Below are 103,748 nucleotides of genomic sequence, written 5' to 3' on the forward strand. Positions count from 1 at the left end.
TGGCAGCTCACAGATTGTACATAAGATTATGTATTTTTAAAGTTTTCTACCTGTTTAATAAAAGAAAAGCAGTTTATATCTACAAGTGGGATTTTCAGTGTATACCGGTAAGCTCTCACGTTGGTATTCAATTCAAGAAATTCATCTGACTTTGTTACTGTATCAGGATTAATTTTGAAAAGCCTCTGTTGAATCAGGTATTCCAAGCAAATGTTTATTGTCTGCTTCCTTCTAAAGCCAGCACAAAGGACAGATGGAACCCTAATTGATAAGCAGAGGCACTAAACTGAAGGGTGGAGGTTCTGAGCCAGTGCCCCTTTTTCTTATCTCTTCATTTAGAACAATACTTGTTGGAGAATTTTGCTTCTCTTAGGTCCAGATGTAAGGGAGATGTGAAGAACAGATGTCAGAACTGAGATGGAAAGAAAAACTTGAATATTATCCAAAATTACCTCTAGTAATGAGAACCTGCCACATGTTTTGATCTCCCCTCCTACCTAAATTCTCCTCCCGTCCTAAATTCTGTAACACATCAAAATTTTTTTAATAAGTACTAAGAATTAACATGAACATAATAAAATTTCCAACTGCTGCTGCACTGCAGACTGTGAACTGTATTATCTCATGGGTCTAATTATATTTTTGTATGATGATTTGTGGTGACTCTGTTGTCACTATGTGGCTGAATTACCAAATAAATGCCTCTAGACATATGTTAGCAGGGTTGGAGGGTTCCATACCATCACCAGGAATTAGATGTTGAGAGCATTTTTTGTGGGTAGACTCCCAAGAAATCCAGGCTGAAGTTTTCTGTGCTTTTACAGGACTTGTAGCTACAGCTCTGTTCTGTCACTTGTGATAATCAACACATTTCTGATTTCAGGGATTAAAAGTAAACCCAGCAGTCCATCTCAGATTTAGGGTAACATCTCTTCCTGATTTAAATGCACTCTCCAAGCTGTGCTGTGTGCTCAGCCCTGGCTCTGCTGCACCCATCAACTGTCAGCACAACAGAAAGCGTGTGGCCAAATTTTGGGAGCTCAAGGTGCAGATATTCCTTCCTGCTGGAAGGCAGCAAGGCACAAAGGGCAGCTGCTCTCAGCACTCAGAGGAGGCAGAAGAATTGAGCCTGTCCTTCAGCACTTTCCTGACCATCCTGGGCTTCTCTCTGGCTGCCAGCTGAAGGAGCTGGGAGCAGCCAGTGCAGGTCAGTGCTGCTGCTGCAGACAGAGTTCCTGCAGTGCTGCAGAGTTCCTGCAGCATCCCTCCCTCAAACCTGGGATTTGTAATCCTGCTGCAGGCTCACCAAGCTTTTGGATGAAAATGAGAATCTAGGAAGGTGGAATTTCTGAGTTAGATGCTAAGTTGATGGTGCAGTTTAATTCCCCCATGCATTTGCTTGTTTGCAAAGGGACTCAGTGGAAAATGTGACTTTTTAAAATGTCCTATGCTTTAGCCTTGAGGAAGCAAAGAGCTGAAAGACTGGGTGAAAGCAGGGTAAGAAAACACAGAGAATCCAGCAATTAACTAAGCTTTCTAACACATCAACACTCTGAAAATTTTATCACATAATTACTTTTTGACTCTAGGTGACAACATTGGACCATGACACACACTGAAAGTGCAGCAATTCTGCACAGATGTTTGTGCAGAACACTTTTTCTTGATTGCAGTATAATTGTGACATGCACAATGACATGCACATGAGATAAGGACAGAACTTATTTCTTTTTGATAGCTTTATGGCTTTAGTATTTTCATTACCTAAGAACTCTGATTCATTGCATCTTTCCTTTTGTATTACGCCCTCTCACCTCCAACTACTCAATTTTTACTTGGCATTTGTCTCATCCTTGATGGAAGCCTTTAAAAGCAGCTCATTTTAGCTCTTCTTTTTTGATTTTTGCCAAGCACTGAATGATGTGACTGAATTAAATTAAATGCATTTCAAGCATTAGGATGGGCCTCTTCCTGTTACTTAGTCTGATGGGTTTTCTAAGTAAGTGAGACCTGCCACACATAGACGTGTGTGTGACATTAATTGGGCCCTTCCAAGCCCAGCAGGTCAGGATGGGGAGGAAGGTTTGTCCCAGCTCTGACAGAACTCACAGATGGGAACCAGGCAGTTCCATCTTCTCCATCTCCAAACTTAATGCAAGAATGTGCAAATTCAGGCCCGAATCTCAGTGCACTGCAAACTGTAGAGGGAGGGAAGGGCAAGGAGAGTTAATAACTCATTTTTAACCACTGTCAGCATAACCCAGCCATCCTCCCATGGAGCTGTAGCAGCAGGAGCGGGGCACTGGGCAGGGAGGTGCCAGGAGGACAGGAAGGAAGGAAGGAAGGAAGGAGGCTCCTTACTCAAAGCTGGGAGCCAGGTGGCACAAAGCAGCTGAGAGCCGGGGAAATCACAGGCTGCCCTTATCTGCTGGGTGATAACACTGAGCTGGGAGCCTGGGAAGAGCCAGGGAGAGCCACTGCCTGTGGGGTTTATGGACACAGAGGGCTGATAACACCATCACAGGCAGAGCAACGTGCCAGGTGGCACCAGGGCATGGCAGGGCTAGACAGGAGCTGCGGGCAAAAGGCAAGGAGGGAGGGCTCCCAGGGCTGCCCAGGAGTACCTGCTCTGTGGAACAAAGCAATTTCCAGGATTACTTTGCAGTCTGACCAACTGGTCTGTGGAGATTGGTTATTCCAAAGAGGATGTGGTGATCCGGAGAAGCAGTGGGTTTGCCAGGCAGGCTGAGTGGGATGGGCAGATGGCACACGCTGGCATTCGTGTGTCAGCAAACCCCAGCTCCTTGGCAGGAGATTCTGGAGCGTGAGGAGCCCAGAGACACACTTCTCCAAGGCCAAAGGTTCCCTCAGCACAGAAATATATTAACCATAAAGCTTAATATACCTTGAGAAAGGAAAGCACTTGGAAGTGAAATTATTTAATTACCTTAAATAATTGCTTGGATTTTTTCCACCCATTTGTAAGAAAAGCAGTCTAAAAGTAAGAAGGAAAAAGCCTACTTTTTTTAGGTCCAGAAAAATAATAATGCTTGGGGTTTTTTTTCTTTTTACTATCATGCTCCAAGAAGATATTATTTCCCTGTTTCTTCCATGAAGACATGATGTATTGGATGACCCAAGTTTTCCACAGTCTGTGCTTCTAGAACAAGAATGAAAATGCTGGAACACCCATAGCTTGGGTTTGTGATTTCCTATTAGGATTCTGCAGAGTCCCTGCACAATAGGCTTTGAATGCTTTTGTCATAGATGTCATTCCTGCCAAGGATTTGCTCTGGTTGTCTTGAAGTCACCATACTTCAAACTCAATTAAAACTCCTGTGGAAGTCCCTAAAGGGATTGGGAAGTCAGTCATTGATGTTTTTGACAATGGACAGTCAGCAGAGAGGGAGGGAGCTCTTCTATTTCCATTGCAATTGCCTGTTCTGGTAACCATGACATCTAATAAACCCTCACGGAGAAAGGAAATGTTTTCTGTGGAAATATTCAGTATTTCTACAGGAAGATTTACAGCATTTGTTTAACACTGAAAGACAAGAGCATGAATTCTGCAGGCTTGAAGTTGGCCTCCTTTGCTCCAACTGTGTATTGATGGAGTTTTTTGACAGTTTGCATTCAAGGTTCCACCTGGAATGCAAATATTGGGCAATGTTTGACTTCAGATGAAACGTCTGCTTTTCTGTGTGATGGGAAGGGAAGGCAGACAGGGCTGGGCATGGCCCCTCCGACCTTGAACCCCCAGCCCAGAGACAAGAGCATAGCACTTAACAGAAACCTGAGATTTTTAATACCCACATTGCCAAGGATCCTTCGTCCTTCCCGGGTTTCAATGAATCCCATTCATTTCAATGAATCCAGGTTTCATTAAACCCCAGCGGTACCCCAGGGCAAAAAGGGCCAGAGAGCGCCACGCTTCCCCACCTGCACCAAGTTTAATTTCACTTCACCTCACATTATCACCCCACATTATCAGCCCTATACTTTCAATTTAAAAGGTCTGCGTGCAAAGCAAAGGACCAGGAGCAGCCTTTGCCATAACTGCACACAGCCGGAATCCCCTCGGAAGTGCCCCGGGCCGGGGGGTGGAAGGGGCGCGGCTCTGCCCGGCCCTGCCTGCCCGGAGCGGGGCGGTGCTGCCGGGGCCCGCCGCGGGCGGGCGGTCCCTCCGTCTGTCCGTCTGTATCTCTGTCTGTCCGGCCCGCCGTCCGTCTGTCTCTAACTCTGTCCGTCCGTCCGCCGGTCGGTCCCAGCCGCCGCAGGTCCCCGGGGAGCCGCGGGCGGTGAGTACTGAGGGAAGGGGCCGGGGCACAGCGGGGTCCCGCTCGGACCCTCCTCACTTTCTGCTCGCCACCCAGAACGAGCGGCAGGAGAGGAAAATGCCCATGGAAGCCATGAGGAAGCTGGTAGGAGGAAGCGGGACCCCGAGGCTGACAGTGAATGTGGCGTTGAGAGCTGAGCTGTTGCTCTCACTTCGCTTCCGCTCTGCTCGGACCCTCAGGGCTGGCGAAGCGCTCAGCAAAACCCGCAGTTTCAGGGGCACACAGCGTGCGGGCTTCTTCTTGCAGGCTTTTATTAATTTTACCAATTTTTGTTAATTCAAACACAACAATTGCATTATGCAGCGCAGTCCCGGTGTGTTTCCATTGGGATCGGACAGCCCCAGCCCGGTGGATGCAGCCCGGGCTGTGATGGGCAGTGTGGGATGCCCTGGGCTGAGCTGGCAGCTGCTGCCTGAGGAAATCCCTTTGGGAGCTCTTCCTCAGCCCATCCTCAGTGCCCGGCCCAGCTGCTCAGTGTGCCACCTTCCCCTGCTAACAGAAGGGGTGGGAGAAGAGCCCTAACACAGGAGTAACTTGCTGAAAGCCTTGGCAAACTCTCCCTAGAAATCCGGGTGGGATGGAAGCTGCTGGAGGGATCTGCTTCAGCCAGGGCAGGACAGGGCAGCCAGCACGCTCAGCTGCCCTTGGGAGGTGACACAGCTTCCCTGGAATAGCTGCCTGCCAGCAGGGGTTCCGTGGGATCTTCCCCAAAAATGCAGGAGGCTGCTGCTGCTCGGAAAAAGTGAGGAAATCCCATATTTGTAGTGGAAGCAGATCCCATTTTCCACAAAAGTGAGGTTTTATTGTCCAGCTTTGCAGGTTTTCCCACATGAGTGGATGGCTGCTGGTTACTGTGCCAAAAGCGAGGCAGCTCTGTTTCCACATGTGTTCTTTAAATGTGGTTTTCATTATTCATGTTATTTTCAGCCCTTTGTGAAAGTAAATGTTTGTGGCTTGAATGTTTTGCTGAAGGATATGAAGGATTCTGTCAAATTCCAAGGTGCAGGCAGTGTTGTTCCAGTGCTTATCTGGGTGTTATCATGGTAATATTGAATTTCCTTGTTGCTGCACAACAGTCAAGACATTATTTGAAAAAGGTTGTTGTCCAACAAGAGAAAGGTCAAAGATTTAGTTGTCAAAAGGATGTGATATACTTTCCTCTTGTATTCTTAGGGGGTGAATACAAGAGGGCCCAGCTCTGGTCAGTTTGTGTGGAATTTGGATTTCTGATTCACCTTTACAATTCTCCACAAATTGTTCATGTTTTTTAGATTATGGATTTATGCATTAGTTTTTAGTGCATATAAATTTTCCTGTGTAGCAAGGAGTACATGAGGGTGGGGAGTGATCACATACAGTGAAAATTTAAATGTAGAAAAATAAGGAAAACTGACACGGGTGTTGTGGCAACTGACATCATGTTTTGATTCAGTTTCTACTCTGAAATGCTCACATCTGAAGTTTCACCTCGTAGTAGTTATTTCAGCAGGTGAATGAGCTTCGCAATCCAGTTTTCCCTTACTCTCTGGGTGACTCTGATGTGCCACAGAATGAAGTCCAAGCCAGCCCTGTGCTGCAGGTAGTGCTCCCCCAAAAACAGAAGCCAGGCAGATGCTGCCACATCATGAGATCAGAAAGAAGGGCCCAGATGGGCTCCAGAAATAGTCTGGAGGTCTGATGACTTCTAGAGACTGCAGGACCTCCCTGTATCTTCATTTTATGGCAGTCAGTTGATGACAGATAGTGGAAATTTCCTCAGTTCTGTCTTGTAGTTTGTTTTATCTTAAGCGAAGCTTGTCACAACGAGACACTCCCTGAAAGGCCAAAAGGAGTGATAAAAGTGAATTCTGGGTTGTGTGTAAATAGCAGCTTTCAGAATAAAAACAACAGCAGCTCCTTTTTCAAGTTGTATATACAGAATGTCCTTCAGTGTCCAAACCATGAACCAAAGGTGTTTTCTCAGCATTGTTTTTTTTTTCATGTGTAAGAATAAAATCCAGTTTTATTAGATAAGCCAGAGCTAACGGTTACAAAGTTAATACAGGACAGCACTTTGAGGCAGAAAAGGGTGAAATGAGCGTTGGAAATTGTGATATTTCCTACTGTCCTGACATGGCAAGGGGCAGGGACTGTGTGCTGAAAGGTCCTTTTCATGCCACGGAGAGAAAGCTGTCATGCAAGTCAGCACAAAGAGCCAGTATGTGCTCAGAGCTCAGGAGCCAAAAAGGTTTTTACTTAGAACATTTCCCTACTGTCTGGACAGGACTGAAACCCAGGCACCCCCTCCATGCAGATGTTTTACAGCAGCACAAACTGAGCTGTCTGGGGTTTGTCTTGGCACATTTCAGAAAATTCCCAGGTTTGACTGAGCTGCCTGCAAGTCCTGGAGGAGGGACAGAAGGAATCAAAAGAATTTTCGCTACTGAAATCTTTACTAAAATCTCACAAAACAAACTCATTGCTACACATAAAAAGTACCCTGGCTTGATTTTTTTTCACTGTCAGCTTTTACAGTGTTGATTTGCTGAGCTTTGGGTGAGTGAGAAACCTTTTGATTTGTAACTCTGAGCTGGTAAAACAAATAAAACTTCTTGAGCAAATACAGCTCCAAAATGGACTTTTGCAAAGTAGAGCTGACACAGGCTTTTGTAATACTCCCTTGATTCTCACTGGTATTCAGAGGGGTTATGAGGGCTGTAAATCATCCCTGAGCACAATTTGCAGTCCTGTACAGGTGGGTGAGATTGGAAACCTGCAGGGCAGGGCTGGGGGTCTCCTCCAGGTGTGATCATCTTGAGCATGTCCCTTCTTGCAGTGCAGGTTCTTCATTTGAAGATCCTGACTTCACGTGGCACTCGGTGCTCTGCGCTGGGGACAAGGTGGGCATTGAGCACAGCTGGGGCTGGGAGGGCTTTTCCAAACTCAGTGATCCTGGGATATTGCCGCAGGGAGGGAGACAGCTCCTGTGACACAGAAAATCCATCCCTGCTGGTTTGGGGTCTGTGTTTGAAACCCTCCTTTCAGTACCAGTTCAGGCACACCCAGCAAAGAGTGGCAGGGTTTGGTTATTTGGGAGGGTGCAGGAGCTCACCCTCCAAAGAGATGCTCCCTGTCTGGGTCTGTGCTGAATGGAAACTCCTTTGGGAGTCCCAGCATGGAGCAGGAGATGAAACAGAAACTCCTCCCTGGTGTTTTCTGTGTGTTGGCTTTAGATGTGTCTTCAGCTCCAGGGACGGGGTCACCATGGTTGGATTAGTTGGGTGCAATTACTTTCTAATTCATTTTGGAAGTCTCTGAAGAAGCCATTGTAAATGCATAATTCTGTATTTGGTTCTGCTCTTGTGGGTTCCTTCTGCTCAGGCTATCCTAAGGCACACAAAGTCATTCCTCTCACTTCTGCCTCCCATACCTTTGGGAAACCCACACTGCAGGGATGGTAGCAGGGAGTGTTTTAATTGGGGATATTTCTGTACCAATAGGGCTGTCCAGCCCTGGCACAGCTGCCCAGGGAACTGCTGGAGTGCCCATCCCTGCAGGGATTTAAGGCTTGTAGATGTGGCATTGGGGACCTGGGTTAGTGGAGGCCTTGGCTCTGCTGGGAGTGGTTGGACTGGGTGACCTCAGAGGGATTTTCCAACCTGAATGACTCCACAGTTCTGTGGTGCTGCGGCTGCTTGAGAAATGGTGATTAACTGAACACATTCTGGGGCAGACTCAAGTGGCATCCTCAGCACTGCCAGTTCCAGTAGCGATTTATTAATTGGTACAATTAATTCAGGACAATTGGACAATTAATTGGGCGATTAATTCAGCAGTGAGCGTTCCATGGACAGGAGTCTGGCTGATGTTTGCACTGCACAGAGGGGACGTGAGCAGCACATCAAATTCATGTTGTCATTGGCATGTGGGACTGCAGTGCCACAAAGGGAGGCCTGGCAGTGACACTTCTCAGGGTTCTCTTGCTGGGTCTCACCCCAGACCAGTGAGTTTCTGGCTGAAATGGCCCCACTGTACTGGCGGTACCAGGTATTGAGGCTTAAGGAGTTTTCTGGAGAATTCTGGATGTTTTCTGCAGGTGGGAGAGCTGTCTAAGTGCTGGCAGTCACTTGGTATGCTCAACTTCCATTATGGTTTGTCTCATCAAGAGTTTGCTCTTTCCCAGTCAGGCAATATGTTCCTAGGATTAAATTATTGATATAGTTGCTCTGTTTTACTGTCTGTGGGCAGCTTGGTCTAGAGCACCAGTTCCAGCAGAAGTGTCCCACCTACCTATCATTGTGCCCAATAATATATTTTTCACTTCTGTACATTATTTTGATCAGGTGCAATTTCCTTGTAAAACCAGTTTTGCAAAAGTGTGAAGTGCTTTTTTTTTGCAGCGTGTCATTGGCTGTAAAAAAGCCACTTCTTAGGTAACAAACCTTTACAGTACTTGGCAGGCGAAATCCCTGCATCAAAAAAAGAAAACAAAAAAAACCAATCAACCCAGAAGAGATGTAGACTGAGCTGTGCTTTGCTGGAAATGTCCCACTTGCAGTTAATTTTTAGCAGCTGAGCTGGAGTGGCTGTGGCACTACAATAAACCCTCTGTCTGGCTTTGTGAGGTGGAACAGGCTGCAGGCAGAGATTTTCTCCAGGAAGCCTCCCAGAAAGGCAGAGCTGCTGCATTCCTGTCCATTTCCCAACCCTGCCAGCAGCAGGTGTATTCCACAGGATATCAGCTTCCCTCCTGGGAAAGGTCATTCCTTGCTTCACAGGGATGCAGTGGGGAGGCTTCCTTGAGAAAATCTCATTTTCTCAATTCCCAAGCAAGCTGAGAGGTTCCCAGTTTGCTTGGAAGTTGCTTTCTCTCCGCTGAACTGAGAGTTTCAGCCCCTGCTTTTCATAAATGCTGTGTTCAAGTCTCACACTGTACATTCATTTTTGGTTTATTGGTCCTTCTTTGTGTTTTCAGTGAGTGCTGGTGATGACAGCGATGACAGAGACCAACCATATCCATGAAGTGATGGAAGGGCCAGAAGGAGATGATGCCAAGTGCAGTTTTCATCACACCATGTTCCTGGAACCCCAAGAGAAGAAGAGGAACATGAAGGCTCTGCTGGTTAACCGAGCAAAAGAAACTTGCAGCTGCACCCCTGCCAAAATTAAAGATTGTGTTCTGGGGTTTTTCCCCATCTTACAGTGGCTCCCTAAATACAACTTCAGGGAGTACCTCCTGGGGGATGTAATGTCTGGTGTGATCGTGGGGGTCCTGCTGGTCCCACAGTCCATTGCCTACTCCCTCTTGGCCGGGCTGGAGCCCATTTATGGCCTTTACACCTCCTTTTTCTCCTGCATCATTTACTGCATCTTCGGCACCTCGCGCCACATCTCCGTCAGCATCTTCGGCGTGGTGTGCCTGATGCTGGGCCAGGTGGTGGACAGGGAGGTGGAGAGGGCTGGCTACCAGCTGGAGCCAGCTGTGCCCAGTGCCCTGCCAGGCCCAGGGGGGCACGGGAACGGCACTGGCAACGGGACAGAGCCGCTCTGTGACAGCGGCTGCTACGCCGTGGCCGTGGCTGCCACCGTCACCTTCATCTCGGGGGTGTACCAGGTAAGGGCATGTGGAGCTGGCCCACACCTCCTGTGGCTTCTTTTTTTTTGTGTTTTTATTTTTTTTTATGCAGTGATTTCACCTGCCAAATACTGTAAAGGTTTGTTACCTAAGAAGTGGCTGTTTTACAGCCAATGACACGCTGCAAAAAAAAAAGCACTTCACACTTTTGCAAAACTGGTTTTACAAGGAAACTGCACCTGATCAAAATAATGCACAGAAGTGGAAAACATATTAATGATAGGTAGGTGGGACACTTCTGCTGGAGCTGATGTTGGCCTTGTGTTAGAGATAGATATGAGACTAGACATCTGCTTTTTTTTGGCAGAATGTTACATTTTTTATTATGGAGAGTTCATTTTTATGTGATATTAGAAGGTACTGTGTTTGAATGCAATTGGTTAGTAATCCAGTGGAACTCAGTTCATTGGTTGGTAAGAGTTATTGTACATGTCTATCAAACTTTTCTAGTTTCAGATAGTTTACAAATTTTCTTCTAATATTCTAGTATTCTTCTGTATTAATATTCTAATGAGATAGAATTCTTGTTTTTGTAAGTGCATCTCACTTTTTTCACAAGAATAGATTGTTATGCAAATTGGTTTTCATTCTTAGAGTTTGTTTCTCATTGAAACTCAACAGACTGTTAATTGAGTTAAAATAGTAATAAGGCCTGATTTTATAAGGCCTTTCTTTTGTAAAGTTTTACCTGCACCTCCAGCTCTCAGTCCCACTTCTGCTCACCACCTTCCTTGCTGTGTCCTGAAGCTCTGTTTATTTTTTTGACATTAGACCCCATTTCATCCAGCCAAAATGTGGTGCATCAGCTCCTAATTCCAGTCTTTAATCATTTGCCTATAACAAAGAAAAATTTGGACAGTAAAAGTATCTCCATTTTCCTTTTATTTGTAAATGTGCTTTTAAAAATTTGCTGTTTGCCCATTTGAAGCCAAAACAATGCTATTGCATGGGAAGGATTCTGCTGAGAGGATACAATATATTTTATATTTACATATCTATATTTATTTTCTAGAATTCACTGCTTGCCTAAATTAAAGCAGGTATCCTTGGTTTTAGAGTCTTATACATTAACCAGAATGGGATTTTTTTAGCAGTACTGCGGAGCTGTGGTATTTGAGTTTGTGCGTTCACATTCATTTGTTCTCATCTGTCCAGGGTGACAGCCAATCAAAATATATAGGAGAGGAACAAAACATGTTTGTGACACTTTAAAACACAGGTTTTGGACACAACCTGGAACTTTTTGTACTGCAAGTTCCTGTTGAGCTATTTCAGAAATATTCTGGGCCTCCCAGGCTACACTGGATTTTGGGTTTCATCTTTCATCCCTGTGGGATGGGTGCAGTTTGTGATTGCACTTAATAGTCTTTGCAAGTGAAAGTACAGTTAAGTTTCTTTATCTGAAGAAATCAGATCACTTTATCTCCAGTCCCTCTGAATATTATGCATATTCTCTACAGGCCAACACCCTCAAATTTATTTTTTCAACCAAAATCACATATTCTTTATATCAGAAACTTTACAATCAAATCATGAAAAGAAAATCTTCTCACACCAGTTAATACTAACTAGGTAAGCTAATTATTATTGTTTTACACTTAGAACAACCTTGAATTAATTATCAAGGCTATAAGGGAGCCTTTGAGAGCTGTGAGCTGATTTCATCCAGTGCAGGTTCCAGACCTGCCTTATCTTCAGTAATTCTTTGAGATTCTTATGGAGTTCCCAGTTATCTCTGTTTTTATGATCTGCAGTAGAGGAGTTTGCAGCTCATAGACTTTCTGAGTCAGAGGCACCAAACTTTCTGCAGTGCAAAGGACAGTTGTCGCCCCACAAGCTGTGGTTTTATTGCAGGCTCTGAACTCCAGTGCAAGGCACAAAAAGGCCAGCAGGAAAGTTTTAAATCCTTGCAAAGTTCACAGAGTTTATAGGAACTGAAAGAGAAATGGCAAAAGCAGGCAGTATTTCAAATGTGGGGTTTGGATTTTTCCCCTAGGTTTTCTTTTTTACCCACCAGGGTAATTAGCAGAGCAGACAATAAACATTTGTTCAGGGAATGAAGATCTCCCAAAAAGCTTGGTTTGAATACTTTTATATACAGGGAGTATATAATAATTTATATATATATATACATAAAATTTTGTAAAATATAAAAATATTGTACATTTTAATATTTTTAATCATTTTCTATTTAAATAATATATATTATTACATATTTTTTAAATACTTTGAATACAGGGAGATTTTTCTCCCTGCTCAGACCACGCCTGGTCCTCCAGGGCCGTGCACAATGTTGGGTTTTTTATCGCAGCTGACAAATTCTGTGGGATTTGTGTCCTGACATGTTGTGTGTGGTTGGTTCCTTCCAGGTGGCTATGGGCTTCTTCCAGGTGGGCTTTGTCTCCGTGTACCTCTCGGACTCTCTGCTCAGTGGGTTTGTCACAGGGGCCTCCATCACCGTCCTGACCTCACAAGTCAAGTACCTTCTGGGCCTGGACATCCCTCGCAGCGGGGGCGTGGGCTCCCTCATCACCACCTGGATAAACATCTTCAGGAACATCCACACCACCAACATCTGTGACCTCATCACCAGCTTCTTGTGCTTCCTGGTGCTCGTCCCAGCCAAGGAGCTTAACGAGCGCTTCAAATCCAAGCTCAAGGCTCCGGTTCCGGTGGAGCTCTTCGTGGTCGTGGCGGCCACTCTGGCCTCTCACTTTGGGAAGCTGAATGAGAATTATGGCTCCAGCATTTCAGGGCACATCCCCACAGGGTTTCTGCCCCCGCGCCCTCCAGTGTGGACCCTGATTCCCAGCGTGGCGCTGGATGCCATCCCCATTGCCATCATTGGCTTTGCCATCACCGTGTCCCTGTCGGAGATGTTTGCCAAGAAACACGGCTACTCCGTGAGGGCCAACCAGGAGATGTACGCCATTGGCTTCTGCAACATCATCCCCTCCTTCTTCCACTGCTTCACAACCAGCGCGGCTCTCGCCAAGACCCTGGTCAAGGAGTCCACGGGCTGCAGGACGCAGATGTCCGGCATGGTGACCAGCCTGGTGATCCTCCTGGTCCTCCTCATCATCGCCCCTTTGTTCTACTCCCTGCAGAAATGCGTCCTCGCCGTCATCACCATCGTCAGCCTCCGCGGAGCCCTGCGCAAGTTCAGGGACCTGCCCAAGATGTGGCACCTGAGCAGGGTGGACACGGTGATCTGGGCAGTCACCATGGCGGCCACGGCGCTGGTCAGCACCGAGATCGGGCTCCTGGTGGGGGTTTGCTTCTCCATGCTCTGCGTCATCTTCCGCACGCAGCGCCCCGAGGCGCCGCTGCTGGGCTGGGTGGCCGAGTCGGAGACCTACGAGTCCCTGTCTGCCTACAAGAACCTGCAGACCAAGCCCGGCGTGGTGGTGTTCCGCTTCGAGGCCCCCATCTACTACATCAACAAGGAGTGCTTCAAATCCACCCTCTACAAGCAAACAGGGGTCAACCCCGCCTGGGTGAAGGCAGCCAGGAAGAAAGCAGAGAAAAGAAAGCTCAAGCAGAAGGAGGAGGGGTCTGGGGACAAGCAGAGCAGCATCCCCGTGGGTTTGGGGTCGGAGCCGGTGGGGTTTCACACCATCGTGATCGACTGCTGTGCCGTGCAGTTCCTGGACACGGCCGGCATCCGCACGCTCAAGGAGGTCTGCAAGGACTACAGGGACATCGACGTCCACGTGCTGCTGGCCCAGTGCAGCCCTTCTGTCAGGAGCTCCCTGCTCCGGGGGGAGTTCTTCCAGGAGGGGGAGGACCAGCTGCTCTTCCACAGCGTGCACCAGGCCGTGGACTTTGCCCTGGGCACGCAGGGGCACGGCACTCTGAAGAAATAGATTGGAAAGAGAGGGATTGGAGCAAAGGCTGGGCAAGCGTGTCTGTGTGTGTGTGCAATCAGTGTGTGTGTGCTCAGGGAGCAGGGCAGGGTGGTGCCAGCACTCTGGTGCCCTGCAATCTCTCTGGATTTACCTGCCTGGGGTAGTGATTCCATGGCAGGTGCTGAATGAAGGCAGTTCTTAACTTGATTGTAGCAAATCTGCAGATCTAAAGTTTCCATGGGGTTGTTCATCTCATCTCTCCTCTCTGGAGCTTTCTGTGTGTCAGTTCTACTCTGAAATTGTGATCAAGTCTTTTTTGCCACCCTGTCCTTGTGGGTGGGGTGGGATTTTGGAGTAGTCTGGACATCCTGTGCAGCTGAAGAATGAGGCAACTCATTTCTCATCCCTCATTCTGGCCTTGCTTTCCATCACCACACCCTTGTGTTTGCCAAGGAAAGGCTGCCAGGGACTGTTTGCTCTGGTCTTTACTGGGCAGTGCTTCAATTTGCAATCTCCCTGAGCTTCAGATAGAGAAATCAAATCTAAACATGCAGGAAAATATCTCAGTGAATATCTTCTAAGCAAGCACCTCTCACCTGCAGAGGTTTTGGCACTGCCTCCTAATTCAGCCAGGCCACGAGGACACGGTTATCTCATTTCTGCACAGGCATTTACCTGCCTGTGCCCATGGAAATGCTGCCTCTCCAGCTTGATTTTAGTGATTTCTTTTCCACAGATGACTCTCTAGAAGTCTGATTCATTCTTATGGTCAGTCAGTTGTTTTCCTAATATTTAGGAGCTCTTAAGAATTATGAACATTAGATATGGAAAATATCTAGCTCTTCAATTTTGACCAAAAAAGTCCCTTCTAAGCAGTTTTTTATGCCAGGTAGAGAGAATCACAGGCACCAAAGTGAAAAGGGACAAATAAATTATCCAGCACGTGCCCAAATGTGTGCATGTCACACAGATTGTGCATGAATGCAGGATTTATTGGCTATAAACCCTTTGCTCTGTCCTGGACTTTATGCAATGGGAGTGCACACACCATTGGAAAAGGAGCCAGGAAAATTCTTTCCTGGACCTTTTTTTACCGGGTCAGTATAAATAGAGTTTTTTCCTTTGATTTTAAATTCTGTGGAAGTGAAGAGTGCCTGTTCTTCATGCTAAAATACAAGGATAGGATTTTTTACTGCTTTCCTCTCAGCAGTAGAATACAATTGTGAAGGCAGAACTGAGAGATTAACAGTTTTTCCTGAATAGCAGCTCTACACAGCACACATCCCTGCAAGAGGGTGCTTTCCTCCTAGAGGAGTTTACAATCTGAATTTCAGGTGCTTCACAGCTTTTAAAAGGGAAAGGTGCTGTGAATAGGCAATATTCTCATCCTTAATAATTAAAAAATAATGAATCAGAAGTCAAAAAAGGTGTAAAATCCAATATGAATTGTGAAATGTTTACTAAATAGAAAGAGAATTTGAGTTTAAACTGTTTTGTTGTTGGTTTTTTTTGGTTTTTTTTTTTTTTTTTTTTGAGCAAGCACCAGTAACTATTCTTTCTGTGAAAGCTGAATGTCATGGATCACTTCACTCTGGGAGCCTCAGAGAAGGATGAGGCAGCAGGAAGATGAGTCCTTTTCGTGTTGACTGAATTTACTGCATTTTTGAGGGCACAGAGCAGCACAGAAGTGCTGGGGAGGTGAGGGGTGGCTGCAGCACAGCTTGGGAAATGAGAACCTCACTGATCCCCACCCATGGCACCTCACAGAACTGGCGCTGGTGAGGAAAAAGCCTCTGTGTGTCACTGGGGAAAGTCTGCAGTGTTCACACCCCACAGATGCTGTTCTGCCTCTGCCCTCACCTCTTTATGGAGGAGATGAATCCCAAATTCTGCTGAATTTCTCCTTTGCTGCTGTAACCTCCTGCGGGAAGGTTTTTATTCTGGGCTGGGGATGCTTTGTGCAGTGTGGGGAGTTGTGCTCGCTGCATTGGCATTGCCAGGGAGGACCGGGCTGAGCTGTGAGGAGCAGTGGATGCAGGGATGCATTTTGAGGCTGTATTTCAGTTTTTAACCAAACCTGGTTTGTGTGCAGAGCCCCTGGGAGGGCAGGTTTGTGCCCACAGGGGTGGCAGTGGGGGGAGTCCCTTTGCAGCTCAGTTTGCTCACAAGATCACAAAGAATCTCCAGAACTTTGAACAGAAGCCTCGATGCAGCTTTGAAATGCTGATTTTTAACTCCTGTTTTGCCAGAGAGCGGAGCAGCAGTGACAGTGCTGATGGAAAAGGACAGCACGTGGTGGCTGCAGATGTTTTATTTGTTATTGCAAACAATTTGTTATTGTTCCTGCCTTCCTGCAGCTGCTTGTCCTCGCCCCTCTGCCCTGAGGCTTGGGAGGAAGGAGCTGCTGGCCAGGACACTCCAGGGCAGCCAGGAGTGGGACAAAAGTCAAATAGCAACTGCTCCGGGTGATTCTTCCCTTTCCCCTCTGTCCCTTGTTCTTTCCATGCTGCCCAGGTGGAGATTTTTTCACCTGTGACCCCTCACAGGTTTGTGTAACCGAATTCCAAACCTTTATTTATTAAAAGATGGTTTTGTAAGTGCATTCCTGCCTGTGCCAGGAAGGGAGGAATAGCAGTGTTAACTCCAAAAAGGACCCACTTCCTGCAACTAGTGGGATGTGCATTTGTGGCTCCTGGGTATTTATTTACATAAAAGCACAATAAAACAGCCATAAAATCATTTTTCAGGTAATTAAATTAGATTATATCTCAAAGATGTGCTGAACGTTACCTGGAGCACGTTGCGTTTGGCCTCAGTGCTGTTTGTGCAGCCTCCAAATTTCATTTCCAGCAAAACACAAGAAACTATTAAAATGCAACAGCAAAAACAGTCAAAATAAATACTTTTAATGTTCTTATTTAAAATTAATAGGTATCTATTAATGCACGCTGCCCTGGCTAAATGGGAACTGAAATAAATGCCATTTGCCAGAGTTCAGTGCAGTCGGGAGTTCTTGGGAATTAACTGGAGATTAAAGCTGATTATGGCTGGAATTTCTTACAACAGTGGGTTTCAGCCCTGTTCCTCTTAGGCCTGGAATTGTTTTTTAGCAGTGACATGTATCTGATTTGATCCTGCTGGCAAGGAGCACGTTTTTTGTTTATGGACCCTTTAAAGCAATCCAGTTTATCTTTAGGACTTGGGGATCACTGATTGGAAACTTTTCCTCCAAAGCATTTGTTTTATAAAATAATCCATATGTTTATATGTTCGTGTTTTGCTGCTGTGTGATGGGTGCAGCAGCTGGATATCATTTATGCTTTTGTGATATTCCTGTCCTGTCCTGGAAGGGCTCTCCTGCCTTCTGCTGTTTGAAATGAACAGTGCTGGGCATGTGCCAGGATTTTTAAGGGGAAATCTGCCATACTCACTGCTTCCTGTGCCTTCCCCCATCCCGTGAATTTGTGAATTTGGCCCCTCAGACCGGTTGGGTTTGGGTTTTCCATCGGCCTGGAGCAGGGATCTTCCTCCCAGTGCAACCTGCAGAACCCCAGGCCAGACTGGAAGCTGGTGTAAATCAGCTCAGCTCTATTCCCCAATGTCCCAATCAGCAATTATCACTCTAAACGAAGAATTAAGAGATCATTAGCACGTTCATTAATGACACAACAGAGCATTATGTAAATGAGCTCTCAGTCTCAGCTGTACTGGAAATCTCTTTAGCACTCTCCTGCTGAATGGCAGCCTCTGTTTTTTTCCTCGAAATGTTTCACTTGTCTGAGTGTTCTAACACAAAAACCATTTTCAGCCCACTTCACAAAACAGGGACAGGCACTGCAGTGGGCACGGGGAGCTCTTTTGGGTTTCATGCTGACATTTCCAAGCTGGGACTGAGTGATGCTGATGTCCTGTAAGGCTCTGCAGGACCAGCTCCTCCTCCTGCTGCTTCCTCCTGGGTTGTGCTGCCAGACTCTCAATATTGGCTGTAAACACACGAAGCTGTGTGTGATGAGTTCCATGTGACCTGCTGCTCCCTTTGCATGATCTTTTGATAAAGCCAAAGCTCCTGAGCAGTAAAGTGAGTGTAAAATAACCCCAAACCCCCCCAGTCCTCTGGGAGCACCAGAACCTCAGCCTGCTTTGGGCAGGGGGTTTGTGGGGCTGTTTGTGCTGCCCAGCTGAACCTGGAGGTGTCTTTATTTTGGGATTGCTGTGATTTGTTGTGCCTTTGTCCACAGTGAGTGTGGCACGAGCAGAAATCAGGGATTTCTGGGTTTGTGGTTATTTATTTTTGTCTCTTTGTAATCTCAGTCCACTCCTGGCTGTGATTTGGTGTCATGCCTTTGTCCACAGTGTGACACAAGCAGAAATTAGGAATTTCTGGGTTTGTGGTTATTTATTTTTGTCTCTTTGTAATCTCAGTCCACTCCTGGCTGTGATTTGGTGTCATGCCTTTGTCCACAGTGTGACACAAGCAGAAATCAGGGATTTCTGGGTTTGCGGTTATTTATTTTTGTCTCATTGTAATCTCAGTCCACACCTGGCTGTGATGCCTTTGTCCACAGTGTGACACAAGCAGAAATTAGAGAAGGGTTTGCCCTTTCTCCTGGCACAGACAAGAGCAATCCTGGCCTTGGTGCAGCCTTGGCACTGGGAATGACCTCGTTAAATCCCAAGAATTAATTACACTGGGTCATCATCCTAATGAGCCTTTGGAGGGTCAGCTGCTCGTGTGAAAATCAACCTGATTTTTGTAATTTCAGTCAGATTCTCTCTGAAGTGGAAATCATTCTGAGCCTTGCTTTTTCCTTGGAGATCACTGCAGTGCTAAAAGCAAGGCCTCTGGTTAGGTAAAATGGCAAATCTTTAATATTTAGATTTAGTTCACAGCATAATTAGTACCTGTCTATTTTATTTCCTGGAGATTCTATAAGTTAAGGCATAATGGTATTGGATGTGCAAATTCACCAAATATTTCAGCATTGGATGGAGTACCAAATTTCCGTTGAGGTAAAATTACTGCTTCAGTATTTCAGTCCAAGCTCTGACAGCACTTAGTCCAGTTCCCAAATGATCTAAAGTTTCCAAATGTAGGTGGGAAACATTTTGTTGAATTTGGATCCAATTTTTAATATCTGATTTTTTTTTACTTAAAGAAGTAAATTTTAGGTTTATTTGAAATGCAGTTGAAACATGGTTAAGGAGAGGTAAAATCTCATTTTTTATGACAAGCACATGAATCTTTGAGTCTTTAGTTTTGTGTTCCTGAATATCTCTAATATGTTCTTGGTATGTTCTGGGGTATTTTAATAATTGAAATTTGGTGATAAATAATTGAAATTAAAAAAAAAAAAGAAATTTGGTGATTAATAATTGAAATTCTGGTGGCTTTTTAATAATTGAAAATTCAGAATATTTTTAGATGTAAATAATCTTCTGCAGAACACACGAAGTGGCAAATTGTGCCTGGAGCTGGTCGGAGAACCAGTTTAACCAACCAGGACCTCAGGCCTGGTCTAGATCCCACTGGTCAGCAGATCTGACCTGTTTACAAAATAATTTGTGTGTTACTGGAGTAAAATGTGGGGAAATTATGGAGTGTGTGGAAAAGATCACTTTGGTTTTTTTTTTTTGGTTTTTTGCTGTGATTTGTGTGTGCAGTAAAAAGGTGTAAAAGGCCCCAGGTGGGTGGTGGAGCCCAGGATGCTGGGGGAGCTGTGTCACCCAGGTGGGGACAGAGCTGCTGCCACCAGCCCCTGCCTCACTGCTGGGCTCACCAACCACAGCTTTGTGGGGAAAATTGGATTTTGTCCCGTGTCCTGCCATCATTTCTGTGCCCATCCCCTGCCTGGTGCTGGCTCTCTCTCCTGGCCCTGTCCTGTCTGAGCTGTACCCGTTGTTATTCTTAATTGTTAATTTGTTAACATGAGAATTTTCTGTCAAATCTGGTAAAATCACTGGGATTTCTTCAGCACAATTAAAATATGTCGTTTATGGGGTTTTTTGTTGTCACTGACTGATGGCACCTTCACCTTGCTCTACCAGGATGGGTTTGTGGTGGCATTAATAGCCAAAATCAGCATGTGGGGACAGTGATGTGCCCTGTGCCAGGGAATCAGCACCCTCCTGTGCCAGGGCTGAGTTCCTGAGGTGTGGAAATGGCCACATTTTGTTTGGTATTTGGTGCTGTTGTACTTTGCAACAGGTGCAGTTACAGCACCTGCTATTGATCTAAATGATCTAAAGTTTCCAAATTTACAATGCTGAGCCTTGTAAAACTGCTGCTGTGGATTTCAGTGCTCCTTGAGATGAATTTCGGTGTTCCTTAAGATGAATTTCAGTGTCTTTGAGATAAATCAAGCTGTGGCAGGGAGGTTGAGGGTGGATTTTGGGAAAGGTTTTTCCCCCAGAGGGTGCTGGGCACATCCCTGAGGCTGCCAGAGCTCCAGGAGAATTTGGAAAACCCTCCCCGGGATGCCCAGGGTGGGATTTTGGGGCTGTGCAGGGCCAGGGGCTGGGTTTGATGGTCCTTGTGGGTCCCTTCCCTTTGATTCTGTGATTCTGTCCCAGGTTCTGTGGCTCGCTCAGGTCATGGTCAGGACAAGCCAGAAAAACCCGTGAGCAGCTGTGAGGGCAGTTCTGGGCAGTTCCTGTGACTTTGTGTCCGCAGAGTGTCCTTGAGTTGTGGAAAAGGCTTTCCTGGCCCAGCATGGCTCAGCTTTTACCTGAGGATGCCTTTTACCTCAGGGGACCTCTGTGCACAGGCTGCAGCTCCGTGCTGGTGCCAGCAGAGGAGAAGGAGCACTGGGCTGTGGCAGTGCCTGCAGGGGCTCCTTCCTGGAAAGCAGAGAACAGCCCTTGCCTCCAGCCAAACCAGTCTGGTTCCCAGCTGAGGGAACCAGGCTCAGCCAGCAGCACATTCTATTAAGTTATTTATTTATTTATTTATTTATTTATTTATTTATTTATTTATTTATTTATTTATTTTATTTATTTATTTATTTATTTACCTGGGCAGCTTCAGGCACTGCCTTACCTGGGGTTAACTCATCCTTGCCATCCACGCTCCTGTGGGAACCCCCCCAGCCCCATCTCCTGCCTCTGGGGGCTGCTTGGGAATGGTGTCCCAGGGCCCCGGCCCCTTCAGAGCCTCCCACAGAAATCTGTGAGACCTTCGGGGGAAAGGTGTCCCAGGGCTCCAGAACCTCCCACACAAACCTCTGACACCTTTGGTGCAGCTTCTGCAGCACATCCTCGTGGAGAAGCTCCATCACCCCTTGTCCCAGAGCTGCCACCACACCCTGTGGCAGCATCCCAGTGTTTGAGTGAAAAAAAACTTCTCCTGTTTGAAATCTGGTGGAAGATCCAATCCTGTCGCATGGCAGGAGATTAGATGAGGTGTTGTGTTGGCAATAGGACATGAAATGAGTTTTTTTCTTCCTTGTTGTATAGAGTGCTCCCCAAAACCTCTATAGCTGATGTGTTTGGCTCTTTTTTCCATCTTGCAGGAGTGAAAATACTCTTTATTGTTGTTTATTTATATTTCTCCTGGTCCCTCAGCCCCTCAGGTGCAGTCCCAGGGGCAGGAACACTTTTGGCCTCTCAGTATTTGTGTTATCTTTGCCCTGCTGGGGCCCCTGAATATTAAACTGCCCTGCCAAGGAACAGGGGATGTTTCCTGGGGTGTGTTATCTCCTGCAGAAATGTAAATAATCCCTTTCCAAGAAACAGCTGCAGAGGTTCTGTTCAGCCCTTGTGTCCTGGGGTGCTTGTGTTCTGTTTTGCCATCTCAGCAGTGGCACCACTCCTGGGCTTGTCTCCTTTTCCTTGTTTTCCCCTTAAAAAAGATGATGTTCTGCAGTAAATACATTTCAAGTGAAGCTGAACCAGCAGGCATCCAAAAATGCTGTCAAACCCCCCATCTGAAGGTAAGGAAAAGCTTAACCTTGCACCTGGCTCATTTCCTTTTTTTAAAATAAAAATAGTGATCCAAGTCATGGGGAGCAGTGGGTGCAGCCAGGCTAAGCCAGCCTGGCCCATGACCTCAGAGGCTTCCTGAAGCCAAATAATCACAAATATATTTACAAACCTTGAAGCAGAGCAAGCCCCTTTGTGCAGTGCAGTTAAATTTGTTCCAGGAAAACTGGAGGTGCCAACCTGTCCTGTAAAACAGAAGGGATGCATTGACACCACAGCACAGACTTCCATTTGCTGCATCTCCCTGTTGAAAATGCCTGGATAACAATCACAAATACAGGAAATTCCATGGTTTTTGCTGACTTCAGGCGAGAGAACAGCAAATGCCCCTCCTGCATTTCCTTGTGCCTTGTTGGCTCTGCTCTGTCTCTCACCTGGCTGCAGCGTGGCATAGATGGATGTTGTATTGCTCACACACCATGCCAGGAATAAAACCTTTGGATTTCGTGCTCTGGGAAGCAGAGGGGGCTGTGTCAGTGCAGGCAGGCTCCTGTCCCCACCTGCATTGTCCAAAACCATCTGTGCAGCCCGGGATGGAGCTGAGCACGGGCTGAGTTTACAGTGGCAATAAAGAACAAGCCCTGAAGATGCTTTTGGAAACAAAACTGTTTCAGCTGTGCTGACCTTGCATGGGAGGGCAGCACAGCCCTGGGTGCCTCAAGGTCACCTGGAGTTCCATGGTGGGTTTCTTTTTTTTTTTTTGTGTGTGTGATGTTTTCCCCATAGCAAACGTGAAACTTTTATGTTTTCTGCCCTTGCCTCACCTCACGCAGGAAAAGGAATTCCAGAGATGTCCACAGTGCCACCAAGGGTGTCCTCACAGCCCCTCCTCAGTGCCCACAGCTGGAATTTCCAGCACAGAGACCCAGCTGGGACAAGGAGCTTGAGAGCTGCAAAAAGTATGGAATATTTTAAAGTAAAGTGTGGAATGTACTGAAATAGATATTTATTATTGGAGTATACAAAAGCAACTGGGAATTTGAACACAAGAAATTGGAGAAAAAAGTTCTAGGGGAACTTATTACTACTTATTATTACTTATTACTTGTTTTAAAGTGAAATAAGAAATGTATTGAAATAGATATTTATTATTGCAGTATACAAAAGCAACTGGCAACTTGAACACAAGAAAGGGGAGGAAAAAAGGTTCTAGGAGAAGATGGCAGGGAAGGCTTGGAGGCAGAAATCTTGGGGAGGGGGAAGAGCAGGGCTCTGTCAGGGCTTCCCAAGATTGATCAGGGCATAAAGGAAATCTCAACAAAAAATCTCAATAAAAGAGCTCCAGAGTATAGAAATGAAGATGGAATTGGGAGGGAAAAGCAGCAGCAGGCTGGAGGTAACCTAAATCCTGCCACACATTGAAAAAGTGCTTCACCCCATTTTTGTGGTGCTCAGAGCAGAGATCCAGAGCTGGAACTTCCTAAATAAGATCAAACCCTAAGATGGATTGTGCTCAGCTGTGTTTCATCCCAGGGAACAATCAGACTTAAAAGTCCAGCCTGGCCAGCTCTTCAGTGGCTGACTCATCACTTCTTCAGTGGATTTCAAGATGAAGGATTCATGGAGAAAATAGAAATTTGGGTCATTTGCTGGGGAAGGAGATGGAAAAAGAAAATGAGTGAGTAGAGACCACATCACCCAGGCCAAGGCACAAAATGAGCTGTGAGTAGGGACAATTACACAGTGCCTGAAAGGAAAGATAGAATCTGTTACTGAGAGCAGGGGAAGGGAAAGGGGAAGTCCTGAAAAAGCACCTGAAAATACATGAGCTGTGGAGGAATGGCAGAGAAAAGAAAGAATTGATATAAACAGATAAAAAGATTGAGCAGCTCCCTCCCTACCATGTGCTCTCATTTTCCCCTGCTGCCAGAGAACACGGATGTTCCTTATTTATTTACTCCTAATTACTGAGATCCAGACTTCCCCTGGTGAGATAAATGCAGCTCAGGATGCTGGTTTTCCCTTCTCTTCCCTCAGGGTGTCTCCCCAGCATCTGCATCCCAACCCTGTGGAATTCCACCCCTCCATCCCCTGCCCCTCTCCGAGGTGCCTGCCTGGCAGGAATTGATCCAGCTGCACAGGGCAAGGCACATCCAGCAAAATCTGGACTGGGTCAGTGGGAAGGAGATGGAAAAGAAGGGGTCAGGACAGGGGGAGTGTGTGCTCAGAGGGCTGCTGGAGGTTGTTGGCACAGCTGACAAGGGCAGAGCAGTTCCAGCTGGTATTTATGAGGCCGCTCTTTCCATTCAGGGTGATGAACAATCCTCTTTTCCTGGCTGCTGCTGCAATTGCTCACCTTTACCTACCAAACAATACAACCCTGCTCTTCTCCCACTTGTGTTTCTGCACAGCAAAGCCCCTTGGTATGTGTGCCAAAAGGCTCTGCAAAATGTGAATTGTGCAGATTGGACACATTCACAGTTCTGCTGTCTCCCTGAAATAACCTGTGTCACCGCAGCTCTGCTCTCAGCTTTGCAGCGCCTCTGTGGAGGGAAAACTACCAGGAAAGGAAAATCATTCTGGAATGAGCTTTGCTTCTTGGTTTTTGGCACAAAATCTTGTCTAGAACAGCTGAGAACCTGAGCAGAGGAGCCCAGTGGGACCTGAGCTCGCTGGGTTCAGAGAGGGGCAGAGCAGGGAGGTTTCTTTCCATGGCTGCCCTTGTTTAGCAAACACTTCTCCAGATCCAAGCAATCCTCTTATCTGGCAGGAGCACTTCTCTAAGGCCCCTCAATCATTCTTGGTGTCCAGAACAAGTTGTCAGCCCAAATACATGCTAAGAATGGTGTTTGTTTCCCAAACACAGCTCTGCTTGGCGGCTGCGGCGTTTCCAGCGCCCGCACTGAGATAAAAGAGACATGGCTTGGCCCAGGAGCTCAGATCCCAAGGGAGGAACCCCCTGGGCCAGGGGTGCTGCCAGGTGGAGACAGCTCTGAGCCCAGGGGAGAAGCTCCAGGTGCTGAGGAAACCCCCTGTTTGCAGCCACAGGTAAGATTTGGTGATGTGTGCAGGGCAGGGAATGGGATTTCTCCTCATCCCAGCTCGGTTCCAAACCACTCTGGGGCTCCCCTCTGGAGTGTTTTTCTCTCTCTGTCTGTGGTTCAGCTGTCACAAAAAGGTGTTTTGGTGCAGCTGCATTTTGACTGAGGAAACTTGGAGTGGCTCTGAAGGTGTCTCTGTAACTTCACCAGGCTGAAAAAGCAGAGTGGTTTCATTCTGCGGGTGGGAGCCCCTGTTTGGTGGAAGCCACTAACGCAATTTAAAATTATATAATGTTGAAGGAAAAAATAATCGGCAAATCATCTCCCTTACCCACATCTTGATTCCTAAAGTATCCCTTGGAATGTCTTAAAATTTCCAAAAAGAAGGTTTTGCCTAAAGTAGCAGTGTCTTGACAGCAGAAGGAGTTCTAGTTTGAGTGAAATTCAGTGAAATCTCACTGAAATTGAGTGAAGTTCCCGTTTCAAAACAAGAGGGATGGGGAAGGAGTATGGGGGGCTCTGTAGCTGTACCCCAGATTTGGGGGTTGTGGTTAATCAGCTCCAGAAGTGACAACAAACTAATTAACCTTTTGAAAATGCTTTTGTTGGATTTGTGTGAGATAATTTCCCTTTATTTATTTATTTATTTATTTATCTATTTGTTGATATTTTGTTATTAATTTATTTATTAATATTTTTGTATTTATCTTATTTATTTATATTTATTAAGTTAATGAATTGTTTATCTATATTTTAGCATTTGGTTTATTTATTAATTCATTCACATTTTGTAATTTTTATCATTTTATTTGTTTAGCTATATTGTAGTAATTAGTTCATTTGTTTATTTATAACCCATTATTTAATTTATTTACATTTTGGTGATTAGCTTATTTATATTTACATTTATACTTGTGAATTTGGTATATTTATATTTATATTTATATTTATATTTATATTTATATTTATAGTATTTATAGGTATAGGGTATAGTTATATTTTATATATATATTTATATATATATTTTTATATATTTATATATTTATAGGTATAGTTATATTTTATATATATATTTATATACATATATTTTATATATTTATATATTTATAGGTATAGTTATATTTTATTTATATTTTATTTATTTATTTAATTATTTATTGACTTTTCTGCCCATGCCACGAGCCCTGGAGCTAAGCAAAGCCCCTGTGCTCGTGCCTGCAGCCCCTCACTCCTGCCCGCTCTCCCTCCTCAGCTCCCCTGTGCCCATGGAGGACACGTCCAGCCAGGAGCTGGCGCCCAGCAAAGCCCCGCTGGGCTCCCTGGGGCCCCACGAGCCTGCTGCCGCCTTGATCGTGCTGGAGGAGCAGGAGCGCCCGGGCTGCAGCAGGGAGCTGGTCCTGGCGAGGGCCAGAGCCGCCTGCAGGTGCGGCCCCGGGGCCCTGGGCCGGGCCCTGCCGCGGCTGCTGCCCGTGCTGGAGTGGCTGCCCCGCTACAATCCCCGCTCCCAGCTGCTCGGGGACGTGGTCTCGGGGCTCCTGGTGGGCGTCGTGGCCATCCCTCAGTCCATCTCCTACTCCCTGCTGGCCAACCAGGACCCCGTCTACGGCATCTACACCAACTTCTTCTGCAACATCATCTACGCGGCCACGGCCACGTCGCGCCATGCCAGCGTGGGCTCCTTCGGGGTGCTGTGCCTCATGGTGGGGCAGTCGGTGACGCGCCACCTGCAGCTGGCGGGCTATGGGGACAGCAGTGCCGCCCTCGGGGACAACTCCAGCTCCCCCGGGAACGGGACAGAGCCGTGTGACAGGAGCTGCTACGCCATCACCGTGGCCCTTTCCTTGAGCTTCCTCGTGGGCCTCTACCAGGTACCAACGTTCACCCTGGTGCTGTTTGCTCCTAGGAATGTCTCTGAGTTTGGGATCTCTAAGTGTTGGGTCAGATTTAAGAGTTCTGAGAAATGTTTCTAGACCCCTTCACTTGAATATTTGTGAATGCAGTGATTTTAAAAGCGCAGACACAGCTGAATGGGGGCTGTTTTCCTCCATGGATAACCTTGGATGTGTCTGAAGCATCCTCAGCAAGGGAAGAGAAGGATCTGTGAACCGTCTTCCCACCACCTCAGTCCTGCAGCTGGGCAGATCAGAGCAGGTTTGGGGCTGTCAAGGACCATCCTGAAGGATCATGCCATGCTCCCTGGCAGTGTCCCCACTGAGAAACTCCAGGCTTTTCCAATGGGACAGCTAAAATTCAGGGCATCCCAAGTGAGTGCTACCCAGAGCTGCTCATGAGGAGGCAGCAGCAGGGACCTCATAGGACTTCCTGTGTGGCATCCTCAGCCACAGAGAAGTGTTAAAGGTAGGTCTCTCTAGTATTCCATACCCCAAATTAACTCCTGAAGACAAATTAATATCCCCAGCCAGAGCTGCTAAAGTGGCAGCAAAGTGACATGAATTGCCAGCCACCCCTTCCAGCCCTTCTCACTCTGCTAAAGCTGTGGCTGCTTTGCTTTTCAGATCCTGCTGGGGGTTTTACAGATGGGCTTCGTGGCTGTCTACCTGTCAGAGCCTCTGCTGGGTGGCTTCGTGACAGGCTCCAGCCTCACCATCCTCACCTCCCAGATGAAATACCTGCTGGGCCTGAAGATCCCCCGGCACGAGGGGGTGGGCTCCTTCATCCTCACCTGGGTGGACCTCTTCAGGCACATCCACAACACCAACATCTGCGACCTGCTGACCAGCCTGGTGGCCTTGGCCATCATCGTGCCAGTCAAGGAGCTCAACGAGCGCTACAAGGAGAGGTTGAAGGCCCCATTCCCCATCGAGCTGCTGGTGGTCATCGCAGCCACCCTCATCTCCCACTACTTCGACTTCGAGCGGCGCTACAAGGCCGCCGTGTGTGGGGACATCCCCACGGGCTTCAGGAAGCCCACTGTCCCAGACTTCGGCCTGTTCCCCAGCCTGGCACTGGATGCTCTGCCCATTGCTGTCATTGGCTTTGCCATGACCGTGTCCCTGGCAGAGATCTTTGGCAAGAAGCATGGCTACGCCGTCAGCGCCAACCAGGAGATGATCGCCATCGGCATGTGCAACCTCATCCCCTCCTTCTTCTACTGCTTCGCCAGCTCTGCTGCCCTCACCAAGACCCTGCTGAAGGAGTCCACGGGGAGCCAGACCCAGGTGTCCGGGCTGGTCACGTCCCTGGTGCTGCTGCTGGTGCTGCTGTGGATCTCCCCGCTCTTCTACTCGCTGCAGACCTCCATCCTCGGCGTGATCACCATCATCAACCTGCGGGGCGGCCTCAGGAGGTTCTGGGACACGCCCAGGATGTGGCAGCTCAGCAAGCTGGACACGGCGGTGTGGTGGGCCACCATGCTGTGCTCCACGCTGGTCACCACGGAGATCGGGCTCCTGGTGGGCGTTTGCTTCGCGCTGCTCTGCATCATCTTCCGCACGCAGCGGCCGCGCGCCACGCTGCTGGGCAGGGTCAGGGACAGGGAGGTTTATGAGGACCAGGCCGCCTACAAACAGCTCAGCAGCATCTCCAACATCAAAATCTTCCGCTTCGAGTGCTCCCTCTACTACGCCAACAAGGATTACTTCAAGGCTGTGCTGTACCAGAAAACCGGGCTCAACCCTGTGCTGCTGGCTGCCAGCCTGGGGAACCGGGCACGGCCAGAGCCAGGCGGCACCAGGGGCTGCTGTGGCTGCCCGAGACAGGGCAGGAGCAGGGCTGAGAGCCCCCCAGGAGACGCCTGTGCCCCCTCCACGGACATGCACACCCTGATCCTGGACTGCGGGGCCATGCAGTTCATAGACACCGTGGGTCTCTCTGCGCTCAAGGAGACGCACCACGACTACGAGGAGGTGGGAGTGCAGGTGCTCCTGGCCAACTGCAACCCCTCCATCCGCCAGCGGCTGCGGGAGGGAGGCTGGGCCGGCCGCGCTGGGGGCCAGCTGGCCTTCCACAGCATCCACGATGCCGTGCAGTTCGCCGAGCGCTGGCACCGGGGGGACAGCGGGGACAAACGGGCTGCTCCCCCGGAGCCCGAGGAACAACAGCACTTCCAGGTGTCTCTGTAGCCCTGGGTGCGAGCAGAGGTTTCTAACGGGAGCAGGTTCGGTGTTTGTGCCGTCAGAGCGAGCAGGAGGGGCTGGGATGCTCTGCCAGAGGGGCAGAGGGTGGGAAGCGTTTGGGGAGGGCTGAGCTCGGGATGGGACCGGGAACTCGGGAAGGGTTTGGGGAGGGCCGAGCCCTGTATGGGACCGGGAATTCGGGGAGGGTCTGGGGAGGGCCGAGCCCGGGATGGGACCGGGAATTCGGGGAGGGTTTGGGGAGGGCCGAGCTCGGGATGGGTGCCCGGAGCTGCGCCTGCTCCGCGTGGCCGCTGGAGGGCGCGAGTGAGCCGCGAGCGGGGCCGGGACAGGCCGGGAATTCGGGAAGGGACCCCAAAAACTGATCCAGTGATCCCAACCCATCCCTGCCGTGACAGGGACCCCAAAAACTGATCCAGTGATCCCAACCCATCCCTGCCGTGACAGGGACCCCAAAAACTGATCCAGTGATCCCAACCCATCCCTGCTGTGGCAGGGACCCCAAAAACTCATCCCATCCCCACCCCCAAAAAAAATCCTGCTGGAGGGAGCTGTGGCTTGCAAGCCCAGGGATGGGAGACTGTAAATAAATTTTATGGAAAAGGAATGCTGTGGCTGTGCTCAGGAAAATGAATTTTTGTGCTTAAAGATTGATTTTAAATTGATTTTAAAATGATTTTAAGTTGTGTGCCTGGCTGCTTGCAGTTCTTGGGGCAAGGCTGTGCCAGGGGGGCTGAGCTGACCAAAGATCTCTGGATGTTTGGGATGGATGTTTGTGCTCCAGGTGCTCCAGGTGTGGCTGGGATGCAGCTCCCAGGAGGTCTTTCCAAGGATCCTCTCAGGCCATCCCAGAGTGGGGAAACTCCCCAGGGAGTTACCTCAGCCCCAGAACAGAGGAATGGGGCACTTCAGGGGGGGACTTTGCAATAAACGCCAAGTTCCCAGCCCTGGCTGCAGAGATCTCTGCTCTCCGTCCATCCTGACCGTGCCGCACCATCAGTCCTACAGTGGGGGCTCCTGCTGAGGACAGCACCCCAAACCCCCCATGTCCCACCGGGGGCTGGCCCCAGGAGCTGCCCCTGTGTCCCAGAGCCGAGGGCTGGGGCCCTGCTGGGCTCCCCAGGGGCCGAGGAAAGGCCAAGCAGCCCAAAGCAAATGTTCAAATGTTCCCATCTCCCTTCCCCTGCTGCTGCTGCCCCTGCCCCCTGCCTGCCCAGGCCCTATAAATACCCCAGCAGGGCCACCAGGAGAGGATTTGCTGCTGAGCCTTTGTCAGCCGCAGTGGGAGCTGACTGTGCAACTGGTAATTATGGCTCAGCAGCAGCTGGACAGGTTTAAATCCTTCTGATGCTTTGAAATGTTCCCTCTGGGGAGCTTTGAGGAGGAAAGGTTGTGGCTGGTGCTGATTGCTTCCCCTCTGGAGACGCTGATTGCTGCACCGGCAGCTGCTCTCCTCTCTCCCAGTGCCTGTTCCTGGAAAAGCAGCCCCTGGAATGGCAAGGAGTGTTTCTGCAGCTCCTAACTGCTCTGGAGCAATGAATGAGCTGCCAGCATGTGCTGATGTGCCCATGGGGAGCAGGGAAAACTGAGCAGGGAGCTGCAGGTGGCGATGGCTCTGGATTTCCTGGGGTAGGAGCCAGGCTTGGGGACATGGATGCATCCCTGGTGACACAGGAGCCAGCAGAGGGACAGAGAAAGGGGAAGGACAGGGTGAGATGATCTGAGGAGGAAAATGACTCTGGGTGGCAGCCTTGCAGTGGCTGAGGTCCCTGTGATCCCCACAGGGGCTGGGAAATGTCCCTGCAGTTGCTGCTCTGCCCCTGAGCTGCCTCTGCCCTTTGCCCCTTCCCACCCTGGATGGAGAGGAGCTGCTGGAGCCCATTTGTCCCACTTGGTGTCACCTTTCTGCCCCGCAATCAGGGACAGGAGGCAGATCAGCCCCCTGCTCCCTTTAGTGACAAATCCTGCTGTCCCCTGTCCCTGCAGTGAAAGCCTCTGGCATCCCCAGCCTCCAGGAGAGCCAGAAAAGGCTCAGAGGAGGGCAGGGAGAAGGAAGAGATAAACGGCAAGGCAGGAAAGGAACTAAAAGCCCTGGATCAGGAGAGCACCAGCATTAAACTGGACTCCAGCTCCAGCTGCACTGGAGCAGCTCTGGTCACCTGCTGCCCTGGCATTTATTGAAATCCTGCAGTTTGGTTTCATGTTCCACAGCTTTAGGGTTTGCAGGTCGGTGCCTGAACTCCTGGGAGCCCCAACAGTTCATGGAGATGGCAGCTTTAAAATTAAAAAAGTTCATAACCCACATAGTTATGAAAAGCAGCTACAGAAAAGGAGCTTTTTAAAGTTTAAAGGCTGAAAAAGAGCACAACAAGAAGAAGATGTCTCTTTTGTTTTCTTTCTTTGGTGGCTGGGGAGTGTTTCAGCAGGTACAATTGTGGTTTCTATAGAAAGATGAAATGTCTTGTGAAATACCTGCCAAGCCTGCAGCAGCTGAGGCTCCCAGTGCAGAGCAGATCCCAGAGTTCACCAGAGCAGAAACAAAAGCGCTGAACGTTGACATCTCACAGCTGGTTCTATTTCAGACCATCCCCACCAAGGAATCTGTGCTTTCTACCTCACATTAATTTATTCTTTTTGAAGAAAGAGGCATTTAATTGGATTTTTGAGCTCCCAGACAGTGCTTGGCCTTCTCCTCCAGATGCGTCTGTGGATGTGGCAGCTGGCAGGGGGTGTCCCTGTCACCCTGGGGACAGGAGGGCACAGGGATGGGCAGCTCTGCTTTATCCCAAAGGAGGAAACCCCAAGGGCAGGGTGGGCTGGGGTTTGTTCTGGAGCTTTATTGCAGCATCAGCCTCATCAATGGTTCAGACAATTGGAAGGTGGCAAAGCTCATGTCCTGCCAGCAGCAGCCAAAGATTTCTTTGTTCCAGAGCATTTAAAAACTTTCTGGCCAATAGCACATTGCTAAACCCACAGATAATTGTTTGGGCAATCACTAAAGGCACACCTACACCTGCTGCACACACAGCTTGTCTGCTTTCTGTTAACAACACACAAAAATTCATCATTCAGCTTTAAACCTTCCACTATCTTGCTTGGCTTGTTTTTCTGCACTCTTAAAGTCCATCTCAGCCAAGCTAAAACTCAAGCTGTTTTTTCATGTCCTTGCTTGCTGTACCATTGTAACTTTTCCACTTCCACACCTTGCAGCTGTTCTAGCTCCAATTTCTCTGCTCTGTTTTTAAAACCTTTCCCAGCTTTCTGAAAGTCTTTTTGCCTTTGCTGTTTCCCACAGCAGGGCAGGGGAGGGCTCTTGGTGACCCGAGTGCCACCTGCCACAGGATGGCCCTGTTGTGTCACAGTGCTGTCCCACCCTGGGGCTGTGGCTGGACCACAACTGACCAATTTTTTTTTATATTTTAAATTTTTAAAATATTTTTGTATATTTTCTATATCTATATTTTTATATTTTTAATATTTAACTAATTTTAATTTTTTAATATTTTTATTATTTTAATATTAACTAATTTTATATTTTAATATTTCTATATTTTAATATTTCTATATTTTAATAATTTATAATTTTATAATTTTAATCTTGAACTAATTATATATTTTTAATATTTTTATATTCTTAATATTTCATAATTTTTACAAATTATATTTTTAGACTTTTAAAATTTTTTATATTTTTTACATTTTCTTTTTTTATAGTTTTTTTATATTTTCTCTTTTTTGTCACCCCAGAAGCTGCATTTGTGCAGATAGCTGTGTGGGCCAGCAGCTGCTGCTGGTGAGAGGTGATTTCTCTTGCTGAGCCCTCCCCACCCTGTGCCCAGCCCATCCTCGGTGCCCTTTCAGCTCAAAGCCAGCTGCAGAATGGCTTTCCTGTCAAGGTTTTGCCATGAATTTTGCCCAAGCCAGGGTGGAAACTGCAGGAAGGAGATGTGAAAATGGCTGAGGTTAAACGTGGCACAAGAGGTGAGTTAAACTGGGGTGGGGAACTCCTGGTGTTTTCCTGGAAGGGCAAACACTGAATTCCCTTCTGCATTTATTGGACCCAGGGCTGGTTGGGCACATCCCAGCTGTGCCTTTGAGTGCCAGCCAGAGAGGGGAAAAGCCCTGGGTCCATCTTAGCAAAGCCTGGCCTAAACCTGTGGGTAGCACAGCCCTGTGCGGCAATCCCTGGATGCCAGCCTGGAAACGTGAGAGGAACATGAGGAAAATCCAAAAACCACCCTGGGAAGTGGAGCCCTGGCAGGAGCTGAGCTCAGGACCCACTGCCCTGGGCACAGGTTGGTTTTACCTCTGGAGGTTTGCAGGGAGGGTTTGCAAACCCCCTGCAGGCTCCTCTCGTCTCTTTGAACAGCTCTGAATAAAGAATTCTCCTTCTTTTTCCTTTTATTTTTGATAGGAGTTTAATAATCAGAAATCAGAAAATATGTTGCCTCACCGAGCAGGTAAAGGATTTGGGAAATTGGTTTTGCATCTCCCAGAAGCCCCAAAGAGCCGAGGCACTGCTGACAGCAGCCCAGGGAGCTCAGGGGACAAAGGGGGAGCAGGGGGTCCCCAAGGGCAGGGCTGGGCAGGGGGAAATCTCCCCGCAGGTTTATTTTGGCTTGCGCTCAGTCCAAGAGGAATTGGCTCCGTGCTGCCATGGAAACAGCAGCAGGCCCCAGCAGGGTTTGCAGCCATCTCCAGGGAGCAATCCTGGGGAAATTCACCCCAAACCATCCCTGCGGGGCCGGGGGCTGAGGGAGCCACAATCAGACAGGGCAGGACCTTTGTGACACCAGCGAGGGGACACAGAAACAGCGCACACAGAACTGGGGATGTCCTGTCAGAAGATGGGGCAGGACCTTTGTCACACCAGCGAGGGGACACAGAAACAGCACACACAGAACTGATGATGTCCTGTCTGGAGCAGAGCTGATGTTAAAAATCCCAGTGTGACCCCAAGGGGTGTGATACCAGCAGGGAAGACACTTCGGGGGGAGTCAGCAAGGGTTAACCTGGCAGCAAACATCTCATTCAGCCCAGCAAAGAGCAGGAAAATTACTTGGTTTTAATCTACTTTGTGTCCAGAAATATTCCATTAAAGAGGGGGAAAATAAATTCGGGGGGGGCTCGTGGGCATCCTGAGAGCAGAGAAAGAGGTAAAATTAATCCTATCAATAATCCATGATGAATGATTCACTCAGCTCTCTTATTCACAGCCCCATCAGTTATCTGCATTCACAGGGAATTACACTCACATGGAATTACACACAGCCTCATCTGCATGGAAATGAGCAGCCCAGGAGGGTTCCACAACCCAGAGCCCATCCCTGTGCTTGCCAGGGAAGGGAAGGAGCTCTGCAGGGCAGAAGGACAGACACCCACCCACCCTCAGCGCTGGGGGGATGGCAGGAGATGGATTTCTGCTTCACTTTTATTTTTCCTCCAAAACTTCCTTGCTGGAGCAGAGGACCAAGTGCAAATTGCTCATTAGAAGTAGAATTTTGGGAAAAAATGATGGAAAGTTCTGTCACACTTGTGTGGCTTACAGAGAGAGACTGAGATGGGCCAGGACTCAGAGAGCTCTCCCAGGAGGAGTCTCATCCTCACATTCCTGAGGGATTGTTCAGTGGTTTCCAGCCCACGATTGTGAATGTGGGATTTGCCTCCAGCTCTGACTCTCCAGGTGATGCTGACATGGCTGCCCCTTGCTTTGGTTCCACCTTTGGTCCTGAGGTAACAGATTTCTCCAAGGGTCACTCTGAGAGGGTCTTTTAAAACAATTCTCCAGTGACAGCCGAGCCAACAATGTCTGTGTTGTGAACAGTGATAATTACTGATAAAAAAAACCGACCCAAAAGTCCTGCTTTAAAGCTAACATTTAGCTATTTAACACTTAGCTGCCTTAAGCTGGGATTTATGTTTGTGTCTGCAGGTAGAGCTGCAAATGACTGCGGGGAGTGGATCAGAGTGCTCTGCAGGCAGGGACAGCTCCCGCCACAGATGGCAGATTGGGTTATTGAAAACCTGTCATTTTGGGACCCACCAGGGTGACCTTCTCCTTCCTGACCCTTTCAGTTCTGAGCTGTCCCCACCTGGGCTCAGCTGGGCTCTTTCAGCAGGAGCCTGGGAATGTGAATTCCTGGCCATCCCCAGAGCTCTGGGCGAGAGTGATGTGAGCAGAGGAGGTGGTGACAACAGAGAGACAAAATCCCGTGTAAGGACAAGCACCAACCCAGCTGATGCTGCAAATCAGCTGCAGAGCAGAGTTTTCCCCCTGCCTCTCCTGTGACGTCCCTCAGAAAATCCAAACGCTGGGAAATCCCAGGAATTCTGCTGCTGCACCCCCACTTTCCAGCCCAGCTCTGGGTGCCAACTGCTGCTGCACCCCAGCATTAGTGGGGGATCTCAGAGGGAGGGGACAGCTTGCATTTCAAAAGGAACAGAAGGAAAGTTCTTCCCCGGGGGAGTGGGAGGCTGCGTGATCCAGCCGTGGGTAAAACCCTCAGAAAATCAGAAAATCAATGTGTTCAGGCTCCCTTTGGATAAAATGCCTCCCACGTGGGCAGAGGAGAGCAGGGCTGCTCGGAGGGGGCTCACCCAGAGCTGCTCTCTCTGTTTTGATGGGTTCCTGTCCCTCTCTGCTCCTGGAGGGACCCAGGGCAGGGATGGAGCTGCACCTGCAGCAGCAGCAGCAGCGAATTCCTCTGCAGAGTGGCTGTGATTCAGTCCCGATGAATCACTCAGCCACTCTCCCTCTCAACCAGATCTTGGGATTCATCATTGTTACAGCAGGAGGAAAAGGAGGAGGGGAGGAAAAAAACCCCCAAACTCCAGTGCTTTATCTCCCTCTCTGATACTTTCCAATTTTCCTGTTGAAAAATTTAATTCCTTTTTTTTTTTTTAGGCATCCCATGCAGGTGGAATAAACTTTTGCCAGTCCTGGAGAGGAAGCTGCATGGAGAGGAGGAGGATGGACCATGGGGACGGCACTGGTGCCAGCATGTGTTAAAAAACAAACATGCCCAGGTTCAGAGCAGCCAGGGGTGAAGGGGTTTGGGCTCTGCCCTCTCCAGGCTCCAAATCCTCCCCTGAGCAGCTTTAACCCTGCCCAGAGCACTGCTGGCCCTCAATTCCTCACCCAAGCATTGAAAGAGAGCACAGAAACCCACCCGACCTCATCCTCCCCTCCTGCAGACTCAGCATGGCCTCGGCTCAGGGCTCCACACTCTGAATTTTCGCTTTTGTGCCATTTTCCCCTTTGGGAGGTGCTGCTGGAGAGCCTGGCTGGGAGCACCATGGGAGGCAGGTGAGGAGCTGCTCTGAGCACTCAGATCTTGCCAGCAAGAGCTACAAGTGTTTGCTCCATGAAGAATTTATATATCAATTCAGCATTAAACTGAGTAGCTACCACTGGTGTCTACTGTTAGTAAATACTAATAATGTCCAGAGAGCTCACATCAGTACCATGGAGAGGAAAATGCAGGCAAACCAAAATTGCTTCAGGAACTCTTTAACAGCTCCACCCAGACCAGCTTCATTCACTTTGGTTTGGGTCCTCTGAGCCTGAGAAAATCCACTCTGTGACAAAGTGTTTCTTCATGGCTTGGATGGGGTTTACTTTTGTTAATGTTATTCTTTCTCTGTCTCTCAGTTTCTATAGTGATGGACAAACACATGCAGCACACTGGGTGCTGTTTGCCTGCTCTGCCTGAAAACACCACCAAATTTTGGAGAAATCCATTGAAAAATCTTTGCCAACCCCCCCCAGATCTTAAAAACACGAGTCCTATCAAACAAGTTGATAATGTGTTTAATGTAAATTTACTTTTTGGATTTATTTTGTCAGTAAGAAGCAGGTATTGCACTTCTGTGGGTGCTCTGGCTTTTCCTGCATCCACACACAACTGGAGATGTCCTTTGGAGGGGCAAGGACCTCAGCTGTGGTTAAAGGGCATGGAAATGCTCCAAACCAAATTACACCTGTGACCCTGAGCGTGCTCTGGATCTCCCTGTGGACCCAGAGATCTCTGAGGAATCCCAGCCCTGCACTGACTGTACAGCTTGCAAGCCCCAAACCCCAAAGTGCAGCTCCAGAAGTGAGAGGTGAAGGTGAGCACACCTGGGGAAGGAGCTGCTCGGGTCTGGGTTTATTTCAAGGGGTATTTTAAAAGCTCAGCTGATGAGCTGCTTGTGGTGTCCTGCTCTGCCAAGACTGGGCTTTGTTAAGGCTGTCAGGGCCAGATTTCAGCTGCCAAAGCTCCAATAATGTCAGAGGAGCTGGACTGATCCTGCAAGTGGAAAAGCCTTTGCAGCGTGCTTGGAATTACCTCCAATTTTGTGTTTGTTTTGAGAAATCCATTGAAAGATCTTTGCCAAAGCCCCTCAGATCTTTAAAAAGCCGCTCCAATCGAGCAAGTTATAGTAACATGGGCTTGCTGCACTTCCCTTCTGCACACAAGCAACCAAACCACGCCGCCGATCCCCGAATCGCTGCGAGAGGGAGGGAGAAGCATCGGCCAGAATTCGCTGGATAAAGGGAGAGCTGCGCTGCCCGCACGGCTCGGGGCGGACTCGGGGCGGGCTCGGGGTTGGTCTCCGGGGAGGAGCGGCCCCGGCTCTCCCCGGGCGGGGCGGGCACAGCGCGGGCACCCCCGCTCCGTGCGGGGCCGGGGGAGGCGCTGCCCGCGGAGCCTCGGCGGGAGCGCGGCCCCGCACCCGCGCCTGGACAGACGGAATCCCCGGCAGGACAGACGGAACACCCCGCAGGACAGACGGAATCCGGGGCAGGAGCGCAGCCCAGCATCCGCACCTGGGCGGGAAGGACAGACAGAATCCTCACCTGGGGGAGCAGGACAGACAGAATCCGCACCCGGGCGGGCAGGAGGCCCCGCACCCGCACCCGGGCAGCGCCGGCAGCCGCCCTGCCCCATCCCGCCAGCATGAGCGGCCGCACCGGGGGAACCGCGCCGGGCACCGCGGGGCTCTGCCCCGGCCACGGTGAGCAGGGGCGGACGGGGCTCCGCTGGGAACGGGGGAAACCCGAACCGGGGGGAAATGTTGGCCGGCATCGCCCGGGGAGCGCCCCTCGGCAGCGGCGGGTGCGGTGCGGGTGCGGTGCGGGTATTACCCGGTTTCGGTGCCCGGTATCCACCACGTGCGATGCCTGGTGTCCCACCCCGGGTGCGGTGCCCGGTATCCCCCGGGTTCGGTGCCCGGTATCCCCCGGGTTCGGTGCCCGGTATCCCCCGGGTTCGCGGCAGAGCCCCGGGGCGCTCGGAGGGCGAGGAGGGGAGGAAGGAAGGCTGGTCCGGGGGCGGTCGCACGGGTGAAGGTGGCAGCGAGCAGCACTCGGCGGCTCCGGTGCCCAGCAGAACCCCGGGACGGGCGGCACTGACCCGCAGGAGGAACGGGACTGGGGTGGGCACGGAGCCCCTGGCTCGGGGAAAGTCCCGGGGAGGCTCGGAGAGGCTCGGCGGGCTCTGCACGGGTGGGAAGGTTCACTGAAGGAGGATGGATGAGGAGTTCAGGGCACGGGCAGGCTGTGGCGCTTGGGGACAGGCTCAGCGGTGGCCCTGGCGGCGCTGGGAGAACGTGTGGAGGATCTCAGAGGGGATTTCCAGCCCTAACAGTTGTGCAATTCTGTGGTGAAGGTGTTTTCCAGCGCTGGGCAGCTCCGTGCGGTGCCAGGGTCCAGAGTGCAAAGGCTCCGCTCGCCCTGGGGCTCCCCAAGCTCTGTGTCTGTTCCAGGCTGGTGTCACTGAGGTTGGAGCATTTCGGGGCTGCTGAAGCTTGCTCAGAATGACTGCAGGGTGAGGGAGGCTCGCAGGAGTCCTGCCCCAGCCCGGGCGCTTTGATTCAGGTTCAGCGTGTGGCTCCCATCGGGGACAGACAGACAGACAGAGCAGGGTCACTCCCTGCAGCCCTGGGGCATCTCCCCTGCCCCAAAACAAACTTCAGCCCCGGGAACTCGATAGAAAAGTGGGTAATTAAAACATGACCCAGCTGCAAGTTTGTGCTGCTTGAGGGCAGTGAGGAAGGAGCCCAGTCCTGGTGTGCCAGCTTCAGAGCCTGGAGTGTGCTTTGAGGTGTGCGATGTCATTATGACTTCATTTCTGCTTAAACCCAAAATGCTTTCCTTTGAGTGGGAATACTGCCCAGTGTTCCTTGAAGGAGGATGACTTTTCTCTGCCCCCTGTTACTGCTGTTGGCTGGTTTTGCTTGGCAAAGGCAGGGTGGAGGTTTTAGGGGATTATTTGGATTTTGTCAGCATAGCAGAGGGTGAGGATAGCCTGGCTGAGGGACGGCTTGCCTCCAGGGATGGCACCCAGGGATGTGCAGCAGGTGTGCAGTGCCACTCCTTGGGGGAAGAGCCCCAGGAAACAGGGATGGGAGCATTCCCAGCAGGAATGGGGACTGCTGTGATGGGCAGGGAGCAGCAGCACCTTCCTCTCCTCTGAGATCTTCCCTTGCCTCGTCCCTCGCAGCCTGACCTTGGCTCTGTCACTGCTGTCCAATAACGCTGTTAAAAAACAAACACGAGTCAGGCTGAGTCTGCTTAGGTAATAACTCCTTCCACACCAAGGTGTGTTTATTTCCTCCAGCAGGCTCTGACCTGACAGACAGACATGGTTGAGTTTGCCCAGGACTTTGTAAGCACTGATTTAAAAGTAAGAGTGCTCTGGCTGAGCCCCTTGGCTCCTTCTAGGAAGCCTCCAAATTGTGCATTCAGCTCCCCTGTGCCAGCTGTGCTCCTGCAAGTGCCAGCAGTGCTTCCTCCTCCTCTCCCCCTCCTCCTCCTCACCCCCATCCTCTGGAGCCAGCTGGCAAGCCTCGATTTTCCCACCTTTTCCAGGTATTCCAGGAAGTTTGAGGCAGGACAAAGAGCAAGGGACAGGTGCCAGCCAGAACGGGCTGAGCCCTTGGGGCTGGAGATAGCTGGAACCTGTGGAAGGAGCTCCCAGGTGAATTCAGGGGAGGTGCAGCTGGATGTGGGATGGAGGATGCAGGAGCCCGTGGTGGGAATGGGGCTGAAGAGGAGCTGGGAATAGCCCAGCTCTCCTTTGAGGAGCTCTGTCCTGCTTTCCACTCTCCTCTGCTCCTGGGGACAAGGGGGGGACAAGGAGGGGACCCCAGTGTCCTCTGTGGGGACAGGCTGTGCTGGCTGCAGGAGCAGTGGGACGGGGTGGAAGGAGGGCCAGGAGGGTGTGAGGGGGCAGCAGCTCGCCCTGCACATCCCACAGTGACACTGTGGAGACACTCCCTGTTGTGTTTGTGTTTGAGAGCAGAGCTGCTGCTTGAGGGGACAGCAGGAGAGAGCATCCCCCAGCACCTGCTGCAGGAGTGCCCTGGGTGGGTTTGTTCACACAGGCAAAATGGAAATTATCTGAGCCATTCACTGAGGAGCCCCTCTGGCTTCAGTGCCTGGGGATCCAAAGGAGTCAGCCTGGATCAGGTGGGCACAGCAGGAATTTCCCCATGGAAAGGGGGCTCAGGGCAGGCTCAGGATGGATACAGCAGGAATTTCCCCATGGAAAGGGGCTCAGGGCAGGCTCAGGGTGGGCACAGCAGGAATTTCCCCATGGAAAGGGGGCTCGGGCACTGGCACTGCCCAGGGAGGGTTGGATCCCCATCCCTGGAGGTGGCACTCAGGGCTGGGGACAGGGTGGGGATGTGGCACAGCCTGGACTCAATGGGCTGGGAGGGCTTTTCCAAATGATTTTGGGATTTTGTGACTGCAGTGAATGTTGGTGTAAGTCCTGAGAACCACGTGGTTAAAATCTGGGGTGTCAGTGCCAAGTTCTGGGGGTTAAAGGAAATCTCTCATGGAACACAAGTAATTAATATCCACTCTGGGCTTCCCTGCCCATCTGCAGAGCAGACGCTGATGAGTGTCAGGTTAGACACTGTCCCCTCTTCTGACCTGGTCATTCCTGTCCCTCATTCCTTAGGGAGTCTCTCAAAAAACCGCTCTAAAAAGACGAATACACCCGATTAAATGGTGCCACTGTTCCTTTGTAAACCCGGTGGATCCCTGAGGCAGCAGAGTGTGAGGAACTCATTGTGGTGCAGTTTATGGGAAAGGGGGAAAGTGCTTCATGGCTTTTGCATTTACCCCTTGCACTTCTGTTTGCTGGCATTCCCTGGTGCATTTATTGTGGGACTACCTTTATTGTATTATCATTTGTCAGGGAGATGTTACCTTTGCTTTTGCTGGGGCAGAGGGATGATCCATGTGCTTGTTCCCTCAGCTAACACCAACCCAAGCCCAGGATTTGCAAAGCAGCTGCCTTTAATCTGGCCTCGTTGTGTAATTCCATTAGAATAATTTTTATTAGAGCCCATGATGTGATCCAGAGCCCCCTCAGCCCTGAGGAGTGGCTGCAGTGTGGGGAGACACGGCCAGCAGGGCCTGGGGGAAAGCAAATTACTCTGCAGGAGCACAAATGGAGCTGGGGCAGTTTGATGTGATTAGGGAAACAATCAGAGGGAATGGCTGGAGGTGCAGCGGCCCCGAGGCTCCGGAGAGGGCACAGGGTGCCGTGCCCAGCCTGGCATGGGGAGATGAGGGCAAATTCCACTCTCAGCCCCTCTCTGGGGGTGCTCTGGGTGTTTGTGCCCTGCCCTGGTGCAGCCTGCAGGGTTTGGTTATTCCAGGTGGGTTTGCAGAGCAGTGCCCGGGTTTGGGTGGTGCAGCAGGGCTGGGGCTGCTCCTGCACCGAGCTGGGCAGGGAGATCATTCTCCTGTTCTGGGTTTGTATTTCCTGAGTTCAGAGCCCTGCCTTCAGTGAATCCCATCCCCAATTCTGCCCTCATGCCCAAAGGTTCTCAGCCCCCAAACCACCTCTCATCTCCTCTCTTCGTGCCTGCAGTGTCTGCCTGTGCCCACACCTCCCTGAGGCTCCCACCTCTGTCCTTGGGAGTCCTCAAAAGCTCTAAAATTCCACATTGGCCCTGCCAGCAGCTGAGCAGCCACTCACACCACCTTCCCCAGGTGCACAGGGGTTAATCTGGCCTCATTAACCTTCATTTTGTGGTGTACCCATGGAAGGCCCAGACCACCTTCCCCAGGTGCACAGGGGTTAATCTGGCCCCGTGAATCCCCTATTTTGGGTCTATCCATGGAAAGCCCACACCAGGTGAACAAAGGTTAATGTGGCCCCATGGATCCCCTATTTTGGGTGTACCAGGGCTGTTCTACCACCAGGGATTTCACAATTAAACCTCTCTCAGAGGTCTCCCTGAGAGGACTCGAGGGATGCAGCTGAAGCTCTGGACCCAGCAATGGAGCTGCTCCCTGCTCATCACCCAGAAGTTGTTCTGAGGTGTTCTGGCACATCTGGGGCTCCTCAGCTCGACCAGGGGGTGCTGGGCTGGGCCCTGGCAGGGGAATGATGGCGAGGTGAGAGCCAGGCTGGTTCCACACGGAGCAGAAGAGCTTGAGGAGGATGTTTGGGGTGATGTGGCTCCTCATGGCTGCTTTGGCACCCCTGGAGCCAAGGCTGCCCCACTGAAGTCCCTCTCAGAGCTCTGTCTGGCAGAACTGCAGCTGATTTCAGATGAGCCAAGGCACTGGAACATGTTTGTTCTTCATGGGCCCTCCATGGGATTGTTACAAAAACATGTTTTCCCTGGCAGGAAAAGCTGCCAAGCAGAATTTTTATCATTCAGCAGAGAAGGGAAAAAGGGACATAAAATAGAAACCCAAACCCAGTCAACACTGTCTCCAGAAAAATAAGGGAAAGTTGCAGCAATGAATATAAATTAGGAATTAGAGCATGTAGGTGTCTGATAAGGCAGGCTAAAGGAATCTGTGAAATAATAATGAGCAGGGGGTTAAGGATGAAGGGAAAACATCTTCCAAGAACAGTGAGAACCACCAGAATGTTGTGTTCAGGAACTGCTCTGCTGGGTTTGAGTGGTAGAACCAAAACAGGAGAGGACAGAGTCAGACTGAGCCCTGCAATAAACCAAATCTGCTGAGCTGTCACCAAACTCAGGTGAGAGAAGGCCCTGGGCAGGCAGGGGCAGAAATGGGAATGTGAGAGCAGAACAGGTCCTGTGGCAGAGGCAAGCAGCACCCGAGGGCTGTGCAAAAGGAGGGGAATGGAGCTCCCGTGCATTCCTGCTGTGGAAAATGCAGGGAACGGAGATCCCTTTCCTTTCTGCTGTGCAAAATGAAGGGAATGGAGTTCCCATCCCTTTCTGCTGTGGAAAAAGAAGGGAACGGAGTTCTCTTTTCCTTCTGCTGTGCAAAATGAAGGGAATGGAGTTCTCTCTCCCTCCTGCTGTGGAAATTAAGTTCCGACTCCCTCTTGCTGTGGAAAATGAAGGGAATGGAATTCCCTCTTCCTCCTGTGGAAAATGAAGGGAATGGAATTCCCTCTTCCTCCTCCTGTGGAAAATGAAGTTCCCTTCTCCATCCCCTGCCTGTCCCTGGCTCTGCCCTCAGGCTGTGCTGCACAGGGACCCTCAGTGACAGGCACAGGAGATTGGGCTCTGCAGCCCCCAAAACCTCTCATTGGAGCCAGCCTGAGCAGCCCAGCCTGCTGTGAGCCCAGGGGCAGCAGGGAAGGGCAGAGCAAGCATCTCCTTGCTGCTCTGAGTTTGGGAGTCTCCCTGGTCAGCAGAAAATCATGGAGCTGATAAAAGCTAATTGCAAAGATGCCTTTTATGAGTGCCTCCTTTTCCATGGGCTCTGCTTGGCTGAGCTGTTTTATTGATCAGATCCCTTCTATTGCAGCTCAGGGAGGAAAACAAGCAGCCCTTCTGCACTTGTGTTTGCTTTTAATAAAACACAGCAGGCAGAACTTGCTGGGGATGATTAAAACACAGCCAGGGAATTGGGAGCTGGAGGAAGGAGGGATTTCCTTCTGCCCATTCAGCTCAGGGTTTCCCTGCTCCACGGAAGAGCCATTTACCAAGTAAATGCCAAAAGGGAGGAGAAATCTGGGTTGTTCACCTGTGGGGAACAGTCTGGGGTGAGGTCAGGGCCGTGTGAGCGCAAATACCTGGAAGCTGGGAAATTGTGAGCTCGGAGAAGAAAAGCTTGGAGCAGAGGAAGGGTTTCCAGCAGCCGGGAGTTCCTGCTGCATGGAATTGTGGCAATGGGGAAGGGCTGAGCACACCCCACTGTTTGTTATTAGCAACAATGCCAGTGGTGGCAGCAGATTAATTCTGGATTAACGTTCCTCTCCTGCTCATCCCTGTGTGTTTGCATCCCAAGGGCTCCCTGGCAGAGGAGCTGAGAGGTTTTTTAGCTCTGCAGTGCTTCCCAGGCAATTCCTTCCTTCTCCACATCCCTCCCTTCAGCCAACACCTCATCCCTCACTGCTCTCTGGCTGCCCATTCATCGTTCCAGCTTTTGTTTATTTAAAAACAAACACAAACAAACAAACAAAAATAATCAGCAACGAGAGCCCAGATCAAGGATCCAAAAATAGGCAACCAAGGAGAGACTGAAAGCTCCAGTCTTGGCTCATGGGAACATTTTTGGGTGATGAGCATTAAACAAAACCCAGCTAAAAGGAGCAGGAAGAGCAGCCTGGAGAGAGGTGAGAGGTGGCTGTGGGGTGGCCCCCGCAGCAGGAATTCCCCTGGGATTTTCCATCAGCCATGGAAACCTGCAGGAGGTCGCCGTGCCATGGACTTGTGGCATCAGATGTTTATTGAAGAGGAGGGATGTGGAGAAGGAAGGAATTGGAAGCGCTGCAGAGCCAGAAAACCTCTCAGCTCCTCTGCCAGGGAGCCCTTGGGATGCAAACACACAGGGATGAGCAGGAGAGGAACGTTAATCCAGAATTAATCTGCTGCCACCACTGGCATTATTGCTAATAGCAAACAGTGGGGTGTGCTCAGCCCTTCCCCATTGCCACAATTCCATGCAGCAGGAATTCCTGGCTGCTGGAGATTTGGGGACAAGTTTGCATCCCCCAGGTGCAGGAATAAACAAGGGCAGGGAAAAATAGTCACAGCAATAAAATGCAGCAAGGAAGATTTAGGAGAGAGCCTAAAAAATTCCCTCCATGTGCTTCCCCTGGGGGGCTGCACAAGGAGAATGTGGAATCTCCATCTCCAGATGTCAGGGTGAAGTATAGCTGGGTCTGCTGAAACTGCTCCTCAGGGTCCCTTCCATGGCCTCAGATCTGCTTTACAGCCTGGAAAGAAACACAGAGCTGAAACAACTGCATGGCAGGTTTCCCTGGTGGTGAGTTGGTTTTTTAAGTGACAAATGGCAACTTCCTGTTGGAGAAGCCTGGTTGCAGAGTAATGTGATTTTCTGTGAAAAATCCAGGATCACACAGAAGAGCTGTTTGCTGGATCTGCTGCCTTGGTGCCGCTCTGAGCTTTTCTTGGATCTGCAAAGTTGGCGCTGACAAAAGCTTTTGGTGCCGTTTTCCCTTCGGATGTTCTTCCTGCAGATCAAAAGGCTGATTAAACACAATAAACCAAAGGTGCAGATAACAGGGCAGGAGGCTGTGCCAGCTCAGGCTTTCCTGCTTCCCTGTTCACAGCCCCTTTTTTCCTGGCTGGTTGTCCTGGCTGGCTCTGGGAGGTGTGACGTGAGCAGGGGCTCTCCCTCCTCCTTCCTGAGGGCACCAGGATGAACACCCCAGGATCTCCAGGCTTTCCAGCAGCTTCCATCCCTGGGAGGTGCAGGGACAAGGCCAGGCTTGGAACAGGACAGGGTTAATGTGGAGGGAGCCAGGAATGGTGGGGAGGGATTTGTGCAGGAGCCTGGAGTGCCAGGACACAGGGAATGGCTGCAGCTGGCAGAGAGTGGGTTCGGATGGGATGCAGGGAGGAATTTCCTGGCTGGGAGGGTGGGCAGGCCCTGGCACAGGGTTCCCAGAGCAGCTGTGGCTGCCCCTGGGTCCCTGGCAGTGCCCAAGGCCAGGCTGGATGGGGCTTGGAGCAGCCTGGGACAGTGGGAGGTGTCCCTGCCATGGCAGGGGTGGAATAGATGAGTTTTGAGGTTCTGCCATCCCAAACCATCCCATTCCATCCCATCCCTCCCAACCCAAACCATCCCATTCCATCCCATTCTTCCCATTCCAAACCATCCCATTCCATCCCATCCCATCCCTCCCATCCCAAACCATCCCATTCCATCCCATCCCTCCCATCCCATCCCTCCCATCCCAAACCATCCCATTCTGTGATTTGGGCTGGTCCTTTCCGTGCCAGGCCCCTCCTCACCCCGTCTCAGCTGGCTCCAGTCCCAGGGCAGTGGGAGCCACTGGGGGAACTGGGGCTGCCCTGCTGGTGGCACCGGTGCCACTCCTTCCTGCAGAGCAAATGCCAGCATAGATCACTTGGCACTCTCTCCCTGAGAGATGGGTTTATTTTTTATGTCCCCGAGCAGGGTTTGTGAGAGCACATCTCTATTTCTGTCATGAGCAGCACAAGTGCAGAGTCAGGGCTGGGTGCTCACTCAGTACTCACCAGGCTGCTCATTGTGATGTCTCCACACTTTCCCCTCCTCCCTCACTCCCAAGCAATTAACAGGAAATCCAGCTGCTGCCTGAATGGACACATTTCCAGCAATCTTCCTTAGTTCTTTATTTACTGTGAAATGAGCGGGGCACAAACTGCAACGTCAGTTCCTCTCCTGAGGCTGGGTCTGCTCCTCCTCCCACCCCAGCCTCTCCCTGCCCTCTCCCCATCCCAAGCCCTGAGCTGGGATGGAAAGCAGGGTGGGGAACACCTGATTGCTGCCCTGAATCCCTGGAGGGAGCAGCTTCCAGGGAATTGGTGTCACCAAAGCTCAGTGCTCAGTGCTGGGTGTCCCTCCTGACCCTGATTTGTGCTGAGAGCTCAAACTTCACTTCTGCACCCTGCAGAGCAGGGCCTGGTGGAAATGCAGGAATTGCCAGGCATTTCCTGCCAGGCAAAAGGAAAATTCAGTGTGCTGCTGTGAAAGAGGAAGGTTTGTAGCAGTGGGGAGGCAGCCAGGACCTGTCTGAGCCCGGGGAGCAGAGATGGATGGAGAACATGAAGGGAACCCCTGCCCAGCCTGTGCCTTCCTCCCCCAGCAGAGCCCTGGGAATGCTGCAGGGATAAATCAGTGCTGGGAGCACACAGCAACCCTGCCCTGCCCAGAGGGGAGCTCTGGGGTCCCTCTGGCATCTCCCTCTGCTGCTCTGCACAGGTCTGCGGGCACCCGGGGCACCTTGCCCTGCTCCCAAAACAAAGGGAGAAAAGATGAAAAGGTTTAAGGCAGCCCTGGATGAGGGAAGGGCTCAGGGGGCTCTCCAGGAATTCAGCCTGACCTCGGTCCCCTCCTGAGCAGGAGGAGGAGGAGGAAGAGAAGGAGAAGGAAAAGGAGAAGGAGGAGGAGGAGGAAAAGGAGAAAAAAGAAGACAGGAGAGGAGGAGGAGGAAGAAGAAGGAGAAGGAGGAGGAAGAAGATGGGCAGGAGGAAGAGAAGAAGGAGGAGGAGGAGCAGAAAGAAGAGAAGGAGAAGGAAGAGGAGGAGGAAAGGGAGAAGAAGGAAGAAGAAGAGGAGAAGGAGGAGGAGGAGGAGGAAAAGGAGAAGGAGGAGGAAAAGGAGGAAAAGGAAGAAGAGGAGCAGGAGGAAAAGGAGAGGGAGGAAGAGAAGGAAAAGGAAAAGGGGGAGGAGGAAAAGGAGAAGGAGGAAGAGGAAGAAGAGGAGCAGAAGGAGGAGAAGAATAAGGAGGAGGAGGAAAGGGAGAAGAAGGAAAAGGAAAAGGAGGAAGAAGAGGAGCAGAAGAGCTGCAGCAGACAGTGCAGAAATGAGGCAGGTGTGGGGAGGTCAGTCCAACTGATGCCATCACATCTGGGATTTCCATGGTCAGGGGTGAGATGGATGTGGGGCAAGGTCTGCAATCCCACTGGGCACAGATGGAGACACTCCTGAATTCTCCATCCCAGGGAGGATCTCACCCACAGCAGGCTGTGCAGGGACCTTGAGGAGCCCTCAGTTGTGCCAAATCCCACAAAAATGCTTTTGTGCATCCTCTGGGATGTTGGGAAAGGTCTCAGGGAGGTCAGGGGTGCAGGCAGGTTTGTTACAGAGCGTCCAACCCTGATAAATCCACATTTAACCTTACAGCCACGGTGCCCTTGGCTGGCCCTCCCCAGCCTCTGCTGTAAACCTGGTGCTCAGCAGCCTTTTAAACTTATTATTTATCCTTTATCACTGTTATTTTAGGTTCTATTGTGTCTGGAGGAGCTTCCAGAGGCAGCTGAGGATGGTGGGGTTTGTTCAAGGCAGGCAGCACCTCCTCTTGGGATAAAAATCAATAAATTGATACCAGCACTCCAAAATCCAAGCTCAATAATTATTATTATTAATTATGTTAATTAATGTCATTAATTCCTAAGGGATTTACAGTGAGGGTCTGGCCACAGTGGGCTGGGTCTCTTGTGCTGGTAGAAATTATATTTAATTGGAGTGAAGGAAATAGAATTAATTAATAGAATTAATGCAGTGGGAGAATCAGCTCTCTAGTTAAGGTGGGTGTTTATTCCTCAAAGGAATAATTTCTTTAAAGGGCAAGTTAGGACCCACTAAAAAGTGCAGCACTGCTGGAGTCAGGGGATTTCAGGGTAAAACAAACTCAGAGCAGAAAGGTGTGTGGTGATAAATGTGTATGGGAGGATCTTAAAGGATTGGGGAGAGCAAGAATGAAAAATAGAAATTAAAAAAAATCCAAAATGACAAATTATTCATAGTGAGTGACTGTGAGCCAAGGCTGCCAGACCATTCTGGGGACTGAGAGCCCCCCTGATTTCATTTCCAGCCCTGGGAAAAGCATCCAGGTAAAAGAAATGCCTCTCAAACAGCTTTTACTTGAGAGAAAAATCTGTTTTTATTTCAATAGCAGTGACATTCCTTTTGTCACATCCAGGCTCTTTTGTTCCCTTCAATGCTGCAGCTTTGGGTGGAAGGAGTCTGGCAGCCACACCTGGAACTCGTTTCCCAAAAATAACATTTACTTTTGGCCAATTTAATACTTTGCAACTTCTCAGGAAGAGTTTTTCATTTGCTTTCTGAGGGACTGTGTAAATATGAATAAAAGTCAGCTGTTTCACGAGCAGGGAAGAAAATAAAAGAGAAAAAATAAAAAGCTCCTTTGGCAAACACCCACATGGAAGTTTTTAAAAGCAGCCTCAAACTGCATCTGTAGGCTGCAGCTCCTCCTCCACCCCTGTGTGTCCCTGTGCTCCAGGGAGGGAGAGCAAACAGCAATTCACCATTTTAAAGGCAATTTTGGGGTTTTGGTTATGATTTGCAGTGGTGCTGTGCTGTCCCAGGCATCCCTGTGCTGCCAGCCTGGAACAAGGGGGGAATGCCAGAGGTGAGGTGGCAATTCCCTTCTGCAGCTCTTTCATGGAAAACTCACCAAGTTTGGGTTTTCTGGCACAGTTTGGAGTCCCTGCAGTTGTTTGGGGCTGGGCATAATTCATAATCAGGGTTTGGCACAAGCACTGAGACCAGGACAGAAAGGAGCTTCAGCTGCTGAAAGTAAAGGAATTTTGCTGAAAAATGCCCCAAGGCACCTTGAATTAAGAGCATTTCCAACCTTCCTGAACAGCAGAAGCTCTTGCCCTGCCCCAAATGAATCCCCAAAGGAAAACCCTTTATATCATATTTTTCACAGAGATTTCAGGCCTTTCTTAAGCTGCTTTACCTGGCTGTGACCAACCCTTTTTCTTGTTTAAAACCACAGAATTTCAAACTAAAGACCTTCATGGATGCTGCCTGTGCCCTTTGCAGTCTCCCAGACCATCCCATCCATAAATCCCTGCGGTCTGAGCATGCTGCAAAACCTCCAAAGTAATTTAGCACAGGAGGAACCCACCCTGAGTCCAGGTGAGCTCAAGAATAAGGAAAATCTGACTCCTGAGAACGGAGCAGATGGCTCAGTGCTGACCTTCATACTGGGGATGTTCAGATGTAGATGAATTTTAGATTAAGAGCTACGAATCACAAGCTCTGACCGCATTCAGAGTTATTTGACACAGAAAGCAGAGCTGGTGCCCGTCTGGGGCAGCAGTTCCCTCACCCTGGTGCTGGTGTGAGGAGGAGAAAGGCTGGAAGGATTTTAGGAGAGGAAATGTTGGTTCTGAGGAGGTTTGGTGAGCTGTGAGCAGAGAGGGAGCACGGCGCGGATCAGAGTTGGGTGGTGAGAAAGGATTCACCCTCCCTCCTGCCTTCAGCTGCTCATTGACATCTCTCACTGTGTTTTTTGGTGTTCTGAGAGAGCCAGGCCGTCCCAGCGATGTCTCAGGGCTGAGTCTGAGCGCAGCTGAAGGCCGGGTGTGGATGGCAGAGCTGACAGTAATTGCTGAAGGTGAGAGCAGCGAGCTGGCAGAGCTCACAACGCCCCTGTCACGGGCAATAACGCACAGGTTTCACAGCTGCTCCCTCTGCCTCACACAAACACGGCCTGGCAGGGGCAGGGAGCTGCTGCAGAGGGAACAAAGTCACCCTAGAGGAGTTTACTGCTGTCAATATTTGATCCAGGAGGGCACAAGTGCCCGGCCGTGCCCTTTCCCGGGGAGCAGCCCTTGGACTCTGCCGCCCGCCGGGGCTATTTTGGTGCTCAAGGATGAAATTGAAGCTCTGCCATTGACAGAGCAATGTGATGTGAGGCTGGGGAGGCTCAGAGGGCACGGCTGGGGGCTCTCAGGCCAGGCTGGCACCCATTTGAGATGCTGTTTGCACACGAGGTGTGGCTCTGTCACCCCAGTGCCACCCGCGACTGGGGAACCCCTAAACTCAGCCAGGTTTGGGTGGGCAAGCCAGAGCATTCCTTAAAGAGCTTTTGAAATATAGAGACGTTTCTTCTGTGCTCTGCATTTCAAGCTGGACTCCATTTCATTTCTGGGGATGTGTCATGTCTCTGTTAATTTCAGTATTTAAGCAAAGTGCTCCATTTTGCCCTGCTGGAATGAGGCTGGATTAAACCTGCCCAGCAATCTGTCTCTGCTGACAGCTGAGGGCCTCCTTATCAGCTCTGTCCTCCCTGGGGACAGAGGAGACAGCAGAGACAGGGAAGGCAAGAGGTGCTGTGGGACAGGGCAGAAATGGAGGGAAATAAACCCATTTTTATCTGGGAGAGAACAAGGTGAATCACTTTGATATTTCCTGTTCCTCAAGCGCTGTCATGGGCAGGATATTCTCTTACAGCACTTGGAGGGTTTTGGACTTCTCTGCAGTGATGAGCAAGAAATTGTCTTTGGATTGAGGTGACTCTCACTTCAGAAATAGCAATTTAGTGTGGGCTGGGGAGATTGGGTCCAGTTAACCTCTGCTAACAACTTCTTTTTCTCTGATAAAGATGGGGCTTTGAGGAAAATCACCACCCCAAGAGTGAAATGTGTGGGGAATCGAGCAACAGCTCTTTTTTATTCAATCCCAGCTTCAATTTAGCAGCTGCTCACCACAGAAAGTGAGGAGCCTCTTGAAATCATGGGTTTAATGGTAAATGCAGTCTCTCTTTATGTCAGAGTGGCTCTGCTGGCCTCAATCAGGAATCCCACACTGGATGGGACTTAAATGCACACCCAAGAACTCCTGTGTGAGCTGTGGGGGACAGCAAATTCCAGGGGAAGGCTAAAGAGTTCCTAAACATCTTCTGCTCTGTGTTACCCCACAAGAACCGTGTGTCTGCCAGAAAACTGCACTAGAATCAGCCATCAGAAAGCTGCAACACATTATTATAAAGAGGATTTTTTATCTTACACTTACCAAGAGAAGAACAAAGTCACTCAGCGATAAGTCCAGTTCTTCACTGAGAGCATGAGACATGCAGAAACTGAATTTATTTTAATTTTAGTGTTTTTAGTTTTTTATTATTTATTATTTAGTTTTGGGGTTTTTTAATTTATTTTAGTATTTTTAGGTTTTTATTATTTATTATTTAGTTTTGGGGTTTTTTTTTGTTATTTTAGTATTTTTAGTCTCGTTTTAGTTTCATTTATTTTTACCTCCCCCTTCCTGCTCTGTGGTGCAGCAGAAAGTGTCACAAATGGGTAATTTTGTTCACTCAGTTATGTCCAAAGGTATCGGCAGAGGGGTTTTGGTAGGATGTGGTAAAAGTGTGAATTAAAGAGGTTCAATGGCAAGGCTGACTCTGCTCCTTACTACAGGGAGGAGAAATACAAAGGAACAGAGAGTTAAAATTGATCTAGAATGATTTAGAAATGATTTCCACAATGACCAGAGACCGAAAAGGGTCAGGGAGATCCCCCCAGTGAGTTGTGAGACTCAGAGGAGCCCCTTGAACTCCTGGTGGAGTTTGGGTGCAGCTGGGTCCAGTCTGAGCCTCCCGTGCACAGTTTGTGTCTGATGGAGTTGGCTGCATGGATTTAATCAGAATTAATTCAGGAACTGAGGGTCTGTGGTGAATACAGGGTGCCAGCCTTGCCTAAGGAGGAATCTCTCAGTCTCAGGTAAGGCACCTTGTTGTATTTAAGGAAAAAAGTGTTTGGCTGGAAGTCAAACTGCACTCAATGGGAAAGGTGTGTGTGAGAGATCCTCACTTGCTTTGTTCCTCGGTTAATGAGTCTTGGAAAAGCTGCCAGCTGCTCTTCATGTGCTCCTTGTGCTCCGTGTCCCTGCTGCCCTGTGAGGCTTTCCTGGAGCAATCCCTGCCTCTGCAGCCTGTCCCTGCCCATTCCATGTTGGGTTCAGGTTTTCCTGGAGCAATCCCTGCCTCTGCAGCCTGTCCCTGCCCATTCCATGTTGGGTTCAGGTTTTCCTGGAGCAATTCCTGCCTCTGCAGCCTGTCCCTGTGCATTCCATGTTGGGTTCAGGTTTTCCTGGAGCAATTCCTGCCTCTGGAGCCTGTCCCTGTGCATTCCATGTTGGGTTCATGTTTTCCTGGAGCAATCCCTGCCTCTGCAGCCTGTCCCTGCCCATTCCATGTTGGGTTCAGGTTTTCCTGGAGCAATTCCTGCCTCTGCAGCCTGTCCCTGCCCATTGCTGCTTTGGTTTAGGTCTCAACCCCATCCCTGCCAGAGCAGGAGGGCCAGTGTGGGTCTGTCTGCAGGGAAATAGCTTTTGCAGAGTGCTCAGCCCACCTGGCACTGTGGTGTGTCACAGATATATTTTATGAAAAATCCTTTTGCCAGAATCTTTTCTCCTGAGAAGCTTCAGCTTCTCCCTGTTTTGCTGCTTTGGAATGTGATTTGGAGAATTGTTTGCCCAGCACGTGAAACTGTTTTTACTTGATGACCAATGACAGCCCCACCTGTGTCGAGGCTGTGAGCAGCCACGAGATTTTATTACCATTCCTTTCCTTTCCTTTGCAAGCCTTCTGATGTCTCCTTCCTCTTTCCTTTGGTGTAGTTTTAACATATAATTTTCTCTTAATATAATATATATAATAAAATAATAAATAAGCCTTCTGAGACACGGAGTCTCAGAAGACTTATTTAGTATTTGCTAGCCTTCTGATGTTACCTTTCTCTTTTCTTTTAGTGTAGTTTCAATGCATCATTTTCTTTTAATATAATATATATAATAAAATAACAACTCAGCCTTCTGAGACGTGGAGATTCTCATGTCTCCCTGCTCCCGGGACCCTGTGAGCAGCACCCCAGGCTGGAGCATCTCCCCAGCCCAGCGCTGCAGGAGATGGGGGTGGCAGCTCTGCGTGACTCAGCTCTGCTGTCAGCACCGAGCAGTGGCGGGAGGAGCTGGTGGGCTCGGGGATGCAGAATGGCAGTGTGTCAGTGAGCTGCTGCTGCCAGGGACGTGCTGTGGCCATTGCTGCCATCTGGGGGGACACTGCCCCCTCCCCTGGGCAGGGCAGGTGAGTCTGTGGGGTCCTGTGGTCGCCTGTGGGCCACCAGCCAACTCCCATGGCTGTGACAGGTGAAATCTTTGTTAACGCCTTAAATCCAGGGATCGATCCATCCATTTATCCATGGATGGAATTTATCCTTTTATCCATTTTATCCATTTGCTGCGTTTTCCCATCTCCCTGAGGAGAGGAGGAAGAGGAGAAGGGGCAGAGCCAGGCCAAGGGGACAGTGATGTGTGGGGGCGTTCACAGGGGTCCCAGGATGAGGGAAGAGATGAGGATCTGACTCCATGTTTCAGAAGGCTTATTTATTATTTTATGATATATATTAGATTAAAAGAAAAAGATATATTATTATTTTATTATATATATTATATTAAAAGAAAACGATACTAAAAGAATAGAAGAAAGGATTTCATCAGAAGGCTTGAAAGGAAAGGAATGGAATGATAACAAAAGCTCTTGACTCTCAGAGAGTCTGAGACAGCTGGCTGTGATTGGCCATTAATTAAAAACAACCACATGATACCAATAAAAGATGCACCTGTTGCATTCCACAGCAGCAGATAATTATTATTTTTCTTTTCCTCTGAGGCTTCTCAGGAGAAAAAATCCTAGCAAAAGGATTTTTCATAAAATATGTCTGTGACAGTGGTGTGCCAGGTGAGCTGAATTCCCCAGTGCCACCAGTGCATCGTTTCCATGCTGGCTCCTGGATTGCCATTGGTTTTTTGGGGACTTTTGTATGTTTGTGAAGATTTTTCCCCTCATTTTAGAAATTGTTTTTTGGGGGCTGGTTTGGTTTGTTTTTATTTCTTTTTTTTTTTTACTCATATATAGAAAGTTTCAGTTATTGTAGAAGACTCCATGATAGCAAGATGGTACAGATATTGTGTAACATAAGTGCACACTAAAATTACATTTTTCCAGAAGAACAAAGGAAGAAAGATGCCCTCTAACTGGAATTTTTGCATACAAAATCACTGAAAAGTTTTTAATCTGTTTTGCAGGAGAAATCAGAATTAATTTTATGCTGATATATAAAGAGTGATACCATACCAGGTATTTTGTCCTAGGGAAGAGCTCCAGAGCAGGAGCACAGGAGAGTGGATTTTGGGGTTTTTCGTCCAAATTCAGGTTGGAGGTCAGGCCTTGGGGACACAGAGGTGCCCCTCCAGACCTCTCATCCTTTTCTCTGCAAAACACAGCAGCAGTTTTGGAATCAGCAGATTGCCCCAAGAACCACCAGCTGAAGCTTTAAGCTGCAAACAGGGGCCAGCCAAACTCTCCCTTTTTTTGGACAAAAATATCCTTTTGGCTCCAGCCATTTCCCTTGCAAAGTGCTGTCTAATACACACAGTAATCCTGAATTACTCCTGTTTCAAGCGCCAGCCAGGTCTGCAGAGCGGGGGGGCTCATCTGCATTGCAAAGCTGCCATCGGTGTCTGGGAAGGCTGAGGCACTTTTATTCTGATTTCCCTTTGAAGCCAAGTAACCACAGTGGCATTATCTGCATCTGGGCTGGCACTGACAGGCTGTGGTGGTGCCTTTATCCCTGGCTCCCTGGAGACAGCACAAGGGGTAATCAACAGCCTCGAGTGCTCCAAAACTGAGCCTATTTTTTCCACTGGATTAGCAGCAGCAAATGCACAAGCACATTATTAAGATGGTGCATTCATTTCTTTGGAGTCAGGATGGAATTTTGATAGAGTTAAAAACCCCATTAATATTTACATCACTTAGTGGTGCTGGGAGTAAGTACATTTATTTTAACTCAAGCTGCAAAGCATTTGGTTCTTTGTAATTACAGCACTGCTATTAAGTATTCATAAGGCTGCACAATAGAGTGTCACAGGAAACCTGGTTTAATTTAGTGGTAAGTCAATGTTTCAGGTCTGTGTAAAAACAGAAACTAATTTACCAAGCCCTCTTGCTTGTGTTTTCCCACCTGGGCTTTGCAAACTTTCCTCAGCTTGGCTCTGTTCAAGCTCCTTTTTGTTCCTTTGGAAGTTGGGAATTTGCTGGGGGAGTCTTGCAGGTGTGCAGGTGGTTTGGGATGGGCACAGGTAGGATGGGAAGAGCTGGAAAGGTGCCTGATGGAAAAGGAGCTGGAAGTGCTGGTGCAAAGCAGCTGAACATGGGCTGGAGGGTGCCAGGGGGCCAAAACACCGAGGGCACCTGGATCCTGCAGTGGGTGTCTCCAGTGGGGGAAATCTGCATTTATGGGAGATGCTGGAGCTAATCCCTGTGCTTCTCCCCTGCAGGATGAGGTCTCTCCTATGGACATTGAACTCCCAGCTGCCTGAGCCTGCTGCCTGTGATGGAAGAGCTGGATGTGAATGTGAGGTATGCATCAAAATGCACCCGCAGGGCTGCCGGGGAGCATTTCCTCCCTGCCTGCAGATAAATCTCTCTGCTCATGCAGCAGGGCCTGGTTTGGGGTTTCCTGGAGCTCCTCTGAGCTCGTGACATCACCCTGGTGTTTGAGAAGTGTCAAACGAGGCCCAGACAAGTCAAGGATTTCTTTTCAGTAGGAAATGTTATGAATTTTGAAAAGGTTGCGGTGTGATGTTGGAGAGACGTTCCTGGAAATTTTTGGCAGTTCAGTTTGGAGCTTGCATTCATCACAGCTCGAGGGAGGTGGCAGACCTCAATTTCTCTAATTCCAGACTAGAAAAATAAATGACCCACGAGTATTCCCTATTTATATTTTATTGGATTTTTTAGCTTCACGTGGCTCAGAGATTGTTATTGGGTACATTTATTACAGGCAGTAGGTTAATGAGATCCTGTCAAGGGGTTTGAAATGAAAACCTCAGTTTGGTCACAGCAATCCAGAGAGGCCAAGCTCTGCCTGGCTTGGGCTCTGACCAGTGTAAATCACAATTGTGCCATGTTTGGGACTATGGAAACCTCCCCAGACTTTGGTGAGGCTCCATCATCCCCCTGCAGAGCATTCCCAGGTGCCAGGAATGAAGCAGAGCCTCTGTTGGTCTGACAGCCCCTCCATATGTCATGGCAGCTAAATCTCATTCTCTTGTATTTTTGGAGTACAGGTGACCCTTATCTACACCAGTTCTGCATGGCAGTTTTGCCCTGCATTTTTCCGCCTTTTTGTCCTGCCCTTTTCCCTCTGATCCTTCTCCTCCTTTCACTTCCACCCACCTTTTTTTTCCCACTCCTTTTTTCCCAACTTTTTTTTCTGCCATTTTCCCCCCACATGAGTTTTCCCACCTGATTTTTCCTTCCTTTTCTCCCCACGTTTTTTCTTTAGCCTGCTTTTTTCTCTGCCTTTTTTCCCCTCCTTTTCCCTCCACCTTTTTCCCTGCCTTTTTTCCCCTCCCCCTCGTCCCCCCTCACCTTTCTTCCCTTTTATTTCCTCTTTACCCACTACAACAATTTAGGAAATGGCATTTAACTGAGAATCTGAGCTTTGCTCCAAGCTGGCACCTGATTTTCCTGGGCTGGCTGAAGTTTCCCTTTGAAAATCTCCTTAATGCTGATAGGGGAAGATGTGTGCTAATGGCTTCGCAAACAATTCCAGGGGTGTTAGTTAATTAATTAATGGCTGTGAAATGGCTCTCGACGTCTCCAGCAGCCTCAAGGGCAAGGCTGTTACAGACCCAGACAAGTTTGACTCCTGAATTTTCGGGTCATAGATAAAGGCTGGGCACAAACCTGTGGGGAAAGGAAGAGGGCTACAGGCAGCCAGGAAATTTGAGATTCCCCAGCGGAATATCTCCTTTTATTCTAATCAAATTGCAGACTCCTCTGTCTCCTTTATGGATGCTGGCTTTTCCCACACATGGGAAATATGGAAATATTGATTTTGTTCCAGGCAGATTTTGGGATATTGTCCTGAATGCTTCAGTAAAGAGTTCTTGTTTCCTCAGGTTGTTACAGTCTGGATAAACAGATGAAAAAAAAAAAAAAAAAACCCAGCACCTTTAATGCTGGTAAACAGCTTTTACAAAGCCCCTTTAATTCCAGCTGCTGGTGAAGGCAGACTCCCTTTGCAAAAACAAGGTATTGTTTCAGTTTGCCACAGCAGTAATTGCCTTTTATTTTTAAGCTGAGCCCCCAAACCCGCTGAATTTTAGATTGATGTTAATTGCTCCCAAACTTGGCTTTATCAGCTTTACTTTTCTCACTTTGCTGCTGAAGGTGTTTTTGTGGCTCGAAAAGTGCAGAGCCCTCCAGCAGCTCTGTGTGCAGCTCATTAATCTTATCTTGACTTTGAGGAATGAGCAGCAAGGCGAGGGAACCAGGAATCACATCGCTTTGGGTTGGTTGTGTTTGTTTGGAAGCAAAGGCAAAATCCCAATTTTTAACCCAAAACCCTGGTACAGAGGCACAGGATGCTGACAGCTGGCCTCCATCCACACCCCTGGCAGAGAATTGTGTGTTTGGGGAGTCCCAAATCCTGGAGTTTGCTGTGCTGGCTCCTTCTTTCCATGGGGCTGGGATGGGTTTGGCTCCTGGTGCTGGGCACGGGCAGGAGGAGGCAGGGAGGGTCCTCAATCTCCTCTCCCCATCCAAGAAACAGGAGCAAAAGCCATGGAGGGAGAGAGAGGGACCCAAAGCCCCATCCCTGGAGCTCCAGGATGTCCTGGAGGAGCTGGGGGTGCCCTCAGTGCCAGCCCCTCCTGAGAGTGGGCTCACTGATTGCAACCAAACAGGCACCAAAATGGCCCAAAGAGGAGGAAGTGGAAGGAGCTGAGGGAAGAGTTTGAGTGCTCTGAGTGCCCTGGCAGGGGGGATTCATGGAAAGCAAACAGCTGAGGTCGCAATGAAGTGTTTATTCCTGTGTACACAAGGTCTTTGCAAAACCTCTCCGGCTCCTACACTTGGAGCCATTAAATCATTGTTTATCTCGAGTCCTTTGATCACACTTGTGTTTAGGTGAGAAATAGCAAGCTATAAAATGTCATTTAACAGGCCACACTCAGCCTGGAGCTCTCTTCCTCCTTCCCTTTCCAAGGGAAGATCAGCTCTAATCCTTCTGTGGTATCAGCAGTGCCCAGCCAGAGGGGAATTTGCTCTTGAATTTCTGCAGAGCTAAATGAACTGATGGGGAGGGTTTTCTGCCAATTCCTGTCTCCTCCACCTGATTCCCTGGGCTGGGGAAGGGTCTGGAGCACCAGGAGGGGCTGAGGGAGCTGGGAAGGGGCTGGAGAATTCCTGAGGGAGCTGGGAAGGGGCTCAGCCTGGAGCAAAGGAGGCTCAGGGGGAACTTTGTGTCTCTGCACAGCTCCTGACAGGAGGGGACAGGGACAGGAGCAGAGGGAACGGCCTCAGGCTGGGCTCAGGGTGGGCACAGCAGGAATTTCCCCATGGAAAGGGGGCTCAGGGCAGGCTCAGGGTGGGCACAGCAGGAATTTCCCCATGGAAAGGGGGCTCAGGCACTGGCACTGCCCAGGGAGGGTTGGATCCCCATCCCTGGAGGTGGCACTGGGTGCTCTGGGCTGGGGACAAGGTGGGGACAGGACACAGCTGGGACTCAGTGCTCTGGGAGGGCTTTCCCACCTCAGTGATTCCATGAAATGCTGTAAGCAGCCAGCTGGAAGAGGCTGTGGGGTTTGCCAGGTTTATCCTCTGTGTGCCTGGAGGTGCTGAGGTGGGTGGGCACAGCAGGGACACTTTGGGAGGGATGCACACAAACACCTGGGGCACCCCTGAACCTGCAGCCACAGAGCATCCCCACCTGCCAACAGCACCAGGGCAAGGCAGGAGGGCACAGGCAGCAAGGAATGATAAAAATTCACTTTTGCATTTTGTGCTACCAGCCAAACATTTCCAGTAGCCAAAAAGAACTACTGGAAAAGTAGGGTATTTTGGCTACTGGAAATGCTTGGCATTAGTGGGGAAAAGTTCTCTTTCCTAAATTGGGAAAATTGGGGGAAAAGTTCTCTTTTGGGGGGAAGTTCTCTTTCCTAAATGCTCCCTCCAGCCCAGGCCCTGCTCCACAGGGGAGTCACAGCCTGGGTGTTTTTCATATTGTTCAACTCTTTTCTCAGTTTCTAGGGAAACACTTTAAAGCACTATATTTATGGGAACATCTTTCCAAACACCTCCGCCAACACTTAATTAATGGAGTTTTTGAGCCTGGCTCCAGCTCCAGCAAATTAACAGTGTGCTCTGATGGCAGCTGTGCAAGGGAGACACCCAGGCTCTGGAAATAGAGCAGGGGTGCAGAGGGGCAGCTCCTGTTGGTGTTTGTGCCCAGCCCCACGGGCACCTCAGGCCTCTGGGGGGCTTCATCTGCTTTTATCAGAGCAGTCTGTGCACGTGGAAATTCCCTGCACTCAGAGCTGGCCCACAAAAATGAACTTTTTGATGTCTTGCATCACATTTTGATGTTTTGCATCACATTTTGATGTCTTGCATCACAGTCAGAACATGCACTCAGCTGAGCGTGGAGAAGAAGGTTTAACTAAAAACCAAGGAATCGAAGTGTTCTGTCGTGAGCCAAGGGCATTCCAGGTCCTTGCTTAGAGAGGACACCTGTCTGGAGCCTCCACAAAGTGAGGCCATAAAAATGAGCTGGTGAACACCAGGGGCTGGGAGGCTTCTGGCTGCCAGCACTGGAATTATCTTTAACAAACGTTGGTTTTTATAGTAAAGCTCAAAATGAGCTGGGAACTGTTTTTGTGTGGCCTGGAGTCACACAGGGGGTCAGGGAGGTTCTCAAATAAAATGTATTTTAGAAATCAATGTTTTATCCTGTCTGTGCCAAGTCTTCCATTAGCAGAGGTAACTGCAAGGAACTTTTTTGTTCCTCTGGGGGTTTGAAACTGGGAAGCTCTCCAGGAAATATCAGAAGTTAGACAGCCAATAGCTGTGTTTGTCTTTGCTGTCCAAGGTGTAAACAGGCAGTGGGAAAAGGGCACAGCCTGGATATTTTAATGCCCAGCCTCGTGCCAGGACCCTTCCAAGGGTTTTGACTAAATGCCTCTCATCTGACAATATTTTCCTGACTGCAGATATTGTTTGAAAAAGCAGAGCAGGACCTCCCTGGTTTCTGATTTGAACATCTTGCAAGCCCTGGGCTTTGGGCAAAGATGGGAACAAAGGTTTGAGAAAGAGAAGTCAGAATGAGAATTACTGAGAAGTGTCAGAGGGGGGTTTGATCAAGTGGTGACAAATCTCTGGGCATAGGGCAGGGCTTATTTTGGGGGAATTTTGACAGGAAAAGGTGTAATAAGATAGGACATTAAATGCTCTGAGCCCAGGAGCAGCAGCACAACTCCTGAAGAGCTGTGGGCTCTGTGCACACCAGTTCTGCACCTGGGCATTGCAGGAGGCAATAATTCTCAAATTCTCAATTCTGTGAGAAATCTGGGCACTCAGAGTATGTTTGGTGTGAGCCCAAACCTTTATTTACCTGCTCTGTATCATGGATCTGCACCCAGTCCCTCCCTGTTCCCAAACTCCTGAGGGAAAGCTTGAGTGGTGCATGTGTGTAATGGGGATGTCTCTGTGAGGTAAAATCATTCTGTACATAGCCAAATGACAAACATTCTTGTGCAGAAATGCACCCTGGGCTCTACCTTCAGCACTGGGACAATGTGGAAGGGAAATGAACGAGAATTATTGGGAATATTGGAAATGAGGAGCTTCAGTCCATCAGCTCTCCTGAGCACAGCTTTGTGTTGTTTGTTGAACAACAAACTTTGTGTGTGACAGGAGAGAGGCAAAGCCACCTAGAAAAGAGGGGATAATCACATTATGGTTATGGAATATGCACCAAAATCAGGATTGCCTTTCTGCTTCTTTCATCCCCCTCTGTTCCTCATGGAGCTGCTGTTGGCTTGGCAGAGGCCATGGGCTCACTTTGGAGCAGCAATTCTAATTAGGGACTGATCAGGGCATTTCTGATTAAACTTGTGTTTGATCTTTGGTTTTATTCAGCATTTACAAAGAGAAATGATTGTTAAAACATCTCTGCTGTTCTGTGTAGTGTGTCTAAATCCCTGGCTAAGTCAGAGATTTGGGTTTTTTCATTGTTGTGGGGTGTTGGCACCTCCGTTAAAACCCTCTGGGTCTGCACAGAGCCCCAGCTCTCCTAGCAGAGCTGCTCCATCCCTCTGAGCACCCTGGAGCCTCCTCTGGGCAGCTCCAGCTCCTCCCTGGGCTGCACATCCCAAAGTGTTGTGAGAACACAGGGGAATGTCCAGCACATGAAGGGGACAGCTGGATTGAAATCTGCAGACTTGCAAATGTATTATAGGGAAAAAAGATTAATCCAGGGTGCTGCAGAGCCCAGGTGGATGCGCCAGGATGGGATTGGGTGGCACAAGGGCTCTCTGGAAGTTGTCAGAGGGTGCCAAACAAGGGATTAGCAGCAGATGCCTTTGCTCCATGTAAACACTGTGATCTTGATCTCCTGCTGCTTTCAGAAGTTAATTTTAGCTTACATTCTAGGTGACAGTCTAATGGGTTTTGAGGGCTGTACTCACATGCATCAGCCCTGCAGAGGTATCTGCTCACATGTGGGTGTGAATTATGTAACTGGGGATGTGCTGCCTGCCAAGGAGCAGAGCCAGGCCTAGGCAGAGCCCAGAGCTCCCCAGGCCTGGCTTTATTTCCTCCCTCATTCCCCAGGTTCAAACTCCTGGCTCTGGCTCAGACCATGAGAAATCAGCTCCTGGTCCTGGATAAGTGCTGAGCCCCAGGTCCATTTTGTACTGGGAAAATGCAGAAATTCTGCTGTGCCAGCTGGGAGGGAGCAGGGAGCAGAGCTCAGGGATGCTGGGCTGGCACTGGCAGCTCCCTCACCTCCAGTCCTGAGGGGCACGCTGGGCACCACAGTGGGGAAAATATCCCTAAAGCTTGGGAGAGACTCCCAAGGGGGACACAGAGATGGGGAAGGGTCTGGAGAGGCCGTGGGGGAGCAGCTGAGAGCACTGGGATTGTGCAGCTGGAGAGGCTGAGGGGGTGGGACGGAGATAGAGATGATAGAGATAGAGATGATAGATAGAGATATAGAGATGATAGAAAGAGATATAGAGAGTGATAGAGATAGAGAGATAGATTGACAGAGATATAGAGATAGAGATGATAGAGAGATAGAGATAGATAGATATAGATGGAGACGATGGAGATGGGAAAAGGGGGCACTGTTTTAAACAAAACGAAACAAAAAATGGATTTAGATTAGGTGTTATGAAGAAATTCTTTACTCAGTTCTAGTGAAAGGTGGCCCTGCCCATGGCTGGGGGAGTGAAGTCAGATGCTCTTTACGATCCCTTCCAAGCCAAACCTTTCTGTGGTTCTGTGGTTCTATGAAAATGCAGCAGCAGGACCCCTGAACCCTCCTCCAGGCAGAGCAGCTGATATCAGCCACAAGCACTGAAAGGAGATGTACAGCCAGATCCAGGCTGGCTTCTGGAATGTGTTTCAGGGTCTGCAGCTCCAGTCTCTGCTCTGGCACAGGGACAGCACCCAGGGCAGGGTCAGGCTGGATTTTAGGGAAAAGTTCTCCCCCAGAGGGCGCTGGCACTGCCCAGGCTCCCCAGGGATGGGACACTGCTCCAGGGGTGCCCAGGGTGGGATTCTGGGGCTGTGCAGGGCCAGGGGCTGGGCTGGATGATCCCGTGGGTCCCTCCCAGCTCAGGATACTCCAGATTCAGTCCCTGGGGCTGAGGTGGGAGCAGGGCTGGAGGTGCCGGGGTCTCGCCAGGTCCCCCCGCGTGTGGCAGCCCCAGCAGGTCCCTGTCCCCAAACCGGGGAGGGCTCCCAGCACGGATTGACTGCTCAGCCCACACACGGCAATTTCTGAAACATCCAAACTGCCTGTCTTCTTTGCTTCATCCTGACAATTGGTGTTAATCAGTGTTATCAGCTGCTTAAAACACTTCATTCTCTGGAGCTCTGCAGCTTTCAGCCTCCGGAGATTCATGGGGCAGGGCTAGGGATGGGATCAGGAGTTTTGTTTCAAACCAGCACAAAAGGAGAAAACCTCATCCCTCATCAATACACTTTCAAAAATAACTCATCCCTTCCCTCCCACCCCACTGCCACAATTTATTTGATTTTTTTTCCAAAAAACCACTCAAATAAGTGAATCATATGACCGAGTTATTTTGATATGTGGAGTGCTGTTTATTCCTGGCTTGTCAATACTTTAATTAATTTCAGCCTGTTTCTAAAACAGAAGTGAAGGGCATAATTGACTGGGATCTGCTGGGAGCTGTCCTGCCATCTGCACGGGCTGAAGTGAAGCAGTGCAGCATTTAAAGGCATTAAAGGAAATTAAATGCCTCTGGATTAATGCTGACTTCTGATTAATATTTCAGAAAAGGATGTGGGAACAGCTGGAAAGGCAGAGATCAAATCATCACTTCCCCATTGTCATGTTTCTGTACTGAGCCACATTATCAGCTTTACTCATAAACAGCTTATCTCGATTTGTAGGTGCTTAAATCCTAACGATTTTTTATGCCTGGGAATAATCAGGGAAGCAGGAAAGAGGAGAGGCCAATGACAGCTTATTTGTGGTTATGAAATGTTCCAGAGGGAAAAGCCCTGGCTGGAAATGATCAACCCAAGCCTTTATTCCCCACTCCCAGGGAATGTTAAACCAAGAGAACTCTTTGTGAGGCTCCCAGTGCTGTGAGTTTTCAGTCTCAGGGGTTTCCCCTCTGTGTGCACCGGGATCCAGGGAAGGTTCCTGCTCTGCCCCCATGGCTGATCTGTGCTCTTTAACTGCTGCAGAAAATATGCAAAAGCACTTGAGCTCATTTAGAAAAGTTGGGGTGTTTACAGGAAAGTGAAAATTGAGCTTGAAAGAGTAATTACCCTTCTTTTTACTTTCACATTAATGACTATGCAGAAGAGCTTTTTAAATATGTCCATATGTGGGTTTTAAGCATTCATTCCCCATCAGTATTTCACCTTTTTCCTTAAGTGATTTCTATATTCCTGCTAACCAGCAATCATTTTGCCTGAATCTCATTTCCTCATAATAGCAAACCCATCAATCTCTGCTTTATTAAAGAGGGAAGCAGGCTTGGGAGCCAGAGCTCTCCGATTTGATAAAAGATGTTATGCAAACCATTGATTTCAATTTACAGCAATATCCACTTCTTCCATTATTAACAGCTTGGAATTACTCGGACTGAATAATTAACATGTATTCCTGATGATGGATTATTCCAAAGGCAGAAAGAGCCCAGATGAAATCCCTGCTGCACCCCAGCGAGCATCTGCTGTTTGATGTTCCCCAGGGGAGCAGTGGGACATGGCACGAGGGAAACAATCCCAAAACTGATTTCAGAGCTAAAATTCCTCTCCCGGATGTGCCAGGGGCAGTTCCTGCCCTGCTGGGCTCTGCTCAGAGCCTGGTGGTGACCATTTCTGCCCAGGGATGCCACCAGGGTGCCACCACCCTCAGCACAGGGTGGGAAATGTGGGTTTAAAGCTCTCAAAGGTGAAAACCCCCCAGGCAATGTCTGGAGATGTGGCTCAGGGCAGCGCTCCTCTGGCATTTCCAGAGCTTGTTTGGGTGAGTAAAACTCAACATTTCTGGGTGCCAGGAGTTTCTAATCTCTTTCAGCTTTTCTCCAAACCAGGAGAGCTCAGCGAGATAAAGTGTAAAAAGCCTGGGATGTTGTTGAGTAAATAAAAGGTGACCCCAGGGCTGGTCAAGGTAAAACCCAAAAACAGTTTTTCCATTTTTCAATTACCTGAGCAATCTCCCAGCATTAATCCTGGGTGTCCAACACTGCTCTGTAGGCTGAGAAGGAATTTCCCTGCTGAATTAGTGCCAAGTGTTGCTTTTAATGCCAGTTTATCTCCAGCCACACTTGATAACAGGAAAAATCCCTTCCCCACCTGTAAATGTAAAGTCACACAAGCAGGTGAAAGTTTAGGATGCAGTTTATTCAGGATATATCATTAGAAACAGCTTTAGGAGAAAAATATCAAAATTTTGTTATAAAATCAGATTAATGAGGAATTATTGCATGCTGGGTGTTACCTTCTGAAAAAAAAGAAAAAAAAATTAAAAACTTTCTTTGATACAGCAAATCATTTGTAGAAATGCAGATTTAAAATATGGCTGACATTGTGTGTGGGGGTTTTGTGTTATTCTTTCTTTTTCTTTTCTTCTTCTTTGTTAACTGAAAGAAATTATTGATCTCAGAGTGGGGGAAAATTAGCACTTGGAAAAAATTATTTCCTTTTCCTAACTCTGGAAAAATTACTGAGTAAAAAAAGAAAAAAAAAGGAGGTAAAAAAAAGCCAGACTGTTCTGTGTTTTGTAGCACAGAGTGAAGAGAGAAAAAGGCAAAACATTATGTAGATTTCAAAACTGAAAATGTAAAATGCTTGTCTGGAGGAAAGTTTGAACCCATTAGTCCTTGTCACATCACATCAGGAACTGTAGTGACAAAGAGTGATGGGTTCAGAATGGAAAAGGGGAAATTGAGGTTACAGGTAGGAAAAAATCCTTCCCTGTGAGGGTTGGGATGGGATTCCCAGAGCAGCTGTGGCTGCCCCATCCCTGGAGTGTCCCAGGCCAGGTTGGACAGGGCTTGGAGCACCCTGGGACAGCAGAAGGTGTGGAATGAGATGAGTTTTAAGGTCCCTTCCAACCCAAACCATTCTGTGATTTTTACGCTCCTAAAACCTTATGAAAATAAAATGGAAAAAACTACAGAAAAAAAAAAAAAACAAACCCAAAATTATTCTGCATGGAAAATAACTATTTGTGTGTAAAGAGAATGGAGATGTGAGGAAATGACATATAAACTGTGAGGAAATGTTATGTACATTGTGAGGAAATGAAATACACGACTCCCAGAACTCAAATCTGCACTACTGCACGACAGGTCAGGAGTCAAACAAAACTAAAGAATTCCCAGAACATGTGAAATAACTCAAAGGAATATTTGAATATGTATAATCTTCATAAATATGCATCTGATCAGTGCAATGAAAAAATATATAAGGAAAGTTGTTTTAACTAACTGGTGTGCTCCGGGCAGTTTGTCAAGCAGTCTCCTGTCCCTTTTATCCCTTATTAAAATTTGAAAAGTGTAAAGGGCGAGCCTTGTTTGTCACACCTTTGTCTCTGTTCCCCCAGTTCCAGTGAGGGCTTCGGCATCGCGGAGAAGATCCTGCTGCTCTCCTTCGTCTCCGCCGTCATCCTCATGGCCATCCTGGGCAACCTGCTGGTCATGGTGGCCGTGTGCCGGGACAGGCAGCTCCGGTGAGCCCCCGGGACACAGCCCCTCCTGGCTGCTGCTGCGCCAGCTCATCTCTGGGTTTTTAGTGCATTAATCCAGAGATAAATAAGAAATCCAGCCCGGCTCCATAAACCAGTCTGGGCTGACTGACAGAGGCCCCAAGCAGTAACAGCTCTCCTGAAATGTGGCTGGTTCAGAGGCTGGGGCTGCAGGGACCAGACCAGGGCTCTGTAGCACTGGGAGTGTTTGAATTGCCTGTAAAAGCTGTGCAGGAGCAATCAAAAATTGCAAAATCAGTCTGTTTGGCTGATGGACAACGGGATCTGCTGTGGGTTGTGATGGTGTTCACAGGAGTCCCACGACGAGAATCTTGACTCCATGTTTCAGAAGCCTGATTTATTATTTTATATTAATATTATATATTATAATAATATATAATTATAAAAATATAATATAATTAATATATTATATTAAAACTGTACTAAAAGAATAGAAGAAAATATTTCATCAGAAAGCTTGAAAGAAAAAGACTAGAATCAGAATGGTAACAAACGCTTGACTCTCAGAGTCCGAGCCAGCTGACTGTGATTGGCCATTAATTAGAAGCAACCACATGAGACCAATCAAAGATGCACCCGTTGCATTCCACAGCAGCAGAAAATTATTGTTTTTCTTTTCCTCTGAGGCCTCTCAGCTTCTCAGGAGAAAAATCCTGGCAAAGGGATTTTTCAGAAAATATCATGGCTACACCTGCCCTCGGCTCATCCGGCAGTGCTGGCACCATTTTAATTCCCATCCTCATTTTTTAGCATTCTCTGTAGAAAACCAGGCAAATCGGTGAAAAGCACACCTAAGCAGCAAATCCCAGGTTGGCTCTGGCCCTTTTCCATCTCAGATTTCCCATTGAGCTCATCAGCAGCACACAGACCAAGGTGTGGTTGTGGTTGTGCAGCACCAGCACAATTTAGCAAACCTTGCCCATGATTTGAGGGGGTCACAGGCACAATTCCTGTCTCAAGGCTGCTGCTAACCCTGGGAATTGTCAGCCTAGCCTTAGGAGCAGAGAGAGAGATTTAACAGTGTCTATTCATGTGCTGCGTGGGATTTTTAATGGATTTAATTCTATTTTATTGTTGTGATTTAAAAAGTACTCTTCAAGTTAAAATTACAGCTTCAGTCTAGATTATTCTCAGTGCTTTCTGGAAGGATTTTCTCCATTTACAAGTTACAACAAAATCTCCTTCTTCCACCCCAGAGTCTCCAGTGCAAGCTGTGAGGCTGAGCCACATGCAGAGGCCTGTGAGTATCCATTTGCCTCCTCTGGGTGAGCAGAAAGATTTAGGCCAGGAAAATTGTGGATATTTAACTTTAAAAACCAGGAGCAAGCCAGGGGTGACCATATAAAGTGAGGAGTGTGATAGAGAGAAGCGTTTAGTGTGATGGAGCAGATCCAAATTCAAGCTGGAATCTCTGTCCATGTGTGGAGGCTGCTGCACTGAACCTACCCTAATTTTGTGATCTGCCTTGCAGGAAAATCAAGACCAACTATTTCATCGTGTCCCTGGCCTTTGCTGACCTGCTGGTGTCGGTGCTGGTGATGCCCTTTGGAGCCATGGAGCTGGTCCAGGACAACTGGATCTATGGGGAGATGTTCTGCCTGGTGAGGACCTCCCTGGACGTGCTGCTGACCACAGCATCCATCCTGCACCTCTGCTGCATCTCCCTGGACAGGTACAGCTGCACAGGGGCATTCTGGAAGGCTCTGAGAGTTCTGGGCTATCCTGAGCTGCCAGGGGGCAAAGATGGACCTGCAGAATGGCAGAGCAATAAATCCCTCCCAGGGGCTGATTTCGGAGAGAATCCTGCTGAGGACAGAGAAATTTGGAGTGGGATGAGATTTATGGGAGGGGCTGGGTTGTTCTGGGCACAGCTCTGCTGGCAGCACTGACCAGGTGTGGTTCTGTTCCTCCTTTGGAGTAAAAACACCTGGAATGTGTCCAGAGGTGGGAACTGAGCTTGGGCAGAGAGAGGGACATCGTGCACAGGGGTTGTTCCAGCAAAGAGGCTTCTGTGCTCCCAGGATGAGGGGAACCAGCCTCAAACTGCACCAGCGCAGGCTCAGGGTGGGCACAACAGGAATTTCCCCATGGGAAGGGGGCTCAGGGTAGGCTCAGGGTGGGCACAGCAGGAATTTCCCCATGGAAAGGGGGCTCAGGCACTGGAACTGCCCAGGGAGGTTTGGAGAGCCCATCCCTGGAGGTGTCACCTGGATGTGACACTCAGTGCTCTTGGTGCCAAGGTGGGGATTGGGCACAGGTCTTCTGCAGCCTAAATCTCTTGAGAGATCCTAAAAACTTTCCTTTCTTTCAAACTTTTCTTGCCACCAGAAAATAAAGCCTCAATAATTTATGGTAAGCAGTTCTGTTTGACTGCTGTCTCCAGAGTTTTGGGTAAATGGCAGAACTTCCATAAGAGTTTTTCACAAGATAAACACTCAGTAGAAAATATTTTGGCTATTCTGATAATATTTTTAGAGGTTGGTTTTGGGGGTTTTTTTTTGAGTTCTGTGTGGAGATTTCAATACCTTTGAAAACCCTGTTACTTACTATTGCTAACAGGGCAAAAATAACCATAATTATTCTTATTATTGTGGCAGTTGATATTTAAATATGTGACATTTCAGTACCTTGAGAGTCTGAGTGCAGCCAGACTTCAAAAAAAAGTTCTTTAACCTCTGTATTGATGGGCAGCAGTGCTGTGGGGTGGGAGGCAGGGCAGCAGCAGAGGCAGCTTTGTGTCCAGAGAGAAGCTGATATCCAGCAGCCACAGCTCCTGTCCTTATCTGCAGGTTTAGATGGCTGGAACACAAATGGGAAGCTCGTTATCTTCAAGCCATTGACAAATTGCCACTCTGGGCCAATTACCAGGAAAGCAGATGTTGGGCACCATGCTCTGGACACGACCTTGCTCTCTGAAATGCTGGAGTTTGATTCTCCAGGCTCTTAATTAAATAGAGAGGGTTGTGGAGAGAAGGGAAAATGAGATTTCAGCCCCGGATCTGCAGCAGGGGATGGGGAACCTCCTGTGTGGGGCACAGAAAGGAGGTTCCCCCTTTCTCCTGGAGAACCCCCCATGTCCAGAGCTGCTGCTGCCTGTCCCCATCTGTTCCCAGGATCCTGGGACAGCCTGGCCTTGGAGCTGATGCTTTAGGGACACCCCTACCTGAGCCCTTGGCATTAACCTGAACTTCTCTGACGTTTTTTAGTTGGTTTGGGGTTGGTTTTTTCCACAGCAAGGACTGATTGAGAGCAGTGTGAAGGGGCCAGAATAGATGAGGAGGAGGGGGTGGATGACCCCAAAAGCGCAGAGCGGGTGGATGAATGAGAGGTTTTTGTGGAGGGGAGGATGAGTCAGCCCAGCATCGATCCTCCCTGGGCTGCAGGGCCAGCACTGCTTCCTTCCCAGGACTTAATTCAGTGTTTTCAGCTGTTTGCTCTTGTGTTCATTCAGAATTTATGGGAGTGTGCTGCTTCTAGTTGGTAGTTTTTCTGTGATCTATTTCCTGCCTTCTGTTTTATTTCAGGGCATGCAGGTGTGAGTTTTAAGGTTTTTTAAGAAAACTGGGTGGTTAATCTAATCCTAAAGACTCAGCTTGAAAGTCATTCCCTTCAGCATATTCACAGAGTGTTGCTTGCAAGACTTTTATCTGATAAAGTCTTGTATCTATTTCCACTTCTGCCTCTGGAAAAGAAGGAAACAAGCCCTGAGGCTTGAATTCTCAAAGGCATTGGAGAAAATCTGCAAAAATCACCACGTAATAAACTGATTTTACTGCTCAGACACAGGGAGAGAAGTACAGCAGACAGCCCCTGCCAGTCTCAGTGGGAAAAGGGATTTTCCAAGGTAGCAAAGGTATCTCAGGGCTCACTGAATCCAAAGTTTGCTGCCACTGCCTTAAGCTTTTTCATCATCTCTTTGATATTCTAATATATTAGAGAGATTTACCCTTGAAATATTTATTTATTGCATGTTTTATGCATACATGTCCATTCTTTGTGCCGGTGCAAGAAAAAATAATTGCACTGCAGATAAACAGACCCAGAAGCTCTGATGGAGTCTCCAAACACAGCAAACCTGTCAGGAGAGGCAATTTTCTCCTCCAATATTTGCAGTTCAATTTGCAATGCAATTACTTCTCAGAGTCTTTGGGGGGTGGAGAGAACAGCAGAGAAACAAACAGGTCCCAGATGTCTGTGGGTTTGGGTTTGGGTGCACATCTGGCACCTCTGGGTGCAGTGGGAGCATCCTCTGCCTGCCTCCTGCCCCTGCCCAGGGCTGTGTCCCTGTGGCTGCTCTGTTTGCTGGGGTGTTCCAGACACCTGCACACCACAAACCAGCCCTGAGTGTGTCCTTTGATCCCAAACTGATCCTACAGCTCAAAATCCCTGCTAAGCCAGGGCTAAAGCACGGCAGATGCAGCCGGAGAGTGACAGCTGCTCCTCGTGCTGCTTGCAAACATTAATTACCATTAATGGGCAGGAAATTAGCTCAGCCCTGTGGGAGAGGTGATGCTGTAAAGCCTCCCGAGCCCTGTGGTGCCATCCTGTGACGGCAGCCCGGTGCCAGGGCACAGAGAGTGGCCCTGGGGACATGGTGGGCACTGCCCTGCTCCTGCCAGCCCAGCATTCCCTGCTTGTCCCCTTCCCACGGATCACAGACAGGGACTGCCTGGTGCCCAGGGGATGCCCAGGCTGTGGCTGGGAGCACAGGGGCTTTGCCCAGGCTGGGAGGAAGCTGCAGGGCCCTATAGAACATCCCTGCCTGCCCAGGGCCACGGGGAGGTTGTTAGTGGGGAGAGTGACTAAACTTTACCTGACTGGCAGTAATTAATGGCTACAGTCTGATTAAATGCCCCAAATTCCAGGCTGTGAATCCCTGTGCCTGCCTCACGGGATGTGACAGCTCAGTGGGAGCACAGAGGCAGCGCAGGCAGGGACAGCTGGGCCTGTCCCCAAGGCAGGTGACACAGAGAGGTGACACAGCTGTGGGGCTGTCCCTGCAGGCAGGACACCAGGCAGGGGCTGCAGAACGCAGCTCTGAGAGCTCTGAGGAAAATCCCAGAGCAGATGGCCACAGCACAGGCTGAGGGACGCTCTGCCCTTCATTCATCTCTGCAAACCCTCCAGAAATATTTCATTTATTGCACCACCCTTGCTGCCAATAACCCTCACACACCTCAGCCTCACGGGGACCATCGGGAGCCCCCTTTCTCTGCATTTGGCAACATACATTTGTTTGTGTTCCCTGCTAAATTTATCCAGCTCAAATTAACTGTTCTCTTTAGCATTTTTCTCAGTGTAATTATCTCAACACCAGCAGGCCGTTGTTTTTCTAATAAGAATTTAATTTTGTTAGATATAATCATTTTAGGGCATTTTCTTTTTCTGGACCAATGATGCAGAGCTTTGTTTTCTTTGGCACAATGAGAGCCCAAAGCTTATTTGCTCAGTGGGGAAAAAGGAAAATAGAAAGAGCTGTTCTTTCCAAAAAATGTTAAAATCTGGTTATGCAGAGGCCAGAACCTGTTTTCACAGAAATATCAGCAACAGCAGTGTGGGATTAACTTCCCAAAGGCGCAAATAAATTGAAATCGTGGCTCCTTAGGTTCATCACTTGGTCAGGGCTCAGCTGGAGACTCTGGATTCCCTGAGGGACAAGGACAAGGGCAGTGACTTCCCACTGACCCTTGCACCCTGACTTTGGGAGAGAGCCAGTAGCACCCACAGTTTTCCCATCCTTTTGCCTTCTTTTTTGCAGTTTTCCCATCCTTTTGTCTTCTTTTTTCCAGTTTTCCTATCTTTTGGCTTCTTTTTTCCAGTTTTCCTATCTTTTGGCTTCTTTTCTCGTGGATGATTTAAGGGGGGTGAAATATTACTCAGTGTGAGTGCTCAGTGAGTGTTCTGTGGCTCATCCTGGCCCCAGGATGATCCAGCATATGCTCTGTACATCATTTTCCATATGCACATGACACCAAATGCTTTGAAGTGTGGGCCACCCCCAGAGGCAGGCTGCTAATAAGGCTCGGGGTGGATTTGTCTGTCTGTGAGAGCTGAAGAGCTCCTTGCAGGGTGGTGCCTGCAGGCTCCCGGCTCCAAACTGCTCTGCAAACCAGAGGATGCTTTCATTTCTCTCCAGGGGCAGGGAATGGTCTCCTGCAGCTCAGTAATTCCATTTCTGCAGTGCCCAGGAGGCGGGAAGGAGCAGGGCTGTGGCCAGAGCCTCAGTGGGGCGGAGGCAGGATATAATCATAGACAGAGATATCTGCAGGAGCTGAGCACTGCAGGGCAGCTCTGGCACAGCCAGGGGATAGAGGAGGTGTTTGGATAAATCAGTAATTCCCTGCCATGGCCCGCAGCCCATGCAGGCAGATCCAGGAGCTGCAGGAACTCTGGGACTGGTTCCCAACTGGGACCTTCCAGTGCCTGGGGAATGATGGAAAAAGAGTGCCAGGACAAGGGAATGGCTCCCATTGAGAGAGGGCAGGGATAGATGGGATTTGGTAAGGAATTCCTGGCTGGGAGAGTTGGCAGGCCCTGGGAGGGTGCCCAGAGATCCCTGGTAGTGTCCAAGGCCAGGCTGGATGGACTTGGATCTCTTGGGATAAGTAGAAGGTGTCCCTGGCATGGCAGGGGTGGAATTAAATGATCTTTAAGATCCCCTTCCCAACTCCTTTCCTGTAGTTCAAAGGATTCCTCACCTTCCCTGTGATTCTGTGATTTTTTCAGTGGCCAAAGAGCCATAAGGCCAGAGAAATGATGGATTTCTTCTTTTCAGCCACCTGTGAAATGTCAGCACCAGATTCATTCCTGTGGCAAATGCCTGATAAGGAAAAGGAGAAGTGTTTTAATAACCTTTGCTTTACTGGAAGAGCTGCAGCTCTGGGAAGGGATTCCTGTGTTTCCCCTTCAGTGGAGAATGTCATTGCAGAGGAGAGGAGGTTTCACATCAGCTGCTCTGCTGGAGGGAACAGGGAAGTGAACATTTGCGAGGAACTTGACTGATAATAGAGAGAATTAATATTTAATTGGGCCTGGACACGGTATTAATCGTGTGTATGTATTGCATTTTGTGTTCATCCATCACGCTGCCACAGCAGCACGTGACAGACATTCCCTGGGAGCCCAGGCAAACTGCTCTGCTTGGAAAGGGGCAGGAGCACAGAGCTTGTCTTTATCCCAGCCTCTGACTGAGACTATTGGCAATCTCACAGGTATAATTACTTTTCTCCCAGTGAATAAATAGCTGCTAAAATGCTCAGGCCACCACATCCATCAAACCAGCAGCTCCTGCAGCAGCTGTGACATCCAGGCCTTCTGGTGGCACCCACAGCTGTGTGACATCTGATTGCCTGGATGCAAACCCTGCTGGGCTCTGAGGCGTGGGTGCTCCTCTGCCTCCCTCCCCATCACACAATTGTCACCCACACCCTGCTCAGGGCACTTTGTCACCCAAAACAGTGACAGCAGGAGCCCAGCTGGGCTGCCTGAGCACGGGGGAAGTTCTGGTAGCAGCCAAAGTGAAATAAAATAAAATCTTCTGACGTGAAAGTGGAGGAAAATTGCTGCTGAATCACTGGGAGGGAAGAAATATGAGAGCTTAAGGTGTCATTTTTACAGGCATAATTTTTACTCTAATGGCCTTTAATAGCAGGAACAATTCAGTGCAATTCTTTCAGCTGCAGCAGGGAGAGGAGCAGAGAAATGTGATCACTCAAACTGCTGGCAAGAATTGTTTTCCTGCTGCAGTTAATTATCAGTGTACAGTGGTTTTCTCTTCCTGTTTGCTTATCCAACTTGTCAAAGGCTGGCTGCTGGCTTGGCTGGTTTCATCCTTTCATTTATTGGATTTCTTCTTTTGCCCTTTCTGCAAAGAAATGGAGTCTCTCGTGCCTTGCCTTTGATGCCTTTGATGTCCAGCACTTCCAGTGGGTGACTTTGAGATAAGAAACAATGAAATAGTTTAAATTTATTTTTCAATATAGATCCTTTGTGTTGAGAGTCAGAGGAGCAGCTCTGAAGCTCCCTCTGCCCCAAAAACCTCCCCAAAATTCCTGCTGGAATTCCAAGGTCATTTCCTGGACAAGGATCAGCCCCAGGGGAGCTGGAGCTCCACCAGAGCAACATTTCACCCACAGCTCTGAAAGAGCAGCTCCTGGCAAATCCCATTTTTTGGAAGTGCAGCTTTCCAGAGGAACAAGCTGATTTTTCATGCACACAGGAAACCAGAGGAAAACAGAGGAATTATCAAATTGCAGGAGTTGAATGCCTGTTTCAGCATTTTTCCCCTGTGACATTTTGAATCTTGTTTCAAAGAGACTTTTAAGAAATGTTTTCTTTTGACACTTTGATATTATTTCAAGCCTCTGTGTGGAATATATCATCTGATTTTATCAAAATAAAGCAATTCGGTTGACTCCACATGACTTAAAAAAAAAAAACCTTAGGAAAAAATGGAAATTCTTATATTCTTGTGCCTGTTTAGGACAAGGCTCTTGGTTCCCACTCAAATCATGGTGAAATAAATGCACATCTCAAAGAGCAGCTCTTTAATACACACATGTGTGCTTGCTAATTTAATTCCTCTAATTCATGGTTCTGCTGCCCTCATAAAATTTTTTACAGAGTGTGCTGAAATCCAAAAATCTAAAGAGCAAAAAATATTTTATTGGGAACCTGAGACTGATGGTCAGGTCAGGAACAGTAAAAGTCTGTAATTGGATATTTGCTGATCTGGTCTTCTTAGGAATAAACAATAATTTCAGAGCCAGAGGTTTCCAGTTTTAGGTTTGCTACTCCTTCTTGATGGAGAGATCCACTGCAGGGAGTGGCACAGGGATCAAACGAACAGAAAATTTGATTTTTTATCTCTTTGAGAAGACATTTTTAGGTCATAACTGTTTTAGGGGCAGGGACCTATTGTACTTTGGATATTTGGAAGGGATCAGGAGGAGGGAGGGGAATTCAGGGCACATGCCCTTGATGGTGCAAATGTTTTGCCCTGTCCTTGGGAAGGTTAAAGCCCAGCTGGAAAAGAGGTGGATTCCTGGGAAATAGAAGAACACACCTCATTTTACTGCCAGTTTCACAGCTTTGGGAGAATTTGTTAATTTGTGCTAACAGCTTTTGCAGCTTGTCAAAATAAATGTCCAGTGCAGGAAATTCAGCTGAGGCTGCCTGGAGGGAAGGGATGTTACTTGGAGGGTGGGGACATCCTCAGTGCAGAGGATATGGAATATGAAATTCCATATTATTGAATATGGAATTTCTCCCTTGCCCTGCCACCCAGACAGCCCACAGCATTTACCTGGGCCTCATTCTCCTTGGAAAGCAGAAAACATTGCCTTTACCTTGCCAGCCACTGTGAACCCTGGGGAAATGTCCCAAGTTCCTGTGTGAGGGGCTCCATGGAAGCAGGATACAGACCCCTGTTTGCCCTCTGGTTTGAAAGGCAGCTGGAGAAAGGGCTTTACAATTTAATTTTTAGAAGGCTTGGAAGTCCCTTCTGACTGTTTCTGTCCTGTTTTTGGGTTGCATACAGGTAGGAATCTTATAGGAGAAAAGCTTTATCAAATCAGGGCTTAGGCCTGTTACTTTTCTAAGTACAGCTAAGCAGCTAGCTAAGTTACACGTGAAAGAATCTTGAAAATGAAAGCCAGTTAACACAACAAGTTCATCTTTTGAGGAAAACCAGTTTGCACCTTTAATAACAAAAGATCTGTCCCATGAGAATCCACAAAGAAAATATATAAACACCTGTGAACAGAAAAAGTCTTAACATGTACACACAAATACCTTCTAACCAATGAACTGAGTGGCAGGAAAACTCCCAGCTAATTGGGGTTGAACACAAAGTCTGTGAAAACTACAGAAAAAAAATGAAAAATGAAGAATAGGGAATAAAGAATTGGCTTTTGTGCATGAAGAGCCTGCTTTCTGACCCGTTTTTGCCCCGCAGGTACTATGCCATCTGCTGCCAGCCCCTGGTGTACAGGAACAAGATGACCCCGCTGCGCATCGCGCTGATGCTGGGGGGCTGCTGGGTGATCCCCACCTTCATCTCCTTCCTCCCCATCATGCAGGGCTGGAACAGCATTGGCATCATTGATCTGGTGAGTGGCCAAGCAGAGACACCAATCCAATATGCTGGGTGGGTGCTGGGTGTTTCCTAAAAAACAATTTTCAGGGAAAGGGGGAAAGAAGGAGAAACTTCTTGTTGCCAGTGCAGAGAGCCTGCTGAATTTCTGGAGGGGTCTTTAGGGGGGTTGAGGTGGCTCTGTCCTGCAAGGAATGGCACAGGGACAGGGGTGGCCTGGGAGAGGATTTTAGCCACATTCACTCTCAGTTCAGTGAGGAGTCCTTGGAAAAGAGGCCAAGCCCAGCTGGCCTCAGGAGTCCTTGGTCCCCTCGGCCTATGCAGCTCTCACTTAAATAAGATGCAGGATTATTCTCTTGGTAGAAAAAGCAAGAGCTTGTAGTGCCAGGACAAGGGAGTGGCTGCACCCTGCAGAGGGCAGGGTTAGATGGGATATTGGGAAAAGATCCTTCCCTGGGAGGTGATGAGGCCCTGGCAGAGGTTGTGGATGTGTCCAAGTGTCCAAGGATGGCTGGATGGGGCCTGGAGCAACCTGGTCTAGTGGAAGATGTCTCTGCCCATGACAGGGGATGACACAAGATGATTTTTAAGGTCTCTCCCTGTTGGGGTCCTGGACACTGAGAATTTTAGATTTTCTGTGCTGACAGACTCTGACTCCCAAGAGAGCACTACATTTGACCTGAGGTGTAGAGAAAGCTTCCTAAATTGATTGATAGCACTGAGATTATGAGTGTGTAGTTGACACCTCCCAACCCAACCCATTCTCTGATTCCCACTTCTCCCCTCCTTCCTTGCCTCACCCTCCCCTGCGCCCCCCAGATCCAGCAAAGGCAGTTCAACAAGGCCTCCAACTCCACCTACTGCATCTTCATGGTCAACAAGCCCTACGCCATCACCTGCTCCGTGGTGGCCTTCTACATCCCCTTCCTGCTGATGGTGCTGGCCTACCACCGCATCTACGTGACAGCGCGGGCGCACGCGCGGCAGATCCGCCTGCTGCAGCGCGCGGGGAACCCGGCCGAGCCCCGCCAGGGCCCCCAGGAGCCACGGCAGAGCCTTCAGGAGACACAGCAACACCTCCAGGAGACACAGCAGGGCCTTCAGGAACCACGGCAGGGCCAACACCCCCAGGAGCCACATCAGGGCCCTCAGGAGCCACGGCTGGGCCTTCAGGAACCATGGCGAGGCCTTCACGAGCCACAGCAACACCCTCAGGAGCCACATCAGGGCCCTCAGGAGCCACGGCAGCACCCCCCTGACCAGCACAGCAGCCACCGCATGAAAACAGAGACCAAAGCTGCCAAGACCCTGTGCATCATCATGGGCTGCTTCTGCCTCTGCTGGGCCCCCTTCTTTGTCACCAACATCGTGGATCCCTTCATTAACTACACCGTGCCCGGCAAGCTGTGGACGGCTTTCCTGTGGCTGGGCTACATCAACTCGGGCTTGAACCCTTTCCTCTACGCCTTCCTCAACAAGGCTTTCAGACGTGCCTTCCTCATCATCCTCTGCTGCGGCGACGAGCGCTACCGAAGGCCTTCCATCCTGGGCCAGACCATGCCCTGCTCCACCACCACCATCAATGGCTCCACGCACGTGCTGAGGTGAGTCTGCCTTCAGAGGCTGCCTGGAAGGCCCCCTAGGCTACAGTGGGACAGGAATAAAGTTGGGATTCATTAATATTCAAAGGTTACACCTTGGGCAGTGCCAGAGCCCGGCCGTGGCTCCACCCCAGATGGATCCTGGCCACGAGTTCTCACACTTTGATAAGTTTGGGTCCATTTCCATGCTGGGGTTCGGTGTCCAATCCCAGCTCCAGGTGATGCAGTCCCACCCTCCCAGGTTGCTCCCCTCCATTCCCTGTTGTTTGCACTTCTGGGGCTGAAGCTGCAGCGGTGTCCTTGGTTGTGGGGCTGGGAAAGGATTGTTCTGTGGGACTGAGCTGGGAGCAGAACTTGCTGACACTTTATATGGAGTGCAGAGTTATAACTCACACAGTACCGAGTCTGGAAAATAGGAAAGCTCAAATTGAAAGCCCAGGGCTGCCCAGACCCTGCAGCCATCAGCAAGAGGAGTTTGTACAGGATTGCTTTCATTTTGCAGTGTCTTGGTGGTATCAGTGCTTAGAAAGGGATGGGGCAAAAGCAATCCTGAGGTGCTCAGACAGGGTTTATAGGGAGCAGGTGTGGGCAGTTCCTCCAGAGGTGTGCCCAGAAAGAGATGGGCGAATGCAGAAGTTGTGTGTGAATTTTGCATCATTTGGTCCAAAGGGAACAACCTGACCCTGTGGATGCTGCCTGCTGCATCTTCTTTAGGAAAGGGACAAAAAGTTTCTGCAAAAGGGGATGTTATGGCAATGGGGTTTTACAGCTGCTTTTTGTCCCCTGGCAGGGAGAGCAGTGGCAAGAGGGACAGACCTTGTGCTGAACTCAGCTATGACACAAGTTAGCACAATAATGAGCTGTAAATAAATGGGGATTTCTGGGTATTCAGGGCTCTGTGCAACACCAGACTGACAAAAGCCAAAATTATCTGAAAAATGCTGTGCTCCCCTTGAAACAGAGTGTTTGCATTTCTTCTTCACCAGTAGCTATTTATTCAACACAAACCAACAAACTCCTGCCTCCGTGAATCATTGAACTCTTGTACAGCACAAGTGGATGGGGAGCCAGGTCAGCATTGCTGGAATTCCTGGATAAAACAAGTTGTGAAATTTTGCCACAGCAAAGAAGATGACTTTGGGTGAAATTTATTTGAGCAGTGATCAGAGCAGACAAACTCTGGTGCATCTGGGTCAGGGAGGTCACTCTGCTGTGCTCCCATTTCCTCTCAGAAGTGCTCAGAGCCCTGCATTGCTCTCTTCAGGGAAAGCTCTGGTGAGAGGTTTATTTACCACTCCTTTTCCACCACTGAGAGGTCTTCTCCAAATGTCAATAGGATTTCTCCAAGGGAAAACACTTCCTGATTTTCCTCCTGAATGAGCCAAGAGAGGCAAAGTGGGGAAAAGCAGAAATGAGCACCAGAGGGGGTTGGAACTGCAGTGAGTCCCAGCGCTCCCTGCTGCCACTGGAACAGGGGTGCAGCAGCTCAGGCTCCAGTTTTTAGAGGTTTAACAGCTCCATGGGTCCAGAGGAATAAAAATAAATCCCTGGTGGTAGGAAAGTGGTCAGAGCTGCTGTGGAGCAAAAGGATGAGTGATCACAGAACCCTGGAACCATAGAATGGTTTGTGTGTATGTTTGAATGGTTTGTGCTGTTTTTTGAATGGTTTGTTGTGGTTTTTGAGTGGTTTATGGTGGTTCTTTGAATGGTTTGTGGTGGCTTTTTGAATGGTTTGTGATGTTTTGTTTGAATGGTTTGTGATGTTTTTGAATGGTTTGTGGTATGTGGCTCTCAGCCAGGGTTCCCCCACAGCACAGGTGTGCTGGGGGTGGAGCAGTGATCCCACCCCACCTGTGAGGGTGGGATTTCATTGAGGGTGGGATTTCATGGGCTGCAGCTGTGGCTCAGCTCAGGAAATGCAGAGGTTGTCTCTCAGAGCTGTTCCTGGTGCACCCAGCAGGTCTCTCAGGATCTGGGCTGACAGGTAAAATATCTCCTCCTGTTCTTGAATTGGGTTGAAATTTCTGGGAATTTTAATGATCCTGCAAGATGAGTCAGAGCTCTGAGAGGGTCTGTGCCCTTCAGGACAAGTTCATGGACCCCAGGTGGATGTTTTGGGCTTGCTCTGCCCTCCCCATGTTCCTCAGACTCTCTGTTTCACACTGGATTTGCCCTGGGCATTTTTGGAGGTATTTTGGAGGCAAGTGTGGAGTTTTTGTGCTGGTGGCACCTGCAGAACTCTGGGGTCTGTGCTGCCCCTTCTCCAGCAGTTCCTTTATTCATGGCACCATCAGGGAAGAATTTGCCCCCTTGACAAGGTGCTGATAAAGCACATTCCCACTAATTTTTTAATTTTTTTTAAATTCCTGAACTAAAGCTTGAGAGACACAGCAAATGATGAGCATTTAAAAATGGTGAGTTCAGTGATATTTCATTTGTTTTGCCCAGGGCAGGGCAGCCAGAGGTTGCTCAAGATGTGTTTTCCACTCCAGAGGTTTCAGTTCAGGGATCAGCTCCCTGTGCCAGCAGAAGTGGCTCCAGACCAAGCCCAAGCTGAGGGGATCTGATTGCTGCCTGGAAATGTTAATGTTGTTAAATAGACAGGAGGTAATTTGATTTTCACCTAAATTTCATTAGCTGCCAACCTGGAAAGGAATTCTCTAAAAATATGGGGGATGATTAGACTCAGTTACAACTAAAAAAAGAGTTTTGTCATTTCTTGAAGGAGCTTTCTTAATTTTTTAATGAAGCTCTGCCAATATTTACAACCAAACTTATGTTCCAACTTCCCTGGCGTGGTTTTCCAGCTTGGCATCAGTGCCAGCCTGCACAGTGCCATTCCCTGTGGCTGGGGCTGTCAGGGCACAGGGAGCTGTGACCATCTGAGGTCCCTCAGACGCGTTTGGGCTGAGTCGGGGGAGATTTGGGATCTGCTGCAGGGTCCAGGGGCAGAGGAACTCTCAGGTGCAGGACTGTGGGTGTTCCACAAAGCCCAAGTCACCACCCTGTGTCAGAGGAGCCTCCTTGCCCCAAGCCCTGCTCCCCAAAGAGCAGGAACTGCTGGAGCCTTGTCCAAGCTCCAAAAACGCCTCCCTGAAGGGAACAGAGACCGTCTGATAAGAGAAAAGCTTCTTGTAATTGTGCTGAGTGAAATCAAGATATTTATCTTGTTTCCTACAAAGGAGAGAGGGGATTAGAGGTTTACAATAGCACAGTTTCCTTCAATTTTCAAAAGATAATCTCCTTCAATGTGCCTGGATGTTGGAAAAAGAGATTACAGTGCAGCTAAACCTCTTTTTGTTCTTTGGCCCTATACAAGATTTAGGATCAGAAGTTCTGCATCAGTTTGTGTCTGGTGAGGAAGCTGAGGCTCTGCAGAGCACCTGGAGCTTTGGAAGGACTGAGATGTAGCTCACCTTTGTCTGCTTTAATCGCATGATTTGTGCTTTGGGCAGTGAGGGTGTTGTGGTGGGGCAGGGTCTGCCTTGCAGCTGGAATTAGGGACCCATGGCCAGGGCAGAGCCCTCAGCCCCACATTCCTGCAGCTGGGACACCTGACAGCTCCTCTGGCCCAGGGCAGAGCCCTCAGCCCCACATTCCTGCAGCTGGGACACCTGACAGCTCCTCTGGCACAGGGCAGAGCCCCCAGCCCCACATTCCTGCAGCTGGGACACCTGACAGCTCCCCTGGCACAGGGCAGAGCCCCCAGCCCCACATTCCTGCAGCTGGGACACCTGACAGCTCCTCTGGCACAGGGCAGAGCCCCCAGCCCCACATTCCTGCAGCTGGGACACCTGACAGCTCCTCTGGCACAGGGCAGAGCCCCCAGCCCCACATTCCCCACATTCCAACTGCATTTAGAATAACACAGCCATCCCTCATAACGCAGCACCTATTGAATCCAACTCCCAGTCCTTTGCTTCATTCCAGAGGTCCAAAACAGGATTTAAAACTAATTTTGGTGCCTGAATAAACTCTATTACGGATAGAACTTTGCTCCCCACCTACTCTCCTTCTGTTTCAACTGACCTTTGAATGTGTTGGGCTGGTTCTCTCCTCTCCAGAGATTAATTTGGTTTATCAGCAAAGTGTTTTCAGACAATGCAAATCAGCATGTGTAAAGAGCTCCACATGCCTTAGGGTTAGAAATTCTATGGAAACCTCAGCAATTATTGTCATTGTGTTCTTCCTCAGGGCAGCAGTATCTACAACTCAGAGCTAATTGTGTAAGTGCATTTTAATTTTAGGTTCACTTCTTTGTTCTTCTTTTCAATAATTCTCTTCCTTCCTGATTGCTAGAGGAGAATTTATTTAAGCATTGTATGCACCACCCCATTGTAAAGTCACAGTGTGGAAAAGCTCCCTGTTGCTGTTAAAATTGCTTTTAAGGCTTTTGGAATTACTGTGGGAGAGAAAACCTCGTTATTCCCAAGATGTTTTGGCCAGAAATTTGGTATTTCCAGGAAGATGTCAAGGACTTTGAGCACATCTGATGTGATGTGATTGGTTTTTAACAATTTGCCATTTTTGGGATCCTTCCCATTGTCTGTGAGGCTCACCCACCTGTGAGCCCAGCTCTTGGGCAGCTCTGAGCATCTTTGCACCTTCAGCTTTCCATTTCAAACCAGCAAATTGGCATTTGAGGGTTTGGTTTGATTTATTTGGCGTTGCAGAGGTGATCCTTGCCACCATCTGCTGCTCAGTGCATCTTGAGTGGGTGACCTGGCCTGGCATTAATCCAGAGCCAGCCCTGCTTTGGGTTTGCCACCAGTGAAGCTGCACTTTTGCTATGGGAATGTGGGAATGACATCCTGCCCTGCAAATATTCCATCCCTGTTAAATGCAGCTGATTGAGGCTGCTCCTGCAGGAGCTGATGATTTCCAGCCCTCACTTCTGCATTAATCTGTTCTGGGGCTGTGGCAGACCATTGCAGGCACCAGGAAAGAGCATCTGGAAATGCAGGTAACCAGATTTAGGAGGCACTCGGGGAACTCCCCAGGCACTCCTGCCCAGGCCTTCTGCTGGGCTGCCCTTAAATTGGATTGGAGGCAGTGCCACATTGCAGGCCAGGTCTGAAATGAGTTTTGCACAGTAATCCTTGGGACAGGCTTGGCTGTGCGCCCTTTCCTTGCTCTGGGCTGGGAGCAGGAGCACTGCGTGGTTCATCCGGAATTCCTCCCTCCCTCTGCTGCTGTTTCCCCTCCGAGCAGCCAGAATCCCCATCTCGCTTCATTCAGCCCTCCCTGGCAGTGGTGTCAAAGTCAATCACGTCCCGAGTGTGGATTGTGTCTGCCACTGTCACTGACAGCCCTTCAGAGCTGCTGCTGAGGATCTGGCAGAAGGGTTGTTAATGAGCCTGTTAATTTGTGTCATTCCTCTGAGCCATCAAAGCGCTTCAGGAACGGCGGAGCGTGTGGCACTAAAGAGCTTTTTGCTTTATCTCTGGAGTGTTTGTGTTATCGTGGAATCCCTGAGGCTGGGAAAGCCCTCCAGGATCGAGTCCAAGCTGTGCCCCATCCCCAGCGTGTCCCCAGCCCAGAGCACCGAGTGCCACCTCCAGGAATTCCTTGGGCACCTCCAGGGATGGGGATCCAAACCTTCCTGGGTACCCCCTTCCAATTTTTTAACGGGCACTCCAACCCTCCCTGGGTACCCCCTTCCATATTTTTAATACTTTTCCCTGATATGATGTCACAGCCCAAAGATGTGACACCCACACAGGAGCCTTTTCCCGCTCTGAAATCCTTTTCTCTCCCAAAATGAAGTCCAACAATTCCTTTAACCTCCGTGTTTTCCAAGCTCTGAGTCCTGGCAGTGCTTTTTCCACCACTGAAGCGAAGCCACTTCTGGAAAAACGCATAAACAACAGTTTAAGTGCAATGCACAGCAATAAATTGTGGAGATTTATTTAAGAATTGAAGGAAAAAATATGGATTTATCCCTTTGCAAAGCTCCGTGAAACAAAGCAGAGCCAAACGGGGAAACTCAAGCAAAAACTCAAGAAAGTGGTCATGTCTCACATTAATGATATCTGTGAGCAACTTTATCACAGATTGATCTGTCAGAGTGCAGGAGCAGTCCCACTTTCCACTGATGTATTAAAGGCACATTAATGCATTCAGGGAGATTCATGCCCTGTGCTGCTTTTGTGACAGGCTTTTACAGCACCAGAGCTGGTGTTTATTAGCACTGAAAGCACTTCATAACACTTGGAGCCAGCTTTTGAGACAAGAACTGCACAAAGCAACTGCTCGGCAGGCAGGGAAGCAATTAGGAGTGACAGCGCCACAAGGGCTGCCAGGAGAACTGCAGAGAGCTGGAGGGGGGATGTTTTATCCTGCACGAGTGTCCCACCCACCTCCCAGGTAGGGATGCAGCTCCTGGGCATCCCTGCAAATCCCTCCTTGGGCACAGCCTCTGTAGGAATGAGGAGAAGCAGGCTCTGATCTCTGCTCTGGGACAGGGACAGCACCCAGGGCAGGGTCAGGCTGGATTTTGGGAAAGGTTCTTCCCCCAGAGGGCACTGGCACTGCCCAGGCTCCCCAGGGATGGGACACTGCTCCAGGGATGCCCAGGGTGGGATTTTGGGGCTGTGCAGGGCCAGGGGCTGGGCTGGATGATCCCGTGGGAACTCAGGATATTCCATGCTTCTGTTCTGTGAGAGAACCCCATAAAACAGCAGTTCAGGGAAATGAGTGATGCACTTCAGTGACAAACCAATTCCTCTGTTTTTGAAAGGATCTTTGTCCTTGATAAATTTTAAAACAAGCCCATAAAATCCTTTAAAATAAGCTGCAAGCTAAATTAATTTCCTTAAAACCCTCTATCCCCCTATGCTTGGCTTCACATGTGTTTGCCTGGGGAGATTTGGCTGTAAAATTGTGTCTGCTCACCTTGGAGCTCTTCTTGTCCCATAATTCATAGTCGGGCACCCATCTGGGCTGTCCTGGAGCCCCTGCCCTCCTCTCCTCCCTCCTGGGCTCTCCTGTCTGCAGGCACAGCACACACAGAGCTCCCAGGCTCCTGTTTCAGTCTCAGCCACACTCAGGGACAGCTCTACATTATCCTCTCATGGCATAAGGAAAGCTGTTTAACTCTGAGGAATTGTAGCTGCCTGAAATTTGATTTCTTCCAGCCCAGGACTGCTGTTTTATAGGGGAATTTTCTTTTCTATGTGCAGTGTTTAGAGGTCTTGTTGGCTCAGGAGAAACGTGCAGGATGAGGGAGGGGTTACGGCTGTTTTAGGAACCCCTGGAATTCCCTGTTGCACTCCAGGGGATTGGTGGGAGACCAGCAGCCCACAGAGGGGGATTTTGAAGCTCATCCTTGCAGGCAGGCCTAGATCCAGCTTTGGTGAAGGTGAAGTGGTGACTGCTGATCTCCTGCGCTGCAGACTGAGATAGGGAGCTCAGCTATTGCTCTCCCATCTGAACCTAAAAACCCAACCCAGCATTTCCAACAAATTGGAGCTGTCAAAATACTCCAGGAGCACCAGCCAGGGACCTCCAGCAGCTCTGCACCGCCTCATAAATCAGATTTTTTAGCAGTGAGCATGGCTGCTAAAATCATGGGGACAAATGAAGTGGCCAAGTTACAGCTCCCTGGACTTTGGTTTGAAGCCAGCTGTGGCTTCCTCCAGGGAGGATCCTCAGAGCAGAGGGGTGCTTAGTACTCATGGAATGGTTGGGAGGAAGGCAGGACCCAGCTCCCAAATCCCTTCCAGAGCAATGCTGGAGAGGTTTTGGAAAACAGGCTCAGCAGAGAACTCCTGCCTAAAACCCTGTTGGGAGATTTTCTTGAAAAGCAGAATGATTCCCAGGACGGTTTATGGAGAAAAGGACTCCAGCTGATGGCTCAGGTGGTTCTAAGTGAAACTCAGGCTCCATTCAGCGGGAGGTTTGGGGGTGTAGCTCTGACTGATGCCATTGACTGCTCAGTGTTTGGTGTGGGGCTGTTTCCCAATTAACCAGTGCTGTGTTTTTTTCCTTTTTCCCCTTTAACTCCCTCACTGTGTCTGTCTTTGCTCCTTCCTGCACTAAAAGTGGCTGTTCCTCTGTCTCCAAGCTCCTCCTGCTCTTCTGCAGCAGACCAGCTCCTGTCTAGCCATGACCATGCTCTGTAAGTCCCTTCTTTTATTACTGCAGCTCTGTCTGTTCACTGTTTATTGCTACCCACTGTAAACCCTCCCTGATTTATGGCTTGACACTTGTGGGGTGGAGGCAGCAGCCCCAGGGGAATGGGGATGCCTGGCAGGGCATTGGACAGGGAAATGTGGATAACAGGGATTTTCCCCTTTGGGACGGTTGTTCTCACTCCAAGGACCAGCACTGCAGGGTCTCCTCAATGGGCAGCACACAGAGAAAAGCAGGATACAGAGAGTGGGTTTGGATAATAGGAAAAATTCTTCCCTGGGAGGGTGGGGAGGCCCTGGATCCCTGGCAGTGTCCAAGACCTGTTTTAAGTTGGTTAAACCTGACAGCTCAAAGGCTTCCCCTTCCCTCAGAGGTTCCAGGAACACAGTCTGTGTTCCTGCCACCCTGGGAATGCTCCAGGGCCAGGCACTTCCACACGTGCAGCTCCAGCAGAGTGGAATAAGTGTGGGATTGGCTTCCTCCTCAAAATGGTTTTGGAACGAGGGCAGGGGAAAGGAGCAGGGCTCATCCCAGGACTGAGAAAATCCCGGTGGTCACAGGGACAGCCTCCATGTCTGTGACAAGTCACAGGGACTGACAGGACACAGGGAATGCCCCTCTCCCTTCAGTGCCACCCCCCAGCAGCTGCAGCATCCCCAGGCACTCATCCCTTCACCCAGCCCCAAATCCTGGGCACACTGCACGGCTCCCTCTGAACCTGAATTATCCCAACAGATCTGGGACAGGCAGGGGCTTCCCTCTCCTTTTCCCTTCAGTGCTTCTGTTTATTCCTCATTAGGCACACAGATTTCAGCAGTTCCTTCACAGCAGCAGAGCTCAGGGCAGTTTCTGTTCCCTCCATCTGGAAGTTTCCCCTGGCAGGGCTGGGCACAGGGGGAGGCAGAGCTGAGCTCAGGCTGCAATCTGCTCCCTGGAGCTGCTCTGCAGAACACCCAGCACTGAGAGAGAGCTGCCACCATCCCTCCCAGGCCTGCAGGAAACAGGGAATCATGGAATGGGTTGGGTTGGAGAGACCTTAGAGCTCACCTGTCCCACCCCCTGACATGGGCACCTTCCACCCTCCCAGGTTATTCCAATCCCTGTCCAGCCTGGCCGGGGGCACTTCAGGACTCCTCACATTTTGGGATCTAAGGCTCCACTGAGCACTCAAAGGTCTCCACTGCAGCTGCACTCAGCTGTTATTCCCTCAGTCCTTTGTGCCAGGTGTCTGTGAATGTCCTCTGTGAGTGTTTCTGTCTGCTCTCACCCCTCTGGAAGCATCCCTGTGTCCATCCCTTTGTTGTGATCCATCTTGGCTGCAATTTTCCCAAAAGCTGCACTGGAGAGAGGCTGCAGGTGTGCTCTGCTGGGTGTGCTGCTCTCTCTGCTCTCCAGGGGAGTTGTTGCTTCTGCCTGGAACAATCCAAGCTGAGCTGCTGCCAAACCCTGTGACCTTTGGACATAACACCTCTCCCCTGGTTCTGCTGGGCACGGAGAGGAAAATCTTGATTTTTCCATCATATCTATGCAAAGTAGTTACAAAACCTTTCCCATCTGGTCTGGTAGGATTTTACACTTCCCTGGTCAAAGTGACAAATGCCTCTCTCAAGGTCAGGACAGCAGCAAAATTATTCCAATTCAGGAAACAATAAGGAGCAAGGACAAAAAAATCAAAATGCACTGGGAAAAGGTGCCCTGGGATGCCACTTCCATGATCTGGGCCAATTTTCCCTCTCTCCCTGGAGACAGAACTGGGGTGAGAAAACTGCTTCTTGTTCTTCTGCTCCTCTCTTTGTCCTTGTTTGTGTCCCCAGTTGATTTTGTCGCAGCTGTTATTGATGAGATCTTCGGTGAGGCTGCACAAAAGTTATTGGAGATCATGCTGGGGGTTTTTTGAGCCTTAGAAGCACTGAGAGAGGAGTTGTCAGTGCCTGGTGTAGGAGCACAGCTGATTGGAACACCTCAGACATCAGAAAATGTATTTTCCACTTGTAACTCAAACCTTTCCCCACAATGGTCCTTGGAGGCTGCAGGATGTGCCTGGAAGGAGAAGGAAAAGCTCCTTTTTGTCTCTTTTCCTACATCAACAACCCCTTGGTGTGGTGAGGATGATCCCTGCTGGGAGTTCTGCCTGTAGTGGTACAAGAGATGTCTTGGAGAGAGGTCTCAGCAGCAGAAACCAGGGGCTTCCCAACTTTCCAAAGCGTGAATCCTTCAGTTTTGAGAACAGGACCAATGGAAATAGCCTGGAACAGGCTGGAAGGGCAGCAAGGATGATCAGTGCTTCAGTGGCAGTGTCTCCAGGATGAGCTGAGCTGGGTTTGTGGCACTTTGCTGGGCAGGTGCGGCTGGCGTCCTGCCAGCTCCATGTGCTTTTCCCAGCACAAGGAGCTCCAGGGCTGGGCAGCACCTCTGGCTGGGATCCAAAGGGAAGGACAGAAAACTGCCGTGGGGGAATGAGGAAAGAGAGGGAGGCTTTCCCTTTTATTCCAGTTAAACCCAGAGTGAAAGGGAAAACAGGCACGTGTGTATGTGTGTGTGTGTGTGTGCTCTGTATCCCAAGCACAATTCCAGCCCCAGACTGCTGCCAGCACCTCTGAAGGCTTCTCCAAACACCCTCACTGGGACCTTTCCCTCAAGATTTCAGGGATTTGAGCTGAAGCTGCTCCTCCATCCTCGTTCCTTCCCCCTGAGGAGCACGAGGAGGAGCAGGGGGACGGAGCCTCGCGTGGTGCCGATGGCAGCGCCATTTCCAGAGCTATCAACAGTGTCATTGTCATAGCTCTTGGAATGGTTCTGCCATAAGCACTGGACTGCCAGCTGCCGTGCTCGGGAGGGCCTGGCCCACCTGGAATCTCCCTCTGTTGGGATGGAGCCGGTTCCTGAAGGATGGATGGAAGTTGGCCCTCAGAACTTAAGTGTCCAACTATCATCACGCTCTCCTGATCCACAAGAGATGGCTGATGCATCCACACCTCCCTGCTTGGGCCAAGAAGAGGCAGAAAGTCCATGGAAATGTTGGGAGCACGCCAGTCAGGCTCTGCTTGTCTGTCTTTGGGAAGAACTGTACTTCTGCAGTGAGTTTGGGTGCTCAATGTGCTCATCCTAAGCAGCCCACCCTTGGAAGGTTGTTGTGGAACTCCTTGGGTTGTGGAACTCCTGTGCTGCCTTGAAGGAATCACAGCTAGAGAGAAGATCCTGTGACAAATCCTCACAAGTGCAGCTGTCAAGCAGAACAGGAGCATCGGGAGCCCCAGGGTCACAGGACAGCCCCTGCCTTTGCTGCCTTTGTCCTTGCTCCAAGAGTTTCCCTGCAGGGTTCTGTGTTTTGCCATCCCAGGTTCTTTTTAGCAGAGAAGAGGAGGAGGCTCAGCAGCTCCAGGCCTTGCTGGGCAAAGAAATCATCATGGATGTGCCAAGGTCCCAGGAGGTGCTGGGGAAGGAATTCCCACCAAGCCCTGGCAAACAGGGGACCATTCCCTGCTGGAATTCCCATCCCATGGCAGCTGATGCCCTCTGGGGGCTGGCTCAGGCTGTGGGTGTGCAGAGAGCAGCCAGGGCACAGGGGGCAAAGCTTTTGGAACAGGAACCAGCTGTAAACTCTTGACCCAGATCTCCCTGTCTCCCACGAGTCTGATCCTGCTCCAGAAGATCCCACAGGGATCTGAGAGCCCCAGCAAGGGGAAATGTGTCTCTGGCCCAAGGTGTGCAGCATCAGGGATGGATTCTGGTCACTGAAGAGTCCAGGCATTTGTGACAGTTTACTTGCCCAACCCTCTGGAGGCATTCTAAGAACTAATTAATTCTTTCAGCTTCTGGATTAAACTCTTGTGCAAAACATCCCATCAAACAGAGACCATTATATGGTGTGTTAGTGTAATTAAATAAAGAGAGAACTGAGCTCCAGAGATGCCCACAACACTTAATTAAGATTAATTAAGCAACATGAATTACAGCTGGAGAGGATGAAAGGGAGCAATTCAGCACTGGCTCAGCAAAGGGGTGGGATGCTGGGTTCATAAATTGTTTTTCAGAAGCCAGGTTGATTCCGAGGGGTTGGGTTTAGTCCTGGAGCAGCCCCATTCTCCTGGCCAAACTCAGGGATCCCTGGGCAGCTGGAGCAGTGAAAGTCTGGATTTCTGGAGGCTTGGAAGCACAGATAAAGCTCTGCCAAAATAAACACAAATTTCCTTCACTTCCTCTCTGAGGCAGCAGCCTGATCTTCATTCCTTGGAATCAGAGAATCCCAGAATGGTTTGGATTGAAAGGGACCTTAAACCTCATCCAGTTCCAACCCCAAAACACCTTCCACTGTCCCAGGCTGCTCCCACCCCCAGTATCAAACCTTTGCCAGGAATTTCCCCCCAAAATCCAACCTAAACCTAAAATGGCTTGAAGCCATTTGCTAAATTATTGGGCAAAGCACATCTTTGGTTGCCTCCACATAACACAAAGAATTGTGCTGCAAAATTGGGTTTATTTTGTGAGATCGGTTACTGCTGTAGGAGAGCCCAAACTTTAGGCAGTTACACTGGAAACTTGATGGGTGAAAAGCAATTTTCTGTTCCATTTGCCACATGTATCACTGCTTTGCTTTTCCTCAGGAAGGAGCAGACATAAATCTGAGCAGATTTTATTTACCAAAGCAGGGACTAGGGCAGAGATTTATGGACTGTGTCATCTCCTCTGGAGCAGAAAATAGACAGGCCCAGGGGCAACCAAGGGATGGCACAACCTTCAGAAGTTTGAACTTATTTGTTTGCTCTGCACAGCAAATTTGATGGCAATGTATAAAGAATTGGACAGGTGGGGTCTCACAGGTGGCTCTGAAAGACACTCAGATCTGCAGAAGGACCAGAAGAAAGCACAAAATATCAGAAATAACCCTGTGTAAGCATCAGGGATATGAAAATAAAGGGTTTACACACACACAGGTGTTTTGATGGCCTTGGTTGCCTCCTGCTGTGCTCAAAATCAATGAATTGATCAGTGGAACTCTGTGTCATCTGCAGGGAATTTCTCTAAAGAATGATCTCCAGAGGAGCTGCTGAGAGCTGGTTTTACTCTGAGAATAAATACAAACCCATCAGAGAATAAATAAATATCTGCTTGTTTATGATCCCTTGTTTTTTGGGTTCCCCTCATCCTCCCCACAAAACAAGCTGTGCCTTATATTCAGATTTCTGCCCGTCATTGCCCTGGACAGGGCACATTCAAATGTTAAGTTTGAGATTTTTCTTTTGGACTCCTTCAGGAGATTGGAGGCTCAGAGGAAAATAATAAAAGGTTTTCCTCAGGTCTTTGTTCCAGAAAGGTTCAGAGGGTCCCTGAAATCCCAGAGGGAGCAGGGCCTGGCACCACCTGCACAGATCCTCACGGGATTAATTGGAATAAAACCCCAGGAGCAGCTCCTGGAGAGGCTGAGGTGAGATAAGATCAGCAGCACAGCAGGTCTGGGGACAGGGTGACAGAAAGTGGGGGCTCAGCAGCCTCTGAATCACAGCAAGATGAGGCAGCAGCTCCTGTCCCCCTCCTGCAGAGGATCTGACCCTGCTGGGAGACAGCTCTTGGCAGGGAAGGGGATGAGCCAGGGGAGCATCATCCTTCCTGAGGAACAGGGGAAGGAACAGAGCCCAGGCAAGCTGTGCTCCTTGGCTGGGAACCTGCACAGCCTGAAACAGGAGAAACTGCCCAGGGAAGGAGCCAGGGATTCATTGGGAGCCTCGAATCCCAGCCTGCGCTCCAAACCAAGGCTGCGCTGGGAGGATCTGGAGATTTTATTAAATTCAGCACCCACTGCCAATGTCCCCATCTGTGGTGTGACATTTAATCCTGATAAAAGGCTCGCAGAGGATGAGGAGTGGGGAGCACAGCTCACAATTAATTAATATTGTTCACAATCTCAGGGATGGAGCTGTACGAATTCGCACCCAGTGGGTTGTAAGGGAGAAAGTCCAAAGGCAGGAATGTGCTCCTTTAATCGCATCATAGAATTATTAATTGGAAAATCTGGATACAGAAGGAGAGGGGAGAAGAAACTCCCACTGAACACAGCACAGTGGAACCTGGTGTTTGCTCTCTCAGCAGGATGGGGACCCGAGGAAAGGCAGCCAAATAAAATTTTGATAAGATTGATGCATAAGATTTACTGAGCTTAACCTACAACAGGTCCTAGTTGAGATGCTAAAGGCATCACAAGGTTATTTATTATTAATTTTAAATTGTTTTTTTCTTATTAAATTTAACAGGTTTTAATTGACTATTATTTAACTGGTATTTTGTTATTTAATTTTTATGTCATTACTCCATTACAAGAAAATCTAATTTTCAGCCCTTAAATAAATACCTTAAGGCAAGCCCAGCTTCCCAGCACCACCTTGGGGCTGCACAGAAGTCCCCAGGACACAAAACTGTGGATTTGGCAGGACCACAGGCAGGGAGGGCTGGGTGAGCCATTCTGGGGAGCAGAGCTCTCCCCTCAGCCTGCAGGGTGGGAGGGAGACCCAGCTGCTCTGGGGGAGTTGGTGCCATTTGCTCCTGAGCAGCCCAAAGCAGTGACAGGAACAATGTGCACATGCCAGCCTTTTGTTATCAAACTCATGATGCTGGGCACAAAATCTGCTTCTGACACCTAAGAAAAAAGCTCTGCTGTTCACACACAAAGCAGGGAAGGAGGGGGAATTATTTGCCAGATTTCAACGAGCTGTAATTCCATTTTCCACTGGGTATTTCAATGGGAAAAGTCATCAATTCCCAGAGGGAGAGAGTTGGTAAATACTGAAAGGGAGGCTTGGATCCCCTGCCCTGGAGGTGGCACTCGGAGCTCTGGGCTGGGGACGAGGTGGGCACAGGGCACAGCTGGACTGGATGGGCTGGGAGGGCTTTCCCAGCCTGAAATTCTGGGATTCTCCCACTGTGGCACATTTAAAACCTGACAAACTCCACTGAACAGCTCCAGCTTTTGCCACTGGTTCACTCCACAGCTTTAACAAATGTAGGTTTTTTCCCCAGCAGATAAAAGATGTAATTATGCCAGTGGTGAAACCTCCATTAAAAAAAATAAGTCTTTCTCTTCCATTTGAATATTATTAATTGATCCTGCTTGTGTTTCATTAATTGAAACACTTAAGCCCAGCAGCTCCCATCTGGGGGTGGCTGGGAGCTGCTCTAATGGGCTGCTCTGCGCTTCTGCTGTGTCTGAGCACTTCCAAGTGCTCTCCTCATTATCAGACTGGGGCTCTTATGGCTGTTGCATTAATTATGGTGCAAAAACGAACTGGAGGCCAAAATCTGGAGCTAATTAGTGCCTGTAATGGAGTGCCAAGCTTAACATTAACGAGAGAGAAATGGAAATAGGGAGTTAATGGGAGGAAAAGGGGAAAGGGCTCCTCCTCCCCACATCCCCTGCGTGGCCTCTCTCATTTGTTTATTTGTTTACCCTGCTTTATAATTAGCAAATGCATTTCACTCACTGCAAACAAGGAGCTCCTCGTTGATTCTGAAATTTGCTTCATTTCTGTCCTTTGGTGCCCAAATTGCTGCTTCTGTCGTGGAAACATCAACTCCTGCAACATTAAAATGGCACAAATCTAAAGCAGAAGAGCTCAGCAGCTCTGGGCTATCCCCAGTTCGTGGTTCCTGTGTGGGTCCCTTGATTTCCAGCCCCAATTCCTCCTCATAATACCCAAATTCAGGATTTTCAGCTGAAGTTGAGCAAAACAACCTGCAGTGGAAAACAGGGAAAATTATAAACATTATCCAGGTGGAGCAGCTGAAAGCAGAAAGAGAGTGGAAAAAGGGAAAAATTATCAAATTCAGCAATGGTGGTGAGGGGGATTGGAAAGGACCACAGAGAAATTAATTAGTAGAGCCTGGAATAAAGAGGATAAAAAAAGAAGATGGAAATGAGCACCTGCAGTCCCAGGGAAACAAAATTTGGGTGAAATTCAGCAGGAGAAAACCAAAAGGAAACCAGATACTGAAGGGTTTGGACATTTCATTTCAAGATCCTATTTCAGGTTATTATTTGCCTGCACTTCTAAACATCCTCCTTGAAAAGGATCCACAGCTCCTGCAAACACAAAACCAAAGGGACTGGAAGGGGTTTAATCTTGGTTTGCCAGAAAAAAGAGAGATGATGGAACAATGGGGGAAAAAAGGAGAGACACAAACATATTGGGAGATGCTCTCTTTGTTTCCTGGGATTTGTCAGAGACAAAAAAAAAATCTCCTCTTTATCTTTTTTTTTTTAATGTTCCTATTATTCAAGAGAAATAAGTATTGACTTACTTGAGAAGTGCTAATTTTAACTCTGGATTTCTTCAGAAATCCTATAAAGTGCACTGAAAGCTGGGTGGTGTGGGCTGGAGACAGATGTTTTATAAAACCTCTGCCTGATATTTAGCAAAGAATGACGAGGGCTGAGTTCAGCTCCCAAGGTCAGAACAGCATTATTTGATTTAAAGATAATTAAGAGATTCAGCTTAACTGCTCAGGAGTGGGAAAATAAACACTTGTCATGAGACAGAGAGAGATTTGTGTTTAGATTTGACTACAAAGGACTCTAAAATCAACATTGCTGTCAGAGCCATGTAAATAATTCAGCAATTCCAACGTTTTCCCAAGATCTGGGTTTTCACATTGGGCTGTAATGGGATAATTCAATTTATTCTTACCCTGCTCTAATGATTTTATGCTGATGGCCAAGTGCAGAACTTCACTGCAGGGATGGGAGCAGCACAAATTCAGCCCAGAGGTTACAGAGTTACTGGGAAGCTTTTAATTTTCTGGAGTTTGTGAACCTGGGAATGCTGAGAGAGGGATAATTCTGCTCTCATTTGTGGAAGTTTCACATGCAGCTGCATTAAAACCAAATGTTTTGTGAAATTCCATATAATTTGGCCTCTGTGGATTCGTTTTTTCAGCAGAACAGGGAAATGGAGCAATGCATGTTGTTCCCAGTTCATTGTGACATTTGGCGGAGTTCAGATTTGAGGGTTTGCTCTTTCAAAGTGGAAAAATATCACAGATTAAAATAGGGAATTCCAGAGATTTTTGGATTTTGTGTCACCCTTTTCTCAGTTCTCTGTTTCCCAGCATCTCCCAGTTTTCCAAAAATATCAGGAGTCCCTTTCAGGCAGGCAGCAGGAGGGGACATTCCTGATGTCCTGGAGAACAGGCTCCGGTTTTGCTCCTGGCCCTCTGCATCTCCTCCTGTGGATCTCTCCTGGTGCTTCCAGCCTGGGGAATTCCTGCTGCCTCCCAGACCCATCCTGCCCTTCCAGGCCTTGGTTCCTGGGGCTTTGGGGCTGCCATAAAACACAGAAATTAAAAAAAAACCTCTTTTCCACCCATTCCTGACACAGGAATGGAGCAGAGCAGAGCCAGCACAGGCTGGGATAAAGCACAAAATCCATCTGAAGCTGCTCTCTTCCCCTCACTTTTAGAGTGGTTCATGAATTCTGTTGTTTTCTAATTCAGAATTTATAATTCTGGGACTGAGCAGATGGTGCAAGACTGATTTCAGGGATGTGTTCACTGAAATAACCTCTGCCAAGTGATTGTTCACCACAATCCCACTGCAGAGCAATTATTTGTTCTTGCTCTTGCAAGTCCCTCTGGAAGCAGCAGAGCTCAGAGGAATGGACACGAGCTGGGAGGGTGAAGTTCCAGCAGTGGTGCTGCAAATATTCCAGAGGAAAATCACTTTGGGAGAGAAAGGAAAATGCAGGGAAAGATATAAATTGGGGAGCAACACAATTGTCAAATCTTGGAAAAGTTTCAGTCCTTCATTCAGTTTGGGAGCTCAGTTCCATTTAAAATGTGGCTTCAGCCAACTTTTACCTCAAAACCTCTTCTACCTGCCACTATTTTAGGTGGTTGAGAAGAAAAATGGTATAAAAATAAATTATTGAGAGTAGGATTCTGCTCAAGCCAAGTGCAAATCCTCCCAGTTTATCCATTTTACATAATTTCATCTTGTTTTCCTCTGGTCCCAGCAAATCTTTCCTGGGTGCTCCTACAAATAACAAAAGGTTTGTGATACATCCCCTACTTGCCTTTTCCTTGGAGATCTGTTCCAGGTGGGATGGTGGCTGCTCCTGGGGGAGTTTCTGCTTGTAGATGAAGGAAGAAAAGAGTTTGGAAGTGTTTCATTTGGAGCTGGGCTTCAGCAAGTGGAAAAGGAGAAAACGAAGACACAGGCAGTGAATGCTCACTCCCAAAATTGCCAATATCACAGTGGGGAGATCAGACCCTGATAAAAGCAGCAAAGGGCATTGAACATCAATTGAAGTCTGCTCTTTTCTGCTTTTTTCTTCTTTGTTTTATCTCACAAGGAATTGAAGACTTGCTCCAGATCAGAAATGGGGAAAATATCTGAAAATGGAGAAGTTTGGAGAGTGAGAAAAGCAAACAAAGTGAACAGCTCAGAACAGCAGCCGGTCCCTGGAGGGGCAGGGCCTTCCCATTGTTGGGATTTATTATTTTATAATTTATTTATTGGGGGGTGCACAAACCCCACCAAGGAGCCCATCAGGGCAGGAAAACAGCACAATTAATTTGCTGTAGATAATTTATTTAATGCATTTAACGCTTTTAATGTTCTTTTTTCCCTGCACACACATTCCAGCTCCCTCAGATGTATTTATTTCTCACACCTACCTGGCTGCTTTCCCTTGAAGCCTTCAGCCCTCACAGGGAGGGTTCCAGGGCTGTTTTCTCCTTGCATTGTAGGATAAATCCCTGGCTGAGGCACACCAGGTGTATTCCTGCAGGGGAAGCAGCTGAATTTCAGGTGCAGATGAGAATTTCTCTAAATCTTGCTCCCCACAGGTACCAAGAGCTGAGAAATGAGGTGTATTTTCAGAGAGAGATCAGTGAAGGCACACGGAAAGAGAGAGAACAAAAACTTTGTGTGAGAACAAAGCAAGGCTGTAAAAATCCCAGCTTTTATCCAGCACTAAATCGGTGCCTTACAACTGGCAGGGGGCCCTGAACTTGCATTTGAAGGGAAAGGCTGCAGGGTATGGCAAACCCCACAGAACACAAAGGCCTGGCAGCAGAGGACTCCCTTAACAGACTCCTGGAGATGTTGGGAATATTTTAGGGACAATGTGCTGGTACCTGAGCAAGCCATGGATGCCAGGGATGCTCTTCCCTCCTGTGCTAGCAGTCCTCTTTCCCCACAGGGTAAACAGCTGGAAGTGTTGAGCTCACTGCCAGAGGCTTCAGACAGACACTTTGTGCCACACGACATCCTGGGACACCTCAATGACTCCTCTTTAGCTTAATGAACCTCTAACAATCAGCACCACCTGCTCTTGCTGCTCTTGCTCCACTCTGGGACGGCCGCAGAACACGGAGGAAGGTTTGGATCCCTGGGTGTCCCAGTCCCTGTCCTTTGGGATCCTTGGGTGTGCCAGTCCCTGTCCATCTGGAACCTTGGATTTCCCACTCCCTGTCCATTGGGATCCTTGGATATCCCGGTTTCTGTCTGTCTGGATCCTTGGATATTCCTGTCCATCTTGATCCTTGGATATCCCAGTCCTGTCCATTGGGATCCCTGGATATCCCGGTTTCTGTCTGTCTGGATCCTTGGCTCTCCCGGTCCCTGTCCATGGTGCTGAGCTGCCCCGGGTGTCTGGGCTCTCTCGTGTCCCAGCTGTGGCAGAGCCTTTGCCGTTCCCGAGGTGTCCCGGGTGGATTGTGTCCCACAGTGTCCCAGTCTGACCTGGTCCCTCAGTTCCAGCTCTGTTCTCTCTCTGTGGCTGTCTCGTTGGAGTCTGTTCAGTGTGAGGTCAAAATGTCTCTGCTTGTCTCTGACATCCAGTCTGTGACTCGTTGGGAGCACATTTTTAATTCCTGGTGCTTGTTTGAAGTGCTGGAGTTCCAAGGGGCGTTTGAGGGAAACACCTGCACACTCAGTGCCCTGGCCATGCTGGGAGCCAGCATCCAGCTGGGAATTCCTGCAGGAGCATCCTCAGCCCACACTCAGGCAGTGCAGCTCACCTCAGACACCCCAAACCCACCAGCTTCTTGGTTTTCAGGGATTGCTTTGACTGCTCCACACTGGAGATTTCATTCCCAAAGCAGGGATTCACACTTTTTAAGGTGGCATCTGGATATTTGGAACAATCACTCTCCTAAATACACTTTGGGGTTTGCTTGATCTCATTTTCCATCAGTTTGGCCTCTGAGCTGGCACTGACCAAGGTTTGTGTTCCCCTGCCAGGTACAAGGTGTTACACAACGGGCACCACCAGGAACAAGAGAAGCTTCCCATCCACCCCGACCCCGAATCCCAAGAGTCCTGTTTCTAGTCCTGGCCCAGAAGAGGAGGAACAGAGCAATTTTAGGATATCCCAAGGATTCACAGACAGCAGCACTTGAAAATCCATCCATCTGCATTGTCCTGGTGCTTCCTGCAGTGAATTCCCAGGAATGTCCAGCTGTGGGAGCTGGGTGGGAGCATGGGGAGGGTCAGGACTGCTGTCCCTGTCCCTGCAGGAGCAGCTGGAGCTGTGCCAGAGCCCTGCTCCAGGAGTGAGGCATTCCTGGCAAAGCCAGGGCCAAAACAGCTCCAAACCAGCCCGTGCGGAGACTCCTGCTGCCCCTCTCCTCTCCTGCTGCCCCCTGCTCAGCCCACCCCACCCTGCAGGCCACAGCTGTGGGGTGGCACCGAGCTGCCCCATCCCTGCTGGCTCTGCGTGGGCCTGGGCACTGCCAGGGGAGGAGCAGCCCCACGTTTTCTCCAGGAGAACAAGAGGAAATGTTTGCTGCCCTTTGGTTCCAGCCCCAGCTGCTGCTCCCCGAGCCTGCAGAGCTCTGCCCTGCCCTGTGGAGTTTCCTGGCCCGGGAGGAGCCCAGGAGCTGAGTGGGACCAGCCCAGCTCAGAGCCACAGCCCTGCTCTGCCATTCCCTGGGGATGGGACGTGTCCTGGAGCCCAGAGCTGTCCCCATCCCTCCCTGAGCAAACTTTGGGCGTTCTGAGGCAGCAGAAGCTTGGCCAGGAGCCAGAGCCAATGGATCACTAAGTGCCATCTTGGAAACAAACCACCTAAATCCTTTTCTAGCTACATTTGGAGGAGAGACTTCTACTTACCTTTGCCACCTTTATTTTTCTATCTGTTGCTGGTCTCTTCCAGTCGAGGCAAGGAGTGTTCCAGATTTTCCAGTCTCACATTTGCCAAGACCTCAGTCCTCAGCTGCTTCCTGCATGTTGGTGTTGCCACGTTCCTCGTGGGCTGCTTCCCCCTTTGCATGGAAAGGGCGGGCAAGGCTCTGAACTCCACAAATTTGGGAAAAGGATTTTCATGCAGGATCAAGAGCACGAGCCTCGACCCTTTTTAGGTGAAGATCTACCCCAAGACGCCACCCTGAGCCTAGAAAATACAATTGTACTTTGTCATATCGTGGAACCATGTACAGATATTTTTAATGTACAAAGAAAAGCTGACATTATTTATTATTTTTTATCAGGAACATGTGGTTTTTTCATTAAAAGCTTCTAGACCAAGGAGCTTAACATGTTATGTATTATTATTTAGTAATATTTCTGTTGCTATGTGACAGGTATTTACTGCAAACAGACAAATCCCGCTCAGAACAAACAAAAATGTTGCTCAGTAGGAGAAATGTTGTGCATGAGAAGAACAAGTGGCTTCCTGGCCATGGTGTCTGACTTCTTTAAATATTTCTTCCACAGCAAAGTCACTGATAAAGCTTCACATCCTTTTCCTGTAGGATTCAGAAGGACACTGGGCAGAAACAGCCCCAGCTGGAATATTGAGGTAGACAATTGCTGACTGCTGGAAAGACACAAATTATTGGTGTTTGTGGTGGAAGGTGCTCCTGGTTCATCTCTGGGACCTGGTTGGCAATGACCTGTTTTTACAGGGCTTTATTTCCAAAAAACTTAATTTAATTTTACTCTTGACACCAGAACTGTGGAGAGAAAAAAGCTATTATTGAAAATTTGGAAAAAAACCATCCAGGGCTGCTTCAGTGCTGTGATCTGTGGAAGTGCCCACAGGGGTTTGTTGGGCTTTGGGCACACGAGGCTGCAGAACAGCTTGGCTTGGTTTCCCCTCAAGTATCAAATTTCTCAGAGAAATCCTGAAAAAAAGATTTTCTCCGTCCCCATTGAGGGGCATCAAATCTTGGTGTGAAATTTCCTGGAGTGAGATGGAACCAGCAGCACAGGGAGGGGTTCTTTGGTTCTGCTTTGTCCTTCAGGCATTGTTTTCTCCTTTGTTTTATGTGCATTAGGGAAAGATCTCTTTTTTAATTTAAAATAAACTCCCAGTTTCCCCAGGGGCAACATTCCCAAGGCTCTATCAATGGGAGCAGTGGCTCACCAGCCAAAATGGTCAAAAGCTCTCACTGGGGAAAGGCTCCCCCCTTCCAACTGGATGAAATTCCAAACACCAAATGTCCCTGTCCAGGATGGACACCAGGACACCTCTGATCCCTCCCTGGGCTCACCTGGCAGCTGCTGCTCGCTCAGCCAACAATCCCAGCACAGCTTCTGTGACCCAGCAGTGCCACCAGCAGTGGAGAACGCCCTGGACAGGGAGGGTCTCATGGAAAGCCCCACTCTGCATCCCCTGGCTGCTGCTGTGGCCTCCCCGTTCAGCTTTGCCCATCGTGGCTGGTGGTGCCAGTCCTTGCCTGTGCTCAGTGTCTGTGCTGCAGTGGCTGTTCCTACAAATAAAAACTCCTCTCTGGATGTGGCAGTGAACTCCAGCTTGGGCTCATTTCTGCTGCTGCTGGCACTCCAGGCTGGGAGCAGGAGCCACCTCCCTGCTGCCCCTCAGGAGGCTCCAGGAGCTGGAGCAGGGAGGGGAATCTGCAGGGCAGGCTCAGGGTGGGCACAGCAGGAATTGCCCCATGGAAAGGGGGCTCAGGGCAGGCTCAGGGTGGGCACAGCAGGAATTTCCTCATGGAAAGGGGGCTCAGGCACTGGAACTGCCCAGGGAGCTGTGCAGAGCAAGAAGGGCCCTCCTGAGCCTCCTTTTCTCCAGGCTGAGCCCCTTTCCAGCTCCCTCAGCCCCTCCTGTGGCTCCAGACCCTTCCCAGCTCTATCTCCTTCCCTGGACACACTCCAGCCCCTGCAGGTCCCTCCTGCCCAAGGACCCAGAACTGGGCCAGCACAGGGGACAGTCCCTGCCCTGCTCCTGACTGTCCCCCTGCTCACAGGAATTTGTTCATTCCCAATAATGATTTATTTGTCCAGGAGCCCCCGCCTTGTCCTGGCCCCTTACCTGGAGGATTCCCAGGTCCCTGTGGAGCTGCTGATGGGATCAGAGCCATCCAAAGGGATTCATGTGAGAAATGGAAGCCAAGGGTCCCCTGGATATGGAGCAGGGGATCCCCTGCTCCAGAGACACTTTTTTGGCAAACTCTGCTCCTCCAGGGGTGTCTCTTCCACCAAAGGAGGATGAACATTGGGAATGTGTCACTCAAAACCTGCAGAGCTGACGGGTAAACGATGCTCACCTTGCCTCTGACTGAAAATGGCTTTGATTGTACCTCATCTGCTCCTCCTGTCTCCTGCTGGGCTCCAGAGCTCTGGGAACAATCAGCAATGCTGCATTAGCTGCATAAATGCTGCTTTTACATTTCCAAATACTCTCAGTTTAGGGATTACTGCAGATATCTCCAGCCTAAAGCGCATCTCACCCAAGATCGTGGCTTTAGGGTGGAGTTCACTCCCAGCTGGCCCTGCTCAGCAAGAGGAGGGAGAATCTGAAGGTATTTAAGGCTCTTTGTGTCAGCCTGACTTAATAACGTGCCCAGAACCAATGGGGCCCAGCTCGTGTCCAGCTCGTTCCCAGCACAGATGAGAAGCAGGAGCAGCTCCAGCCAGGAGCTGCTTTGGGAGCAGGCAGCCCACACAGGCACTGAGTCATTCCCACCCAGCTCAGAGAGCTGAAGGCAGGGAGAGCATTTCCATTCTGTACCTGCAGCTGGGAACCCTTCCCCGGTTCAGGATCCCCTTTTCCTCCACATTTGAGCTCCTGAGCCACCTCTGAGCACTCCCGGGCCAAAAGGCAAGAAATCTGCAGGGGATTAATAACACAGACTCAATAAAAATATACCAAAGCTTTTAGTTCTTCCAGTTTTTGTACAAACCTTCCTAAATAAAACCCCAGTTTGTCTCCTGCCAACCCCCAGGGAGTGCTGAGGAGCTGAAGGGAGCTCTCCAGGCCCTGGCTTTGGCTGCCCTGTTGTCACATGCAGGGCACACAGGGCCAAGGTGTCCCTGTCCCACCCTGACAAGAGGTTAAGTTGGAATTGCTTAACTGGGAACTAAAGTAGAAATCCTGGGCAAGGGGATCCTCACACCCTGAGCAGCCTGGAGAGAGAGCAGGGGCATCATTCCTGTCTCCATCAACCCCTTACAGCTTCTCTTCAAACAAAAACACTTCCAAAATCCTTCCCTTTCTGAAACCCAAGCACTGGTTCTGCTCTCCTCAAGGAGAGGGAAAAGCAGCCCCAGCACGGTGAGCAGGAGGCTGTGACTCTGTGCTGTGCCCAAACACACCCTGGCCTTTCCCTGTTTACCTCCTGTACTATTTGGATGACATTTCCAGGCACCTGAGCCTCCCCCAGCTGGGATCTCTGCATCCTCTTCCAGCAGGAGCTGTGGGAAAAGCAGCACCAGAGTCAGCTCAGGCTCAGTCCCAGCCAGTGGAACCTCCACCAGCAGCTGCCTTCTCCAGCTGGATGGACCTGGGGTGCTCAGTGCTCCTCGGGGACTGCAAGAGGAGCTCCCTGTGACTGTAAAGAGTCCTTCTGACTGTGCTCCTGCACACAGGGACAGAAACCCCACCAAGATTTCACCTCCCCAGAGTGGCTGAGTCAGAGCCGACCCAGGGAAGAAATTCCTGCTCTGTGTTTTCCCCAAAGCCACATCCAGGGGAAGCAGGGCACAGAGGTGGTGCCCTCACATTTCCTCCATCAATTCCTTACCTTGCAGCTCAGTGCTGGCCAGGCTGCCTTTGGAGCTCCTTTGGGGACCCAGGAACAAACACCCCTGGTCCC

At 49.2% G+C, this 103,748-nt stretch overlaps 3 protein-coding genes across 6 annotated transcripts; all 3 read left to right on the forward strand.

Annotated features, from left to right (window-relative positions):
• The first annotated feature begins 4,192 nt into the window (after positions 1 to 4,192).
• SLC26A2 (solute carrier family 26 member 2) lies at positions 4,193 to 19,800 on the forward strand. The gene is made up of 3 exons (XM_063169075.1): positions 4,193 to 4,298; positions 9,292 to 9,930; positions 12,321 to 19,800. The coding sequence occupies exons 2-3, from the start codon at positions 9,304 to 9,306 to the stop codon at positions 13,815 to 13,817; spliced, it is 2,124 nt and encodes a 707-aa protein (XP_063025145.1). The 5' UTR covers positions 4,193 to 4,298; positions 9,292 to 9,303; the 3' UTR covers positions 13,818 to 19,800.
• A 6,294-nt stretch (positions 19,801 to 26,094) lies between these two features.
• Positions 26,095 to 28,839, forward strand: LOC134425003 (sulfate transporter-like; the record flags this gene model as incomplete). The annotated part of the gene is made up of 2 exons (XM_063169211.1): positions 26,095 to 26,625; positions 27,274 to 28,839. Coding segments are annotated over 2 exons (2,097 nt in total), but the record flags the coding sequence as incomplete, so codon positions are not given.
• An 8,678-nt stretch (positions 28,840 to 37,517) lies between these two features.
• On the forward strand, positions 37,518 to 100,218 carry HTR4 (5-hydroxytryptamine receptor 4). Of its 4 annotated transcripts, none has more exons than XR_010029502.1 (8): positions 37,518 to 37,848; positions 55,891 to 55,972; positions 66,714 to 66,839; positions 68,347 to 68,547; positions 76,831 to 76,984; positions 77,788 to 78,572; positions 97,892 to 98,070; positions 98,935 to 100,218. XR_010029502.1 is itself a non-coding variant. In XM_063169082.1 (8 exons), the coding sequence occupies exons 2-7, from the start codon at positions 55,947 to 55,949 to the stop codon at positions 86,671 to 86,673; spliced, it is 1,353 nt and encodes a 450-aa protein (XP_063025152.1). In that variant the 5' UTR covers positions 37,518 to 37,848; positions 55,891 to 55,946; the 3' UTR covers positions 86,674 to 86,688; positions 98,935 to 99,049. The 4 variants fall into 4 exon arrangements, 3 of the variants coding, with proteins under 3 accessions (XP_063025152.1, XP_063025149.1, XP_063025151.1); XM_063169082.1 differs by lacking the exon at positions 97,892 to 98,070 and adding an exon at positions 86,613 to 86,688 and having other exon boundaries at positions 98,935 to 99,049; XM_063169079.1 differs by lacking the exon at positions 97,892 to 98,070.
• Positions 100,219 to 103,748: the final 3,530 nt, after the last annotated feature.

The sequence above is a fragment of the Melospiza melodia genome, chromosome 14 (assembly GCF_035770615.1).
Source record: "Melospiza melodia melodia isolate bMelMel2 chromosome 14, bMelMel2.pri, whole genome shotgun sequence".
In the NCBI taxonomy this organism is placed as follows: Eukaryota; Metazoa; Chordata; class Aves; order Passeriformes; family Passerellidae; genus Melospiza; species Melospiza melodia.

Bases quoted from the DNA above. Each gene is read 5' to 3' on its own strand.
- SLC26A2 (XM_063169075.1), top strand. From the start codon at position 9,304: ATGACAGCGATGACAGAGACCAACCATATCCATGAAGTGATGGAAGGG. The intron at 9,931-12,320 runs GTAAGGGCATGT...GGTTCCTTCCAG, and splicing joins TCATCTCGGGGGTGTACCAG to GTGGCTATGGGCTTCTTCCA.
- HTR4 (XM_063169079.1), top strand. From the start codon at position 55,947: ATGGAAGAGCTGGATGTGAATGTGAG. The intron at 55,973-66,713 runs GTATGCATCAAA...CTGTTCCCCCAG, and splicing joins GAGCTGGATGTGAATGTGAG to TTCCAGTGAGGGCTTCGGCA. The intron at 78,573-98,934 runs GTGAGTCTGCCT...TTCCCCTGCCAG, and splicing joins GGCTCCACGCACGTGCTGAG to GTACAAGGTGTTACACAACG.